The 122,490-nt window shown below is 43.8% G+C and overlaps 2 protein-coding genes, 1 long non-coding RNA gene and 2 other non-coding genes across 7 annotated transcripts; 3 read left to right on the forward strand and 2 right to left on the reverse strand.

Moving 5' to 3' along the window:
* Positions 1–21,229: 21,229 nt before the first annotated feature.
* NR4A2 (nuclear receptor subfamily 4 group A member 2) lies at positions 21,230–27,279 on the reverse strand. 2 transcript variants are annotated; one of them, XM_055813129.1, is made up of 8 exons: positions 27,149–27,279; positions 26,338–26,460; positions 25,297–26,162; positions 24,400–24,529; positions 24,224–24,312; positions 23,520–23,722; positions 22,900–23,078; positions 21,230–22,796 (listed from the first exon to the last, which is right to left on the reverse strand). In XM_055813129.1, exons 3-8 carry the CDS (start codon positions 26,158–26,160, stop codon positions 22,540–22,542), a joined length of 1,722 nt encoding a protein of 573 aa, XP_055669104.1. In that variant the 5' UTR covers positions 26,161–26,162; positions 26,338–26,460; positions 27,149–27,279; the 3' UTR covers positions 21,230–22,539. The 2 variants fall into 2 exon arrangements, with proteins under 2 accessions (XP_055669104.1, XP_055669103.1); XM_055813128.1 differs by having other exon boundaries at positions 24,149–24,312.
* Positions 27,280–44,115: 16,836 nt separating this feature from the next.
* On the forward strand, positions 44,116–54,928 carry LOC129785032 (uncharacterized). Its single transcript, XR_008748452.1, has 2 exons — positions 44,116–45,057; positions 51,930–54,928. It is a non-coding gene; the product is annotated as an uncharacterized LOC129785032 (long non-coding RNA).
* On the forward strand, positions 46,630–46,701 carry TRNAA-CGC (transfer RNA alanine (anticodon CGC)). The gene has a single exon. It is a non-coding gene; the product is annotated as a tRNA-Ala (tRNA).
* Positions 46,926–46,996, reverse strand: TRNAG-GCC (transfer RNA glycine (anticodon GCC)). Its single transcript has one exon. It is a non-coding gene; the product is annotated as a tRNA-Gly (tRNA).
* Positions 54,929–55,380: 452 nt separating the features above from the next.
* Positions 55,381–119,742, forward strand: GPD2 (glycerol-3-phosphate dehydrogenase 2). 2 transcript variants are annotated; one of them, XM_055812474.1, is made up of 17 exons: positions 55,381–55,806; positions 68,990–69,098; positions 78,480–78,651; positions 82,084–82,208; positions 83,194–83,291; positions 84,301–84,464; positions 98,952–99,116; positions 99,877–100,021; positions 104,912–105,105; positions 107,758–107,892; positions 108,133–108,308; positions 108,826–108,957; positions 109,415–109,573; positions 112,355–112,467; positions 112,563–112,641; positions 112,760–112,858; positions 116,613–119,742. In XM_055812474.1, the coding sequence occupies exons 2-17, from the start codon at positions 68,997–68,999 to the stop codon at positions 116,736–116,738; spliced, it is 2,184 nt and encodes a 727-aa protein (XP_055668449.1). In that variant the 5' UTR covers positions 55,381–55,806; positions 68,990–68,996; the 3' UTR covers positions 116,739–119,742. The 2 variants fall into 2 exon arrangements, with proteins under 2 accessions (XP_055668449.1, XP_005236506.2); XM_005236449.3 differs by lacking the exon at positions 55,381–55,806 and adding an exon at positions 61,872–62,021.
* Positions 119,743–122,490: the final 2,748 nt, after the last annotated feature.

Consider the following 122,490-nt stretch of genomic DNA (forward strand, 5'->3'; position numbering starts at 1 on the left):
CACAGAAACATGCTCAGGATGTGACTGAGCTAAAATACAAGTGGTCTGTGTAAGAACAGGGTATCAAGTTGTTCTTTAACTTTCAGCTTTTGGGTTCCACTTTGAACTCAGTAATTATACAACACAAAAAGTAGGCAGTTAGCACAGAGAACAGATTTAGCTGCTGACAAAACGCTACTATTCACAAAGTTCAACCAGTCAGAACTTCAGTTATTCAGAAGTCCTCTGCTTGCAGTATTATGGGTATGTTTTCCAATAGCGCGTATTACTCAGGCTAGCAAAACCAAAACATAGCCATGACGAACTACACAAAACTTTTCCACTGTATCTAACAAAACTGCAAAAAAGGGAAATTTAGATTCTATACGGAATAAACAGAGAAAAAACAACATTGCAATCAAAGTTTATCTGTTATTTGTCTTATATTAAATCAGAACCAGCTCAAAGCTAATTTTTTTCTCCATTTTGAAAAAACTTCCTCACAACTTCATCTCAATATGCCTTTTGATACTGCTTAACATTTTCTTCTAATTATTTAGAAGAAAACTGACTCGCTCAGGTTTTGGGAAGCTTCACATCCTAACCCATACAGTCGGCCATACCACCTAATTATGCTTACAACATCAACCTGAAATCTGCAAAAGAGTTATGCCAATGATAGCACAGAAAAACACATGCTAGGCATAAACATCTTCAACATGAAAGTCCCACTATGAGCTCTCATTTCTGCTTACAAATAGCATATAGTTTTTGGGGTTTCTTTTTATGATATAGGATCCAGTCAAATTTTGTTAAAAGCACAAATGAAATTATTTTGCAGAATTTCCTACCTCTCAACTTAAAATGCCCTTTTTGTGCGTGTTTTCCATTTGGTTTATTATCCAGACCACTAATGTCCTTATAGAAATATTTTACAATTTTGTCATCATTCCCTGTGTCCCTACAATGCCATTTTATCTATTTACCAAGCATCTCATACTAGAATACATCTTTATGCAGACACCATTTCATTCAGCACCTACCTTACCAGTCACGTTTGCACTTGTTTTGTATTACTTTGCATGCACAACTTTGCATTTTTGTGCTTTGTATTAGACCCTCAAAACATTTGATTGTGTTTAAATGAAAGAGAGAAGCCACTTACATATTTGTGATAAGTTTCCCTCCCTTATGCGGAACATGAGCTTCATCCCAGCCCGATCATGGAAGCAAGATTAAATTGTCCAAAGTGTTACTGGGAGAAGTTCCTCTGATATGGAATAAAACTCTGGAAGGCACGGGTAGGAGGAGCAAGAAGAGCTTTAAAGATTAGAAGGCCTCATAGAGTTTGGAGGGGACACATTTTGAATCTATCACACTCCGACATTAGAGGTAGCTTTATGTTTTGCTTTAAGAACAGTACAGACCCCAGTGAATTATACAATGGAATATGTCTCTTCAGTGTAATCAAAGTTGACCTAACAGATTTGTCTTTCTGGCTATACAATCTACTGAAAAACTTTACCGTAAGGAAATCAGAAGTTGATTCTAATGGCAAAGAGAAAAATAACCTTTTAAATATACAGCAGGCCTAAAGAAAGCAGTTCCTATCAATTATACGTACCACAATGAAAAGCACCATCAGGAAACTAGTAGCTCTTCTCTTCATGACTTCTGAGGAACATGTGCTCTACAGGACTTGGATGTGGTTTAGAGCCAGCAGAGCCAAGATTGAGGCTGGCAGGGAGAGAATACGCCATTGCCTGCAAGAGGTGATGCGCTCAGAGCTGCGGCTCCCAGACCTGAGACCGAGGCCCAAGAATTAACTAAATACCCCAGTACAGCACTTGTGTAACACACATGACTTACCCTTTAGTATCTACCTTCAGGTTTTCTGAACAGCCCATAGGAAAAGGGTGGCTCTGAACTCAGAACATCTGAGGAACTGCAGGGAGAAACCAGATTCTTTTCACTGTCTATGTTGCTCATGTGCTTCAAATAAGTACTTGTGATGGGGCAGACAGACAACAAAGGCAGACAACAGCAATGCTTCCGATGCTGCACTTGGAAAACCACAGCACTTAACCTAAACATTACAGGGGATGCTGAATAAGTACATCCAATTAAAAAAAAAAAAAAAAGTATTTATTAGGCTTGGGAAAAGTACTCCTTCCTCATTAGAGGACCAAAAGGAATAGACTTCAAGCTTGCATTATAAATGTATTTCAAGGGCATATCTCCAGGTCTATGCAAAAAGATATGGTTCTAAATTTGTATAATAATAAATAGATTTCATTAAATCCCTCAATATAAAAACATGTACATGATTCTTTTCCCAAAAATGTTTTCATCATAACCTAAGTCAAGTTTACCTGTTGCTAACTAATCTCAGTTTTAGAATTGCTGTTTACTAAAGAACGTAATGCTAATATCTACAAAGTTAAGAGCAAAGAGTAAACTTCCAGAAGTAGATGCAGAAATTGAAATTTATATTGCCAAGCAACTGAGCAGTGGAACCTAAATCAAAAGGCAGAGCCACTGCTAGTCTCATGAACATGCACAATAAAGCCAGTCAGATTCCATTTGTTAAACATGTTATTCAATTAATTTTGCCGTCTTTACTGAATAATTTACTTGATGAATCAATTCTTCTGGTAAATAACCACTTCTACATCCCATTGACTTCTGTGTGGGCAAAACTGATTTTTCTTTTGGCACTAATCGTGTTTTTCAGAGCCAGTAGACAAAAAGGCAGGGTGGGTTAGCAGGTAAACTGAGGGAAAGCAATAAAGAGCATCTGGTGTCAATGAATCCATAGGTAACCAAGGCAGCACCCTCCTCTGCAGGAAAGGATTTAAGCCAAGCTCAGCAAATCAACAGGGCCACAGGATAACCCTGTTAGCTTTCAGCTGCTGGTAACCCATGTTCATTCAAACCAGCAATATGGATGATGACGCACTTGTATATTTTTCCCTAGTCTGGTTAGCTACCAAGATCCCCCTTGGCTATTAAATACAATATGGGAACTCTTAAGGACATTCTTTTATTTAGATAGTTACGTGACTAGTGGAAAACATTATAACATTTTTAAAAATGAGGTTTTCCTGTAAGCACCATCAATTTCCTTAAAATGTTTGCTGTGAAACCTTTATCTCAGAGAAAAGCTAAACATAAGGATACAGAGAAGAGATATTTCTGCATCTATTTGAAGAAATCTCATCCATAAAGAAACAAATTGCCATGGTAATTATCACTATCTTACTTGTAATTGTAAGAATAACCCTGCATGGTTTATACATATGGACCGTTCTCATTCCGTTTGCTTTAATTCTCCCTAGAAAGAAGTGATCTTTTATGGAGCAGAAGTATTAAATGTGTTCTGGCAACCAGGAGGCAGTGGTTTATTGAGGTGCTCTGCCACAAAGCAAGCCCTGTCTGCACATTTTGAAGTGTTCCTGGTTGTGCTTCAAAGGAGTATTACTGGAGACTAAAACACCAAATCTTCTAGGAACACTTACCTCAATATTCACCAGCAAACTTGAGAATTACCTGCCTGTTCACTAGGACAGTGTTGTCGAAAGAGTAACAGACTTGATCTGCATTATAGCAGTGTTAGTTTACATTAGACTTCCTCTCAAAAATAATTAGTAAAAACCAAGAAAGGGTCTGTATTATCAACATGATGAATTACTTAAATATCAAGGGGGTGAGTAGATCTACTGTGGTTTGGGTTGTAGGGTTTGGGGGGGGGGGGGTGTTTGTTTTGGTTTTTTTAAACAGTGTCAGAGCACCATGTAAAACTAAAAATCACATTTGCATTATATAGCTATGCATGGATTAATATTTAGTTCCCCTAGTCATGGCAGATAATCTATTCTGAAAGGCCAAAGAGTGAGAGAACTCACATTCCTAGTCCAATTAGTCAGTGGAAATAAATAATCAAATTCTTCTAAACAATCACCAGCTACCTATCGGGAATAAAACTATCTGCCCGTTCACCCAGTCTTCAAACACAGCAGGTGATACCCACAAGCCAAGTCACAACTTTAGTGTAGTTAAGTAATGTTTGTGTATTTATTCCCCGAATGTTTGCTAAACATTTGTAGGCTGGAGCTGGTTGGATTTCCAAGAAGGAATTTCATACAATTAGTCAAACTGCAAGAGTCAGCCGCAGGCTGGCAGAGCTCTGCATGGATCTGTGAGGCTGCGGGTCCGCCCCAGCCCGAGCCTCCTCCGATGGGGAGCACAGCATGGTGACTGTCCCCCAAACAGCACTCTAGGGAGGTTCATAAATCATAGGCAAACAACATGCACTTAATTTGTGCTTGAAGCCAGGGAATTAAGGCAGCTTATGAAACTACAACCCTACAGCTACCTCTTAAGAGCTTGAATCAAGACATTAGATAGAGTCTTGACAAACCAATGAAAGACTATGGGTAAGTCAGTCGTTTCACTTTCTGAATATATGGCTACATATTTTAAAAGCTACTCATCCAGATTACATACATCTTTCTTGGGGGATGGTATTTCTAAATATGTGAAATTTCAGAGAGCACATTTCTATTTCCAAACAGGATTAAGCAGGAGAGCGATTACCATAGGAATGAGTAGCTAAAAATAAATCCATCCGCTCTTGATGGAGGAGAAAAGGAGAATCCAGGCCACAGTGAGGACCACCTCCTCGCCTTGTGACCAGGGCTTATCCAAAGGGTACAGCATATCACCTGCTAAGGGGGTCAGAATATGGGGCTAGGAAAAACAATTTCAGTATGTCCTTAGAGAAGAGCTGAGCAATGAGAAAGTGCTTGTAACAATTTGGAACTACTACGAGACTCCTCTGTGACATTCTCAAATTTCAAGCCCTGCAATACAGAACTGGCATAAGAACAGCTTAATCTTAGTGTCTGTATGCCTAAACTGTATTTATGTGTACGCTTAAACTGTATTTATTAATCTTGAGGATTAGTAAATTAATTAAAATTATCTAATAAACTATTAATCCCTTCAAATAGAGAAAAATCAGACTCCAAAACTTCCATTTTAATTTATTCACTACTGGCACAAGATCCTACTGAAGCTAAAGGCTGCTCACTTGAGGATTAAGCATATAGTTCCAAACATAACCATATATCTTCAAATGTAACCAAAACAGTGAAATAATCTCATAGAAAAAATAAACCATAACTTTCACATTACTAGTTGCATCCCAGCTTTGCTCTCATTGATTCTGGGAAATGTTTTATTACTCATTTCAGGATGAGGGTTGGCCCATAGCTTTGAACATAATGCATTTCAGAGAAAAAACAAGTTTACCTTGCCTAAGAAAAAAATTTGCAAGTAAGCTAGAGACAAACTCGCCCTAGTCATTCATTAAGCAACTGAAAGCTTTTCACATTTCCCTTGCTGGAATGAACATTTCCATTAAATATTTTTCAAAGATGATAGGGCCATGTGTGCGATTTCTGAGCCCACAGCTGCGATACAGACAGCACGTGTATATGGGCTCACGTTATCCATGACAACACACAGAACAGAAAACAAGCTTATGTGCTCGCTGTGAGGCAGCACAAATGCAGATCGTAAGGCAGGCAGGTAAGTGATTGCACCTGAGAAGCTCGCAGTCGATTCCTGGCTATTCTGTACGTGCCAAGGGATTCCACTGCTCCTGCTGGCAGCAAGGCTCTGGGCAGAGGGCTGTCCTCGCCTGCCCTGCATGCGTCTCCGACTCTCACAGACTCTCATTTAGCTGTGTCTGCTCTTGGCCTTTAGCTTTATTAACACAAACTGAAACTGTTCCCCCTTAAGATTGATAGTTTCTGTTCTCCTCGATGAGGATTGAACTGCCCACACCCCGAGGAGCCCGTGTACACACGTACCTGCGGGTCTAAGGAGCCGCACATGCCCTTTAGCATCCGAAAGACACATTCAGCAGAGTCGCCGATTAAGTCAGCAGAATCACTCGCTGCTTTCCCAGAAGAACTAGCCCCAGTTGTCAGGATAAAGTATCATTTTTATCACAAGGCAAGTGCTACCACTGTATTAAAATCAGGTCTAACAAAACAAGGTCAAACCCAATACAGTGAGAAATATTACGGCCAGCATATAATTTCTATACCTTAACTTCCACTGCAGTGTTTTAAACAGATCGGGCATGGACCTTAGATTAAAACCCACAAAAATAACAAATAGCCTCATTTTGTAATTTATATGTTTTTCTACTGAGATAAAGGAGGTGGCCTGGCCATAAATTTACAGTCCTAGTAGTGCAAGAGTACTTCAACTTACTGCTTCAATAGTTCTAACACTGAAAATACTGTACAAGATTCTTGCCTATGAAATCCTATACCATAGCCATGTCTGTGCAGAGAGTGTTACCTGGCTTCTCATCCCAAAAATCAAAGCACTCAGAAGTATATTTTGTAATTTCTGTTTGATTATTTTTGACTCATAGATGTTAATAGCAACTGCCCTCTAGAAACCTGGAATTAGAAAACTCTCATTAGTTAGATTTTTCTCCTTCTGCAGGGAACTGCAATTGTTACTGTAATATTATTTACAAGTAATGAAAAAAGACATGGATTTCACACTGCATCAAAACAGAAAGATTGTTGCAAGGAGTACTACAAATAGATACTGGGCTGGAGAAAAGTGTAGGGTGGTGCTGGCAGCAAGGGTGGAATTTTGGTTTACAGGAGAGCTTCCATGGGGACGCAGAGGCATGAAATGGGGTTTTCACCTGCCTGATACACGTCCCAGGGAACCTTCAATGCAGGTGCCTCGGGGTGAAGGCTCTCAAAACCAGTGCAAAACCAAATCAGGAAACAGGCAATAGGAACGCTAGCCATGCTTGCCTCCAGTAACTGCCAGCGCTCACCAGCTGCAAGAAACCTTGGCTTGTCTGCAGCTGCTGCTGCCACAGATGTCAGAGCCATCCCCCAGTGCTCCCAGTGCCACCACTACCCGTCCCAGGTTGTCCTGACCGCTGCAGGCCTCCATCTGTTAGTGATGGGGGAGTCTTGCCCTAAAGTCATACTCTTCTTGCCTTGCCCATGGGTATTGGGACCAGAAGATCTATTAGAACAACAACACAACTGTCTGTTCTTACACTAAGAGCTGCTCAGCCCTGACTGCTCGCCAAGTGCAAGGAACACACAAAATTGAAATATCCTATGCTGTGCACTCATCCTGCCTTTTACTCCTGATACACATACACGTACGAGGACAACAGAAGCAAACTTTTTAAAAAGTTTTTTCTCAGATTTTTGGCCTCAAGTTGACAAAGAAAAAAAAAAAAGCCCTTATTCCTATTAATAAATGCAATTAAACTTCAAGAATGTTAATTGTAGCCCTGACTTAGTCCTTCATAATCTGTTATTTTTCTCCAAAGGCAGCTACAGGACTAAGCTGTTCATGAGAATCTGTGCACAACACTTCTACGGCAGGCATGTAAGATCTAACAAATTGTATCATCCATGTCCTTTGTATCCTCACATACCATAATCATTTTGAAAGCTTCAACACATGTCTTCGAATGGTGTCACTCTCTATAATGAGACAGGCAAATCAGATTGGTGTGAGAGAGTCTTAATTACATTACATCATCTGAGTTGCAAATGTCTGTCTAATTACTGTCCAGGTAGGGCAAAAGAAGAGAAAAATCCATTTTCTCTGACCCCAAAACAAAACAGACTTCCATTACTCATGGGCATACTGTACTATACGCTTCTCAGGCACACTGCAACAGTGGGTAAACACCAATGGAGATGCATCACTTTTCCCCCTATTAATGCTCTAGGAACCCTGGCTTCCAATGTTTTGCAGTCCTCAAGGTATATTTCGTATATTGTTTTTAAAGCTTATTATAGACCCTGAGGAGGAAAACTTAGATCAAATACAGTTTGACAGGTAAAGGGCATTGTGAAGACTCCGTAAGCGTACCTGCTACAGGGGGAATGTGCTCACGATGTAGAAAACCCTTTCTATGCCATGCAGAAAGATGTCCCCTGCACACATGTTTCCAAACACTCCTTACTACTGATAAGGAAAAATTATGATTTTACTTATGTGAAGTACAAGCACTACTTTACTCTTTTTGTGCTTTCTTCCTCACTGTCACCTTGCCACTGCACAGATCAGCTGCAGAAACTGCAAACGAAGGAAGAGGCAAAAGCCAGTGTCACAGATATCCTCTTCATATTTGAAATAATGCACGTAAAAACAAATCCTTTTGTATAAAAATCAATACACTTCATAGCAGCTATGAGAAAGCCTCGAAACGTGGACATTTTTAAAAGTCCTTCTGTTTGTTCATCAACCCAGCCAAGATGAAAAGCTTACATTTGCAGGACTGGTGAGCATTTTTATGCATGTAACCTCAGAATGTCTTAATGGTAGAGGACTCCTTATACTGAAAACCAGTTATATCTCTAACAAGTCTAGATGCAGGTACCCAGAGTCTCTCTACTCACTTCTGAAAAAAATTGTCTCTGTCAACTTCTTTTAAAAGTTGCATTTTGATGTAGGTAATGTTTTTTGTACTTAACTCCCAAAAAACAGTACAAGGCTTTCTGACATAATAGTCGCAGGAAGAAAAATGCTGAAACATAGTATATTATGGACTTCTCTTTTTAGATATGTGAGATTATAAAGTACATAAACCTAGTGCTGTAATAATTTCTACAATCCCATCTAAAAATATCAAAATTTTCTGCTCAATCTTTGCAATGCTCATGTTTATGTTCCAATTTTTCCGATAGATTTAGTGACAACTGTTTTTTAACAAAACAGCCGGGCTTTCTTACTGAGATATTACACAATACATTTATTATTCAAAAAGTGGATGAAAACAGTACTGAAGATAACTCAGTGGTTAAATTTGTGTCATATATTAATTTTACATAACGAAACTCAGTTGAGTTGAAGTATGCCCCCAAAGAAATATCTAACAGGAGGAAGACAGCCACAGCTATTCCTTTGGTGTCCGTGGGCTGGGCACACGTGCTTCAGCTCTCAGCTGAGCCCCCCCCACCGACACCACACCTCTGACCCTCTGCAAGGACACAGCCACGTTCTCACACGGTGTCATAGCTACCAAGGTCTCCTTGCACACCCTGCAGCATTATCATCAGGGAAATCTGTTGCAAGGAAGATCTGAGAACAACTGACAGCAGATTTACTGTAAATCCCACAGATTCAGTACCAGACACCTTCAGAAGACTGCCCAGAAAAAGCAGCTAAAACTGGGCATAACCTAATACACCGACAAAGAGGAGCAATGTGGGTGGTTAACTTTAACTAGGTAATGGGGTTTGATCAAGAGCCCACCAATGAAGAACTTCAAGTAGAATAGACAGTTTTTCAAACCTGAAAAATCGCATCTTGTCTTTGCCTCGGAGGAAACCTACCCATCTTCTAATTGCAGCTTTCCAAGACAACAAAGCCTATCCATCTTTTAATTACAGATGGTTTAAGTAAACATACTCTTCCCACTCCAGCTCTTATCTTCCCAAATGATTCCCAAACTGTGGGATGACTTCCTCGTTACAGCTCCTTTATCCCCAGACAGGGAGACATTGCTTAAACCAGCATTAGTCCTGTTCCCGAGTTCTTCTGTTGGAAGCAGATCAGCCTCCTACGCTGTCTATTACATCAGTTCATATAAGCAACAGAAGGAAAGACATTTAATTTACCCCACTCAGACAAGGACCACTTCTTCAGACCTTCTAAAACAACGAGGAGTAGCCCAGACCTTGCTGACAGGCTGAGACGCGTTGCAGTCGAACGTTCCTCATGCAGTGAGCAGACACGTGGCGTTACTCAAACATCTCACTGCAGGCCGAAAGAAACAGAGAAAAGATGTGGTTAGGCAAAGGGGCTGAAGGCAGACCAGTTGCATCCTGCATGTTAGTTGTGTTGGTTCTTCTGAACAGTCACATGCAAATCAAAAAATTAAAAATGGGAAACAGAAATAGGGAGTACATAATTACATAGCACTACCCGAGAAGATAACAAACGCAGGGTTACCGCTCAGCACGTAAGGTCTCTGCTCAGGCCTTAGTGGTTCTTACACTGATGACCTCTGGCTTAGCAGAAACAGGGCAAACCGCAGGTGATCTTCCCGAGATGTCCGACTTCAGCAATGCCTTACAAAGGCACTCCGTGCTAAAACACCCCAGTTTCCTAGGTTCCAAACACTTTGAACACACGGTAACTAAATGGACAGTTCTCCTCTTAGTTCGTTAGCATGAGGCATGTGATCTTAAAGAGGTTAAACTGCAATACACTTAATTCACTGGAACCCGGGGCTCAAACACTGCCATGTGTCTGCTTTCCAAAGTCATCAGAACATCAGGGCTCTCGGCCAGTGTTGATGTGTATCTGCTTTGCTGTCACCCACAGCTTCATGGAGGGAAGCCTTGCCATGAACAGCCACCTGGGCTGCAGAGGGATCTAGCTGGTGCAGTGGAGAAGGGAGCACCAGTTCAGTGGGCACCCCTCCCCGGGCGGAATGGCTGCCCCCCCTCTCTGCCTGCCTGCCTGCAAGATCTCCAACACGCCGCAGCCTGGTGTGTCCCCAGCCTGCTCCTTGGACTTGGGCAAGGTGGTTGCTCTTGCAACGAACTTAACATCTCTAGAAGAAATCATTAAGGTAGGTTTGTGTAGGTTTGTCCTCTGTGGAATTTATTTTTTTTGAGTCTCCCTTAATATTTTGAGTTCACTTGTGCCCCAGTCCAGAGGCATTCAGAGTTCAGCTCAAAACCAAAGAAAAACTAGCTGGATTTCATAAAGACTTACTGCTGATGCTTATGTTGATGAGGATTTTTTTTCCCTTTTCTAGCTTTCTTTTCTCTACAAAGTTGATACTTCGCAATGCTTTAACCCAGGAAAATGTAAAGGCTTTTTTAGAGATATTTGATGGATTGTTTTTTTCCCCACACACTGCTGTCTGGTAGGAAAATGTAATCTTTCCTTCAGAAAGTATGCACATCTACAAGTAATGCAGAGAAATGCCGAATGGTAAACTTAAATCCAGATATACTCTCCCAAAACCTGATATTAAGCTATTGTTATTACACTGTTCAAGGAATCGAATGACTACTAACCATAATTTAGCTAAGATCAAGTGTAAAATCTGTTTAATAATATCAGATACATCCTCTATCTAGGAGATTATATCCTGCATTTGCAGGGCATTGACTCAATAATCTAATAGGTCTTTTCCATCTCTGACTTCTATTAGCCTATGAATTATAACAAAAGGACCATTAGGCAGACCATAATTGTGGAAACAGCCTTTGACACATGAGACTAACTACTGCCATGGTACAGGAAAAAAACCTAAAATTAAAACATGGACAGACAATTGAAAGTAAAGCTTTCCCTTTATCCAAGTGTTAACTCACTTGATTAAAATCATGAAAAAACCTCAGTAAGTCACACAGAAGGCACTTTTTCTCCCCATCTTGTTAGGTAAAACCACCTTGTTTTGACAGCACGGCAAATGCTGTTTTGTCACTGAAGGAGGGACCAGGACTGCAGGTTATGTGGGATATTTTCCTAAACTGCTGGGTCTGCCCAACCAAACTTGCCCTACAGTCCGGACCAACGCTGGCAGACTGCCTGGGTTCTGCTGAGGAAAGTCACGTGTCTTGGCTTTCAATGAGCTTTACCTGGGGAAGAAGAAGAAAAAAGAAAAAAGAAAAGAAAAAAAAGCGCACACCAAAAAAACCAAAAAAGGCACAAAGCATACAGCCAAGGCTCGCCGTCGGTGAGAGAGTTGTAAAATGCAGCCATCCTCTCACAGCTCGGTCTGTCACACATTCCTGCAAAGAAGGTCATCAGCTTTGCCAACACCTTAGAGAAAAAGATGAGCTAACAAATGGAGTCACACATTTTAATACATTTACAGGGAATGTAAACTTCACAAGAGCCCAGCAGTGGGGCCACCTGCAAAGATCATCAGCAAAAAATTCAGATTTCAGCTCCCTTCTGCAAGGGCTCATTTAGATTGCTGAATTTATCCTGCTGGCTGTATTAGCAGTGGCCAGGTACTGCTCTCCCTTGATGTTGCAGGAGCTGCCAAAACCAATGCGAGACAGAAGGGCTGCCGGCACGGATGCGTTATTTCTCCCAAGCATCTGCCCTCCCTTGACAGCACGGACGGTCCCAGGCGCTGCGCATCAGCCCCCGCCAGCACAGCTCCCCCCCCCACAGGGATCACACCACCATCATGTCCCATTCAAAGTGACCGAAGAAGACCCAGGATGCACACTGGAGGTGTGAACAGCTGAGTGAACTACAGATCCGTCCCTGAGCACAGCGGTAACCATGTGTCTCAGCTCCTGTGCCAAGGCCTCGATGCTCTGGGTGCACAGGCACTGCGCTTCTGGCGGGTGCGCAGATCCCCAGGTGTGTTGAGATTTAGTATCGCAGGTAAGGGAATGAACACACCATGAAGTCATGCCTGTCTGGTCCCATGCTTCCGCAGTCCACCACTGCAGGGGTGTCGCCCCTCCGCTCAGAGAAAGGTTTTAGAGGAGCACATCAGCATTTGCTATTGGCAAAGCACCACTGACACTGGAAGTGAACCATAATTAATGCACTTCTGACAAAAATCACAGCTTTCAGTTTTCCGTAAAATTTCTCAAGCTTAATTAATAAGCACTTTTTACATGAACAACTGTTCCCTTTTTTCCCCATTACCTTCTAATACAACTGTTTATGCGAAACACATTCATTAAAGACAGTTGTGCAGCAGCATCTGTTTACACTGCTATTTGCAAATACTGCGAAGAAAAAGCAATGGCTAATATCTTACCTTTATAGATTCTACTGCTTCCAAGATGCCTAGCTGTAGGAACTGCAAACTGGAGCCAAGCCCATGCATCCATTTGTTGTACAAGCCTCCTCGCACAGCTGTGCCACTGCACCATGGAGCAGACTTACAACACATCTGCTCACCCAGTCCCAGCCCTCCGCTGCGGAGGAGCTGCCAATTGTGCCTCGCTGTGCCAAACCGTGTGGCAGAGAGGTTTTATTATTATTTATGAAACAGAGGGATATCCAGTAGGGATTAGGAGGACTCTCAAGATCACTTCTGTTTGTGACTCGAGCAGGATTGGAAAGTGGGTATTTTCAAATGGCAGGGAGTAAAATTATACATTTCTGCAACAACATGCTTAGAGCTATATTAACACTTTCATTTAAAAATCAGTTTTCCAAGGGGTTTATGAGTTGGCAGTAAATATTGTCCATGAGCTAATAGCGGCCACACCTGAATTATTTTTCTCATTAAAATCAGATCCTGAGAAATATCCATGCAAAAAGCCTGTTGACTGAACAGAATCTGTGAAAAAGCAGACGGGCAAAACCCACTCAGGTTACACAGGGAAGTTTTACTAGTTTACAGTTATGGCATGCTCGCTTTCGTCACCTGCTGTACTTTATAGCCACTGGCTTTGGCAAACAGCCACGAGCAGTACAGAAACAATCCTGCACTAGCAGGAGCAACAGTATGAGTCGAATAGAAATGTTAATACCGACTCTATCACGAATACAGCCACCATGTTTAAACAGGGTACTCAGCATTTCATTCTGCTGGACTCCTGCATTCGGAAAGAGGGGGCTGCTACATCTCCCCTTTTCACCTCAAAGCACACTTCCAATTTTAATTTTGGCCGCATGTCCCACAACAAGCTCATTAAATCCTGCTACATTTCCTTCCAGCTCCAACTTAACATCTTTTCTTTAAAGTGACTTCCTTCTCACTAATATGTTGGTCTGCATTATTTCTGCACTAGATAGCAAAGTAACAGTTAATCTGGAAAATAAAGTCATCCTGAGCCTGACCCTAATTCCTAGACCCAGCTTGTCTCAGGGAGTCAGAGCAGTTTGCATTCGCTTATCAGTTTCTGAAGGGCCCTACATACATTGGTAATCTCTAACTAACCGAATTGTTTGGAAAAAAGAAAACAAACCACCACATTAATTTCACTAAAAATATGACACACCTGCTGTTTGTCTTCCAAATCATCAGTACTGGTGCTGAAGACCCTGAGCTTAACACCAAGGGCTGTAACAGCTTCCCTGGAAGCCTTGCCCAGACCCAGCACTGCCTTGGTGCTGGGCTCCCAGTCCACCAGCTGGCTTCCAGCCACGCCACAGCGCTCGCAGCCTGGCCCTTGTTAATTAATCTTTCGAGCAAGATTCTGTGCGGTACTGCATTAAAAGTTCAAATACATTGCTATCTTCTGCATTCCCACGCACTGATTTGTAATTCCATCTAAAACAGTGGATATGATGGCACGGCTTCTCCTGCATTAAGAGGACTAACCACTCCTGTTGTAGTTTCATGTTTATCTGAATAAAGAACACCGCAGTATTAATCCCAATTAAATATTTGCTTAACTTGTAAAGGAATCGCGGACGTACAAATGAAAACAACGCAGGATTTCTTTCTCACATTGCACTCTGGTGCAGAAACATCTGCAAATGTTCTCAGGGCTTGTACATCCTCTGATCACTACGGAAAATAAACCTGCTCAGAGTTTCCATGGCACAGGTATTTCTAGGATTACAAAAATCATGCTTTCTACCTACCCCTCATTTACTGAACCTGCAACTTTCTTTCCTAAGATTTTAAGACAGGCATAGATAGCAGATGTTTGTGGTTAATTTTAGCTAACAGTCCCGCTCTGTTTTTGCTAATATCAATGTCTTTTTCCAAATAACTTTACGCTATTATTTCATATTTGTTTTGCAAATCTGCTAAAAATACAACTCTAAAACAAAAGTATTGTAGGAAATGTGTATTTCTCAGTCCTAGTGATATTGCTCACATACAAATGATTAAGGAAGTAATGTGAAAACATGAAATTTATTTGTTTTTGTTAGGAAATGCAATGAAGTAAAAATTTTACAGTTCTTTGAGTTCTATAAGCTCCATCTTCAGGAATTAGCACAAAGATTCATTTTTATAGAGGCTTTTCAGGAGAAAAGACATCAGTATATGACTTGAAATTAACTTGTAATAGGCGCAACTGTGTTTTATTGTCCTTGCTTATGCCCTCAGTTACACAGCAGATTATTCTTGCTATAAATATCATAAAGACATCATTTGGGGTTTCTATTCTTTGGGACCCTCTACCATTTACATTAATTTTTTGTATATACAGATATAATTTAAAAATGGTACGATGCTATGCTAACAAGTCCTTGGTTCAGCCGCTTATTAATGCCAGTATACTCACATGCCTAAGGTTTGTAAAACGAGACTCCCGTTGTAAAGCAAAACTCATAGCCACATACTGGAGGTTGTGTCACTACTCAAGAGTCTTATCCACATTATTTGAACACATTGTCCAGGGCAATACCCAATTTTACAGGAAACAGAAAAAAGCACCCTATAGCACCTAGTCACTTAGCTTCTCAAACAACTTAATTGCAGCTGTAGGGAAATGTTGTGTTTTGAAAATATGATAGGCCTGAACCTTCACTAGGTAACTTCAGCTACAGCACGGTTTGCAGGAGCAGCGAGTTCTGTTTCCATGGGCTCAGCAGATTCCTGCTTTTACACTTCTATGTTTTCCATTTCTTATAAAAGGAGAGTAAAGTTGTCAAAAATAAGGATTACTTAAATGGCTCTGAAACAAAAATACCCAACAACTAAAGGACTTTTAGAACTGGAGAGAAAGAGAGAGATTAAAAAAAAAAAAAAACAGAGTTTGTGGGGATACTTGCTAAGCTGTGCTTTACAAAGCGATCCTGATGCCAGGGGCTTGCCTTCCACAGGCTGGGAGCACGGAGGCAGCGCATGCCATTGCAAAATGCTGATGGACCCCCCAGCCCAGCTCCATCCCACACCTTCCCCCAAGGTGAGCATCTCAGAGTCAGGCTGCATCCCACTCCAGGGAGAGGGCATGGAGCAGGGAGCACCCACCCCAGCAGCCTCGGAAAGCAAAGCAACCCTGGCATTGCTGCCAGGGAGAGCTGCTCACCTGCCCTCCTGCCTGGAGGCAAGGAGCTGTGCTAGCAGCTGGCAAGGAGCAAGTGGAGATAAAAACAGGAGAAATATCTGGGACAAAAAAAATGTCAGCCCATACAAACCCAGGGACAGTCTTAAAGAGCATAGTATTTAGAAGCAATCCAACAGAATTAGCTATGTCAGTGCTAAAAAAACCAAACTCTGTGTGCTAGAGGTACCAAATCACCCGTGGAACCTTCCGACAGAGCTCTGCAGAAGGGCAGCTGCTGCGCCCTCCAGAGAAGCCTGGCCCCTGCCTCTGCACACCAAGAGGATTCGCAGTTTGCACCTTTTCTTTCAAAATGCCCGTGCTTACAGTTCCCCAGGAGTGCATTTAAGTAGCCCAACAGGCTCAGGAACAACCACTGCGGAGCACCCACTGTGATACCTCGCTGTGGCTGTGGTCCATTCTGCCAACCCTGGGTGGGCTCCGGCTGCTGCTCCCTCCTCACCCATGCGAGGGCATCCACCGGGACACAGCATCCCTACCTGCCGCCTCAGCCACATTTTGCCCATCAAATGGCATGGCTGTTCCAAGCCCGGACTGAGTACAATCGAGTGGAAATTAAGACACTGCTTTCAATCTGAAAGACAGCGGTTCCACTCCCCACGCCGTGAGCTGAGCCCATCCCTTGCTCATGGTGACATTCTCTCCCCGGAATCAGAACATTTCCAGAGGGGCTGAAGCACCCACTCCCTCCTCCCGCAGCAGAGCCCCTCGTTGTTGGCCTTTCCAGTTTTGCTCCAGAGCTTGTCGCTTCACTTTATTTCTTTATGAATAAGCTGGAGGGTTTCTTGTCTGAAGGTACATACCTTAACTGTTTAAGAGAGATCTGCCACCAGCGCAGGCCTGGCGTTTTCCTTGCTATACACCGCAGTGTGCATCAGTGACATCTCACCCTGGGATCAAACACACGCAATTACCAAAGCGCCAGTTGAGCAGCTGTTCCAGTAACTAAACGCAGGCACTTTCACAGCATTTAAGGATTACAAATCCCAAACATCTTTACAAGTTTTGTCGGAGAACGGGAACAGGCAGAAAAGACTTTTTGCCGTTTATTTTACAACTGGATTACAGCTATGTTTTATTGTCTGCAGTTCTGAGTGGGTTCTTGTAGTATACCATGTAATTTACATGGAACATTAAAATGGTAGAATGATTAAAATTTTGGATTGATGTGTCTGTAGAGAACCAAGTTAGTCAAGAAAAATTATTTAAGTAATGTTATTCAGTGTTTCTTAACATGTGCAAGCCCCTCTGCCTTTAACAGGGTATACAACAAGAATTAAAAGCTACTTTCACCAGTGCTGTACAGCAGATTTGTCCTATTAAAGCCATTACTTCAATCACCAAACCCAAAGTGCTGCAGTTTAGAGCACTACCCCAGCAACCCCCACTGCCTGCCAAAAAACAGCTGTAATCACCACCACTGCAGCGAGCTGGAGGAACCAGGCTCTGGTCCAACATAGGGAGGTTACATGAAAAAGCTGTCTACATAGAAAAGTTGTTTGAGTATCATTTCTCCTAAACAGAAGCATTAGTCTGTATTAAACTCTTCCTACATTCCCAAAGCCACTCAACCATCACAGAGGGAGCTGAGGAGAAAGACGTTTAAGTGACCAAAACACCCTAGCAGCATCACAGAAGTTCTCTTGTCTTAGTGAAGGTCCCAAATTTACTAATGAGATTTGGTTGCGTACAGAACACTGTATATAGATGTGGATAAAAAACTAGAAATTATCGAACAGACGTAAGGCCTGTTCAACTCGATGTATTGTTTACATTTATCCAAAATTAGTTTTCTCATCAGTCATTCCATAGCCTGGCACGTTCTCCACCTTGCGGAAAGCATTGCATTGGAAACTCAAGCGATCACAAATCACCTTGCTGAATTAAGTAGGGCTGCCTCGCTAGTACTGTAATAAACCTAATACATTTATACTGCATCTACATTAAGTTCTAGTTACGCAGAATTCCCTTGCCTTCAGATTTTTACAAATCTGTATGCCAGACGTGCTTCTTTTGAAAGAGAACACAAATCACCTATTTTGTCAAAATGAGCTCTTCTGATCATAGTCGCACCACGTTAAAATGCAGTAATCCCTTTATTTACCTAAATGCATACTTTGAAATAAAATAACTTAAAAAAAAAAAAAGCAAAAAACAAAACAAACCAAACTAAAACAAACCACAAACCAGAAAGCTTAAGTTTTTTTGCAGATCCACCCTTCTGCCTCCAAACCAATCCAGACCACAACACCCTGATGAAGGCTACTATTTACTACTAAAATAGGGGAGCAAAGACAGGAGGAAATCAGAAAACCAGAGAAAGAGTGCACCATATAGAAAATGTCAAATATGTCAAAACATTCATGAATACCAACATCTCCCTCTGCACCACAACCAGCTGTAAAGGTTACTTAGGGCTAACGTTTCAGCAAGTGCAGATTATGCAGCAGTGGGTTTACTTATACATAAAAAAATCAGCTACAGGTGCATCCGAAGTGCTTTTACGTATGCAGCCGGTACAGGGATTTCTACTGCTAAAGAAGTCAGAAGGGTAAAATCACATAAAACACAAATTTTCTAGCTTTGACTACCCTAGACATAGATTCCTCCTGGCTGCTCTCTGTGTATGTGACATATGCAATGAGGATAATTAGGTAAAGGACTAAGAAAGCAAGTGTTGCTGATTGCATTCCAAAACTAATAAAGCTCCTACACGGGTCTCGTGCCTGCAGTAATTCATCTTCCCGGTGCTACATTCAGGAAAGGCGGTTTCAGAATACATCGCGACACTTTCTTGTCCCTAAGTCACCGATTGTGAATTATATCAGAATTACTGCAGGCAAGCACAGCTTTATGGAACTCGAAGCGTAACATATGCAAGGCATACATTACATGATCCCAGCCCTCAGATAAATGAAGCTTAAATTAAATGTCACAAGTTGAATACGATGTACTGTATAAGCAAACACCCAACCTGAATTCACCCCCAGTTTGTTTGTCGAGTTTGTAAACCCTAGCGTATTTTGGAAAAATGTGCCTTAGTGCAATCTTCTCACCCTTCCACACCAGGAGGGAAAAGGTGTCCGGCTCCGCAGAGGAGCAATGAGACCATCCACAATGTAACTGCGACTGGAAACAGAAATGTGACTTTTAGATAAATAAAGCAAATGGATTCCGTCCTTATGCATCGGTGCATAGAAGGAGTAACTGTGTAGAAGACAGTGCAATGGTATGAGCAAAAAAGTTTGGTTATATCAGCCCAGCGGCCTGACAATGAACTACAAAAAAAAAAAAAGGGAAACCTGAGGGAACAAAACAGAATGGTTTTTGCCTGCCTTCTCCCACAAGCCAAGCAGAAAGAGCAGTAACAAATTTCACAATTTAGCATGGAGCTAAAATAATTAAGCCAGTTACCGATCTGAAATACTGTGAGCCTACAGAAGTAAAATCTTTTAATAAATCCTCCCATTGATAAATACCGTTTCAAAATTATCCCTTCAGCTCCGCACTCCGTGTCGAGCTTCCCCTCCCAACGTTTTTCCGAACGCCTCCGTGCAGCCCCTCGGTCCGGCTTTCCGTCCGCCCGTCCTTCCTGGGGGTCTGCGAGGCGGGGAGCGCGGCAGCGCCCGGGGGGCACCGAGGCCTCTGGCACAAGCAGCCCTTCCCCTGCCGCCTGTCCGGCCGCCCGCCGAGGGCCGCGGAGCCCCGGGGCGCCCGGCGAGCGTTACCTGCGGGGAGCCCCGACCGAGCCGCCCGGGCGGCCGGGCAGGCAGCGCTCCGCCGAGGCCCCGCCGCCCGGGCCGCAGCCGTGGCCGGAGCCCACCCGGGGGGATGCGGAGCGGGGGTAAGGGCCTGGGAACCTGCGGGAAGACGGGACCGCGTGGCGGCCGGCGGGAAAGCCCAGGCAGGTGTAAGACGGCTGCGTCGGAGGGGCAGCTGCTGCTCCCCGGGGTGAGGGGTGGGCACCTCGGGAGGGTGACCCCGAACGGCGCGGAGGGGAGCGGCCGGGAGCGGGGGGAGGCTCTGCCCAGGGTTACAGCCGCGGTGCCCTCAGCCCCCGCCCGCGGCGGCACCCGGCTCCGGGCCGCGAGCCCCTCCGCTGTGCCTAACGCGCTGCCCCCGCACCCCCGCAGTAAGTACGCCGCTTTTTATTTCTTCTTAAAACTTTTCTTTTTAAATTTTTTTATAGGAATCCCGAGCCACAAAATCCCTACCCGCGACCAGCCGAGGGGTCCGTTCCCCCCCGGCCGCAGCACCGCACAGCCGGGGCGGGCCCGCAGCCCCTGCCCCACGCCGGGCCGGCAGCGCGTCACCCCGCCGAGGGGGCGGCTGGGCGCGGGGCCACCCGGCTCCCCGGCCGCGGGTGAGGGGCGGCCACGGGTGGCTGCGCGGTCCCTCGCCCCAGCATCGCCCCCGCCGCCCCCCTCCCCCCCGCCGTGAGCCGTCCTGTGTCGGCGCGGCGGGACGCGGGGCAGAGCGGGCTGAAGGCTGATTTCAGGGGTGCCCCCCCCCCCGGCATTTCTCTTTTGTGCCCGGCCGAAGTTCCCCGTCCCAGCCGTCCCACCGCGCTGCCTTCCTCCCCCCTCCCACGCCGGACGCGCGGGCTGCGGGGCCGAGACACCCCCTCCTCGTCCGCGCCGAGCCCCTCGCCGGGGCTGGAGGGGGGCGGTGGGGGGAGGCTGTGGGGCTGCCCCCCGCACCGCCGGGACCCCGTACCGCCGGGACCTCCCGCGGTCGGTGCTGCGGGCGGCGGGTCCCGGCACAGCCGCGTTCCGAGCGACGCGCCCGCCCCGCCGGGGAGCGCCCCAGCCTTCGGCCCCCCAGCACCCCCGCCGTGCCCACCAGGGCTGCCACCCCCCTGGCCCATCCCAGCTGCGGGGCAGCGACGAGACACCCCCGCTCCGTTCCCCCAATTCGAGGTATTTGCCGAAGCAAAGGCCGGCGCGGGAGCGGGCTGGGGATGCTGCAGAGACGGGGAAAAATCTGGGAAAGGACCGACCTGGGAGCCTCAGGGTTTCCTCCTCGTCCCCCCGCCGAGCCGGCGCGTCGGGCCGCCCGCCTTGTGAACGCAAAGCGCCCCATCCATTCTCCTCGGTGGGTTAGTCCTACCTTGTAGAGGCTATTGTCCTTATGTGCAATGGATGCTGGCGGTGGGCGCTTCTCGCTTGGACAGAAAGAAGACGAGATTCTATTCGTTTACATGTTTTATTGTTGTAAACATTAAAATTGTCTTTCTCAAAGAAAGAGTTATCAGGAGGGGGAAAAAAAAATACCAACCAAAAAACCAACAGCGTTTCTAACTGTCATACACCATAGAAAAAAAAACCAAAACAAAACCCCAACCAAAAAGGCAGTGACTCGTGTCATGTGCCATACTGGAAATACACAAAGAAAAATACTACAGGATATGGCAATATTAAAAATATTACTCGAACATAAAATAATATATTAACCGACAATTTCAGACATAAAAAAACAGAACAAAACAAAACAAAAATTCAAAGTGCTCAGTAATTTCCAGGGAGTTATGTATATTATAAGCACTCTGGAAACAGTCAAAAGCTGCTGCATGCAAGATTTGTTTAGCTTTAGACAACAAAATAATCAAGATATAAACTTCTTTTTTAATCAACATCAACAGTACATACAACACTTACAAACAAGGAATGTCGGACGGTGTTTACAAACACTATGTGTCCCTTTGGGGAGGATTTCGGGTTTTGTAATACTTGTGCCCACCTATTTTACAATTGAGAAAATGTTTGAAGCTTAGATAACTACCAGTCTTTATAAAAGCTAACAGACTACATAGTGTCTGAAATACTATTTATAGAATATAGACATTACTGAAATAGCAAGTGCCTATAACATTGTCACCCTAGAATCGTCATGCTTTCCTGGTATGGAGAGATTTATTTTTCTTTCTCTTTATTCTCCCTTCTTTATTTTTTTCTTTCTTTTTTTTTTTCTTTTTTTGCAAACACGTTTAGCTTTAATTTGTAGTTATTTTTTTAATTGTTTTCCATATTTCTTCATAAATAGGCACAGAATAATTTTTAAAAAGCCAAACTGCATCTGATAAATTTACAAGCCTTTGCCACCTTTAATGACATGCCACCCACGCAACATTTAGGTTTCGTATATATTACAGCTTTCTTTTACAGCAGAAAACTTTAGTCTTTAGGAGGGTGAGACTTGTGGGTCACCTTAACGCTTTGTCACCGTATGAGTCTTAGCTGCGCACCCGGCGTTGCCAGATATGTTCATCTCTTTAATCAGAAGTCCTTAATAATAAATTCATTTATAAGCTGATAATAAAAAGTTTATACCATGGTATTTGTGTTGTCCATGATCTGCATCCATGATGCCCCAGAGCCAAAATGCCCATTCGCGTTCTGCCTGCAGGAGGTTAGCAACACTGGTTTGGATGGGGAGCTGGCACCCAGAGGTGCTGCATTGGGCCCAGATGAATTCCCCTTCAGAAAGGTGAAGATTCTCTTCAGTTCAGTGGAAGTGCTCGGGAAGAGTCTTAAAAAGGTAAAGTGTCCAGAAAAAGTTTGTCGATTATTGCTGGCGGTGGCACCAAATCTTCCAGTTTCAGGTAGAAAATGCGTTGCAGCCCCTGCGTGCAAAGCGTGCGAAGTTCAGGGAGCTTCCCCAAGAGTTTGGACAAATAGTTGGGGCGATTCAGGCCCCCGTTATTAAAAGTCACATGGTCTTTGAGACAATTTACAATCTTGTTTTGAAGTTCTTCCACCCTCTTGGGTTCCTTAAGCCCATGTCTCTCTGCAAAACAGAAGGACGCAGGAGGTTACATGTCTGACAGGGAGAGGAAGGGAAAAGGAGCTGCCTGGCTGGGGCTCGAGCGGGAAGGAGGGGGGACACCGACCTGTGACCATAGCTAGGGCAGCGATGCAAGAGAAGGCAGAGATATCGATGTTCATGTTTTGCAAGTTGGAGGAAAATTCAACAATGGAATCGATCCACTCCCCAAAGCCACGGACGCACTGCAACCGGTGCAGGACCACCCCGTTGCAGAAGATAAGCTTGCCCTCCACTGGATTTGACCTGGAAGGAATGTGACAACCCCAACACATACAGATGAATGAATGAATAAGGATGAAGGTAGATTAGATAGACAGAGGAAAAGAAAGAAAAGCAAAGGTGAAGAAGAGCAAAAGATGAAAAGTAAAAAAAAGATTAAAAAGATAAGGAGAAAGAGAGGAAGAAACAAACACGGGAAGAAATAAAGATACAGAGAGGAAGAAAGACAAGCAAAAAGAGAGAGAAAAAAAAAGAAAAAGAGAAAGGGAAAAAGTTTTTTTTAAAAAAAAAGAGAGAGAAGATGGGGGGTGGGGGGAGCTAAACAACTAATTACTTGAAGAGCAATAAATGAAGGATTTAAGAGGCACCTAATTACCGAGGAGTTAATAAAACGCAGATCAGTGGACCTTGAAAGGATCTGATTTCATAACTGCCCAGAAGTTCTCCCCTCGGCCGGCCACGTACCTGTATGCCAGGCGCAGCACGAACAGCTCCAGGAAGGCGGATTCGAAGAGCAGGTCCTGGTCTGTTTTAGGGAGATCAGTGAAGCCGGGAATTTTCTCTGCCCATCCTCGGATGATCTCCATGGAGCCGGTCAAGAGATCATAGAACTGCTGGATGTGCTGGGTGTCATCTCCACTCATCTGGTAGTCGGGGTTAGCCTGGAACTGGAAATTCATTTTATAAAGCACTTAATGAGGTTCTCTAAAGTATATAACCCGTGAAATTGCTAACCCCGCTTCTAGTCGGGGAGCCGAGTTTTTATAACAATTAAACCTCTCCCTGACCAGTGAGGAAATGAGATGTTCCGGGGCAATTAATTCAATTAGGAACGGCGCTACGAGGTCGCCGCTCTCCGTGCGCAGAGGGCGGTTTCCGCGGGCCCGATCCCGGGGCGGGCGGCGCGGCGGCGGAGCAGGACCCCCGGGGGGGCGGCCGGGCAGCGCCGGGCAGCACCGGGCCGGGCCGGGCGGCGGGGCCCCCGGCTCGCCTCTCCCCGCCGGCCGCCGGAGCCGCCGGAGCGGGGCCGGCTGCCCCCCCTCCCCGGGCGGGTGGGCGCAGCTAGGTCCCCCCGCGAGCTCGGTCCCGCTTACCCGGGAATAGTCCAGGCTGGTCATAGCCGGGTTGGAGTCGACATGGGCTCTCACCAGCGCACTGATCAGACTCACCGGGGGAGAGGGGGGAGAGGGCTCCTGGGGGCTCTTCGGTTTGGATGGCAAACGACCCCTCCGGCCTTTTAGGCTGTCTGTGCGCACCACTGCAAGAGAGACGGTGCTCAGCCGCCCCGGCCGGCCCGGCACGGCCCGGCACGGCCCGACGGGGGGCGGCGGCCCCGCGGACTCACCCTCCTTGACCATGCCGACGGCCAGGCACTTCTGGAAGCGGCAGTACTGGCAGCGGTTGCGGCGGCGCTTGTCCACCGGGCAGTTCTTGTTGGCCAGGCAGACGTACTTGGCGTTCTTCTGCACCGTGCGCTGCCGGACGGGACGGGACGGGGCGAGCGGCGTCAGCGGCCGCTGCTGCGGGCCCCGCTCCCCACCGCCCTCTCCCCGGCCGCCTCTTTATTTCCTTTCCCCCCTTCCCCCCGCCTTCCTTTTTCTTTCCATGTTCCATTTCCCCCTTTCTCCCTTTCTTTTCCCCCTCTTCCCCTTTCTCATCCCCCTTTCTCCCTTTCTTGTCTCCCCTTTTTCTCTTTCCCCTTCCTTTTATCATTATCCCCTTCTTTTTTCTTTCCCCCTTCACAATTGCTTTTTCCCCTTTTTTCCATTTTCCCATTTTTTTGTTCCCCTTTTTTCTTTTTCCCCTTATTTTCCCCTTACTGTTTTTATTTTCCCGTCTTTTTTTTTCTTTTCCCTTTTTTCTTTTCCTTTTTTCTTTTTTTTTTTCCCAGGGCATTTAACAGGAGAAAATTGATAGCGTTAACATTTGAGCTAACCTCACAGCTCCTAGCTGTGTTTTATATGCCAAGAGGAGGGAAAGGGATGCTCAGTAAATACAAATCCGTGGGCATTCATATTATTTACATTCCTTGGAGACCTTCTCTATTTAAAATGATAAGATTATTCAATCAGGATGGTGAAATAAAGAGATCACTTAATTTTACCACAGGGAATTCTGTTCCACATGGTTAGCTCAGACACAGTTCTCTGTCCTAACCAATTTCCATCTGAAGGGGAAAGCGGCTCTTTGCCCCGGCGGGTCCCCCCCCCGCTGCCCGTCGCCCTGCCCGCCGCCCGCTCACCTTGAAGAAGCCCTTGCAGCCCTCGCAGGTGCGGACGCCGTAGTGCTGGCAGGCAGCGTTGTCCCCACAGACGGCGCAGAGCCCCTCGTTGGAGGGGGACCCCCGCGAGGGCGGCGAGGGCACCTGGCTGTCCAGCAGCTGGGGAGCGTGGCCCAGCTGCAGGCCGGGGAAGGCCATGGAGGGCTGCTTGCGGATGGGGTTGGGGACGGCAAAGGCCTGCCCGTCCACAGCGTGGTGGGCCCCGGCCGGCTCGGGGTTCATGGGGACGTGGAGGGGCCCATCGAAGCGCATCTGGCAGCTGGAGACGGGGGTGCCAGGGGGCGACTGCTTGAAGGAGAAGAGGGAGAGGCGGGAGACGGGCGTTTTGCGCTGCTCGATCATGTGCGTGGTGGCCACATAGTTGGGGTGGAAGTTGTGCAGGGAGCTGGGGTCATCCCACATGGGGCCGTGCTGCACCTGGAAGCCGGGCGTGGAGGGGGTCGGGGGTGATGAGGGCTTGTAGTACACGGAGCCTGAGTGGGACATCATCTCCTCGGACTGGGGGGGGAGGTGGCTGTGCTGCTGGTAGCCGTGCATCTGAATGTCTTCCACCTTAATGGAGGACTGCTGTCCGGACAGGGGCATTTGGTACAAGCAAGGTGGCTTCACGTCGTAGCTTGTGTTGTAGTTGTCCATAAAGGTACTGAAGCTGGGGAGAGAAGTGGTGGCAGTGATTTCAGTGTTGGTGAGGTCCATGCTAAACTTGACAAACTCTGGAGTTAAGAAATCGGAGCTGTATTCTCCCGAAGAGTGGTAACTGTAGCTCTGGGAGGCCGGGCTGGCTCCTTGAGGCGAGGACCCATACTGAGCCTGAACACAGGGCATGGCTGGAAACGAAACACGGTCATATAGACTCGGCCCGCACAACCGCGCTGCCCCCCCCGCCCCGCCCCGCTCCGCCGGGCACCGCGCTGCCCCGGCCGGCGCCGGCAGGAGGGAGGCAGGCGGGGGGGCCCTCCCCGCCCCGGGGCCGCGGGGGGCTGCGGAGCGGAGCGCACAAACCTTCAGCCGGGTTAGAGGCGTTTTCGGAGGAGCTGAAGGCGGACAGCGTCGGAGGTCAGCGGAGAGCGAAGTTTCCGCGGTTTCAGAGCACGGAGGAGGGCTCCAGCCTGCCCAGCGCGCTGGCTGCAACACACACACACGCAGCGGCTCTTCAAGCTGTCTCGGGGCCGGCGGCAGCGGGGGGCGAGGGGCACCCCCGGCAGACCCTGCCCGACGCGCGGCCCGGGCCCCCCCTGCGGCCCCGCTCCCGGGGGAGCTGGGCACCCCCGCAGCCCCCGCCGGGCCGGCCGGGCTTGTTCGCTTTATTTATTATTGTTGCGGGTTTTTTTTAAGCGGGAGGAAAACTTTCAGCGGGCGGGCTGCGATCGTTCGCATCTCGGACAGCCGGCGGGCTCGCCCCCCGCTCTGCTGTTTAGCCCGTGCGTTCCTCCGTCTCCTCCTCTAAGGCGAGAGACGCGTCCGCGGGGGAGCCGGGCGAGGCGCGGGGCTTCCCGCCTCCCGGGGGTCTCGGCGCCCCGCGGGACCGTGAGCCGCCGCCCGGTGACAGCCCTCCCGGGCAAGCAGCCGCAGCCGTGCAGCCCGCCGATTCCGCCTGACAGCACCACGGGTGACACCACATCCACGGGCCACCCACCCCGGGCAGCGTGACAAGCCCCCCCTACCCACGGAGCCTTCCCCGAACCGGAGCCGCGGAGCCGCGCGGCGCCGCACCCCGCTCCCCACGCGTGCTCGGCGGGTGACACACACACACACGCCTCCATCCACGCACCCCCCCGCGCGTGGGAGCCCCGCGTGGGGAGGGGGCACTCACCGGGGAGCGGAGACCTGTGCATGCATCCAAGTGCCGGGCGGCGGCGGGCGGCGGGCAGGGCGCGGCGCGGCGGGAACACGTCGGGGCTGCGGCGGGGAGCGCGGCGGCAGCGCAGCGGCCGGACTGTCCCTTCCCCGCAATGTGCCTTTGTTTATGTGGGCTCCCTGTGCCACAGCCAACGTGCACCTCGAGCCCCCGCGCGTCACCGCGCGTCACCACCCCCTCCGACCAATCAGGACGCCGGAGGGGCCGGCCTTCCCCCGCCCCTTTGGCCGCGCGCTCCCTTTGGTAAATTTCCGACGGTGACATCACACCGAGGGACACGCCCTCAGGTGGGCACCGCCCCCCCTTTTCCCCTCCCCGACGGCACCTTAAAGCGCGGCGGGGCGGGGCTTCGTTTGCATAGAGGGCGGTGGCGTCACCCGCCCGGCGAAAGGGAAAAAGTGAGAGTGGGGCGTGGCGCCGCGCGCCTCCCGCCCACCCCGCCACCCGCCGGCGTCACCATTGACGCAACCGCCCGGCGCGCCAAAAATAGCGCGCGCCCCGACGGGAGCTCCCGGGGCGCTGGGTCGCTCCCCCCGCGGTTGTTTCTGGGGGGACCCAGCCGCTTTGCACCGGTGATCGCGCAACTTCGGGCCGGCGCGGGCCGGAGGAGGTAGTTGCAGGGGGAGGATGCAAAGCAGAAGCGGTTCAATGTAATGAAGGGCGCTGCACTTAATAAAAATTATCAGAAATTTTAATTTTGCCGAGCTGCGATGGCGCGCGGGGCTTCCGAGGGGTCGCTGCTCCGAGGTTGGAGGGAACGCGCGGCCTCCTCCCGGACAGGCTCCGGAAGGTGGGTCTGACACTGGTCGTGGGCCCCTCAGCTGCAACCCAGCCCGCGGAAAAAAAGGAAAAGAAAAAGGCAAAAGATCACGTCTCATGGCTGCGGGGCAGCCACGCTGTCGCACACGAGGCACGGTGCGTTGGCTCGCGGGTGCTTTTTCTGAAAAGTGCAAGAGAGCAGAGCGTGTGAGGCGTAGTGAAGGCCGGGGAAAGGTGCTGCACATGGGGCCCGGTCATACCATTCTGTGCAGAACAGCAGGACGACAGACAGCGGCACCCAGCGCGGTGCAACCTCCACCTCAAATGCCAACTTTTGCAAGCCCGAACCCTTGCCTTGCAGCAAAACCCTCCAAAGCGCTTACATAGGAATGGTTTGTGGGAAACCATGATCCTTCCTTCCCAACACGTTTCCCCCGCTGTAACTCAGTCATCGTTCTCACTCAGCAAACGCTTTTACCTTTCAGCTTACGCTGTAAAAACTCAAACACCCGAGACAAACGGCTTGCTGCCGTCTGGCTCCTTCACATCCAGAACGGTCGTTGCCACTCGGTGGTTATATTCTCCTGCTCCTACAGAATTACTGCTGAGGTTTATCCAACAGGAGAGGAGATGAGACAAATTAGTACAGAAATCATGCAACGCTGTAAGGTGCCTCTGATCCGCCAGGACTATATGAAATGACGGTTTCGAGTCTGGATGCGCTGCCTTGGCTTTGTCCCTGCTGTGCTCACCCCAAGGGTGCCGGAGGAGCTTGGCCGGCCGCCCTGCGCATGCCTTCAGCTGCCAGGCCTCCCGCTGCAGGGCTGCCACGGAACTGTCCACGTCGGTCTGACCCCGGGAGCTCGGCCAGGCTCTAGTTTGAACATCACCGAAGAAACTTACCGCAAAGGCCCTTATAGAGATAAGTAATACATCTAATTACCATATCCTTAGAATAGATGTAATATAAATTTCATTACTCACTTAAAAGTTCTAAAGTTAACAGCATAAACTTGAAGTTGAGTAATTAAGTAATCCTTATATAGACACTTATTAAAGTATTTATACATATTATCTTAAATCTACATCTATCATTTTGCCAATTAAAATTAGGACTTTAATTGCAATTAAGTAATTTAATTGCCAATTGAACAGCAAAATTGCTAAGTGACTAATTTTAATGCCTATTTTAATTACCAATCATGACTGGGGAGGGAGCTAATCAAGCAGTATCAGAGTAATGATGTGAAAAAAAAATGAGAACAAACATTCGAGACTACATGCTTTTAAAAAAGAACTGTAAATTAAATAAATGCAAACACAATTTTATACATGTGGTGAAATGCTGTATTTTGGTATCTAAATACATGAGCACAAAGAACACATTTAATTAAAAAAGAACCGTTGCTCTTCCCCCGAAGTACTAACGATGAAGTGCCCCTTGTCCCTTGTTGCTGCATTAGCCTCCCTGAAGGGTAACCCCAGAATGGCACGGATGGGCGCTCTGCACGTGGCAGGCTGAGCTCCCTTAGCAAAGCAATGCTTCAAAACGAAGCAGCTGCTAAATTGAAGAGGGCCTCACCCCACCCCCACCCCCAACACCAGAGACAAGGGAAGAGGGTGGCACTGCTGCGACATGAACCTGCACAGCAAGGTCCCCTGCGAAAACCTTTTGGTGGTCACTGCAACACCCCTCGCGCCCAGGTGAGACGTGCTCGCCTTGCGTACAAGCAGCGCCGGCGAGGAACAGCCAGCCGTCGTGGGGCTCACACCCACCGTGCTCGGTGGTGCTGCTCCCTCCCGTCGCGGGGCCCGCTTCACCTCCTTCCCCGAGGTGTGTCGTCACTGAGCCCACGCCCTCCTGTCAGCGGTCAACAGATGCAATGGGGAGTCACAAGTGGTTTTGACCTTGGACGGCCCGTATAGGAGGACCATCCCCAAACATGCTCCAAAAAGCAAAAATCCATCTTCCTGGAAGGCTCTGCCCACGGCTAATGAGGTTTTGCAGTTTGCAGCTCGTTAGAACAGCTGCCACAGGAGGACACACCACAACTGAGCCCGTAGGCCGTATTTTGGAAACCACCTGCACACAGGCTTGCTTTGGGGACTGTCACTTCAAAGAAAAGTGCAAAAATCCATGTCACTCCCATCTGCCCACACAGCAGGGTCCCAAGGAAAGTCAGTGCTTGTTTAAGATTAAGAAGCGCAGGAACTGATGTGCAGTTGTATGCCCGTTAGGAGAAAGACCGTCACTGGATCACAACGACCACGATGAAACACTTGGTGTCTCAGACACGAGGGCAGCAGCCGCACTGGCCAGGCACTGCTGCTGCGCCCAGGTATGCGATAGCCAGTGCAGGAGATGCGGCCAGCGCGGTTGGATGCAGCTAGCGCTGCAGTTAGCACCCACAGCGACTGCAACGCATCATGAGCTCCGTGAAACACCTACTTGCGCCATTCTGTTAGTGCATAAAGTCTGAACTGTGTTCTGTGTCTGGCACTCTTGGGCAGCACAGCACGGCAGGAACTCACTGTGCAAAAAGCAACCGTTTGTTTGCACATGGGCAAACCCAGCTTTGGCTTCTCGGTCAGACAGGTGTCCTGCAGCAGCATCCCGGGTTTGCTCCTTCTATTCTCCAGGCCAGCCAGCCTCGGTGGGTGCCCCTGTACAACAGGGCCACGTCCCTGCCGGATGGACGCAGAGGCTGCCACACCGGCAATGCATCCGCTGCTGCCGACCCTTCCCCGTGTGAACACGCCTCCAGTACCCGCGCCACGAGCCATGCACGTGCGCCCTAACTTGGGCAAGCATTTCAGGGCGATGTTTTGGGAGAGGGAAGCTTTGTTTCCTCTTCAGCAGAGCAAAAGACTTATAAAAAGGTGCTGGACACCAGAAGATACAATTATGTACAAGCTGCCACATCTCAGGACGCTCTACTACAGGCCAAGGCCATGTTCCCCAGCCTGGGGACAGGGGGGTGCTGGCTCCCCAGAGCTCCTGTGATCCGTTCCATGCTTTGTGAACCCACATGCTGCTGACGGATGTTTACAGCAGCACATACTGGCATCTTCCCTGAGAGATCCAAAATGAGTAGCATCACTTCAGTGAGCACCTTCCAGAGGGACAGATGAGTAAAGCACCTTTTTTGTCCAATTTCACTTGAGCACACCAGGTGCTATGTCCCCAGCTGCACACCCAAACGGAGCAAGAGGCAGGCTGCACATGACCGCTGTGGCTGTGCCTGGCCCCGACACCACCAGAGATCGGCTGAAGATCAGTGTCTTCATGCAGTGGCTGCAGCGCCAGCACTGCCATCCCCTCCCAGTGCAGCTGACAGCTCCAGCCCCGGAGCAGCGCATGGGGGTACACGGAGCAGCATGTGGGGGTACACGTGCTCCCCAAGAACTGCCAGGTTTCCCCTCAGCAAGCGAGCAGCTGCGACAGAAGCTGGGATGTTGGATGCTGATGTGGAGTGGAGCCCTGGTGTGAAGCAAAAGCCGTCAGAGCGTGGGCGGGGGGATCGCTGCCAGACTGGGATGTGACCAGAGCGGCTCACGAGCACTCCCTTACCCCCCTTATGTTTTCCTAAAACTTCCGAAGGAGCATCACTCTCCCTTCTTTCCTGCTCTTAGTCCACTCCTGCAACTCCGTTACACTGGCAGTATCAGATGATATCGAGTTATTTACCACAGTAATGTTTATTTCCGCTTATATTCTTGTTCACATGTGATTATTCTATGGACGACCATACAGCCGTACTTTCCCTTTATTGTCACCAGCAAGCGCGTCACGGGTGGCACGCCAGCGCTTCCTGCTTTGACAGCTGTCAGGGCCCTCAGTGCAGAGGGGTGTTTGTGGTGTTTGAAGCCTGGCTGGGTTTGGCCACTTCCTTGGCACAGCAGCAGGGCGATCCGCGCACCGTCTCGTCCTTACACAGGTCAAGGCACCGGAGCTGCACCGAGCCGTTCATCCCGCCGCGCCGAGCCATGGCGGTTTTCCCAGGATCTATGTGATTGATATCCTTCGAGGTGAAAGGCTAAACGGACCATATGGCACGTGTTGCATTCCATCTGCGCTCTGCCCATCCGTGCTCAAGCTGCCATTAGCAACATCTGCCCTCCCCAGCGATCCAGCTGCGCGGGAACCGCTGCCGGAACCGCGCACCGCTGCAATTCCCGCTACCCCCTGGGCTGCGGGGCCGCACCCCCCCGCCGCTGCCCCGGCCCGCTCCCGCTCCCGCTGCCGCTGCGCCCGCCGCTGCCTGCCTCCGCCGCCGGGGCGGAGCGGCGCGGTGCGGAGCGCTGCTGAGCGGAGTGGCGTGGTGCGGAGCGGCGCGGTGCGGAGCGGTGCGGTGCGGAGCGGTGCGGAGCGGAGCGGGGCGGAGCGGCAGGCAGCCCGCCCGCAGCCGGGGCCCCGGGGCCGCCCCACCGCCGCCGCCGCCGCCGCCGCCGCCGCGCGTCAGCGCCCGTCAGCGCCGCGGCCCCGTGACGGCAGCGCGGAGCGGAGCGGGCGGACCCGGGGGCCGGGCCGGGGGGCCCGATCCGGGGGGGGGGGGGGCGATCCGGGGGGCCTGGCGCGGGGGGGGCCGCTCCCTGCGGGCAGCGCTCCGCTGGCTGCGGGGGCTTTTTTCCCTTGTTTTTTCTTTTTCTTTTTTTTCCACCCCCCACCCCCACCCCCCCGCCCTGACATCCCGCTGCAGTTCAGTCTGTCCCAGGGGGAGTTCGTTGGGGTGGGGATGTGGGTTGTTTTTTGGTTTTTTGAGGTTTTTATTCTTTGATTTTTTGTTTTCTGTGGTTTTTTTTTCTTTGTCTTTAGTTTATTTTGGTTTTTCTCCGCACCCCACCCCCTCGACGTCCCGCTGCAATTCACTTCGTCTTCTTCAGCTTTTCTGGGGATTTTTACGAGGGGGGAGGATTTTTTTTCCTTTGTTTTTTTAGTCATTTTGCCTTCTTGGGCTTCTCTTTTTTTTGGAGGGACGGGACGTGTGTTCTTTGGGTTTTTTGCAGTTTATTTTGGTTTTTTCCACCCTCACCCCAACATCCCACTGTAATCAAGTTTGTCTTGTTCAGCTTCTTGGGGGATTTTTTTTTTTTTTGGGGGGGTGTCTTCTTTGTTTTTTAGTTTATTTTTGTTTTTTTCACCCCCCACCCCAACATTCCACTGCAATCCAATTTGTCTTCTTGGGCTTTTGTTTTCCTGGGAGGAGGGTGTTCTTTGTTTTTTAGTTTGTGTCTTTCCCACCCCCCACTCCCTTTGACATCCCACTGCAATTCAGTTGGTCTTCTTCAGCTTTGGGGGGATTTTCAAGGGGGAGGGGGAATATCCTTTGTTTTTTAATTTAGTTTGTTTTTTTCTACACACACCCCTTGACTTCCAACTCCAATTCAGTTTGTCTTGGGCTTATTTTGTTTTGTTTTGCTTGTTGTTTGGGGGTGGTAGTGGTTCCTTTTTTTTATTTTTTTTTTCCCCTACATCCTCCCTGACATCCCACTTCAATTCCATTTGGGTTCGTTGGGGCTGGATGGCCCTGGAAACGTTGCTGGACTCTCTCCAGCCCCACACACCTCAATGCACCCACATCAGCGTGTCTGCTCACACCTGAGGCCCAAACGGGTCCTGCCCTGCCCGGGGCCCAGCTCCTCGCCTCGGTGACAAGGAGACATTGTCATGGTTGAGTATCCTCTGGATGGAAGCGATTCCAGAAAACAGACTATTTTAAGTACCTTGTAAAGTTTTCTTACATAAAACACACACCCCTATACTTAAACACCCCCCCACACACGCATACATACTATAACGCATACGCAGATTGGATTTTTAACTTGGCAGTGTTTTCCTAAATGGTTTGAAAATGCCAAAAGTAGTAACTACGCTGCAAAGACTATTATAGCTTCTGATTTGCTTCTCATTTCTGAATTTCTGTTATCTGACAGGGCTGCCAGCCTGGTTGGAATAACAGCAAAACAACCCCGAGATCGCCCCAGGAATGGCACCAGCCTCTTGTCTGGCACTGGGGAGGCAACGGGGAAGGGGCAGCAGCCGCCCACTGCCGCCTCATCAGCAGGTCAGGGATGGGACAGCAGACAAGCAGAGATGAACCATCCCAGCTCTTCCAGTCATTTTACTTCCAGTAGGATATATGAATGTATCTACATCTTTTTAACCCCAAATTTATGTATGCAGACCATGGAGCTGCACGTGGATCAGATGCTCCCAAGGAAGCAGCTCGCCACAGGCTGCAGGTACCTACCTGGACAGGCATGTTTGGCCACCAACACCCAGACCATGCACAAACCAGTCATCACGGCAAGACGGGCCGGCTCTTCACAGGGAGCACTATCAGATCGCCTGGAGTCCAAGCAAGCCATCCGTATTTAAAAGCACAAGAGCCCCGAGCCATGATTTTCGAGTCCTCTCGCTGCTTGCTGCCTTGTTTCGCGCGTTGCTGCCAAGGCTGTCGCCAGAAGCTCTGGCTGGTGGATGCTGCAGGAGCAGCAGACATCTGCCTCCAGTTGCCACGGCTGGCTGGCAGCGAAGCGCTGCGCACCCGAAGGGGACCTTTTCCCTCTGCCCACGTGTGTCTCCTTCGTCAAGAAGCCCCCATTAGCGCCACATGAGAAATCAGGATGGTGAAGGTGATGCGGAGTGTCCCGGAGGCTGGTGCCTGGCTGTGGTGGCAGTGGGGGTGGCCAGGGTCCCCGCTAGCCATAGCCTGGCTTGTTTGGGAATTGTCTCAGTGATTGGAGCCATGTTGTTCTGCCAGCTCTGGAAACCCCCAAAAATTGACACTTGAGTGAAGTATTTATGCCACAAGCACTCTAAAATACCATACTTACACAAATTACACATTGTTTTCCCCATATTTGAGAAATTAACTGATAAAACACACAGGAATCTGGTTTAATTAGCTACTTTCGTCAAGAGAAATCCTTTTTGTTGTTTTAAGTTAAATCCTTGCTTGTGTGTGGAGGGATTTTCTTGACATATCTGTGATCCTTCCCCCTCATGCAGTCCTCAGAAATACATTCCCTGGAAGACGCTGCTGTATTTAACTGCGGGAAAACAAAAATCCACAGGAGTTGGCAAAAGGGACAGGCTTGCAGCGCAGCCCTCACCCACAGCCAGCCATGCTGGGAGGTGTTGCTGGCCCCATCTCCAGATGGACAACACCGTCCAGAGGTCCTTGTGCGTGGGGGGGTCGATGATGAGCTCTGTGTGCACCTCTGGGTCTGCCCAGGGCCGGTGCTGCTTGGAGTTAGAGCCAGGAAAGGCGCTTGACACACACACAAAAGTATTTTTCCTCCAATATGTTTTTCATTAATGGAGCCTCATAACAACAGCATGAGGCTGCGCAGGTCTTGGGCTTGGGAGCCCTGCCCACGGGTGCCAAAACTGCCTGTGCGAGAGAGGGAGTTTCTTGGGACATCACGGCATTGTTATCTTCCATCCTGCATTGCGGTCGCTTGCATAAAGCCCCACAGATGTGAAACATAATGCCAGAGGAATGTCTCATTCAAGCGAGTTACCATGAGTCTATTCCTATAATCCACAACTAGAAACAATTAGCTGAAGTCCTCTCAAACAATTTGCTGCGGGATGGACCCGCTGCCAAAGGCAGGAAGTGTTTGGCGCGGTGCATTCATCGCCCCAGAGGACGCTGTGACCCCTCGCTTGCTGAGTCTGTGTAAAGCCCTCATGGCTTTAAAGCAGTGGGTGCACAGTCTGCGTGTGCAGGGGAGGTGGGCAGCGGTGCCGACGGCCTCACTGGCACTGCCACGGTGCGGGGGACCTTGCCCGTGCTGCCACAGTGCTGGAGGATGGACGTGTGCTGCTTTGGGGCCCAATCCTTCCCCTCCACTCCAGTCTTCAGAAAATAATTTTCCATTGAGGCTGTAAGCCTCGAGGCCTCCCAAAATAGAGATATTTTGAGTATTTTACACAATATCTTTGAAAACTGTTATGCTCATGACTACTGAGTAGGCGATTCGTGCACGCAGATCTCGCAGAGCTGCAGTGGAGCATGCCAACCCTGTCGGGTGCCAGCCTCCTCCTCCATCCCGGCGTAATCTGGGCTGTGATTGCGGCACAATTGCCCCCCCAGTCACCCAGCTGTCTCCGGGCTGGCCAGCAGCTCTGCCCAGGGCACCCCGTGTCGCAAGGTGCCCATCGGAGCTGGGTCCCTCACAGCTGAGACGTGTCCCCTGGGCGAGGGGCTCTCCCCAGGGATGGCCAGTTTTCATCTCCCTGTTTCCTCAGGCGGTCCCGGGGAAGGCATCTTTTGCCACATGCACATTCAATTTCTAGAGGTGAGCAAGCTGTATTTTGCATTCATTGCACTGAACTAAGCCTGAGTTATAAAATACAGGCCCTTTTCGGCAAGAGGGCTGCTAAAGCTTTTTTTTGACTGCTGAAGGTACTGATGCTAATGGGACAGGGGGCCCAGGCTGCAGGACAGTCACCAGGAGCAGAGTTATCAGCATCGTGTGTTTGTCCAGCTGCTCCTGTGACAGTGACCTTCCCCTATAGCTGGCTCCATGACAGGTGTCGAGCAGTTAGCAAAGTCCAGAATACAGGCTGAGAAATGGAATCTCACGAGAATTCTGGTTATCTCCTGGGTAAATGGCTCATACCATACTGCAGCCTTCAGAAAACGGTAAAATTAAGGAAAAAAACCCTCACGATAGTTATGATTTTGCAAAACTCTTCATGTATGTGACGGTTGCTGTCATTAGAGGTAAATAGCAGGGAGAATGAACCCATTAATGAAAGATGTTAATTGAAAACAGGACTCGTGTAGAAAGAATGGAGTTTGTAATTATGAGAATAGTTATTAAACTATCATTTTGCTTTTTGAAATGCCTGGCTTTAATACCAAGTATGAAGGAGTCATCTTTTTAAAAAAGTTAATTATTTCCAGTGCTTCAAAAAGGAAAGTCTAAGCTGAAAATGATTTACCAAAAATTCTTAAGACAGTATTTTAATTATCAGGTTTAAGACACCGTCATAGAATATCAGCCAAACCTTATTTTTACTTTCACTAAGAAATGTGCTTTACTCCTGGGTAGCTCCCGCTCCTTTTCAGGGCTTTCTCTGGAGCTCTGGGAATGCTGGTGGTGGTGGATCGCAGCTGCAGCCTTGGCCGTTACAGGGGCTCCCCGGTAGCATTTTGACTTGCTGCTGTGGCCTCTTGGCTGTCCCACCCACAGCAGCATTGCCGCTGGTGGCTTTTCTTCATGGTCTCCCAGTCCCGGTGTGGTTTCTCAGGCACAATGCTGCGCTTGGGTTCTGGCCAGGGCCCCGAGGTGCTGGTGCAGCTCTGCAGCCAGGGGTCTTCTTCCTGCACCGCTTTTTGGAGCCCCAGGTTGATGGGGACCAGCGCTGGGCCAGGATGGCTGAGAAGGGGGCACCCACCCGCTCCTCTGGGCTTTGGGTGCTTTGCAGCCTCCTGCCACCTCTGACAGCGTGCACTGGTGAAGGACCCAGCACCACAGCCGCTCGCTGCTCACAGAGCAGCTGCAGGCATCTTGCAAGAATCAGGAGAAAACAGAGGAGCATTTTTGTGGGGAGTAAACGCTGGTTAGAGCTGGGCACATGTTGCAGAGTAACCAGCTCCTTTGGCAAAGCAGGCTGCGCAGCAGCATCTGCAGCGCTGGCGTCTGCAGCGCATTGCACATGGACATCACGTTGTTGACATGAGTGCTTACGGCAGGGTTCGCGTGCATGGGGGTGAACACGGAACGGGCTCTGTGTGGTGCACGCTGCTTGTGCCTGGAGGCATTTGCCAGCTGTAACCCCAGCAAGAGCCCGCGAGTGGTCTGCTCGCACAGTGCCCACCCATGCACGCCCAGAGGTGTGGGCATCTGCCCTGCCGGGATGGAAAGCAAAACCTCAAAAATCACCCTGGGAGGACCCATGTTTTCCATCTCTCAACAACTTATTGAGAAGGGCGTCAGAGCTTCGACCCCTCCTGCCCTCCCCAGCAAATTTTTGTTGGAATTGCGTGCAAACGTAGTGCTTACATACGTCCAGTGGAACACAAAGTGTATTTGTTATATATATATTATAAAATATGTATTTATATATATATATCTCTATCTATAATGCTTACCATATCCAGTCCATGAAATAATTACGGAGAAACCGGCAAGTAGCAACACACAATAAATAGTGCAGTCTCCTTTGCAACATTGAAACATGGCAAGTAATAAACACTAATTTGAGAAAGAGTAGTATTAAATAAAAATACCCAAAGTGTAGTTCAACCTGCATGCAGAATGGAGGGAAAACTGGGTTGTTTCTTTTTCATTTTTAACTAAGTAGGATCTGATTCTTCAAGATGAAAAAAATAGATTAAATCTGAGGCAAAAATTGAATACCATTAATATTACCAGTAAATAAAAATATATTATTTTTTGGGTGAGAGCGTTTTAATAATAAGAGGTATCATAAAGAGAGAAATCAAACCTGGATTGTATATTCACCAGATTGTTCAATACAAAAGCCAACAAAATTAGGCTATATTGATGTGATAAGCAAGAAGACATATATTAGTTTCCAGATCACAACATTCCAGTACAAGATATCATTGGAAAACCAAGTCAATTTTTGTATCGGTCAAATCCCTATTAAATTAGCCCATACTTTTCAGCAAGCAAATCTACAGACCTGGCCCCTATTGACATATCCATAATAAGATGTAAGTATATTGCTTTCTGGTTCACAGCGATTTAGCAACCCACCGCCGCTCGCTAGCAGCGACCTCGCGCAAGCTCTGCTGCAGTCAGGCCAGGTAGGCAAATGTTGCCAGGCTCTTGGTAGCCACCACAGCCAGTACCGGCTCTGTGGCCAGGAACAGTGAGCAGAGGCAATGGTTGAACCTTTCTCTCTGCAGCTGTTGAGCTGAACACCAGTCTGACCTTTCCACCCATGCTCCAGCCAGGGCGGTAAGGACATGGTTGCGCGGGCTCCGTGCTCTAAGGGTGACCTGAGCCTGTCCCTGCTGCACTGAAGCCTGGTTTAAACAAGGGAGGGTCTAGTGCTTGGGGAACAGTTGTGCTCACGTTGGGAGGGTCGGGATAAAGCCACATTCTTCACCCACGCAGACGTGGACTGTGTCGTGCTGACGGCACCCATGTAGCCGCGGTCCCTACCGGACAGAGTGCATTGGGAGAGCACAGAATCTGTACCGTGTCGCTGAATAAAAAAATCTCCACTATTGCAAATGGAATGAGTCTGGATTAATAACAGCAAGGAAAGGGACAACTTTCTGATCTCAAGTCTTTGGGCTGTGAAGCTTGGACACGTTTCTTTGCAGTCCATGGTAACTTCTGTGTGATGGGACAAGAATCAGTTTGGCTGAATTCCCAGTTCTGTGGGACTTCGACATTGTTTTATTAAGGTTTTTAAAGAAATAAAAAGTTGATTTTTTACAGAAATTTAAAATTTTAATCTTCCTCATTTACCTAAAAAAATGGTCATTTAATGGCTTTGTAAGAATTTATTCTTTCTGCTGTATGCAGATTGTATTTAACACACACTGTAATGGCCTCGTGTGTCTAATTATTTTTCAGCCTTACATCAAGCTACTTTGACATTGCAAGCTTACAACAACTAGACAAACATTTAAGAAAATCTAGGCCAGTGAAAACATCTTTGATAAACATGACCAGGAAAGTAGTTACTTAAGTTGTAGAGCTGCATTTTTGTTCCACTGTCAAATATACCATACCTTGCAGCAGGTTAACGTGTGGGCAATCATAGAATCACAGGACGGTTTGGGTTGGGAGGGACCTTAAAGCCCACCCAGTTCCCAGCCCTGCCCCGGGCAGGGACCCCCCCAGCCCAGGCTGCTCCCAGCCCCATCCAGCCTGGCCTTGAGCACAATGAGTTTGGGAAATTTATTCAGTGGGAATTAGATCAGGAATTATCTGAATGTGCTGGTATATTGAAAAATGCAAACACAACAAAACTCTTGGTCCTGCCTTACAAGGTGCTTACTGGCATGGTTAATGCCACTGCGATAAATGCAGCCAGCAGAGAAGAGCCGATTCTCAGGGATGGTAGAACAGCAGACAGGGAAAGGCAGGAGGAATGATTATGTGGATGTGAGAGAACTTTTTTTTTTTTTTTTTTTTTTTTTAAACCTTGTCAATATATTTGAGAGGTGGAATGGGCAGAAAAAGCCCTTGGTGCACCAGCCTTCCAGTACCTAGTGGAGCATACAGGACAGCTGGAGAGGGACATTTTACAGGGGCACGTGTGACAGGGCACGGGGGTGGCTTTGAGCGCAGAGAGGGCAGATGCAGGTCAGAGATCAGGAAGAACCTCTCCCCGTGAGGGCGGCGAGGCGGTGGGCCAGGCTGCCCAGAGCAGCTGTGGGTGCCCCATCCCTGGCAGTGCTCCAGGCCAGGCTGGATGGGGCTGGGAGCAGCCTGGGCTGGGGGGGGTCCCTGCCCCGGGCAGGGCTGGGAACTGGGTGGGCTTTAAGGTCCCTCCCAACCCAAACCGTCCTGTGATTCTGTGATTTTATGATTCTATGATTTAACTAGAGTTTGAATTTCAGGGGTGCAGGGTGAGACACTATGGGTCAGAATCTTGCTTTTTCAAACACTATGGTTTGTTGCTACTTTATCTAATTCAAGCTCAAAAATGAAAAATACTCTTTATTTCTTGAAGTCAAAGTCTTTTTCTTCGTTTTTAATTTTTTATTTTTTCTTTTTTTTTTTTTCCTGTGGGTTTTTTGTTTGTTTGTTTTCTTTGTTGCTACTTTCTGGTTCTGAGTAATCTTTTCTTTCTCAGTCTTAGCATTATAACAACATTGAAGGATTCAAGGTCCACTGAAGGAGTTACCATGACATATACTCATTTATCTTCCATGAGACAAACTTGAGAGTCCACGCAGAATATCCCTTTACAGGAATCTGTTCACTTGAGTAATAGCAGTAAATTCCTGTCCTGAGGGTTTCTCAGTTATTTGTGTTCTTGATGTCCAGTGAGACTTTCACTTTGCTCAGTTTTTTGTTAACGGTAAATTCTTGTTGTCCTTTGGTGTATGATGCTTTTTCACGGTTATTTTTAGGTTCATCGCTATAATATGGCTGTCCGGCATTAGAACCGCAACAAGATGTGATAAATGTGTTCTAGATGCTAAGAAAGTATTTGTGTTAATCTACTTGCACGAGTGCAGAGAAATAAAGCAGTTGTACTGGTATTTTTATATGATGAAAATATATACAGTAATTACTGAATTATTATTACAAATAAGTAATTATAATACTAATGAAAACAAAAAGTTTCCTATCAGCTCAAAAGTAGCCTAGTAACAAAAATTAAATCCAGCTGCATTTTTTGCAAGAGTTATTAGTAGTAGCCCTCATTTTGGTTTTCTTTCTCTATGAGCCTGGGTAAAGGAGCCCATTTTCCCATATGGATGAAGAAAGTGGGAAAAGATGGTTTTGCATGAGAATATTCATGATTTCTGAGGGGAGAGCATGCTAAGCATAGCAGGGCCCTGGTCTGCAGAGGAGGCAAAGGGAATAATGGTTCCCAAAACCTCGATAAATGCAGCCTGTTTTGGTAAAACCAGTGAAAATGCCATGCTTCTTGGACAAGATGGTTGACCCATGGTCCCCTTACTCAGTTTAAATGGTTTTGTCTATGCAGAAATCAAACTCTCAGTGATACTAGAAGACAGCATTATACATAGAAGAAATTGTTGGCTGTTGGATCTGCAAGGATGAAAAATAATTAATAAGTTCAAAAAAGCGTTTGTTAATTTAAGGCCACATCTCCAGGATCTCCAGGTCCATTTGGTTGTATACATTTTTATCCTAATCTTAAAGAGCTACACACCTCATCCTGTAATATCTCAGAAGTTATTTATTTCCAGAAGATTTACATCTTCCTTTTGTCTGAAAAAAAATATTTATGTCTTGAATTCTAGATGGAACCTGAAGAACATGAAGAACAGAGAATCAAGAGATTCCCCTGGAGATAATGGAGTGCTGGAAGCTGAAATGCTCTGTAGTAATTTGAAGTAAGAGTTAGACTTGATTTAAGACGATGACTATGAGCCTTGCCTTCTTCTTGCATAATTTCAGGCAATCAGAAAAGTTCTTACTTAATATTTGTAATGATACTGTGGTTCAAACTAGGTTAATGAGCATGCTGCTGTATGATACTTCTCACTAGAAGGTGATGTATTTCAATCGGGACATATGTATTTCCAAAGCTGTTCCAGGAGTAACAAAGAACATTTGTTCCAAAAGAGAGCTCATAATATCTCTTCCTAAAAAGACATGATACTTAGCAAACAAGCTGGAAAAAAAAATTATTTCTTATCTATTATGTTTCTGCATGCTGGGGACAGAGTGACAACTGCAGACATGGAATAAGGTTCAGAGAATAAGTCAACACTTTAGGAAATAACGATAACGATAGTAGTACTAGCAATAATAATAATAATAATAATAATGTAAGTTTACAGGGTTGGAGTAAAATATTTCACAGAGTATTTTAATCATGCATTCTTTAAACAAAACATGTAGTGCCCTGTTGAATGATCTGTCCTAATGAGACTGCCATGTTGGTTCCAAATCAGCTTCTACCTTGGCTTCATGGGTAGGTCTGTAAATTAAAGGCCTGTAGAGAAAGCAGGAGCATTCCACTGTCTGGGTGGCTTTATAATCTGTGTAAACCTGTATAATTGTGCTAGTCACTGTCTTTCTGAGCTTTACAAAAAATCTCCTATTTGCCTCGAATCCTGAAATGTTAATTTTCATCTCTGATTAAGCTGAAGACCAGTTGAGGCTCCTTTTATTAAGTCATGCAGACTCCTACCTGCTTCCTGAGGGCTAAATTTGGCTGAGAAAACCATTGTAATATTGTGTAATTAATTTGCCAGTCAAATAATTTCTGCAGAGCTATAATTTACTTATCTGTCTGCAACCCTGTTCAGTACTTTAATCCTTTTTTCTGCCTTTTTATCTCCTTTTGAAACTCTAACTTCCATAGTTCTTTACTATGGGCTGATTTGTAACCTGTATTTTTGGGATGTTCTTATGATGCTCTCACTGGGAACAACAAAAAAGAGCTACACACTTAGACTGTGTAGTATGACTTGCATGACTACGAATTAATGAAAGACTTCTTTGCTTTATTCCTCCATTTCACCACAACAAACAAGGGAGTTGATTCAATAAAAATCAAAGATGTAAAAATACATGAGAAAAAGCGATTTGTATTTGGAGGACTTAGGGTGGCAACTTCATTCAAATTCAGTCTAACATATGTGCAGAACTTTGTAATGGTTATTCTGAGCACTGTATTCCCTGATTTGTGGCAGTAGGTAAAAACTCTTTGGTAAATGTAACGTTGGCAATTTTTGTAGTTAAGTTTAACTTTGCAAATCACAACTCTGTCCTCATCTTTTTCCTAATACATTTATTATTTGAAATGGATTGATAAGTGGCATAAACAAGTGGTTAGTGTGTGGTTGGTTCATAATCTCTGAAATTTGTCATTTTATGGCTTTCTCAATCCCCAGCAGGAACATTTTTTGAAGGAGGACAAGAGTGCTAAATGAATGTAAGAGATCTGTGAATAATCTGCAGTGACTCATTTGGATACTTCAAACAAATGCACAATATGATCATATGATAGAAGAAAAATAACTTCAGCTATTCGTGAATGGCTGGTGCTATTGCCACGGGCTCTAGCGCTTGGTCAAGGCTTGTCACAGCAGCAACAGAGGGCTGCAGTGTCAAAACCAGAATGAAGATAGCACATTTGGTGGGGTTTTTCTGCTTGTTGTTTTAAGTGGTGGAGCCAGAGGATAGTGTTCTGGGATCTGTTTCAGTACCTAAAGAGGCCTACAAGACAGCTGGAGAGGGACATTTTACAAGGGCATGTAGTGACAGGACAAGAGGGAATGGCTTTAAACTGAAAGAGGGTAAATTTAGATTTCATAATAAGGAAGAACCTCTCCCTGTGAGGGTGGCGAGGCGGTGGGCCAGGCTGCCCAGAGCAGCTGTGGGTGCCCCATCCCTGGCAGTGCTCCAGGCCAGGCTGGATGGGGCTGGGAGCAGCCTGGGCTGGGGGGGTCCCTGCCCGGGGCAGGGCTGGGAACTGGGTGGGCTTTAAGGTCCCTTCCAGCCCAAACCTGTGATATGCAGGGAGCAGAAGACCTCACACAGGCCAGGCAGGTTTGTGATTTTGCAAGGTGATGAATGTGTATGGCTGAGCTGGATCAATGAAATGAATACTCTTCATGTTTGCTTTATACTGCTAAGCTTTGCTTCTATATTTTATTGAATGAGACTGTTTGTTTTAAAAAGAAATTTTGAGTGCAAACATTTAATGCTAGGAACAAGTGCAATGATAGGAAACTATATCAGAAAGAAACACAGAAATGCCTGTCTCTTCAGTTTGATTGTGATCATTCTTACGCAGTCCCAACATGGGGCAACTTTGAAACTGAACTCTTTTCAGGCTGGACTACAGAAATCCATCAGCTTGGAGAAAAATTGCTGTGAAAAAATAGAGTGAAATTAAGCGTGTATCTAATGAGAACTGATGGAATATGCAACAACTTGAGCAGATCCAGTGAAAAGCCAGTCCCCAGGGAGAAGGAAGGCCTCCCTGACAAGTGTAAGGTTTGCGAGGGGTACCAGGAATGAGTTAATCCCACCAAGGAATGCGGAGGAGCTGCCAGATAACAGAGTGACATTGTTTTTCCCTGATGTCAGCACAGAAACCCAAACACAAAGAGGTGAATGTAGTCCTCTGAGAGAGCTGTTGAGAAAGCTGAATGTCGAGCTTGTGCCCTGGCATCCAGCAGCATTAAAAGCTTTTCGCACAAGATGACAAAGTGTTTCCTGGAACCAGGGGCTGCCTCCAGACATCTGGACAAGACCAGCACTGTGGGCGATAGTCGGGAAGGACCATGAGATGTGCATGTGGCTGGGCTGGGAGCTGTATTGATGCTACGGCAGCAACAGGGTTCCACCTCTGCATCCTGAAGTTGTAAGAACGTGCAGTTCTGGTAGGCCTGGAGTTACACCGAGTAGCCATCTATGGGTCATTTTGTTTTACTCTACGGCTCAGTGTAAGGCATCTTATTTTCTCCCGTAGCATATGTATGTTGAGTCTTGCCTGAACCGTTCAATTTATTCTGTATTTGGTAGGTGATGGTCTAGAGGATATTTAGATCTAGCTGCAATAGAAGCATTGTTCCACTTTAATATAGGCAGCACATAACCTCTGGTATTGGTTCCACAGGGGTAGTAATGAAATACTTGCTGATACACTTTGGATCTGTAGCTGCTCTTCTCAGCAGCTTGAATGTGCTCTGCCTTGATCCACCTCCCAGACGGGAAGTTTTACAATTGGACTGACTGTCCGTCACAGCTGAGAAATCCATAAAGGCATAGTAATATCTGTATTATTCATTTTCTACTATTCTGAAGTATACAGAAAGGTAAACAGAAGGAGAAAAAAACGGAGAGGAGGTTTAAATTGCTTTGTGTTTTTATTGCAGTGGCTGGTATTAACCTGCTCTGCACCCTTGGCTCAGCTTTGTTAGGAGCCACTGCTATACTGTGCTTCGCGTTAATGCACAAATCAAATAGTTCATACATTGCATTAATTATGAAAATCAAATTCAGTAACTCCTAGGAAGCTGCATCTTAAAATCTGTTTTGAAGAAAGGCAAGCTGTTAAATGCTGCTTTTGGACAGGATAGAAAAACATGAGTTGCTGAGGGTAGGAATGTCCAACTGGGGTGCACTGGAGGGACTGTGCTCCCCGGGGAGGGGTCCTGGCACACGCTCTGTCCAACAGGCACGGCTGCTGGCAGCAGCTTCTTGTAGGGGTACAAATTAAATGCACAATGGTACTATGTGCTGTAGTACAGGTGCATATTGAAGGGAGAACAGCACATATCACGGAGGCAGTGCTTAGGTTCTGAAAATAAACCGGAACGGAGAGTGGGGCCAGATAGTTCCCACTAAAGCTAATGGAAGTGGCTGGTTTTGCTGGGAAAATTCCACCGAAAGAACCTGGCCGGGATCTTTTTCTTTCAGTATCAGGGCTCTAAACCTGGCGAGTCCATATTTTGATAGGAAGATTATCCTAGAGAAGGTGCATTTCATTGTCACGGTAAGTAACCTCTTACCTGACAACGTGGAAGCTCAGATGTGGTAGGAAAACCTGAGATTAAAGACGAGGCGGCGCCGCAGCCGGCGCTCCGGGGGGCGTCACTGGGCTCCCCCCGCTCCCCATGTGCGCTTCGCCGGCGCCGGCCGGGGATCCCGAACGGGGCTCGGGGACCCTGCAGCTCGGAGCCGCTCCGGGCCCCGCCGTGCAGAGGGGGAAGGGGCGGCAGTCTGAAAAGCCGGCGGAGCGGAGGGGGGGTGGGGGGGTGGGGGTGCGGCTTTTCCCCGTTGGTACTCCCCGCCCCGCGGAGCCCGGCGCTTGTGCCGCTCCCGGGCGGAGCGAAGCCCGGGGTGCAAGCGGGCGGGGCTCGTTACTCCGCGCTCAGGGGCCAAGCGCCGTGCCTGGGCGCTGTGTGCAGCGGGAGCCCCGCTGTCCCGCCAAGGAGTGACTAGGGACGAGGGGACGCGGCGGGGAGTGGGCTGGCCCATCCTCGGATAGCGTCCGGCGCAGAAGCCTGGCAGCCGGGGATGTAGCTCAGTGGTAGAGCGCGCGCTTCGCATGTGTGAGGTCCCGGGTTCAATCCCCGGCATCTCCAGCGGCCTTTTTGTCTTTTTTTTTTTTTTTTTTTTTCCTTCTCGCTGCTCGGCCGCCGTTGATCGGGGTACAGGCCGCCGCCGGCTGCCCGGCAAGACCTGGCTTAGCACCCACAACACCGCTTGCTCCCGGTTGGGAACCCCGCAGGGAAAAGCAAAAGGTGGTGCAATTGCTCCGCGCTTGAAACGCAGCAGTTGTTCCGCCGAGGAAAAAATGAAGTATTACTGCATTGGCCGGGAATCGAACCCGGGCCTCCCGCGTGGCAGGCGAGAATTCTACCACTGAACCACCAATGCGCGCTCCTGAGATGCTGCTGCCAGCCTCTTCCTCCGCGAGCTCCCCGCGTGCAGGTGGGTTTTTTCATGTTTTTCTTCCTGTTTTAACTCCGTGTTCACCGCCACTAGTTCTGAGCTGCTATTTCGGGGGGGGGGGGGGGGGGGGAGGGAGGGAAGTTTTTTAGAAAGTTAGCAATGTCTTTATACATTTATTCCTCTAAAGGATAACAAAACCCTAGAAAATTGTATAATATACCCATAAATATACACTTAAAAGCTTTCAGACCAAGTTACAAAAGGTATATTTTTGTTCCTTTTCCATCCTGGAAGGAGTTTGCCAGAGAATGCCACCAGTTAAGGCTTAGGGACTCACAAGATAAAGGGATCACCATGGTACAATATCCAGACTTAGGTCTCTTTGTTTTGTCAATTGATGCAGTGCTACAGATCCTGACACTTCAGTACCATGTTACTGTGTAGTGACGACATACCGACATAACGCCATTGCTTGCACTGAGAGGTAATGATGCTATGTCCCAATGTAAATTAAGTACAGTCTCAACACTTAGTTTGTGTTGGACACACTCCCAAGAATGGCCACACATGAGCCAAAGAGTTCAAGGGAAAGAAACATCAAGCGTTTTGCATCAAGGGAACATTAAGCTGTTATGTATGAGTAGAACAGCTGTGCTTAAGAACACACTCCAGACAGTACAAACACCCACCACCAACCACCTCATTAAAGGTAGCAAGCAGGTGTTTTCTTCTTCAAAGACAAGTAATTTGGCACTACAGATGTTCCAGTTTCCTGTGTGAACATTTATTAACACCAAAACGTAAACTTCCCTATAGAGCATCCTCTGCTTACCAGTCCTGCAGCTATTGCCTAACTGCTCCCCATTGCACGTTCAGCTCAGTGGAAGGCAGGGGGGTTCTGCATGTGTAAAAGCAAAAGCTGAACAAAACTTTTGTTCTCAGTGAATCTGGAAAGACAGTTAAGACCACAGTTTGCTCAGCAGCCAGTTGTATACCAGGTGACAATTATTTCCCAGTCACCCCTGGCCCACAGGAACAATGCTAGCCAGTAACAAGGCCATCACAATTCCCTTTCCCCTAAGTTTACTTGCAACTTCTTTATTTCCATTGGCAGAAAGGAACAGTAAATACTTCAAGTAATAACTGTTATTTAGGCTATTGCCTACAGTTGCATCAATCAGCCTTGAAAAACTGTTTACCCAGACAAGCACAGGACCAGAAATCCCAAAGCAGTCAGGCAAAAAATATTCATCTCGAGAAGACTCTAATTCACTATTTTAATATATCTGAAAGTTAGCCATGTTGCAGTAAATAGCAATTGTTGACCAACCAGTTTCCCCCTCCCTACTTTTAATCTCGCACATCCTTTCATTTTTGGTGAGCTGAGGCACTGCAAAGCAGAGGGCGGCTGGCGGGGAATGGATCTGGCAATGTCTGTGCACACTAACAACCTTTGCACCGTTAGCAAGCCCCTCTTCTTCCCAGAGTAGAAATGAAACCCGTTCTTGCACTCATACTTAATAATTTAGAAATCAGTTTCCCATGTACATTAGACCACGTTTTGCATGTGCTCAGAGTATCTGTGGGTGTTGGCTGATGCACTACAGAGAACTCTGTAAATCAGGAGGAGTTGGGCAACTCATATGCCTCACTGGAGCTCAAATGTTGCTCTAGAAAATGCTCCAGAAACCCTTTTCCGAGCTGCATGACACAGGCTCATACTTGGCTTCCCTTTAAAAATGCCTGTATGTAGGACAGTGCTGAATGAAGGAGAGAATCAAGACCTGTAATATCAGAAACTGGTGGTCCAGAGTCTCAGACCTGGTTAAAATTTCATAGGACTGGTTCAGCTGATTAAGAATCTGCATCCTATTCCAGTGAGATGAAGAGCCCTTAGGAGTTCATTGTCTCAATCATCAAAACGGGAGAACGGTCTCTGCAGAACCTCAGTGCAGGATACATTCTGTGTAAGGCTAGCAGAAAAGTACAGGATCATTCAAGTAAATTACTGTGCTAAACAAAATATAAGTACAAATGCTATAGCTGCCACCCATGAAACATATGCAATTTTAGAAGTTCAATAGATGGCTTGAATGGCATAAATACTCCAGCTTTCAATAATAAGGTTATAGCACCTAGGGAACCTCTTTTAGTGAGATTGCTTAAAATGTGCTTTCGTATGTTTCTATCTAATATCTGATGAATGGCTGAGAGGGATTATCTTGTCAGGACTCAGGACATCATTCCCTTTGGTTCAGTTCAAAAGTCTTTCAGGCAACTAAGGAGATGCCATAGATCTTCACCAGAAACAAGGAAGACAAAACTTGTGACAGGAGGAAAGAAAAGGATTTTCTTAGGCCCTTTTATCTCACAGAAGGAAAATTTTTTTCCATTCCAGGTCACCTTTAAAGGGACTCTGGTATTGATGCTTCTGGCTAAGGCTTGACACAGCATCTTCTTATGAGGCTGCCCCTGTGTATCTATGAGGAGGGTGCTGTCACACAGGGGCACCTGTAGCCTCAAACATCCTACGCTCAGCTGGAGCAGCTGCAATAGGAAGGGACTGATAGTTAAGTAGCAGGAAAACAGCTCAAATTAAGCTTAAAACTGCAGGTGTGGATTACCTGAGGTGGGGCAAGTGGTTATCATTCATTCCCTCCTCCCTAGCTGGTACAGACATGTGTTCCCATGTCACGTGATATGACTGCAGCTGTGCAGCCACCCGCTTTAAAACTGGTGTTGCATCGATCCTTGTATTGGTATATAAAAAAGAGAAAGTGTGATGCTTCAGTGCACCAGTACTGCTTGCTCTGATTCACTTCTTTGTGTGGAGCTGCATTAAATGGAGATCTTGTTAGAAATAATGCCAAAGGAGTAATTCAGACCAACCTGAACTATAACATACCTTTTCGTAAGAACCAACTGCCTGATCACCAGTTCCTCATGTTTAACTAACACTTGATATAACCAGGGAAGTCCAGTTAAGACTTCTTACTGGCCCTCAAAATAATGAAGGATAACTGAAGGCCTTTCAAAATGGCTTCTAAAAGCCTCTTCACTAAAGGCTTCCAAAGCATGCTCTCCTCTCTGTTTCCAGAGTGCAGAAAAATTGTACCATTCCTGGCGAGTTCTCTGCTGAGTGGAGTACACTCACATCAACTTGATTTTAACAGGTCACGGAATAAGCTGGGCATTTAAAAATATCCACCTACCCAAAAGGACAAATGAATACACATTGTGGAGCCTTCAGCAAAGATTGTCAAAACAAAACAAACAAAACAATCGTGGTAATCTTTTAGGTTAAGACTTATAATGTAGAACAACTTGTCAGTGCAGGTTAAAGTTTTAAGGCCTAGCAATTTTGACAGCGTCCCTTTGAGCACAGTGAGAGCGCAGGGACGAGCAGGACAGCAAAAGGTCACTTGGTCACACGTATCTGCTGCCTCTTTTAAGTTTATCTCAAGACCCACTAGGCACGTCCCAATTAATTATTTAAATCTGCAGGGAAAAAATATTTCTGTAGATGAAAATGTATCATCTTAAATTCTGGGCAAGCTACAGAATGGTTGGTGTGGTCAAAAATAGCACTAAGAGAAAGCTGAGGTATGATATCTGATCCACAGGCTTTGGACACTGAGAGAAGTCATTTACATCCTGTAATGTTGATTTGTTTCAGATATCAGCAAAGTGGAAACTTACAGATTTTCCTATATCCCTTTGTTTTCAACTGAACAGTTCTGGATTACAAAAGGTCACTGAACCCAAATTGACAATGATATATGTGGTTATTTAAAATAACTTTTCCCAACACAACTATTGATTATGTTACTAGCAATCTGCACAAGTTCCTTGTAAACCTGTGGACACCCTGAAAACATCTGTCCCGGATACTATTCAAATGGTCACAAACAAAAGCCATGAGGCAAGCAATGCTAGTGAAATGGGCATTGGAAGTGAACAAGAGACTCAAGTCCTGTATTTATTCATGATGTACTGGAATAGTAGGCTAGGGCTTTCAAAGTGATTGCATATGGCTTTGAACAAGTTTTCTAAGATCTTCCCTAATCAATTCAATGGAGAAAATACCTGGATAAAAAGCAGATGTGTATATTCACTGGGGTTGGTTTTGGTCTGTCATTGTCTGAGAGAAAAAAATAATACAGCACAAATTCCAAAAAGCCTTTTGCACTCCACTTTCTGAATATAATCTCTCACTCTGGCACACATAAAGAGAAAATAATTTTTAAATTTTTTTTTCCATATTTCCTGCCACAACAAAGATATTTAAACAACAGAAAATAAATACTCTTGGGTAGTCCAAGCAGTCTTGCTTTCTAAAAGACACTGTCTTTCTTTTCTCTCTCTCTGCCAATGAAATTCATGTTCTCTATTAGACCTAAGTTGACTGTTTGCCCCAGAAAAACATGGATACTGCACATCGCTTCTTTCCATTGCCTGGCTCTCCCATAGTTCAGCTGCTGGTGCTATCATTGCAGGGAGAGGCCGATTAATTATTGTGTTTGTTCTGCAACAAATAATGTGACCCATGACCTTATTTTAAAACTGCAATTTTTGCATTTGTTTCTGTGACTCAGCCCTGATGTGTTCTCTTTATATAACAGCAAACAATAAGACATAATTATGATGATAACACATTAGTTTTAATAGAAAAATGAGCCACTTTCTCTTTTCAGATACACACACAGAGATACACACACAGAGTGGATGTTTTTATCGGTTGCAGTGTAGGGGGAAAATGTTTAAACACTAGCAATACAGCCTGGTTCAGCTGGTAAACTGAGTATCTGATATGAAGCAATACAGTTGTATTTCTGAATGATACTTGATACCAGCAGCCAGAGATGGGAATGCTTTAAATGTTTAATCATAGTTATGACTAAGTACTTCTATTTTCCAGTGTGAGGACCTACCATGGATCCTGCTTGATAAAATCTCGGTAAAGAAATTTTGCTTCTGTTTCTGTCACTTCGTTTCAACTCTTCTGTGATTATGAATACCCCTTGCTCCCCACAAAGACTTTTTCCTGAAGACAGATTAGAAGAAAACATATTTGTGAACATATGAACAGATTTTCTTCTTATGATACATAACTCTGGCATGCAGTCAGGAAATGATGATAATCTTTTTCTCCATCTTCCCTTGCTAATGAAGAGAAACTGCCTCTGGGGTTAAGGACAAAAGGTGAACTCTCCCTGAACACAATTTACACCTGCTGAGCACATGATTTTGGGCATCTAAAATTCTTGTCTTGGCAGGTGTCCCAGGGACCAAGCCACACGCACGGAGACTTAGGAGGTAATATTTTCATCTAGACATTAAATAAAAAACAGACTCAAGAGGAATGAATTTTGTGATACTTTAGGGCACCTCATGTTTTTGCTTAACCTTGTAAAAATCTTTCACTATTAAAACTTATGAAAAGCAATCTTTACCAACCAGTAACGAAGATAAAAACAAAGTTGAAAAGTAACTAATAAAGAGGCAGCTGTAGTTGAAAAGAAGCCTAATCAAGGAAGGAAAGAACAGCCCATCCCTCTTTTGTTGGTAGCTTCTCCGTCAACAGGTAAGAAACCACTCCTGAAAGGGAGATGGTTAGGTAAATGTCATCCTTATAAAAGTTTTCACTCATTCTTGGACTTCCCTTTTATGAAAAGGCACTTTCATTTTCTAACCCTTTAAGATTCTACTGGTTTGGAAGAGTTCATGAAACACAGAAGTGCTGGGAGGCTGAGCCTGTTCACTTGGAAACTGGACATAGACACATTTACACTCATACGTTGCCTTGTTTTGAATCAATCAAACATAATAAACTGATACAGACAATGTAGCTGCATCTGGGTAGACAACCACCTTGAGTGGTGGGAGGATAGGATATTTTCCCAGTTCTTGCAAATTTATGATGATGTTTTGAATATTTGTTAGAGACAGGCAAAGCAATAACATGTAGTGCTATGTTAGTATACATATACAGGGTAGGTATTCACATGTAGGACTTGCGTGTGTTGGATCATGCTGAAATTATTCACCACAAATTGCTTTTAAATCCTTTTTTTTTCTCCCTAGCCTGATTATTCTTCTTCCTTTCTAACACTCTCTCTCAAAAAAACCCCAACCCAAAAAACATACCCCCAAAGAACCATGAGCCACTTCTGGGCCTTTTTCCTTCCATTTTCTGTTCTCTCTGTTCAGTTGAAGTATTCCCGTGGATTCTGAGGCTGAATTTCTATGGAGTATACTAATTCCAGCTGCCACCATCTTCCTTTTAAGAGCACTACCATGTCTCCTAATGTGTCTGGGATAAAAACTGCTTCCAGCATAAGTCGCCTGAATATCACTTACTTTGCAAAACTTCTGAAATCCAACCCTTGCAGTTGTTTACCAACTTCAAATGCCACCTAGAGAGCTGATAGCCATACATTATTATTGCAGCTTCCAATTTAGCTCATCTGGTTATATCTGACCCAAGAGAGAGGGATTAGGTTCCTACGGTCTCCTCAGATGGGACCTGTTGCTGACATTTAGCTGGCTGACGGGGGGACTGCAGCATGCCTGAAGGACATGGTGGGAGGTAGATGTGCCCCATCCTTCACGGCAGCAGCAGGTTGTTTTTCTGTGCCTGATAGAAAACACGTCTCATGCTGCCTGTAAAGCATGTTGACTAAGCAGTGAGCACGGAAGAACAGCAATAAAAGCAGTTTCTGGGAGACAGCCAAGGAGCACAGTTAGAGACACAGCTGATTCCTGTATGCCTGGAAAGCAGGGAACCACGGACAGTACAGTGCATGGGGTGTGCAGGAGTCCTGTGTGTGTGACACCAATCGTGTCAGGCAACTGGTACAGGCAGTGTGTGGCCAAAGACAGATTTGTGATGGGCTTACAGCTGTCAACAGGCACAAGATCAGCTCATGTTTTGGTCCAGCATGGATAAGTAGATCCCAAACACTTGTGGAACCACAGCTGCAGTGCCCTGAAGACATAAACTTGCAGGGAAAAGTACAGCCAAAAGTTCAGCAATGAGTTCTGGAGGGGGATGAAGATCCTGGCTTATCACTCATGTGTGTCTGGCTTTCTCACTGCAAAAGAAGCAACCAGCAGGAATCTCCAGATGATTCCCCCAAAACACATAGCTATGTTTGTCAGCTGTGTCCCTTAGGAGCCAGGAGTGTGGGAACCAGGATGAGAAACAAAGAGGACCATTAAAAACTGTAACTCTTGGCAGCGGCCCTTCTGAGTCTTGTCACTTGGTATCATAGAACAGAAAGTAAGAAGAATGAGGATACACAAAGTGTCTTGAGGTGTCACCCAGTCAAAAACTCACTTACAAGCCTTCCACAGCAAGTGCCTAGGGAAGTTCAAGATTGGAAATCTGCTGTCTTTGGGAGGTAAAGAATTGGAAAGCTTTCAATTCAGGAAGCCCTCAAAAAGAAAAGCAAGCCTGCATACCTTGTGCTGCAAACCTGAAGTGAGATTCACCCTGTCCCAGCACAGACTTTCCTCTCTGTGACTGTGTGAGTGTCACCCCGTGGTGGGCTCCATTAGCTGTGCCCCAGAGGGGCAGCTGTGCAGCCTGACTGCAGGTGGAAAGTCTGGCTTCTACGAAGACCTGCATTAACCGGCTAAACTGTGCTTCTACCGAGTCTGCTAGAAATCCATGGCTCCAGTGGGGTTTCATGAGATGTTTCAGTTGTAGTAAGGGAGCTGGCAGATGCATCAAGCCACTGAGGTGTTTCTCAGCTTGCTCCATGCCATGCTGTAAGCACTGCAGGACAACTGAAAAAGAGGAGGCATGAATTTCTGTACAACCATTGTGCACCATGGTTTTGGTTTTGTTGGGGTTTTTTTTGTTTGTTTGCTTGGGGCTTTTTTGTCTTGTTGTTGTTTTTTTGTTTTTTTGTTTTTTTTTTTTTTTTTAAATAAAGGTGATCCTCAGAGATTTAGCGTTTTTCTGGTCTGGTATTTCCTCTGTGAATCATCCAGGCTATGAATATTACGGTGTTATTACAATTGGAGAGACATGTCAGAAAGGTCTTCTCTCCACTGCACTGCACTTTAACCCACTAGGCAAGCAGGGAAGGAATCTGCAGTAGATGAATGGTCAGCAATATAATGCACATTAATATATGTACACATAATAATACAGAATATATTTACAACAACTCATGTTAACATCGTGGATCTGTCCCCCATTTATTTGTAAGGCAGAATCCTCTCCGTGACCACAAAGCGAACCACCACCAGAACCCCTCAGGAGCGAAGACGATAGATTCAACCAAATGCCAGCGCCGGCTTCTAAGGCAAGAGCAAACGACCCCAAGAAACCCCAGCGGCAGCGCTTGAAGCAGCCGGCAGTGCCTGAAGCACCCGGCGCCCCCGCCGGCCGGCCGGCGGAGCCCGGGCCGGAGGAGGGGCCGGGGTGGGCCGCGACGCCCCTCGCCACAGAGCGGGGTGAGGCGAACGCGCCGCTCCCCTCAGCGCCGGAGCGGGAAGGCGGGAACAGGCCCCGGCGCGGGGCCTAGCGCGCTTCCCTGCCTGAGGCGAGCCGGTTCGCCGCTAGGCCCAGCCGCGGCCTGCCCGGCTGGGTGAGGCGGCGGGCAGGGCGGGGAGGCGCCGCGGGGGTTAGGGCGGAGCGAGGGGGGCCCGGCTGGCCGCCGCAGGCGAAGCGAGGCGTGCCGCGGCCGGGGGAGGCGCGCAGGGAGCCGGCCGCCCCCCCACTCCTCCTCCCGCCGCCCGGTGAGCAGCCCGGAGGGGGACGCGGGCTCGCCCGGGCTCCAGCAGTAAGTGGCTTTCGGTTCTGGCGGCGGCGGGGAGCGGGCGGCTTCGAGGGCTTCGCACCTGGGCCCGGCGGCGGGGCGGGCGCCGTCTCCGGCTCGGGGGTGGGGGGCTTGGGGAGGCGGCAGCGCGCCCGGCCGCGCTGAGGGGAGGCGCGCCGGGGGTGGGCTGCCCGGACACGCGTGTTCGCGCCGCGGCTGAGTCTGGCTTGCCCCGGGTACTGCGGCCGCCTCTGCGCTCCTCCGGACCTTCACTTTCTGCGAAGTACAGCAGGAGCCTGCGCTGCCAGCGGCTACCAGCCCCCTACCCCCTTTCTCTTTAAGCTTTTGGATGGAAAAAATGACCAACAAAATCGAGTGTGTGGCAGTTCTATGGAAGTAGTATAAAGTCCTTGGCAGCTGGCCCCCTTGTCCGCGCGTTGCCACCCTGCTGGGGGCTGAGCCCCCCGAGAGTGCCCCTGCAACCCGGGGTATGGCCCTGGCTCGTGTTTGCAGGCCTGCAGGTATCTGTATTTTTGTTAAATATATCAAGTGCAGTTATCTATATCTTTAACAAATAGGGTTTGCAGAACTCTCTTAACTAGATTTTCATTCTCAGATGGAGCTGGTAGAATACAGCATCTCCTGTTACTAAAAAAGGGTGAATTATAGGCAAAGAGTAGCATAGCCACACTAGACTTGGGAAAATTAAAAGTTGCTTCTCACTTGCATTGAACATACTCATGGGACCATTTCTGGTTGAGATCATATTGGTGTAACAAGTCCTAAACTTTCTAGAGTTCTTATCTCTTCTAACCAATCCCTCCAGTAAACATTTTAAAGCCCATTACTACAGAAAAAGATATGTGTGTGTGTGTGTAGACCTGAAGTTTAAAAGAGCCAGATTTATTACCTGCTGAACTTACCCTACTGTTTGCAGTTGCAGTAGTAAAGGCGCACTGAAGGTGAGTTGCTTTCTACCGGCTGCTAGGAAGCAGGGCCTCTCTTCTCCGCGCTGAAGCCTTTGCAGTTTTCTTCCCAGCTCTTTATTAGCCTTCCCAATGTCTCTTTATTGCCATCAGAGGGCAACGCCGTCCAGGAGCCTCTCCAGCCTTGCCCAGGAGCCTCTCCAGCTTTGCTGGGCACAGTTGGTTCCCAGCTCTGTGCAGGACAGCTGCGGGAGCAAGGACTGCTTTCTCTTGAAGGCTGGGAGCCCTGTAGCTACGTTGCTCTGCTACCCCTACAAACCTTTGCGTTTGTCTTCTAGTGGTTCTCGGGTCATGGCTAGCCTTCTCTGTGTGTCTTACCTTCACTCTCAGTGTTTGCAGTCTGCTGCTTTGCCGAGTCGCTTTGAACCATGATCGCTGTTCTGCAGTGGGGTTTTCACCCAGAAAGTTTCCCTGTGTGAGAGGTTTGCTTGAGTGTAATTACACTGATGTTGTCCCGAAGGTTCTGGAGTCATTTTGTAAAATCATCTTCTGACCACAGATAAGCAAGCTTGGAGGCGCAGCTGTCAGGAGTGTGGCGTATTTTTAATTGACCTTTTATCAGGTTTTCAGACCTTTTTTTTCCCCACTTATTTGTAGGTACAGTTCCTCAGGAATGTTTAGTTATCGGCAGTGACTGACAATTAGCTAGTAAAGACTCCTATCTGATATTTCAAGATATTTAAGGGTTGATAGCTAAGGCAAAATCCAATGTTGGCTCTTCTATAGTAGCAATAAGCAGAATATTATAAATTTTAATGTTAGACATTTGCCAATTTTATTTAGTCTAACTTTGGATGAAAGTTTTGAGTAGGCATGCATGTGCATGAAAAATTATACACACCTTTTACCTTTAGTGCTACTTTGGCTGTATACATATGGATATACAATTTGTTTTGCTTAATTACGTGTGTGCATATGTGCACATGCACAGGAGCATAGAAATAATAACTTTGTGAGCTAGGCCTTTATTACATAATGTAATATTTTCTCTAGAGATCCATTTCTACCTGGTAATCTGTCACTAATACAAATTTAGAAAGCTGGATGGATGTGGCAAGTTGAAAGGCCGTTAATGCAAACCAGTTTTCCAAAGGAAAGCTCATACAAGTTCCTTTCTGCTACTTGATTTGTCTTCACAGAAGTCTCTGCAAGCTTTAGCAAATATTTAAAAGCAATGTGCTTTTTCCACAGTCAGTTTGCAATTGTTACTTTCTACTTTCACATGTAAATATGTCGATGGTTTCAAAAGAGGGTTTGCATTTGCAAGTAGCTCTGTTAAGCAATGGTTTACTTTTATCCTAGTGCTTGTTTACATGCTGGCAAACAGGACTTAAATAATTATTTTACCTTTTCTAAAATACACGGGCCTATGCTGCACTCTGTTCAAACCAGAAGTGTGATAGTCCAGTTGTATAAATTAGTTAACCTACTGTATATTGCTTGGCCTTCGGGTTGTAGTTTGAGCCTGCATTTTTCCGGGGATTAGCTTTATCATCGTGGGTGTGCCCGGGCTGATGTGAGCTCTTGGATGTGAGCAGGACTACAGGGTCCTCCTCCAGAAGGGTGCGGATAGCTGTGCCTGCCACTGGCCTGGGCACAGGCCTGTCCCCTGCCTTGTTGGGTGCCCTCGGGAGAGCAGGAGACCACTGGAAAGCTGAGTGCTGGGTAAAAAGGGAGACTATGATGAAATAAAAATGTAGATGTAGCCTATGTCTTCCAGAAAGCATTACTTTCAAAAACAGTTCTTTTTATGTAATGAAGAAACAGTTTGTAATCAGAACTCTCCTACCGTATCACCGTATTGCTTTTAGAAACATTCCGTATCCCTAAATAACTTTGAGCAGTTCTGTCTCAAAGGGGTTTCCAAATGCCAGATGAACTTGCCCAGAGCTACAGCCCAGTAATGCCAGTGGAGCCCAGGTTGTTGTTTCTCTGCTGGCTGGGCATGAAGTCTTGGACTGTGCCTTTTTTTTTTTCCTCTTCTTAGCTAGGGGTTTCTCAAACATAGTGTTGATTCTGATTTCAAAATGCTATTGAATGCATGCCCGTCCTCTGGGATTAGATTTGCACATACTATCAGGTCTCAATCTTTATTCCAGTACATAAAACTAGGCTACTTCCTTGACACACCTAAGTAATCACCTAATTTGTAGTTATTCTTTGAGCAGATACCTGTTTGTATATGCAGATCTGTGTCCAGTCTTGTAGTAAGTGAAACACCGTATTTTCTAATCCTTTCTCTTTAGTGTTTGACTAGAGGAGCAGAAAAAACCCCATGGATATAGTTCAGTATTAGGATTAATCTGAACTGGTAGACTGTTTCATCAAATAGCTGCATTAACTATGAGGGGAAATGAAGAATATCAGAAAGGCTGAACAGCTATAAATTAACTATCTAACAGGAACACATCTTTCTAATTACAGTAATTGGTTTATAGTGTTGTGTGTATTGTATTGTGTGTATGGTGGGTTTTATGGCTGATATTAATCCCCACTCTAGAAAGCAAGAATGACTATTTGAACTATTTAAGCTAAAGACAACGTTGGCACAAGAACAAAAAAGTATGGGAATCATCATGTGTACATTTATTCAGGCTGGAGACTAGTTTTCCCACTCCTTGGATGGCAGATTTCGAAGTAGTCTTTGCGTAGGACAGGAGGGAATTTAAATACTTTTATCATAAAACTTGATAAATTTATTATGAAGTTGGTATGGTGAGAAAGCTCAAAATACTTGTGACCTCAGTGTTTCTTTGCATTCCTGTTCTTAGGTACAGTGCTTGGGATTACAGCCATCACTGTCTATAAGTATTGCCTCTTCTCAGAAACATAGTGCTTTCCCTGGCAAGATTATTACTATCTAAAATCCCAAGAAAGATTTACAAATCAGACTTTTCCCCTCACGATCTGTAAGACTTTTTATTATTCTTTTTTTAGTGTAGGAGGGTAGTGAAATTGAAGAGAAAGAACTGGTCAGATTAAAAATAAAAATAGTGGAAAGAGAAGCCAAAAAACTTCGTTACTTGTAGGATACAGGTTAACGCAGCTGGGATATCATCTAATGCTGGGTAGGAAGATCTTGGTACCTAAGTACAGGAGGCAAATTAAGTAGTCTGAAGCAGTTGGGATCAAGAGAAGGAGTGAGAATAGTATGCCTATTTTTTGCTTTGTTTTTTCTTTATTTTTGTGCATGACAAGTGCTGCCGCTACTTTGGGCATGATAGCTGAGCTAGTTGCCTGTACTGGAGCGTGGGAAGGATTTTCCCCATATGGTAAACTGCTGCTTTTCTTCCACCTATTAGTGCAGGGTGGCCTGTTGGGTTGTTGCGTTTGAAGTTCTGTGTACAGGAACTTAGACATTTGTGGCATGGTCTGTGGCTGAAAGGCACTTGTAACCCTGTGAGCTCTCTAGATATTGAGGGTTATGTTTCTGTGCTTGGTTGGTGAGGTAGTTCTTGGATAATTGCTTTAATTAAAGTGCTGTAACTTGTATTTAAAAATCCAAAGTAACCATTGAAGGCTTTCATAGAATGGTTTGGATTGGAAGAGACTTTAAAGATCATCTTGTTCCAACCCCCTGCCATGAACAGGGACACCTTTCCACTAGACCAGGTTGCTCTAAGCAGCGTCCAGCCTGGCCTTGAGCACTGCCAGCCTCATTAGGCTTTAGGAGGGGATCTGGAGGATGGACTCTGACATGATGTGTCAGCCATGTTTCGTACCCACTGGAACTCTTTCTTGGTGTGTGGCTTCTTTACACATACGGCTTACAGCAACTACTCGTGGAAGTCACGAGGACATGAATCAGTGGCACAGACTTCTGCTGACAAGGTGATAAGGAGCTTTGGTTGCCCTTCAAAGCATGCCGCTTTGTTCTTGTTTGCTGCCGTTGTTCTTTGAGTAACAAGTGTGCAGGGCACCCTAGGAGATGAGACTCGTATCAGCTGAGGAGAGAGATGCTTGAGTCGGGAGTGCTGCAGGGGAAACATCTTCAGTTTTGCTTGGTTTAAACTTTAACCACTTGCTTTTAAGATGCTTACTTCAGTTAGCATGGTCTGACATCCTATGTAAGCTGGTGTTAACCACTTCAGTCTTTTGAAAAGCAAACGAGAGAGAGCTGGTAGATGATCTTAGGGGGAGATGCTAATAGGATTATTTTCTGATTACATTCAGTTTTTGTTGTTACCTGGCCACTTCCTGCATTGACACACCCAACAAACTGCCAGTAAAGCTCTCAGAATAGTACAGTTTTAAATGTTTGTTACCCACAGTGGTAACTGTGGCCTGTCTTACTGCTGTTTTGTGCACCGTCACAGTGGCCACCTTTTAAGTAGTCCTGTGATCAAAAGCTGAACTAGAGGGAGCTGAGGATAACAATTTAGCTGTTTGGAGAAGCAGAGGTGCTGCAAGACTCTTGACTTGGCCTGGAGGGACATTTGGTCTGGGTCTCTCATGACCCAAAACTTACCTGAGAACCTTTTGGAAGGAATGAGAAAGATTGAATTAAACCATGCTACTGTGCCAATGGCAAATTATGCAAACAGTAGTGGTGATGATTATAAGTTTTCTATTTTTAAGTCTTCCATTGAGTGACTCACTTTATTAGATGTGTTCGTTTAAAATGGAATGTGAAGCACCCAGATTCCATGGTAATGGCCTCATAAAGCACACAGATATACAACATAACAGATTGGATTTTTTCTCTTAATTTAACAGGTTTTGCGTCTCATACACCATGTCTGATGGCAGCATACAGGGCGTCATGCACTCTTATTGCTAAGCTCTACAGTTTGTATCCATCTGTCTCTTCACTTTTGCTAAAGTAGTCATCTTTCTTTGATCTCTAACTCGCGATTCTGCATCTGAATTTTCCACCATTCCCCTTCCCTCCCTCTTCCCTCATCCCTCTCATTCTTTCCCCCAACTTTGGCGGTGCACTGCTTAGGTCCAGCCCAATATCTTAATAATTAGAAAGTACTTGAGTACAGAAATGCTGGCAATTGCAGCACTTCCTTTTCAGTCACCAGGCCTCCTCGGGTGGGAGTGGGTTACGCAACTCAAAATAAGATCCAGCCAACAGTCTTGCAGCTACCTGGGCTGGGCATTATGGGAAATAAGGAAGGCAAGTCACTCCTAGGATTTGTATCAGCCTAATTGAGAGCTGCAGGGTGGCAGATGTTTGTCGTGTGGGGCATGCTACTTGGAAGTATCTGCTGAAGATGGTGTTGAAATAACGTCTTTAAAAAACGTGATGTAAGTTGTGCTTTGTATGCTTTTTGTTTTTTTTTAAATGTGAGGCTGAAAGTGAAGCAGAAGAATCCTGTGTTTAAGAAGTATATTAATTGATGAAGCAGAGCCCTTGCCCATGATGCGGGAGGTCCAGGGTCTGTTAGCTTGTGAGAGTCACCCGGGGACCTCGCTGAGGCAGGGTCACCAGTCACCAGCCCGGTAGCTTCCTATGGAAGTGACTGTTGCATGCTTATGTACAGCAAAGTTGATGTGACTGAATTGCTGGTTAAGAATGTACTGCAAGAGGGAGCAGTGCCTGCTGTGATGACAGTTTGTATTAACTTTTTAAACTTTTGGAAACGGAAAGCATGAGCTTGTCCTGCTATGTCTTTTCTGTAGTTTCCATTTGTGTAGACTAGTTCCTTGCACCACCCCCACCCCCCACCCTCTTCCTGTTTCTTTTCAAGTTTAAAGCCTATTTCTTCTTATCAGGAGTCCTTTAATAGCTGGAAGTATGAGCTAATGTCCCTGTGAATTTTTACCTATTCGCTGAAAAATGTTCCCTGTGGGTTATTTAACTCTTTGCACAATACCCACCCCGTGCAGCATGCTACTGACTCCTTCCATGCCAGTCAAGAGCTCCTTGCTCCTGCCAGAGCTTGTTCTAGAGCCTGTTTAGGACTTCAGGCCACCCTTAGATCGAGGGCGTGGGTCCAAAGGGTATCATTTATGGCCTGTATTGAAACTAAGGATAAGGCTTAACATGCCTATTTACAGTGTCAGATGGCACTGGCAGCATTAAAGCACTGTACACTGTTTGAGCCATTTTTAAAGGTGACTCAAAGTGTTTGTGTTAAGATGACTGACTTCTGACTGTATCACTTATGCTGTTTGCTATTATGATTTTCATTAAAATTTAGGTTTCCATCACAAGCTATTGATCTTGGCTTGGAAGACAGTCAGGTTTTATTACCTACTTGAAAAAAGATGAGGGTTCTTTAAGTGTAGGCTCTTCTGTGTGTAGATCACACTCTGTAATTCTGTGGACTGCAGTCTTTCCCCTTTCATCTTCGATGCTCTGGTTTATCCTGCTTGGTGCTGACAGCAGCCTTTACCAGCAGTTTTGGGACAGAACTTGAGGAAAAAAAAACCCAAGTGTATGTTCAGAGAGCCTCTGGTTTCTCTGGTTTTGTGGACACTGAGGCAGTGTTTAAGCCATTGTCCTGCCTGGAGGAGACCTTGCTGAGTGCCATTTCCCACATGCAATACAGTTCCTTTCAGAATGAAGCTGGGGCATTTGGGCAGGGAGAAGGTGTGGTATGCCCCAGCAGAGCTCCACTGAAGAGTCCAGGGCAGAGGCTCGGCATGGCAGCCAGGCACGTATAGACTGTGTCTCCACTGGCTTTGTCTGGGGCTGTGCCTGTCTGCAGTACCTGCTGATGCCCCGAGCTCAGTTCAGCCTAATCCAAATACATCTGCTCATACCTTGCAAATATGGCTTGCGGGTTCCTAGGAAGAAATTGAGATGTTCTAGGTGTAAAAGCACTGTCTGTATGTTTGAATGCCTGTCTAGCTTTGTGTTGGAGTGGCTTATGTTAAGCCGTATTTTCCTTTCTGTCCCTGAATAAGCTTCTCTTACTGATGGTGAGCAAGATTTATGTGGCAATTTGAGCAGCTGGTCTCCTGGGAGCATTCCTTTCTCCGGAGAACTGCATATAATCTGGCTATCGGCTCCGAGTAGAGCTAATGACACACATACCCGGCTGTCGGGCGTGCGGAGGGTAGCCCCTTGCCGACCGCTGAGGGCTGAGGCTAGAAATCCCTCCTGTATAGAGGGCATGGAGCCTGCCGGTTTGTTTGTGTTATATATATAATCTTGCGTAACGAAAGTGGCAAAACTGTTCTCTGCTGCGTATCTAATTTCACTTCAGTGTGGCTAGGAGAACTGTATCCACAGTGAGACTGGTGTAAGGTCCCGCTGCAGGAGCGATCCTGGAGCCCCTTCCCTACGCGCCCGTGCCTTCGTGCCCACTGTGGTAGTGCCTCGAGCTCGTCCTTGGTGTCAGCTGAGTTGCTATAAGTAGGTCGTGTCAGTAAAAAGGCTTGTCACAGCTCTCTGTGTGTTGTTACGTGTGCAGTGAAAAAACTGTGCTCGTTTGTGGGAGGAAGCTGCGGGGCAGTCGGATCAAGTTGTAACAGTGTGTGAGCAACCATGTTTTGTATTCTAAGGTATTAAACTGGGACAACAGAGGTGAGTGAGGCGAGTGCCACTCGGCTGTCCTGTCCCATCCTCCTTCGAGGCTATTCCCTTTGCTGCTTTTGAAGCAGCTTCTGTACCGCTGGGGTTTCCAGCCTGGTATATAGGTACGTTCAGGTCTCTCTTTTTTTTCTCCCCCACCCCCTGCCCCCCCTGCCACTTGCCCCCTTATTATCAGTACGCGTTTGTGTCTGGGTTCATGTGAGGAAGCCAGCTCTGGGAGGCGGTGCAGGCGGGCCGGCGGGCAGCGGCTGTTTCAGCTCCCTGGCTCCAACTGCTGGTGCTTGAGTGTCAGCGCTTCCAGGTGCTGGTGGAGCTCTGCAGACTTCCCTGTGCTGCGTTGCTTACACTGGGTTCTATAAGGTAAAAAGTTTCACTGTTAGAAATTTGAAAGTGCAAAAGGTTAGTGTGCCAAAAGACTGTGATATAATAGACACCATTCTAAAGATTTTGTATCTCAACCTAATTTTCAAGATTTTCAAAAATTTTCAAGAAACCGATTTTGACTTGGACTTTCATTTTATTTCAATATTCATTTACCCTCTGAAGACTGACTGTCCTTTATTTATATGTAGGAAGGAGTGCAACTGCATGCAATTGGTAGTGGAGTTTGTTAGGTTCCTAGCAGAGATTTTGTATACGAAGCTTAAAAATTGTTTGCTTGCCTCTATAGTGTTGTGTTAGAGCTGGTGATAGGTGCTTCAGAGCTTTCTGGATCAAAGGAAGCATTGTGGGGGCTTTTGGTTTTGCTGTTTGTTTGTTTATAAATTAATTCTTCTATCTGGAAGAACTAGTGTTTATCCTAGTTAATAAATGAGAACCTATGGCATCCATAACAAAACATTGCCTGTCAGCATATGTGAGTACAACAGCAGGGAAGGGGTTAGGGAAGGTATGTTAGCATGGGGGGTTGCTGACACCGATGGGAAGTATAGAGGAGATGGCACCGGGAGCTCCTTTAACTGAAGTGGCTGAAAGCAGAGACCTTGGGTCTGTGCCTGCTGTTTGCTGGGGCCTGTTGGGAGCTGGAAACAGAGTAGATGTAGCTCACTGAACATGAAGAGCAGATGTAATAATAGTCATTATCTTATTTCCCAGCACTGTCCCAGTACAGCTTTTATTCAGTACTGAGCCTATTCTCTTTGAAATTTTTTAACAAAGTTACCAGAAGAATAGATACTTCAAACTACTGAAAAATGGTATAAGGCTATCAATGTAACTCAGAATTGTGGTGAGTGTTGAGTTTGTTTGTTCTGCTTACTTTCATAAGCTTGTGCAGCATTGTTGTACAAACAACTTGGAAATCTACTACACAACTTTGGGGGAATTAATGTTCTTTTTTCTTCATATTAATATTTCCAGTGTGATTCACAATGAGAGAAACTTTAGATTTAGGTTGATGCAGTAAGGGTTTTTGAACCTGTAACTAAAGATGAAAAGGTCAAAGAGGTACATTATTTCTTCAGTTTAAAAAAGTTGGGTGGGTTTCGGTTTTGTGGGTTTTTTGTTTGTTCAGAAGTATTGATAAAATTCTTGTTAAAAAGGTCCGTAGAACATGCTGTCCTAAGATCATGATTTCTTTGTTTTAAAAAGAAAAATAAATGACTTCCAAAGCTGTGTGGAAAATGGCATTTTTAGAGTGAACTGGTATGGGTGGTGATCACTGAGCCTTTTAGTCGGTGGCTTGTATACCTTGTGCTGCTCTAGTTCAGTCCTCAGTGAAAGTGTAGTGGTTTAACTCTGGTAGGTGTGCACCTGGTCTGCCAAATGAAGTCTCTGAAAAGGTTTAAGGAGGCCAGGCGACAGGGAGCAGGGATGAGTGCTGGCTGTGCTGTCGGGTACCCTGGTCCTGCAGCCTGCCCTTCTGCAGGCTGGGTTTGGCCTGGGGTGGAGGGTGCCTTGTTGTGCAGTGGAAGGTGGGGGGGGTCAGCACATGGCTAGGACCCTCTTGGACTGTGCTTGCTGTCTGACACCAGCTGCTGAGCTGTGGCTCTCAATTAGTTTGCTCATGGTTAATGAACTTTTGGAGTTTAGCTTAACAGGGATAAGTAGGGATTTGTGCTTCAGCCATCACCCTTTCTTACTGAACATGGTAAAACACTGAAAGGATGCACTTCCATTGTTTGCTTGAAAGCCAGTATCTCTACAGACGTGTAAACCGTCTTGTTGGAAGATGCTAATTTGTTCTTTTTAAACTCCCTTGGATTCTAGAGCATATTGTGTTCCCAGAACAGGCACTTGCAAGGGTTTCATGCTCTTACTTGAAGTGACTCCTTTGCTGATGCGTAAGGTGTGTGAAACTACTTCAAGACTCCCACCAGTTTGCAGTCTGAAAGATGAGTTATTATCCTAGCAACTTGAAGAAACCTTATGTTAGAAGTGTATAGTACACAGAGTGCTTGGATAATATGTATGTATCCACCATCACCATATGCTTCGTGTGGCTATAGACAGTATGTGAACCGATGTTGATTGTCTTAGTTCTTTTATTTTGCAGGAGTTGATGAGTGTGGTGATGGCAGTGCAAGTTTTCCAGCTGCTGTTTTAATTCTTGTGCAATACTGAATTTCATATTGTGTTACAACTTCATGAGTATCCGTAGGCATTTTCAGGTCTGTAGAAATTATATTACAAAAGGTTGTCTTAACAGATTTAAGGTGGTAGTGAGCTCTGTGGCAAGAATAAGGGGAGGTGTAGGGGTGGCTGCAGCAGTGCAGCGGCCTGGCTACCTGTGATGGATAGCACCCTGGCGTGGTGCATGTCTTGTGTAGCTGTGTACTGGTGGTAGTGTGGCTGCTTGCTGTTATGGGCAGTGAGGTCCGAGATCCCTGACTCAACATTTACTCCCTGTTTTTGTGGAGGTGCTGTAGCTCCTCCATGGTAACTTCCCTTTCAGAAACTTCCCTTGCAATGGGGGTTTTGACAGTTGCCTTTCCCTTTTACTCCTCCTGTTGTGGTATAAAGGAAAGATGAAGCTGGTCGTCTGTGAGTCCAAAGTATGAAGTAAGTGGAAAATGTGATACTCTCCATACATACCAAGAAAGGTTGTTATGGTGGGAATCTTCAAAAGTGTACATGTTGCTCTTCAAAAACTTGTGGGAAGCTTCAGGTCTTGCCTTTCTGTACAATAATAATTTGCATAGTCATACAACACTTGCATATACATACATCTGTACATCAAATATTGGTGTACAGTAACTGTGTGTGGAGTCCCCCCCCAGTGTGTACTGCAAGCAAATTGCACAGGGAATGAAGTTACCATCTCTACAGTCTTAAAAATTTCTTGTTTGGCTTGTGTCTTAAACATGCTTGGTGTATTTTTTTAAGAAAAAATTATGCTAGCTGGAAGAACTAACAGGAGAAAAAAGATGAAATGTGTACAGACATATAGTAATGTACAGTGTTTCCTGTTTAATTGTATTTATACGGCCAAAGAAATAACTTTTCAGTTGTAGGTAGTTTGCTGCAATTCTTGGCACGAAAGCTGTGCGCTGTCAGAAGTAATGGTTTATAGCCCAGTGTGGTGTGTTTGGTGTAGGATGGGCAGCAGCTGCGGGGGGAGGGCAGTGAAGCCTCTAGATGAGCCGGTGCACAGCACAGCGAGGCACCATGCTAGCACCGGGCTGGACCAGGACAGCAGCGCTGGCCCACGTGGCCTTGCCCGGGGCCACAGCAAGGGCAGATCCCCCTGGTGAGGCTACCGGGGCCTCCCTCCTGCCCCCTGCTCCTGGCCCGGGGCCGCTCCCGCTGCCTTCTAAGTCTGCTGGTGTTCCGGTGTTGGCACAGGACTGTACGTGTTGCCTTGTTCTGCTTTAAGCCTTAATGGTGCTAAATCTCATGCGTGGAGACTTCTGGGTGAATCTGGGGCTTGGACAAAGATAACTGGAGGGCTTGGAGCACTGACGGGAGTCCTTCAGACTTGATGTATGTTGTTTCTAATGCGATGTGAGCTGCTACGGTCCTGGGAAGATGGATTAGGTTGTGCCTGCTTAAGATTCAGGTCAGTTCCATGCAAATTTTTCATTCAGTATCAGAACACTGGGTCTTTTAAGAATTAGTCTGACCCACATAAGGCTAGATGGTAAAGTTCTGCGCTTGTTTCAAGCCACTTAATCTTGTCCGCTGTCTTTGCTGCTGCTTCGAACTGAAGGACCTGCTTCCTAACTAGCAGTGCATCGCTTCTCCACCATTCCTGGGTAGGACAAGCATTGCTAATATATAATAAATACAGGGATTGTAATTCCTGGCTGGAAGGCGCGATGGAGTGCTGTTAGGCAAATGCAATTGTAGAAGTAGCTTGATGGGATGGGAGGGTAGCTATAGGTGATCTTGTCAAGCAGATCAGCTGTTCTGTTGTGGTAAAGATTTGATGGCCATCTGGCTGATGATGGGGTGTTCTTGTTCTGCTTTTGCCACAGTATTGTTAAGCACTTGTCACATATATGAGTATTTAGAGTTTAAATGGGGTGTGTGTGTATGTATCTACTTGTATATCTACATACTTTTTTGTATGTTCAGCTTTCACAGCAAATACCAGAGCAGTCTGGCTTGCCTCTGTCTAGACTTTGTTTAGAAATTATTAATATTGCAATGAAAATTGCTAATTAATATATTGCTACCCCAAGTTTCAGCTTGTCACAACATTGTCATTAGTTTCTACAAATGGTCTATTCTGTGTAGCCTAGTTTCTAACATGGTAAAGCTGCCTATTAATTTTTATCTTCTTTTCTTACAGTAAAAAAATGGCATTTCAGAAGGCAGTGAAAGGAACTGCTCTCATTGGAGGAGGTGCCATAGCAACAGTTTTTGGCCTCTCTCAATTTTCTCAGTATAGAAACAAACACGTAAGTATTAATTATGATTTCTGATAAAATATGAAACTTAAAATCTGTTTGAGCGTATGTTAGGCTTATACGAATAGTTTTGTTTGGAAAGGAATGCCAAGAGCCTCTCAGCTTGATTTGGTAGGTGCTAATCTGGAGGGTGGCATTAAACGATGTTTCACTATTGTAGGTCTTTAACCAGTGGGGAAGTGTGATTCTTGTAAATGATTTTTCATGTTTAAAAAATGACCTTTGTGTACTGCTAGGGATTTTACTTAGTTGCAGGAGGAGTGGAAAGTACTGATTGAAGTATAAGCACTAAGCAGAGTTTGGATGGTATTTTCAAACTTAGAAGCTTGAAGTGAAGCTAGTGAAACCACTAGCGCTACCTCTGAAAATCTCAGCTTCAAAACAGTCATGGTGCCAGCTCTTGTTCAGTTTAAAAAGCTGAAAAACGTTTGACGATAGGATCTGTGTCAGAGAAGTCAGTGGCGAGGCTCCTGTTTCTGGTGGGCCCAACCTAAACACTGGTAATCTTGAGGCACAGTTCAGTGCTGTCTTCCAGGTGACTAAGGCACACAGACAGGTTAAATTCTCCAGCAGCAAAGGATGATGATGTTGGGGACTTACTGTTAAAGTAGTGGTATCAGAAAGAGATGCAGTACATTCTGGTGTCAGTTTGTGTATTGATTCTTGCCGTTGCAGAAAATAGATTTCATTGGCATATCTGCTCCTCACAGTAGGGTTGGAGTTGCCATGCTGTTTAACTCACTTCTCAATGCAGAAGTCAAGGAGAAATCTTTAAAAGGAACGTGACTTGTGGACTGGTTTTAAGCAGACCTGCTGTGGATCAACAACCATTCTTTGAAAGCAACTAAGTGCCCATTTTAATGCAATTGTTCTCTGCTTTACAGTTTTATAATAATACATACTAAAAATATGTATCTTGTAAAACTCTGTTTATGTAGAGTTTTATTTGCAGATGACACCAAGTTGGGTGGGGCTGATGGGCCAAGGCGAGTTGTGTGAGGTTCAACGAGGCTCAGTGCTGGGTCCTGCCCCTTGGGTCACAGCAGCCCCCTGCAGCGCTACAGGCTGGGGGAAGAGCGGCTGGAAAGCTGCCTGGGGATCTTGGTCGACAGCCAGCTGGCCATGAGCCAGCAGCATGGCCAAGAAGGCCAACAGCATCCTGGCTTGTGTCAGAAACAGTGTGGCCAGCAGGATGGTCACCACGTACTTGACGCTGGTGAGGCCCCACCTTGAATACTTTGTTCAGTTTTGGGCCCCTCTCTACAAGACAGACATTGAGGTGCTGGAGTATGTCTGGAGCCGGGCAGGGGCTGGGGCACGAGCCTGATGGGGAGCGGCTGGGGGAGCTGGGGGGTTCAGCCTGGAGAGGAGGGGGCTCAGGGGGGCCCTGATCGCTCCCTACAGCTCCCTGGAAGGGGGCTGCAGCCATGGGGGTCGGGCTCTGCTCCCAGGTAACAAGCGACAGGACCAGAGGGAACGGCCTCAAGCTGCACCAGGAGAGGTTTACATCGAGTATTGGGGAACATTTCTCCACCGAAAGGTTTGTCCAGCACCAGAACAGGCTGCCTAGGGAGGTTGTGGAGTCCCCATCCCTGGGGGTATTTAAAGGACATATAGATGTGGCACTTAAGGATGTGATTTAGTGGTGGGCTTGGTGGTGCTGGGTTAACGATTGGACTCAATGACCTTAAAGGGCTTTTCCAACCTAACCAATTCTATGGTTTTATAAAATAACCATGTCTGGGCTTAGTAGATGTGTGTAAGGGAACATCTCTCTGATCTTGTGTTAAATGTGGGTTGTGAGGCTGGCACCTTGCATTTGGCCAAAAATATTTGCAGTCAGTGTTCTGCAAAACGGTTGATGTAGGTGTAGTCAGAGCTGTGGCCTGATTTGCTTCAATATGGATTTGGAAAAAACTTAAAGCCGAGGTTGGGACTGCCTCCTCCTTCCTTTGAGATGGTATCAGTCTGAGCAGCTAGGTGAGCAGGTGCTCATTTTGCGTGGTGTTTTCCGCTTCTCACCTTAGAAATGTAATCAGTCAGCTCTTTATTTAGACAAGCTGTTACTCTGTGAACCTCTGTAGTTACCACACTTCTACTATAAATTGCCATTCAAACTGGGCAAACTGAAAATAGGAACTGAAGTGGATCTTAATGGTCTGGTTGAAGGTAAAACAGTGGGTAATGGGAGCAAGTCTTCACAGAGCTCCTTGAAAGGTGTGTGTAACGTCTGAATAAATGATAATCTGAATCTTCTGGCTGTTTCTGTGGGGAGGAGGAATAGCAGCTGAGGTATTGGTAAAATGAATGAGATGAGTCATTTCTGGGCAACCTGGCTGGGAAGTGAATAAGCCAGGATCCTTATGGCTTCAGATACTGTTGCAGAAAATAAAACCTAGCATTTAAAGTGAGCTTCCCATTGGGCTGCCTGTCTTGCACCTAGCTGCTAATACTGTTTCTAACTCTCTCTGGAGCCTTTATCACATGATTTTACACTCTGGCTTCATTACTGTCAGAAATGGCAGCTTCAAATTTTAGGACTGTTTAAGAGGAGGAGTTGCAAGGGAAAAGTGATCTGGATAGCTCGCTTGTTGTATATGCAGTATTGTATTCTAGAGTTCAGGGAATGCCCATTTTTGTGGAAATGGATGGCCATTACAAATTTCCAGAGATGGATTAAACCCCCAGGTTTTACAGAAGGTGATCAAGATGTCAAACTGAAATAACCGCTTGTCCCCCGATTTCAAAACCTTTTGTGTAGGATCAGTCTGCAGAGGATCTGAGAATTTCCAGCATATGTGTCAGCAAATGGATCTGTCAAGTGAACAGCGGGTTGTTTTTATGTTGTACTAACTTGCACATTTCCCACGTGATGTCCCTTAAAGCTGCTGCCTTAAACACCTAATATAGGGCAGCAGGTGGAACATAACTGGAGGGATTGACACAAAGGAGGACAGTCCATTTGTCGTGTTGACATATCTAAGCTGTGGGCATGTCCCCCAGCCCAAGTGTCTTCTTTTTAATAATGCCTGCCAATCAAATATATGCTAGGGCAAAGATCTTGTCTTCCTTTGCCAGAGAAGGGTATTGCCCCAAGATGTGCACTAATTGGCTACACATTGTAGGAAATCTGTTGTTATTTCAGGCACAGAATCCATCACATAGTAAGACAAAAATAAAAGGCTCAGTTTTTTTACCCATGTTTGTATTGCTTCAGTGACTAGATGTCTGTGCTATGGCCAGCAGCCTGGAGTTAGGGGCATCCAGTTACAGAATAATAGCCTCATTTGGCTAATAATCCTGGACACACAGCCTAGTTGATCTGTCTTCCTTTGTTTTGCACGTTCACTCAGCTGGTGTTCTGTGTTTCTGTGAAACTTTGCTGTCTCAGGTAATGCCAAGGGAGAGGCTGAAGGCTGGTGAAGTTCTGGCCCTTGAGAACGGGTGGGATTTGTTAGTTGAGCATACTAGTGAGTGGTTTGTCTGCTAAGAGAGATGTGTTTTGACAGTTTCTGATGTTGAAATTTAAATTGTCCTTGCTACATTCGAGAGTCAAAGCCTTACTGTGAGGGGGATGGCACAGTTACCACAGTTAACTTTGTCTGTGTGTAAACAGCTGTAAAGTGTTTACACCTTGGAGAGAGAACGCTCCATTGATTCAGATCTGCCCTGGTTTTGAAGGTTTTTATCCTAACTTATTGTTTCTAAACACGCGCCTGTGTGCTGACATTTTGGAACAGCTCTGCAATAGCAATTGAGGCAACATAACCTGAGAGTATGTATATCTATGCATGACATCTGCAGGCATATGAGCAGTTTAGAAAATTGCCCTTATTGTGTGTTGGGTTTTTTTGACAACACACAGTTCCTGCTGAGCAAAAGGGGTGATGGGAACATGTGTTGACATGACAGAGTTGTTATTGAATTTAACTCATAAGCTGATAGATGAATATTGCACTTCTGTGTCTTTTATAGTAACCTGATCACTGGGAAATTTACTGAATTAATAAGCTGGGTTAGCCTAATGCTATGTGTAAGGGAATAAGTAGGAATGACACTAATTCAAGCAAAACCTCTTTCAGTAAACACACAGGAGTGGTTCTTTCATATTTAATAACCATTACCCTTAAGGAAGCTGGTCAGGCTTTCTGTGCAACTTTACTGTCTTGGCTGTTGAGGGAATAAGTCTGCCGAGGAGGCTTTTGGTTAGATTAAAAAGAAAAAAAACCTTTCCAGAGAAAAGGGGATGGTTGGGGAACTCTTCACAGCAGGTTGTGCAGAGGTCTGAAGAAACTAGTCCTTCCTAAACTGTTTTTGGGCAAAGCAAAAGTGTGCATGGACTTACGTATTTTTTTTCCAGTGCCACCACTGTAAATGAATTTAATCTTAAATCATACAGGAACTCTCAAATCCATGTACACTGAATTAACTACCAATCACGAGCTCCTGAAAAGAATTGCATCTGGGATGAAATTGGACCCCTCTGAGACATAAAATACACAGGCTATGTGCATGATTGATTTGGCTTCAAATACTTAGATACCTGAATAGCAAAGGTGATAGAGCCAGCCTTTGCTAGCCATTTCACCAGTGCTTGTAACACTAATGGTGGTGGAGAAATGGAAATACCAGTTTCTCCTGCTTCATGTAGATGCTGACTGAATTGCTGCATTCTTGCTTTTTGTGCCTTTATTTTAATGCATCGAGCCATGTGTGCTAGTACTAGGTATGATGTGGGTATTTGATGTGCCAAGTTTGAACTGGAGACCACTGATGGTTTGGGGTTTTGTTTTGGGGGGATTTTTTTAATGAGTAAGGATGATGAATTTGACTCTGCAAACCTACCTGGAGATTTACATTAGCAAATTAACAAGAATGCTTGCTTATGGATTACTAGATCACTTTATAACTTCATGATTAAATTCAAACTGCCAAACTAAATTCCTTCTCGCTAAGAGTGTAATCAAAACCATTCAAGGAACTCTTGCCTGAGAAATTGTAGATATAAACAGCAATTGCTTATTTCAGTAAACATACTTGTTCACTGCCAAACTAATCACGTTATTGCAGATGGAATCCCTGTATGCAGCTTTTCTTCACTCTCGCATTTAATTGACAGTAAGATGAATCATATCTATATCAATTCCTAGTGTGCTAATCACTTTGCTTATATTTCAGTGCTAATCTCTGTACTCTTGCTACACCAGTGGCTGTCTGCTTGGGACTCTGGTTTGTGTTTTTCTATAAGCCATTTCTTGTAAATAATGTGTTTAAAAGCAAACCAAAAAATACAGTCAAAACCAAGTGATGGTAGTACTTCTTGAACTCTGAATTTTGGTTTTCTTTTGTTCTTTTATTTTCCTGAAGTTAAGTTGTACACTTTGAAAGTAGTCACTTGTTTTGCTGAAGCAGTCATGGCTGGAAATGTAGTGCAAAACTAATTTTGAGATGGGGATTTTAAAGTTTAAGGAAGTTGAGATATGTAGCTGAACGTGATCAGCCAGAGTACATGCAAGACTAAGCCATGGGTGGTTTTGGTCTTCACAATTTCCTTCTTGTCACTGTTGTCTCCAAGTCACAGGGTGATACTTAGGGAAGCTGGGAAACTGGCATCGACTGTCTGTCTGAACTCTGTAATGATACAGCACTAAAAAATATGCTTAATGCAACAGCTTACCAAGGAAAAACCAGAGACCTGTGTAGGAAGCCAGGCAGTACCACCTGCTACGCAACCCGGAAAGGTGCAGCATTGTCGCAGTTTTCAGGTATTCAAGGGGAAGAACCTTCTGTGCACTGCTTCCTCATCCCCTTTTGAGAGGGGAGTCTGGGCAGAGCCACTGCTGGAGACGGGCAGAGCAAACCTCTGCAGAAGCACAGGCGCAGGAGGGTTGTCTTTATGGCCATGGACGAAGGTGTGTAAACGGGAATGGTGGGATCCTCTCAGTACCTCCCTCCTTCTATTTGTCGCTCCCTGGAAAAGCGCGTTCTGGAACTCTGTCGGTATATCATACTTTGGAGATATAGCTTCTGTCGTACTTGCAGGGATATTAAAATTTTTAGCACTGCTGGAGATGAGTAGGCTAAGAGGCAAAAGTAGGTGGGAATGTACAGAATTCATTGGTCAGAAGAATAATGTGGAAGCTGAATTTCTTTGCAGTGCCAAAACTTTGTACCTCATTTGATGATCTTTGCCATCTGCCACATGTTAGTATGTAAACATGTGAGAGCAAGGGCAGGCTGTAATTGGGAGGGTTATCAAGATTCACCGGTCTGCTTCACTTTGACTCAACCTCTCCACTGTCTGTGTGTATCTCGTAACTCCTTGGAACTCCTGGGGATTTTTGTCTTTGAGGGTTGCAGTGGGTTTAAACAAGCTTCTAATCAGGAGACCTCTTGCTACTGTGCATTTGTAGTCGGTGACTAAGCCTGGGCTTGCAGTTGGTTGAGCATTTAATGTGGCTGCTCATGTGCCGGGAGGTGAGCCTGTGCCCAGGCGCTCGCTGGGCTGGCTCAGCCGGAGGTGACCCCAGTGGAAACCACCAGTGCTGTGCTTGGGAAAAATCCATGGTAATACTATAGCCTGAGCGGTAATTTGCCAGGCTTCAGCTGTTTTAAATCTTAATTCTCACTTCATTTCTGGTAAGATAGAAATCCTTGCTATAAAGTGAAGCACTCTTTCTCTAGTCCAGCTTTCCTTATTGAATGAATTGTAACACAAATGCAATGACAGTGGGTGCTGCTATCCTAAGTGACTTGCATGAGCTATTTGCGTTATAGTCAATATAAGCCATGATTACAAGATGAACTTGATTACTACTTACTTTTGAATATGCACTTCCTTTAGGCATGGCTACTGGTTATTAGATTTTATTCTCACTTGTATAGTAGTGATAGGAACATGCAGAAATAATGTGTTTCGATCACAACACTGCTGAAGAATGAACAAATGTTTTTGAACAAAATTATTTAGGTTCTGTGCACCATATAATGGGTTCAGGCTTCTTGCATGTGGTTGGATTGGCTGTTAGTTTACAGTGGATGTGTTGCAAGAATCGCTTTTACCTTTAACTCACACGGTCTCCTTACAGAGCTCTGTGACCACCAGTGGATTGCTTGCTAAAGAGGAACTATGCCGTTCGAGTAGCTGCTCGTGGAAATCCATTCAGTGCACATGAGAGCAGATGGTGGCAAGCAACTGAGTTACCTTTTGTCAGTCAAGTGATTTTCCTATGGCAGGTGTATTTTCCCTCCCCATTGCAAACGCTGGGGAAAGTGGCTGGAGTTCCGAACAGCTGGAGGTGGCCTATATTATCAGACAGCTTTTCATAACCACAGTGATCTATCTGGGAAACTCAACATGTGGGCTGCACAACGATAAAACACCCAGGCAGAGTAAACGGTCCTTGTGATGGAGTGTTTGCAGCGTGGGACTGGGTTTAGGAGCTATTTCTGTGGCAATTGTAATTCACTGTTAACGGTGCAATAAGTAATAAAGTTATTTCTGTAACTGAACAACTTGCCTAATTCAGTTTATTCAAGGAATGTTTGGAAATAAAAGCTTAAATGAGAGAATTTCCTTGCACATTGTAAGCGTTTAGACAGATTGTTTTAGATCATAGTAAGAAAGCACTATTTTGTGTTTTGTCACTTGAATTTGTATTAGTTTACTCTTTCCTGTCTAGGAGCTCTGGACACAAGCTGGTTTACATCAGTTAAGTCTGTCATTTGGACTAAAGACTAGATCATGCTCAGACCTTAGACTATAGGGTTTAGGCAGTTTTTTTCTTGTGTTGAAAGTGTTTATAATTTTCAGGAAACTCTGAAAATGTTAATTCTTCATTTTCTGTTGGTTTATTTTGATCCATTCTGAATTGGCCAATTAGTTCTGTCCTGGCCTGGGAAGTGTAGGCATTTATTTGTTTTCACATACGTATTTCGAATCAGCAGTGATTAAAACACTTCCATTGAAAGTGCTGTGTACTAATAAAAGCACTCCTCTCAATCAAACAAAACTTCAGAGGACCAAAATGTGGTTATTTCTGGAAGTGCTGGTTCAAGCGATGTTCTCAAGGTCATCAAGGGTTCTGCTGCTGAGCTGTGATGTGCTGCAGGTGTTCTGGCTCTATGGCCAGTACCTTGACTACCCTTCTTGTAAATTCAGGTGCTTTGTCTGCCAGGTTCACTTATGTGCAAGTGGTTACTCTGTTGTGCAAAAGATGGATCTTTTGGGTCTTGAAAAATCAGTGGTGAGAGGAATTCACAGTCTAGTTTTGTGCAGAGGGACAACGGTGAATGAGGAAATTTTTTTGAGAAAAAGCTAGAACAAAAAGCAAAGCTAGAGCTGAAAGCAAAGAGAAAGTAAACATGACTCTTGTGGCCTTCCACTCCATTTAACTGTCTGAAACACCGTGGTATCTGCCTGCAGCCCACTGAATACAAAATTAGTGTGATGCGTATGAACCCACAGCGACGGTGCTTATAACATAGATTATGAAGTATATGACAAGTGATAGGGTTTGGGGATACCTCTGACTGTAAAGGTTTTTAGAGTTAAGTTTAAATTAATGTTAACAGAAGAGAGTCTTCAGAAACTGGTTAAAACCTTAAAAATCAAACCATGGTCCATATTAGTTGACTGAGAAGGCATGTCAGCCTTTCTTAGCCTGGTCATTGAATGGCGAGCAGCGGAGGCTTGTGGAATGTCAGGCAGAGTACTAGAGAGATTCTCAAAGCCATTCTAGTAAAATCTGAACTTGTCTGGAAACCACCACATTGTTAACTTCTATCACTTTGAAAAAAAGTTGAGTTCTAGCATGCTGTAGAATATAAATTGCTTTCTTGGAAGATTTTCAAAAAGGATATGGCAGTAGTGTTTCTTTGGTGTTTGGTATAGTATATTTGACAGTAAACCACATCATCTCATGAACCTGATCAAATTTAAGCTTAGATTAAGGCCACCGTACAAGTACATAAAATGTACGTTCATCTTTTAAGTCCTTTGCTTTGATGGATTTTTTTTTTTGGAGAGTTGAGAGCCAAACCATGCATCTGTTTATTAAAATACTTCCTGAGCATCCTGTAACATAGCAAAAGACTATTCCTGGAAATAATTTATATGGCTAGTAGCACTTGAGTACAGCATTATATTGAAGTAGGCAAGATTAAGTAAATTTGTGCTAACCCTTTATGATTTTTGCACTGTTTATTGCTCCATAATGTTTTAATACAATATTATTATTATATATAGGTAAAGTGACTGGGAATATTTGAGTTTATTTGTGTGGTTTGGTTGTGTGTGTATGTATGTATGTGTACACATTTGTGTATACACAATAAATACAGATCCTCATGTGTTGTTTGTAATCTGTGCAGGGTACCTTTGTGCATGTTCAAGCTGCAGAAGCCGTGACTGTTCCAATAATGAACCATTTCCCTACAAGAGAACAACAAATTTTGGCACTGCAAACCACAGGTGAATTTGATGTCCTTGTTATAGGTGGAGGAGCAACAGGATGTGGCTGTGCTTTAGATGCAGTCACTAGAGGTAAGGCTTGAAAATTTAATTGCATTCTTATTCTTGGATTACATGGTTTATAATAAGTTTATCAGGTTGGCTTTTCAAAAGTACTTGAAGATAGAGGTGTACTCTAAATGCCTGGTTATAAAACTCCTTCTATTTTCAGAAGCTAAAATGAACTTGAAGAAAAAATTGCCATTGTGTTTTGTTGTTTCAGCAGAGTCTTTATTGTCTAGGTGCTTGTATGCAGTTTTCTACCATAAACCTTTTTGCTGGATGATCTTGGATGGACTTCTTATTCTCTGTTGCTCCTTATTTAGTGGGTTTGTCTGTAGTCATGTTTCAGTTGTTTGTGCAGGAGAATATTGGCAGCAAAGAGAAGACAAGACTTTTACAGCACTTTTAGCAACTGTTTTGAAAGGGCCACGTGTGAATTCTGGATGAGGCACAGTGGCTCTCCAGCTTGTAACTCGAGATCCCTGCAACTTCTAATGCATTGTAGCTGCAGTTGTAGTATATTGCAGGTTTGGAGAAGCCTGTTTGAATTTTCAGTGAAAGGTACTAGCACCACTCAGCTTGAGGGTGCATAAAGTAGATCTGTACTTCTGTTTCCCCTCTTTTGGGGGATTAGCTGTGTAACCGGTTTAAGAAGCTACTAGACGCAGCAGAATTGATGTTAACTTTATGCGAAGCTTTAACTTAGGGAATGCTCAAGGTAAAATGAGTTTAAGCTAATGCTTTTTACCTGACTTCTGCAGGAGGATGAGAATCTGTGTGGTGACAGTCAGTTTTGCTCAGTAGATGTGCAGTTGTTGCCCAATAGCTCGTGCAGTTGGTCAGACACGGGAAGAGCTCTGTTCAGGCGTTGAAAAAGCAGGACACTAATGCCCACTCTGTGTCATCCACCTTACACAGAAACTTTGAAATTGGCCACCAGGTTCAATCAAATTTGAGAGCTTTCAGAGAGAGTAAGTCATTGCACAAATTTAATGAAAATAGACCTTCAGATGCAGAGATGAGAATGCTTTGGTACTGTTCCTGTGGGAGATGATGTAGCATGAACTTTTATTCTATTGAAATGCGGTATTCCCCCAGAATATCATATTTTAATCCAAAAAGCTATATGAAAGATTGGTGAGAAAAGCTTGTTTTGCAATGTGTACTGTCAGTTGTTGTTTTCCATACAGTCAGCCAGTGAGAGAGAGAACGTGTCTTCCTTTGTTTCTGTGTTTGTAGACCTTTTTTCTGGTTTTGGAACTAAAATGGAAAAAAAAAAGTGAAACATGGTAGGCAGCCATAAAGTTCTTCTGTAGGTTCTTTAACCTCTAGATATACCTCGGAAATAAAAGACAAAACATGACTCCAGGAGTGTTTTTTTAGTTTGGTTTGGAAAATACTTGCCCAGAGGGTGTGATAATTTTGAAACAGATAAAGCGGTAAGATCTGCGCCATTGGTAGATACATACAGACTCATACCTGGTTATTATTTTTTTTTCGTATGTGTTATTAAATATAACTTGGGATCTTTTCGCTTCTGCCTTTGCTATATTGTGGTAGAAAATGCAGTTGTAAAGCATACAGAAATTATTATAGTTAATCTATGTTTATCCTTTTACTGGATATTCTGATTATATCAGTAGATTTCTGAAGTGTGAAATATTCCTAGGCATTTGGTTAATGAATTGTGTATTGTTGCTGTTCATTCATGGAACTTGCTCTTTTATTATGTTTGCTTCACTTAACAACAAATTTTGCTTTTCATGTGTTTGATACATCTTCACCAAATTATTTCTGATTGTATCCATTAATCTTCAGTCACATTTGACAAAAATAAATTACTCTGATCTTTGGAAGTTACCAGTAATAATTAGATTTTTTTTTTTAAGGACATAAAAAGTTTTGGGAGAGCAACAGATGTTAAAATGTGTGTTCACCAACCAGTAGCATAAAGCACCCTGCAAAGAGGGTGAAGGCAAGACCCAAGGGATAACTTCTAATGCAGATGATGCTCTTCTTGGGTATGCGTCGTCATGTTGTCGCTGTTGGTTTTGGTACAGTGTCACTCACTCTTTTCCTTGCCTACCTAATTCTGCCAGTGATGGAGGGGGTCTGTTCTGCTAACTTGGGTAACACAGGTTGTCCTTCCACATACATTTTAAGTGAAAGACTGCCTTATGCTTGTCCTATGGTGCTTATCTTGGTTGGGTTTACTTATGCTGGATGTTGGAAGTTGTTGTTGGTTGTGTTGTAGGTATTAGGTATGTGCCAAAGGATGTTGCCTGTATCTTACCATTCTAAGGCATCTGCTAATCATCTGTTTCCTGCAACTCTTCCCTTATCCTAACTTCCATCACATAACTCGATGTCAATCTCCTTCATGAAGAAGATGCCAGCACTTGCCTGTACAAGGGACGTAGTGTCAACAGTATTTGGGTATATGGTTTTGTAGCAATTCACACAAAGCAGAGTGCCTTTACCTATGGAATGCTTTTTCCTGGCCTTCAGGGTAACTGGGAACACAACTTGTGTAAAAAAACCCCACGTGCTAACCTCATTCCAAGTGTTTGGTAGAGTAAGCATTATGATGTTCAGTTATAAAGCAGTTTGTGTTCTGGACTTGTGTGAACATCTGTGAACCATGTGGTTATTCCTTCCTTGTGCTGGTCAAACTGTTGGTGCCTGCCAGCATCAGGGAACATGTGTGCGCATTTCTGAGTCAACTCCTTTCTGAAGTAATTAGTGGTATCTTCTAACGAATGTTTTGCGTATGTGTGCCCTTGGCTTATGTAATGTAAAAGGAGGATGTCTGTGCTGTATGAGCACTGTAGTGCTCTGCATAGTGAACTGGAGATGAACTTCCTTTTTCACTTTGCTACGCTTCCAGGTAACCTACAATATTTTGTATTAAGCCTCATCAAACCTATTTCATGTATATGGCAGAATTCTGTATACGTGTGCATCACGTTCTCCGGTGAGCTGTCCCTGAGTGGTGAGCATGCACATGGCTGGCTCTCCTTTAGTTTTGGGTACCTCGTAAGCAGAGAAAGATGCCAGTTGTCTGCCTCTCTGGTATGCTGTTTAAATCATTAGTGTGATAGATTTAGAGCTCTCTGCTGCAAAGAGTTAAAAGTATTCATGAAAATATTCTGTTCTTGCCATGAATACGAACTATGATTTGCTTGAGGGAGCATGGCCCCTATAATGTACTGTAATGCCTTTCTATTGTGAAATATCCAGGTTTTAATGTGCTTCTGTTTAAGTTCTGTTTTGACTTTTCCCTTAGGAAGGAAGCTAAAATTTTTCATTACAATATAGACAGTGCACTACACTTTGAATACAAATTTATCCATGTACAGAGTAATTTTTCTTGTGATTGTCTCTACCCTAGAGAAGTGTCTTTAATGAATTACATACAAATTGTGTAATTTAAGAAGTTAATTTGGTTTTCTGGTAACACAGGACTAAAAACAGCCCTTCTGGAAAGAGGTGATTTCTCATCAGGGACCAGCAGCAGGAGTACTAAATTGATCCATGGTGGAGTGAGATATCTTCAGAAGGCCATCATGAAGTTGGATTTTGAGCAGGTAATTGTTTATGCTGGTTGTTAAGCAAAAATTGCTAGTAGACACTTCCCCTATCCCAATTATATCCAAGTCTCCTTTTTATTTTTTCAATACTTGACTGTTGTATTTCAAAGCTGCTGTACATAGAAAAAGCGTCTTCTCCCTTTGAGCTTTCTAGGATATGGAAATCAGTGCTCCTGCCTTTTGCTAAATTGTTGTATGGGCAATACAATTGCCATACTTTATAGACTGTGTATGTTCTGGGGAAGGAAGGCAGAGACAGGGCTGATTTCAGAATAAAAAGAGCTTCCTACCAGTCATGAACCGAATTTGGAGGAGTGAGTGGTTGTCCTGTTTATTGTAGAATGAGGAAAGAAAATATGGTAAATGAGTGATTATATAGAAATGCTTTCATGTATTTTTGTGTCGGAGGAAGCTGATACTCTTGTTTTGTGAAATTGATTTGTCTTCTCATTGCAACCTCTCTAACTTCAAGTATATTTTAATGGTTGTAATACTGCTGTAGAAATGGTGACTTCTCAGGGAAAAATATGTAAAACTTGTAGTTATCCAGCTACAGAAATCAAGCTTTTTTTGCCAAAGAACAACTTCATATTGATTCATATTGATGGATTTGGAGAAGAACACGTCTACATTTGCAGCTCAGAGTTAGTATGGGATTTAATTGTGGGAACTGGCACAGAAGGTATACCGTGGGATGAGTTCTAAACTTCAAGTGCCTCCTGCCCATAGTTAGGATTATTGCGCTTTACACTCAAATTAAAAATTATTCTGCTGACCTGCCAAAATGAAACTAGCAAAACCTCATTTTCTTGGGAAATGTTTTCCTTAACTTTTGTATTTTTCAGCAAATCTTTGTGTGTTTCTGAAAGAATAGTAAAAGTTATGCAAGATATTTGCTTTGATAAACCATTTCTTATTAAATGTTGCACATGGAGACAAAATTGAGTAACGTGGGATCCACATGTACACTTCTGTTTTTCAGTACAAGATGGTGAAAGAAGCACTTGAGGAGCGTGCAAATCTGCTTGAAATTGCTCCTCACCTCTCGGCTCCTTTGCCAATAATGCTGCCTGTTTACAAGTAAGCTTTGCTATAGTATCTCTCCTTTAGCGTTGTTCTTGACAAGCAAGCTGTTTCCCTGGAGAGTTTGCAGGTGCCTTTTTCCAAGCATGTCATTAAACCTGTCATAAGCTTTGTCCTCCAGCAGGTGAGATGATGTCATATTGTAGGAGCGTGAAATTCTTCTGTGGCACCAACCAGTTATCACTGCTGGCTAGGAGCTCATCATGGACTTCACCAGTTCAGTGCATTTTGACCACCCCAATAGCGGGGAGGAGGGGAGTTTGCAGCTGGAATGAACTCTCATTCCCAGCACATTATTTGATATTCTTTTCACTACGTCCATGTCTTCAACATGCTATCATGGTGTTCTTAGCAATGTGACATTTAGTCCATGCAACCATCCCTGTTCAGTGCAGTAATTCAGTGCACTTGCCTTTCACAGCACATGACAGTTTAGTGCTGATGCTTCTCATCTAAGAAAGAGACTTTAAGTGATTTGGAACAGTTTCTCACTGTAACAGGCTACTTAGAGCAGATCTTAATGTATGGCTTTATTCCTGTCTTAGTAGAAGGGGCTTGTAATAGGTGGAGCTCGTGTAGGTCAGTGGCCAGCTGCATTTATTTGGTCCTGTTTGTGCAGGAGGCATTAGTCAAGGTGTGCATTTGAGGAACCCTTTCAGCTTGCACATGCAGCCTGGCTCTTCCCTTAATACATAGCTTTAATATCTCACTTTACACTGAAGTAAAAAAAGCAGGTTTGTGATACTAATTCTAGAATAAATAAAGCCTTGAATCTGCTTGACTAACTGCAGTGAGTAGATCAGTTGAAAACAGTAGTGAACAATAGATAAGTTCTTGTGTATTTGCATTCTGTTGTGATACCATGAACTTATGTGATGGTACAAAGTAAAACTAGTGTAATACTACATGCTGTGTTACTTACCATGTTCTATATTACTATAACGTTGTGTGCATACACTTTTGCATTTATTTATTTCACTTCCTGGGGATTTTTTTTTTCTTGCAGATGGTGGCAGTTGCCATACTACTGGCTTGGAATAAAACTTTATGACCTCGTGGCAGGAAGTCAGTGTCTGAGAAGCAGTTATGTCCTTAGCAAGTCAAGAGCCTTGGAGCTCTTTCCAATGCTACGCAAAGATGAGCTTGTTGGAGCTATTGTCTACTACGATGGTATGTTGCCTTTCTGTGTTTTCATTATTATGTGGTGCTGTGTTTTGAGTTGGGGAGAAACACAAGTATGCAATTATAGGTCATGTACATAGACTTTCTAAAGGGAAGAACAACAACTTGGAAGTATTTAGCTTGCCTCTTAAGCATTAATTTGGTAGCTAAGTTGCGTTTTTCACAACAGTAACTTACTGGACATAGGAGAGAATATATTAGTTTTCTTGGCTAGTAGGTATAGTGATATGTGAAAGCGTTCTAATGTTCTGGTGATTCCCTACAACTTTCCAGCTGTGCGTGTTTTTGCTATATACTTCCTTCGACTGAACACTTCTGAGGTATTGTAAGTCAAGAAAATGTGATCATTCTGGTAATGTTAAATGGTTTGCTGTAGCACTTTGACTATGCAAATAACTTAAGACCTATCTAGCTGATCTGGCTGCTGGTTGTGGTTCTTGCACTGGGTTGGATGAGGCCTGGATCAATTACTTCTTGTATCACCAGTAAAATCGGTTGCTCTGCAAAGACAGCGTTCATTGTAATTATAATCAGGTACTAGAGACTGATATAAGATATGAATGGTTTTGTTAAAACCCCTTTAAATAAAGGCTTATAAATTCATGAGAGGAAATACGCCTCCAGCACAAGTTATTTAATCTATTATATCAGCTAGTTTTAGGTATGTTTGTGTATAACGCTTACACAAATTCAGTGTCTGAGTGGGAGAAAATAAAGATGCTTTCTGCAAGTCTTCTGATGTTCATTCAAAATAAAATGATGATTTAATAGAACTCATTGCAGTCATCTAGAAATAGCAATTTTCATGTTCAAAAGTGTTCATGTGTATTCATGTTAGGAAAGAGCGTCACTCTTGTTTGTAATGCAAGAATGGATAAGCCTTTTTGCCTTGTTCTGTGAAATAAGTCTGGTAATAAGTCTCTAACATAGCTGTACAGCAACAGGTGCGTGCTGCAGTGGGTCTGCCAAGCAAAGGATTTAACTCTGTCCCTTCAGACTCTACAGATACACAAGGCAGTCTGAAGCAGAATTGGTGAAGGTTTAGTTGGCTTACTTGACAGAAACTTTGCTTGTCCAGAACATTAGTGCTCGTGTTGATGTGCAGGTGCCTTGAGCTTTATCCAAACTGCTGTATCTCAGTACTTTCTAATGTCATGCAAGTCCCATCCCCAAACAGTATTTAAAAAATACTGAACTTGTACAAAATCTAAGTGCTGGAAAGTTCACTGCTTAAGCTGGAGTTCCAGGGTGTACTGTCATAATGGCTTTCTTGATCCACCTGGTTATGTTGGCAGACCTGGAAGATGTGATACCTTTTCTTTGCGGCAGAGTTGTACGCTGTTTCACAATGTGGTTTCAATTAGATTGGTATTCCTCCTTCTCCAGCCCCCTTCCACTTCCCTTCCAAGACTGAAAGTTTGGTAAAACTTTCTTGGTAATGGGGCCAGCTAGGTAATACCAAAATGTCAAATATGTTCAGGATAGGGCAAAAAGCCGTAGATTCTTTGCAGGCTTGGAGGAGCCCTCCAAAGAATAAATAGCTTAAATACTGATTTACTTCAGTAGTGGTGCAGTTCTAGTTAGTTTTTACCTGAAGATGTAGTTTCTGACCTTTTGGCAGCCAGAAAGGTCTTCACACAAAATTGATTGTAAAGGTAGTTTTTTTCCCTTTTTAGAACTGCATTTACCCTATTCATCAGCTTATCAATAGGGGCTTTTGTACTGGGAAGAAGTAGGAGGGACTCTCAGAACACACTGGAGTTAGTATTTATGAGGCTTCTGGCAAAAGCATATGTTGATAATTGCAGGTTGCTCATACAGAGCCCACAGAACGACAAAAAAACCCTGTATATATATGTGCAGGAATATATATGTGTAGGTTCTTATTTGGGGATAGGGTAAGATTTAAAGGATGGACTTGATTTTTACTTATTTCTGATGGAGACTGCATCTTTTCTATCTTATTTTTAAGGTCTGGAGGAAATAAGAGGTTATTTAGAAGCAAATTTGTTGTGGGATTATGTGGTATTTTTGTATACTGTAACAAGAGCTGCTGTAAATAGCATGCATAGAAGTAATTCAGATTTATTTTTTCATTATCATAAGCTATCCCTTAGACTGTTTTAAGGGATCCCAGGAGCATACAAGAACGACGAAGTGGTTCTCTTAACTGTAATTACACTTCTCATAAGAGCACTATAACTTGAAATCTATTTATAATCTATTGAAGTTTTTCTGATTAAATAAATAGTTTGGATGTATCATAGCTATTTACTACTCCAGCATTCCAAAGATACACATTTACAAGATAGCCTTAACATTAGTTTTCAGGTTTCTTGGATGAGTAATTATTTTAAACAGTGTTACAATAAATCTAAAAATTCAGCATGAAGATAACCATGTGGAGTTTTAGTGGAAAACATCTGTGTAGCAATACAGTGCAGAACTCTGGATGACTGAGAGATGTCTCTGATGGTTTTGTTGACTTCCCAAGCAATAAGAGACAAACCTGCACTCTGCATATTGGACACAAAGAAGTGTAAAAAAAAAGAGAAAGAAAAAGGAAATGTACAGGATTATTGAAGAACAGTTTAAAGAGAAAGAGGATTGTGTAATTGTTCTGTTTATTCATACAAATCTCAATAAAATCAGGTAGCTGACAGAGCATCTTAACAGTTCTCCTTCAGAGGAATAGCTGCAATGCTAGCAGGACTCTTGGACTAATTTGATGAGAGATATCGAAAATAGACTTTTAAGTTTTGCTGCCAGTGAAGCTACTTATTCATGCCAGTATATCTGGCCTTATTTTGCTTTCCTTGTAAGAGTACAGCTTGGTTATCCACATTTTTAGTGCGGAATTTAAAGAAACGGTGTTTTGCAGTGAAAAAATTAAAGAAATTCTCAAAGCTCCACTAAACCTCATTTTCCTAGAAGACTAAAGTAGTTCTGAAGGAAAGTATCAAATTTGTGAGTTCATAATGTACATTTGGGTTCTTTGAGGCTGTACCTAATCCAGAATAAAAACTTTCCAGCTACAATGTTAAATCAATTCTTAACATGCTACATTTCAGAACTAAATTTTATCTGCAGTGACTTCTCTGTAGGTCAGCCTGTGGCCCATGGTGTATGTGTACTCATGCTGTGTTGTAACATGTTATTTTATTGTGATCAATTAACTGTGTTCTGTCCACAGTGAATTTGTTTTAAGTCATAATGTTTCAGCAAGCACCGTTTAATATTATACCTTCATGCCCTGAATTTGGAGACATGGAGGACAAAAGGGAAAGGGAATTGAGCTTAAATCCTCCTTAAAGAGGAGAAAGGGATGATAAGATCAAATTGAACTCCTTTTAGTTCTTTCAGAAGGATTAGTCATAAAATAAAGCCACTAAATAATGACAAAATTTTATATATATATGTGTGTGTGTGTATCTGTACCTGTCTTAAAGTAGGTCATATCTGTGTCTTCTCTGTCCATCCTTTCTCTGTCTTCCCTAAATAATGAATAAATAAATTGGCCTTTTAAGAATGGTGTGTCTTAACGGACTGTGTATGTGCAGTTGAATGTAGATTTATCTTTTTTTCTTGCCTATTTCTATCATACTTTCCCTGTATCTGTAGTTGTTAACAGCACCTACTAGCAGCGTCTTGCTGTCTGGCATGTTGATCACCACCACCAAAGGGAAGAATTAAAAAAGTAACCTACATAATGAATGGTTTTGTTTGATAAAACCACCTGTCCAGTTGTGACTTTTTGGTGACAATGTTCTTCTGCAGAGGAAAGATCGGGAAAGCTTTTTGTTTTGTTTTGTAATTGCTGATCAAACTAGTGGCATGTCAAATAATCCATTATTCATGAATATGTTGTGTTCTGAAATGTTGCTGTGGTTGTCTTAATTACATTTTTAAAATTGTTTTGGTTTTTTTTTGGGGGGTGGGGGTGGGTGGGAGGGAAAAGTACATTATAAATGTTTGAAGTACCAGCAACAGCAAATCACAGACTTTACCAGAGGCTATTCTTGCTCTGTCTCGGCATCAGGAAACTAAAGCATATGTTGGATGTTAGCCTGGGTGTACACAATGTGTCCTATTTATTCAAGGTTTTCTTTGAAGCCACAACTTACAAGTTTGTTTCTTAGGGGTACATGTCAGACTTGATTTAGCATTTGTTGGTATTAGGATACTCCTGAATAGCAAAAAGGCAACATTTTGGGGGAAGAACGTGGCTGCTATCTGAGCAGTGATCTGTCAGTTCCACTTACGTAGCTCAAGGAAGACTGGAGAAGAGGCACTATGGCGATGCTGGGCTGAGATCTCAAGATCATAGGCAGAATTATTTTAAAGCACTTTAAATGGAAGAATTAATCTCCATTTAAATTATATATAGTTCATTATGTTAAGAACTAGGAAAAACATTAAAGCAGAGGTCCAGCTGGCCAGAATATTTCAATTTAAAGTGTTTAGAAATTCTAAGTGGCACAATTATTTTTAGGATGCATTATTTTTCTATCTCCAGGTGCTTGCAGACCTCTTTGTTAACATATTTTTGCCTTGCAAGATGAGCCTTTAGGTGTGTAAGGAAAACTTGTGTTCTGGAATCAGTCCTGAATTTAAGATTTTTGGGCTTTGTTGACCCTGCTCTTTGAATTTACTGCTATTTTCTGAAAGCACGAATTAACATATACCACTTGTGTGACTGTTTTGTCACATCAGGGTATTTGATTGCTTAATGTCTTGTTCTATGAATTTCCAGTATATTTGCTGGAATGTAAGTAATTTTTGTTTATTTTTTGTATATATTCTCTCCTGAAATATTTTAATATGGAGGTTATTTAAAGGTAGAAAAGGAAGCTTTGGCAGAGGATTTAGCTTTCCTTGTTTACAGCAAACCCCATGAGAAATCCTTCCCAGGCACACATGCACACACACAGACGGACATACACACAAAAATCAATGCAAAAGAGTAGGGCATTCATTAAGCTGTCAAAAATGGAATAAATGCTTTTTTTTTATTTGGGCTCTTGTAGCTATTTTTCCTAGTGTTTGAGTGTGTCCTGAATTATGAAATGTTATAGCTTTATAATTCATATTTGACAAATTAATATTTTGCGAATGTTGAGCTGTAATAGGGGTATTACCCTATTACAGATGCAGACAAGTGTATGACTTTTTTTCCCTCCCTGGATATAAAAACTCTTTGACAGTTTGTCACTAAAAATACTTTCTATAGGTGAAATACACGGCTAACCATATTTCTTGGTATTTCAAAACTGAAGCTGGATGAATGAGAGAAGCCTTGCAGGCACACTAACCGTAGGTATAACCTGGGAAATACTATGCGTATTCTCCATATCCCGTTGCTTTCAAATACATTTTGTCCCATGTTCTATATAATAGAGTTGTATGTGAAATCCTGAAGAAAACCGGCAGCCTGCTATGAGAGGGCTCGTAAAGGTAACGCTGGCTTCCTCTAGTGGAATGCATGTAAAATGGAATGCAGGTCTCCAGCTGAAGCGATGGAAGTGGTAGGATTTTTTTCTTGCCAGCACTAGTATGAACACTAGTGGGGATCCGTTATAAACGGTGCTTCCCAACTCTCTGGTAGAATCCGTTGGGTCTCTGCTGGCTTGTAATGTTTCTCAGTGCACGGTGACTCAAGTCATACTGTGCTTTATCCGTCAGAGCTTTTTTATTGTTTTCAAAAGGGATAAAATCAATAGCCTAAAATGGCTTGCATCTTTAACCCAGTTTTGCCTCTGTCAACGGGTGCAGCCACATGAACGTCCCTGCAGGAGCAGCCGTTTGCCCCGAACAAAAGGGACCGTGCATCCGCAGCACTCTTCTTCCTTTTGCTGGAGGCATCCTTCCCAAAAGCATGCAGATGATAACTGCATCTCCTGCTGTACCTGTAACAATTTAATTGTGTAAGTCAGCCCAGTCAAGCATCCCCAGCTCATGACTGGGAGACATGAAATTCATTGTCATTATTGTCCCTGTCATTTTGGATCATTATATCCTGCTGCAGAATTTTCCTCACTCCAGTGCTTTCTTACCTCCAGGAAGCAGGGATTATGGCTGAGGTTGGGGTGGGGGCAGGACTGTGAACTACATTTACCTCAGGGGAGCCACAGATTAAATTGGCTTTGCTCTCTGACTTGCTGGATTCGTCTGTTTGTACGCTCTGGGTTTAAGGTTGGAAATGATGAATATTCTAGTGAATTCTGTGCCCCTCTCTTTTCTTTTTTTAATGCTCATATAAGCAAAGGATGGGTTTTGTGTCCCTTAAGAAGAGAACAGGGAATAATTCTTCAGATCATGTTACCTAAAAGATTTAAGATTATTCCTGAGCAAAATGACATTATTTGCACATTGTGCCACAAACATCTGAGCGTTCCCCAGTGTGTCGTGGCTTTTAGGGGAAAGACTCCATTGAAGCATGTAACTCTGCTGTAATTTATATGTGTGCATTTTATGTGAACTTAATGGTCGGTCATTAGTTAATATGTACACGGTTCCGTATTGTAGGTATCGTTATATGTATGTTGAAGGAAAACAGATTATGGGATGCCTGTACGTCTTGCTGCTTCTTCCCCTGCTCTGGTGGCTGTCCCTGTGTCAGCATAATGGGTCCAGAGCAACCCTGGTCCTCGGGAGGGGCTGGGGACGTGCATGTTGCTCATCTTCCTCGCCACGCTCCTCCGCTCCCATCAGCAGAGTTCACCTCGCCCAGCCTGTTCCTGTATCCATTCGCGCGCTGGGTTTCTCTAGGTTCAGGGGAGAATTGTCTGATCAGGCAGCGGCATTTGAACAGATGGGGTGGATCCCTCCCCCCGTGGCAGCCCTGCCTGCTCTCCGCTTGGTGCAGGAGATCCCTTCCAGCTGGCACCTGCCTGCCTGTCCCGGGCACTTGCAGCGTGCCACGTCCCTGCCCTTGGCGGCTTCACTGCCTCTGCCCAGCTCTGGCACAGCACTCTGGCCCTCCCATGACTTCTTGCTCCCTGGCTGGTCCCCCCCACCCCTGGCCGGTCTCATGTGTGTCCCACCTGCTGAACACAGCATGTGATAGCTGACAAACCGATCGCTGCTTTGTTTAGGCTTAAAAAATAGCTACTGTGGTGTGCAAAGCAAACTTTGCCTCAAAGTTAAGTTTGCCCCAAATTTAGGCTGTTAACGTGAGCGCTGGGAGTACTAGTCAGCTCTTGTGCCATGCGGGTACGCAGTGAGCTCTGTTGACATCATCACGTTTCTTTCTGGCACGGTGGCATGGCCGCAGCAGAACTGCTGTGACAGTTGTGCACGGTGACATTTTAGCGTGGTTTCCATAAACTGACAGTGACAATGTTTAGTTTCATTTTAACACTGTGCTTTTACTTACACTGACATTGCAATATGATTGTAGTGACAAGTTGAAGGCTGATACAAAAGAAGTGGGAAACAACATCATTATAAAGCAGTAGCACAGAACAGTAATTCCAAATTTTGTCTCTCACTTGATGTGCCTGGATATTGCAGCTTATTTTTGTATTCTGATATCTTAGTTTCCGTACAAGTTTTAGCTTCTGTACTGTAACTTGGCAGTAGACTTGATTAGACAGACATTCTCAGGGTGTTGTGGTTTTTAGTTTTTGTTTTGTTTTTTTGTTTTTGTTGTTGTTGTTTTTTTTTAAAAAAGCTTTTATGGGCTTCCAGTCTCTTGCTTGTGTTACTCATTTGTTTATAATTCTGTATGTAAGTTGGAATGTATCATACTTTCATTTCCTAATCTTCATTGTGATCTTGCTTGTTTTTATCCATACACGCAATTTGTTTGGTCATAGGTTCCTTCATTCCTTTAATCTTGGTTGATGAATATAATCTTGACTTTCTTAAGTTCCCTAAGCTTGTCTTGTAAAATAGTGGTTACATTGCACCTTGGGTGGTCTCTGCAGTGTGCTCTCAAGCTGTGTGTGTTAAGGTTTGATAAATGTAGCTGTTACTGGTAAATGGGCATTAGTTCTTTCAGACCCTTGAGGAGCAGAACCTAGAAGTCAGATGCTGATGGTTACCTCTTCACCTCTATGGCTCGGAGGAAAAGGGAAGTTTATTTCTTGTGGCCTAAGATGGTGCTAAATGGAGGAAGCAGAAATTATTTAAAATGACTGCTACTGGATTATTTAAACTTGATGTGTCAAATCTGAGCTTGAGTGTTACCATAAATTTACCTGTGAGAAGGCTTTCCTTTCCATTAAAGCTCCTACAGAGTGAGGGCTGAAAATACCTGCATCTCAGGGCAGATCTGTAAGACCTAAAATATGTGGGGTGTGTGGTTCTTTCCGGTGCAAAGTGCATATTTAGCTCTGTATCATTCTTCCCACCTGGTTGGGCCATATTTCAGCAGCACGGATATCACTGTGGAAAGCAGAATTCAATTTATACATGATTTGTATGACACTTATTAACAGTCTGGTGTGATATTGCTGTGTTGTTATATGTGGGTGTGATGGAACTGATTTAACTGAGTCAGAAGGCTCTTCCCTCTGAAGCAGTCCAAGAACAAATGTGTGCTTGCTACGTATCCTAGAAAGTCTGTTAGTTTTCAGTGAATTTTTGACTTAAGTTTCATGTGATTCAGAGAGCAAGAAATAGTTCAGGTCTGAGGGCATTTTTAATGACTTGTGACTCACAAGTCAAATTCGATGTTTACCTCTGACCTTACTCTACTTATGTTTGGGGAAAAGAACTTGCTGACTTCTTTCTCAGAGAAGTCTGGAACAATTTTGAGTCACTCCAGCTGATTCATAATGCCTAAACTTGGATGTAACTGATTTCCATATGTACAACAGATGTTGAGTTCCTGTTTTAATGCTTGTAATAAAACTGTTCATGCAATTAAGCACTTATTTAAAAATTAGAGGATAACGGGTAGTCCTGGTAACTTAGTTATCTATAGTAATGTATAATTATCACTCATTAGCCTTAAACTTGGTAGGGTTTTGGTAAAGTTTGCATATACACAGCAAGAAAACTTCCATGCACGTGAAATTACTTGACTTTGTGCATTGCTTTTCTTCACTATATGCACGCAATTATCTAGTGCAAGGCTGCTGTGAGAATATAACGTACAGGTACAGAAATATAGTTTTAACATAGCTTTTAGGATATCCGTGCTTTTGGGGACAATGGGTGTCATTGCGGTGATCCAGTAATATCTTTGTCTTGATGCTGAGTGATAGGTTTTTGGGTATGTTCCAGATCCAAGTGACTGCCTCATGAGTTGCAGCTGAGTATTCTAGCTAAGTAAGTGGAGCTCACTGGTGTCAGTAAAGGAGCAACGTACATGCAAGAGATTAATTTGCAAGTATTTATTTTGCCTTTATCCCCTCAGCTTTTTAAAAGAAGACAAAAACCCCACACCTGCTTATTTGTACGGCTGCATTATGTAGGGATATAGAATTGTGACCGTACTGTGGGCCTAGTTGTATCATTCAAGTATTTCTGTTAATGTATTTTTCCTTTCAAAAGAAGCCTGGTAGGTGGTTCTATGGAAGGATCTGCCCTCTTGAATGTTCATTAAGACTGTCATATAGTTTTTTGCATGGCTAATTTCCAACTCTCCATTAAACTTGACCTCCACAGCAATAACTAGATATGCCTAATCAGAAAAGACTGTAAATTGTGGAAAGGTGAGAAGGCTTTCATGTCTGTTGCAGGGACCAGCCTGCTCTTTAAAGCAAGAAGTTTGCAAACCCACATACTACAGCTGTGCCATTGCAGTAGGAGCCAAAGCCATGTTTGTGGCAGTTGCTTACGTGCATTATTTCAAGACTAATTGTCACACAGCAAGTATACTCAGTAGTGAAGTATAAATATAAGTATGTATTTATTTTTATATATATATATATTTATATCATAAAAAGTTTATAATGAACAAAAGCTACCCTCTTAGGATTAAAAGAGCTTCCAGCTTTTTTAAAAAAGATACAGTCACTGGCTACTCTGTGCTGTTGATCTTCGACTGAATAGAGTTGCAACAGAGAAAGCAGGAATTGGTGTAAGCATAATAGGTGTCAGAGTGTGACACAGGACAGAATATACTAGAGCTACCAGAGTGCCTTATTAATACTGTGGTTTTCACACAACTCTACTGCATCAGTCACAAACAAATTTCTACAGTCTGTGGGCTTTGTTACCACTACTGGCAGTGGCTCAGCATTGATAAAAATAAAATTGAATGTACACTATGTGCACTCTGTGGGAGGATTCTTTTAGTGCCAACGGAAGCATTGTCTGTTCATCTTTGAAGAAGTACAACATTTGCTACTAAGGAATGAAAATAGAATTTTCCTAAATTACACAAAAAAGAAATTATAAACCAAATGGCATCACTGTTGGTTTCACCATGATGTAGGACACACTTACACAAAATGTCTTTGCACACTAAATGTCTTCAGCAGTATGCCTTCTAAGAATAAGGGATTTTTTAAAGAGGATTCAGTGTTAATTTGGTGAAAGCACTTAGGCCAGCATTTCATTAAAAGCTAGGTTGACTGCCCTTAATACAAATCAAAGTATTACTCCATTGTTACTGTATTACAAGCAGATGACAATAATGAATAATGAGATGGATGATTCTTTCAATTTTTCTTGCTAGAAATAACTAAGGGTTTAAACATCCTCTTATTTTTGAGACCTGTCGTGGGAGAAGTTGTAAAGAAAACTCAGCATGTTCCATCAGTTGGCTCTTGGACACTTCTTCCAAAGATGCTGAGGTATGACTGCCTTTCGCACCACCATTGAGATGCATCCAGCTGACAACTGACACGCATACTACAAACAAGTGCTTTCAAAACTAGCCCTTGGGCAACAGGACTGAAGCAGCAGTGACCTCTCCAGGGCAGGGTGTTTATGAACATCTGCTGTTGGTGAATGTCATAATTATAATTTCACTATATTGCCTACAGGTTAGTTATGAGATATGCAGGAGCCTACTCATTTATGGAAAAAAGATGCCAAATTAATTTAGCTTAGCCATTCTGTTATAAAATAACTTTCTGACTTACAAAATTTGGGAAAGAAACCCATGTTATCATAGAGGGATTACTGCTGGTAGCAAGGGGGAGTAATTATTTTTGTTGTTTTGCTTTGGAGCACCAGTGGCTGCTGTGAAGGACAATGGATGCAGAGCTGTCCTGAGTAGGTAATTCAGGACCTTCCACAGGAGCTTTTGGTTGCCTTGCTATTTATCACACAACTAGCCTTGAGTGCCCTGGGCATCTTCTGAAAATGGTAATAGTGCTCGTGTCCAGAAAGCTTTATGTGGCTGTTCTGGAGGAAGCTAAGCTTGGAGATGCTTTTATTTTGGGTTTGGAGGATCTGTGGGGAGAATAGTGTTTAACTGAAAAGTCAGAAAGGTTGAGATGCAGAATCTTTGCTTTGCTTCATCTTTCTATTTCTCTCTAGAGCAGAAAGGATCATTTAAGTACCAGGACACTTACCAATCTCCTTGAAATAAACATTCCTGATTCCAAACTGGCACACATGTAAATACTGACTGTTGCTTTTAATCAGCAGAAAATATGCTTTGTCAACTGTGAATAGTGCTGTAATAAGAACTGATCTGACTGTGGTACCTTTAGGATGGGGGGCGTGCATGGAAGAACAGCAACTGCTTCTTCAGACTTTGAGAAAAAATGACAGTTGCATACAAAGTGGAGGATCTTAATGTAATTGTCTGGGGGAAAATGTGCACACGTGAGTTGGAGGGTTTAAAAAACACAACCCAACCAAATAGCTGTTCCTGTATAAAAAAACTTTTGTACTGTTACCCCATCTCTACCAAATGCAGTATTATTCTCCACAGATGATAAATTTCTGGGCCAGTAAGTCATTCTTCATTTCTTTCAAATCTAGACCTCTACAGATCTCTGCTGTTTATACTATGAAATACTCTAGGACTCCACACTGTAGACCACATCACTCTGAAGCCAGTGGTTTTTCTAGATGTGTAGTTAATCAGGAACTGGTTATTTCCCAGTCCTCTCCCTGCAAACACATTACATAGGCATTCAGAGTTCTTTTTGGACAGCTGAGAATTGAGTAATAGCAAGGGATTTCTCACATCAGAATAATGAGGGGAAAATGAATGAGAGTTTCAGAGAAGCCTGAAAACGTTTTCTTGAACACAGTGGTCCAAAACCTGAAATGCACCAGACATGCGCTTAGCTCACTGACATTATGAGTGTTAGGAGTTTCAAGAAAATGCTGAGCAGCTCTTGGATTTGGAGCTTAATAAACAATTGTTCCTTAGATGTTTGGGGTTTTTTTTAGAAATTATACCTGTTTCTACATGATTTATTCTGCTGATTGGCTTCTCTGGATTGCTTTGGGTCTGGCCAAATAAGTCACAAAACTGGGAAGAGGCAAGCTTGCAAAATTTAAACAGTAAGACTTCCTATAGACCAAAACTAATATTGGCTAATGCTGCAAATTGTGCTGCTTTTGTGTGATGAACCCACACCCTGTATTAGCCAGAGATGACCAAGTTGTATCGAGTACCACTTTATGCACAGATGGCAAAAACATATTGATGGAGAATCAAGAAATAGTAAGGAAACCCTCTTGGCCTTGTAGTCCTCCTACAATAAAAAAATAAATCTTACCACACAGACACGGGTACTTCAGGGTTTCATTTATGCATAGACCTCACTTGTTTGAGGGTGGCATTGCTGGTTTGTGATGGGTTTCTTGTCCTGTGAAGCCAAGACTTGCAGTATCCTGTGGGTCAGGTGGTCCCCCAAATCAAGCACCACAATAAAGAGGAGTGTCTTTGGAACACTGCACTTCCAAAAGCCTTCGACTTCAGGCTGGAGGAGCATGGCCTGGATTACTTTAGAATCTGTGCTGTATTCTGCTTTACATAGAAGCAGCTACTGTAATGCAGCTTGTCACTGTTCTTTGTCTTTTTTTCTCCCTCTGTATATGAGATGTACATTCTCTCAACCTTGCACTAAAACGTTAAGGTTTGAGGTAACTGTCGTGAGGTCATTTTATCCATTCCCTGATGCTACTGCAACGTAAATGTTGATGCATTTATTTAATGATTTGCCTGCCACTTCTGACAGATGGTTGTTTAGTCTTATGCATCTTGTGTGATGGAGCATCCCCAACTTTTCTTGACATCTTGCTCAGTTGTTCTGCTGTTCTTTTTTGCAGTTTATTCTGGGCATTGTTTGCTTAGTTGAATTGAAGTTACTATTTGTTTCTTCATCGGTGCTTTATCATGTTACTGTTTCTGTACGCCTCGCATAACTTTTTTTTCTTGTAGTTGAAGACTGATTGCACTGTATGGTCTCGGCTGTGTTAGAATGAGAAGTTTGGGGAGGGGAGGTGGCACCTTTGAGGCCATTGATCCCATCTTTATAACTTTGCCCTTTTAGCTAGGAACAGATTATTTGCGCAGTGGTTTGAGATTGCACAGGCAGAATCAGAAGGACCAAACTTTACATAAACCATTTATACTAAATGTTGGGAATGCTGGCAACATAAATCAACTACAATATCTATTACAAATTTATCACTTTATCAGTATTATCTTTGATAGAAGTGGTCCAAACACGTGGGGAAGTGAACCGTACCTCAGGAAGTTTAGCCCTCTTGTAAATTAATTATTCAGGACACACAGAGCCTGGCCCCTTCAATGTATAGTAATTCTTTCTAGCCAACATCCAGGACTTCTAACTTCAGTGGCAATAATAAATAGCAAAAGTCTCAGGTGAAGCCAGTATTTCAGAGTAATTAATCATCTTCCCCTCGTGGTCCCTCCGCCTCTCTCTTGGTTTTCTTTAACGAGGGAATTTCAGTAATAAATCTTTAATGATATATGTTAAGGATCCTTCATTAATTCTTGTCTACTTATTTCTCTTTTTTTGATGCTTTTATGTTTTATGTTGGGAAGTTAAAATGCATATACAAGAAAAAAAGTTACAGGAAGCTGGTAATTTGGCACAGTCTCTGGAAGGTTGTTTCTTGGATGTTGAATGTTGTGTGGTACACTTGCTAGTAGGAATTGTTGATTAATACTGGTTGGACTGTCAAACGAATGCTTAGATACAGTTACAGAATTACAGCATGATTGCGTAGGAAGAGATAAAGAAAAAAGCGATTTGTCTGCTCCTAATTTGCAGGCGATTGAGTGCTAGTTTTCAGTTTCGTAACATGCAAAGGCTGTGGCGTGTTGTATGGTCTCATAGTCTCAGGTGCTACAGAGGCCCGTGTGGGTAACGCAGCTGGGTGTGTTGCTTCCCGTACAGCGGTCGGATGCTCCAGCACAGCAGAGGGAATGTATCTTTAAATAATTCTCGTTAGATGCGAGCAGCCATCACGCCTATTCAGTGTGACAGGGACAGATGTGACAGATCGGTTCTGACACGCTTCCATACCACAAGTCCATGGCTGGAGGTGACTGGTGTCCTTCCTCTGGTCCCGTCCCCGCTGCAGGACAGCACAACGACGCACGGATGAACCTCGCCATCGCCCTCACTGCTGCCAGGTACGGCGCTGCCACGGCCAATTACGCTGAAGTGCTGCGCTTGCTCAAGACGACAGACCCGGCCAGCGGGAAGGAGCGCGTGTGTGGGGTACGCTGCAGGGACGTCCTAACAGGTGGGTGCCTTCCCAGCAGCGCGGGGACCCAAAGGCAGCCGCCTGCCCACCTTCGCTGGTCGGTCGGCGAGCGGTGCAGCACTGCATGCCTTTCCATCTGCATCACCCTGCTTGGCGGGTGGAAGCAACCTGCGGTGGGTTGTACTGTGCCACAGCTGAATAGAAAGTGCAGCCCTTGAGGAGACCGTACTCTTTTCGTTAGAGAAACACAGAGATAACGAAACAAGAGAGGAGTGGGGAACACTGCTGTTTGTAAATATCAATGAACCGACAAAGGAGCCATCTTCCCAGAGTGCAGTGGCATACCATTAGTGTCAATCATGTTTAACTTCTGTCAGATTTTTCACTCAAATCCTAGTGTTTTGGCAGAGTAGACTAAGCTTTACATCCAAACCCTTCTGTCAAGCAAAGATGATATTGTAAAATACTACGTGCTGTACAGTAATAATCCCATTTACCGAGTCTACAGGTTGAGACTGAAATCTCTTGTTTGAGAGGCAGATTTCAGCTGAACTTCTCCCACCCAGTCTATCTTCTTCTGCCTTTACAGATAAGATGGTGTTTCACTGCAAAACATTTTCTTTCAAATCTGGTGTTACATGAAAGCTTTGTTAATTTTTAAAAACCATTCCAGCTGTTCTGTTCAGACAAGCACGATATACTTTACAGTAGGTTAAGTTCGTAGATAGATTAATAATAGTGAGTGTCAGTGAGCAGGAAAACAAATGGTGTATGTGATTGATACTGTTTTCTTTCACAGGGCAGGAATTTGATGTCAAAGCCAAATGTGTTATCAATGCTACAGGACCTTTCACAGACTCTGTGCGCAAAATGGATGATCAGGAAGTACCAAACATCTGTCAGCCAAGTGCAGGCGTGCATATTGTGATGCCTGGTTATTACAGGTAACGATATTCAAAGCCGAAACCATTTGTAACAATCTCTGACGGTGCCTGTAATAAATAAGCTTGCAGAGATGCATTTGTGGGTTTTACGGTAGTTTTGGATGAACAATTCTCTATTTATTTATTTATTTATCTATCTATCTATCTATCTATTTATTTATTTTTAAAAAGAGGATTCTGGCACTGTGCCTATTAGAAGAACAGTTTCACATATTCAGAAAATGCTGAGACCTTGTAGTTCTTAGTTAAAACTCACCAAGGCAGAACTTGCGCTGAAGCAGAAGGGTGTTTAGGCAAAGCATCTACAACAGACTTGTGAAAGGCACCTTTTTTGATAATGAGTTTGAGATGAGTGTGCTGACTGCTTGTTCACCCCCACCTTTAGAAAACAAAAAAGCATATGAAACCTTCCGGAGGGGTTGCCACCTTCATAAAAAAACTCTTGTCCTATTAAATACAAAGCTGTCTGTGCAATGACACTCTGCCACTATACCCTGCCACGTTATGACTCCACTTGTAGCAAGTATGAATGCAGCACGTAAGCACTGTAATGAGTAGTTCAAAATAACATGATTAGATTCTGACACTGCGGTGGACACACACCCATGGTTGTTTTGGTGGAAAGGACTTGCCTCCCTCTGCTGCCCTTGTTGCAGAAAAGGTTCTTGTGGCACTCTGAGAGCGCTCTCTTTCCTTATTTGCTGTGCAGAACCAAATCCCTTTCTACCACATAAGCTATGTCAGTTGAAACTCAAATATTACCTTTGGTTTCTGAAGTCATTAGCATCCTAATGGAAATTCACATTTATAGACTTATCCCAATTCTGTTGATACAGTGCACTTTACAATAATGCCTTCCATATCATCATTGCACTCCTCTGTGAATATGAATTTAGACTTTCAGTGCACAACATGGTGGCTTTTGCTGGAGCTGTCCCAACAGGGCATGACCATAGACTGTAAAATCGAGGTGGTTTTGGCCTAGTGTAAGATCACTCTTGCATGCTGTTCCTTTTTTGGGTTTTGGTGTCTTTCCACATGAAAAATGGGAAAATGGCCTGATAGCAGCTGTAAAGCACTAGCAGCGTGGGGAAATGGGTTGTAATCCTGGTTTGCTCATATACTATGAGAAGGGCATGTGTGGTTGATTTTATGGCCCTACAGCAAAAACATGTAAAGGTTTAAGACTTTGACTCACTTTGTAAATTCAAAGTTGAAGATGGCTTGATATGTATGAGGGCTCTAATTTATTTATTCTGTAATAACTTAATAATTTTAATTGGAATTACAGAGAATTCTTGTTCTCCTTGTTCCCCTGTGTATGTCAGCATGTGGGCATTACTTTTCTTGTAAAATAGTATCTACCCACATACTGCCTCCACAGAACAGCTGATTAGATAAAACTGTACTGAATTTCCTTGAAGTGGGATAGCTTAAACCAAGGAGCTGTCTGCTAAATAGAAAATACTTGTGTTATTTAATCTTAGTTGTATCAGGTCTTCTGGTGCCAAGGAATATTCCTCAACAAACAAAGATTGTAATTTCAGTGTGTCCATTTGCCTTGTGGTAAATGTTTTATAGAATTTTGGCCCATGCTTACCCAAATGAACATTTTTTTAACAGATAGAGGTTTTTATATATAAACATAGTTAAAGTTTTGTAAAACTGATGCTAACCTAATGCATTCGTTTCCCATGGGTTTCTTACTCATTTAGGTTCTTCCTTAATAGTCCCACTATTCCTCCTCCCATTAATTCTATTTTTAGTACGTGCATGTCTATTCTAGTAGCTATGCAAGTCTCTTTCACTCCCTATTGTTTAAGTATGTTATCTGCTAAAATGACAGGATTTTGGCTGCATTTGTTCAGATAGGCTTCCTGCCTGAAATGCGTCTATGAACGCAGTACTTTTTTCCCCTTCTTTCTGCCAAATTTCAGATGGTTTATGTCTGTCTTGAATTTTCCTCTCTGCTCTGCATTCCAGATTCCAGGTAAACTTGTGTGTTAAACCTTAGTTCTACTCTACGAAAAGATACTTTTTTGTTCTTTAACTGCATTTGTGGTGCTTTGGTCAAATGCTTCTTCAACTAGAGGTTTCCGTGTATCTGGTCTGCTCTGTAAAATGCCATATTTCATGTCTAGGAATGAACCATGTACTGACTTCAAGCTCAAGAGTTCAGATCTGTCCTTCAGCTGAATCATCTTGTCTAGTTCAGTAGTCTATAGCTTCTTACGTTCTATGTATACTTCAGTCATCTCTTTCCAAGATTTCTTCCTGATTTCTCATATGTTCGACATATATTGCCCAATTTAACTGCATTTTTTTTTAGGAAAGGAGGCTTTTTAAAAAGTAGTTGTTTTCAGTCAATTCTTAAATATCATACTCTTGCTTTATCGTTAGGCTGGGTACCTTGATGTTTGTTTTGCTGACAGTCACTTCAGAGCCATCTGTATTACACTCCAAGACCATTTGCTACTCTTATTTCCGTGTAAAGACATTAATTTATACCTCATATTAGAGTTTACAATCCTGAACTTACCCATGTTAGTAGTCTTTATAGTCTTTCAAAATTACTAGAGAAATCTTGCAATGGCTGATATTGCTGTAGCTCGCATCCATTCTGTAATCATAAGAATTCATGTCTTATAAAAATGTGTTGTTTCAGAATTATTCTTGGTGTGTAGTGGCATGACTCTAGAGACATTCCAGAACAGCCAGTATTTAGGTATTAGGATGCTTCTTTTTGATGGGAAGCACCTTATTTTACATTTGTTTTAGTGGCTCTTCAGTTATTTATATAAGATGAAACAAGCATAGTAATAGGAAATTGAGAGCGCTTACCAGGACAGCTGGTAGTCATTAATTCAGTAAGTTAATCATCACATGGAAAACTGTTTCATCCTTTCTTATCATTTGCTGTGTAATCTGATGGAAAACACTTCAGTCCATAGGTGTTGCGGTGAAACTTAGTTTTAAGTCTTTACTTGTTTCTCTTCCTTATTTTTAACAGCTTTTACAAAATCACATTAGACATTTTCTCAAAGTACAACTTTTTTTAAGTTTTCTGAATATTCTGATACTGTATATTAAATCTCTAGTTTTCTCTGTCTCTAAATCAATAGCTTTTTCATTTTAAAAAGTAATCATTTGTCTGACGCGATTTACCTTTCACAAATCTGTGTTGACTTCCCCTATTAAATTGTACTTCTCCAACTGTATGCTTAAGCTGTCTATAAATATCATTTAAAAAAGTTCTAATATACATGCTATGTATAAAATTTTCAGCTTCTCTTCTAGCCTTTCCAGATATTGAAAACTTACCTTCAGTAATCAGTTCAGACTTCCTAAAAACAAAATATTCAGTGATTCAGCTTGTGGCTCTCTTGAATAGGTAATTGATATCCAAGCAGGTCTTTGTCTGCCTTCAGCTTATTCTGTTACTAGTTATTTGAGTCCATTGAATTATTCCCCTCTGATGGTCCTTACCACCACTGACATACCCCCCCATCCTCCTTCCATGTACCTCCTATAGCCTCCTTCCATTATCAGAAATAGATGCAAAACCTGAAGACTGCTAAACAGACTGCAAATGTTTTTACAAGGACTTCAGCACCTGAAAGGGAAGTCCACATCTTTCCTTTGAATGAAAATGAACAAAAAAAGGGGCAACTTAAATGTTTTCATATATAAAAGCTGTTTACTTTGAAATGTCTATAGAAGCCTTTTGTTTTCTGAAATGTAAGCAGAGCTATTTAATAATTCATGAGGATAAATGGTTTTGTACCTGAGGATTATTTTTGGTTTTGATGTTATACCAGAAAACATTGATACATAAATTTTCCTGTACGAAGAATTACAGTTTTTTCTTCATTTTACTGAATCATTCTGTTTGTAGTACTGGCATAAACAAATGAAAAATCTCTGAATAGCAGTATCCAGTTAGTGTCTCTTTTGTCTTTTTTTTTTCCTCAAAACACGATTCCCCATTCAGGAATGCAAGAGCGGGGAGCATTCAGAGTATAATTCTTGGTCAGAATCCCTCAGGAGTCTGTGGGTGCTCATCCCTGTTGAAGTGGCAGGTGGTTAACAAACTCGGGCTGTGGTATCACTGGAAGTTTAGGGTTCAAATGTACTCATAATGCTTATGATTTCACTGTTGCTGTTCTCTTATTTTCTTTACTTTTTCTGTCCGTTGCTAACGCTCGCCCCCTCCTGCCCTACATTCTTTGTGAATACAGGGTGTAGAAGTCATTGGGATTATGTATGTCTTTTGTCTTCTGTTTAGGGTGCAGATAATTGATAACTTGGGTTAATAATATTTCATCTTTAAATTTTCATGTGACATACCTAGATGCATCAAAACAGTACTGGGGTTCTGTGCTTACTTCTTCCATTTTATTGTGCATTCCGTTTCAGCCTACCCTTTCCTTTGTGGCATAATATAGACGATTGTCCATTTTTTGATTAAAAGCAGTTGTTCATTTCTAATGAGTTTCAAGTAATTGTTTTAAAATTTTCAAATGTTTGTATTTGAAATTGCAATGAGCAAGATTTTCCAGAGTGAATGGAGATGTGACGTGCCAAAGGCCTGATGGCTCGATTTAAGGTTGTGGTCTACTAGCTTGCTTAGGAAATCAAATTGTAGTAATATCTGAGCATCACATTCAAGGGCCTTATTTCTCTCAGATCTTCTGGGACTACCATATAAAGTCAGGTCATGGCCACATGTGAAATCTCTGATTTTTTTAAAATTTTATTTATTTATTTTAAATAATTTGATCTAAGAACAAAGGTAATATTCTAATACCTTATCTGGGGTACCAGGTGTGCAAAACCAGAATCCCTGGATATGCCTGACCTGTTTTGAACCATGTCCCTTCTTTATTTCAGCCCTGATAATATGGGTCTGCTTGACCCAGCCACCAGTGATGGTAGAGTGATTTTCTTCCTGCCATGGGAGAAGATGACTATTGCAGGGACCACAGACAGCCCAACTGATGTCACTTCCCATCCCATACCAACAGAAGAAGATATAAACTTCATTTTGAATGAAGTGCGCAACTACCTTAGTGTTGATGTTGAAGGTAAACTTTTGTCAGCTGTTTTTCCCTGGGAAGGTACTGATGAGTCTGTGGCATTTCAGTTTGAGTAAGTGCTGTCTGTCTTCCGTTTTTTTTTGTGACTCTGATAGCTATGGTTCTTGTGCATCTGGGAGTTTTTAAAACAGGTGGGTCACAAGTGTCATCATGAGCTATAAAATGATGCTTTGCCCGATATACCTGCACTACTTGGACTATTTAAATGCGAATCTGTTGACAGTTGCATGTTCAGATTTCACATACCTTTCACCTCCCTGGGGCTAGCTGTCCAGCTGCACGGCCAGGTCATTCTGGTCAAGGTTTGCAGGACTGGGACAGTTTGGTCATACATCAACACAAGTACATCAAGTGATTCACCTGTTTTTCTTAAAGGGAAAATTGTCCTGACTTTTCCCATGTCTTTGTTTTTATTTCCATTTTCTAGGCACTTTATTCTTAGAATTTACTTTTCTTGATATGGTGAATATCTAATAGTGTCAGATTTCAGGGGGAGGGGAAAGTACAATGGGAAGAAAGGAGAGTTTATAAAAATTACTTGTTGATAGTTGTTGCCTTCGGTAGCTGAGCTGAAAACACATTTGTTGTAAGATGCTGGCCTGCTTTGACTCAATGCTGGTTTAAAGGAGAGATGTTTCTTTCCTTCATAGTGAGGGTGGGTTTTATTTGATTATTCTGTGAAAGCATTTGTACTTTTGTATTTCTGTTGTAGTAGCAGCATTAAAATAAATCTGAAAAGCACTGGATCAGTAACATTGCAACATTCTGCAACATTTAGGAAAACTTGCTGTCTGGAGGTTGGAAATGCTAGATTACTTGTTTCCTGAAGTGGATAATTGATGGCTTTGTATTGTGTGAAGTTCAAAAAAAGTCTTCAGGAAATGTACCTTGAGTTTCTTCAGCAGAAGTCGATAATAAGTAAGTGCAGTAGGCCAGACTGGTAGAGTTAAGAATGGGAATAAGATGGAGATTTTGCAAGTTATTTTACAGAAGTACATTATGAAGTGTTTAATTCTTTTGAATGAAACCTACCTAGGTGCACGCTGTTTTTCACATATGCAATTAGCAGTGTTTATAGATTGGTTGTTATTGAATTAACAACTGTGCTGGCCATATCAACTCACTGCAGACCTGCCTTTTTGCTGCCAGAGACAGTGCCAGGGTTATCAACTTACACAGGCTTGGATGTGTTCCAACTGTTTAATTATAGTGTCACGCATGCTGCTTTTTCTAGTTTCATTAGTTTATAAACGTAATATGGTATCTTATTTCTGTGATTAACACTTCATTTTGGCAGGTTAAACATGCTGGCAGAGCACCATTGATTTCTGAAATCTATTTGGTGTTCTTTGGGGGATATTTTTACACCCTTTTACTGATTTTCAATTACCATTTATTTGAAAGTTGTGTAACAAAAATATGCTCCAAAGACTTCAGTATAAAGTAAATCTGTCAATCTTAATATTGCAAATTTAATAAGCAACAAAATTAATTTCATTAAATTCTCTATTTGTCCAATGTTTTTTATATTTAAAAAGGTGACTTTTGGAGGCTATGGTATTTCTCTACAAATGGGAAGGGCTTTTGTGACTACTTGATGCCTTCAGGTTTTCTTCCTCCAAGTTTACTGAGAAGTCAGGGTTGGTCTTGGGGATATACCTGTAACTGGACAGGAAGCAGAAGAGTAGCACAGGGCAACAAAGTAGTAAATGGCCGTTAGGTCAGGCTTCTTGTGGAGTGGCATGGTGTTCCTGATGCAGCGATAAGGAGGAAGAGAAGGCAGGGCTGCAAGAGGCAGTTGTGTTAGGAGATGTGGACTTCTGTTGGGTGGTTTTGACAAGGCAGCTGGGCCCTCTTGGGTTGCTGTGCCGTGACAAGCGCTGGCGTAAGGGTACAAGCTTTGGGGATGTGCTACAGCCAGCCACAACCTTGCCAATAAATTTCCTCCATGTCTATCTGTGTAACTGCACTTATGATTAAAGCTGTGGATAAAGATGACTTGTCAAGAAGAAAACTTGGAAAAATAACCTACAAGCTAGAGGAAAACCTTTGAAGTCCTAAAAGCAAATGTTACACTCATGTGGAAAGAACTTTATTTTGATTTCTGAAATGTAATGTAAGGAGTTGGACTCAGTGGTACTTCCAACTTGAGATCTTCTGTGGTTCTGTATGACTGTCCTGTCAGCACAAGCAAACAAGGAGAAGACTTAGTGCTGGGGGCTCTGTGTTGTTTCTGTTAGGGTTTGTTTTTTGGGTTTGGGTTTTTTTTGAGCTGATCAGTGGATTTAGCAGTTGAATCTTTCTTGGTCAATCCATTCCCAGGATGTCTCTGTTTTGTTGGATTTTTAACCGTGTGAAAAACAGACCTTTCTGTCTCTGATATTGCTTTGGGCTAGAGAATATTACTGATACCAGCCAGGGCAGTGCTGTTTTTAATTCTGGAGCCCAGCTTATTCCATTACTTTGGAGAATCTTCTCCAGCTTGGTGAGTTGCTCAGCTAACAAGCATTGTGTGGTACAGTCCTTGTTTCACAGCAGGTATCTACTCGGAGGCAATGCCACAAGGACCGTGGGAGGGATAGGAGATAATAATACCCATCAGTTCCTGGCTGACTTTGGCTGATCTTTGGTTCTGGACAGTGAGAAGAGGAGACGTGTTGGCAGCATGGAGTGGCATTCGTCCTCTGGTCACAGACCCCAACTCCAAAGACACACAGTCAATATCCCGGAATCATGTTGTTACCATTAGCGATAGTGGCCTTGTCACGATAGCAGGTACTGGAAATTCTCTTTGAGGTATAGCTTTGTTGGGCTTTCCCAGTGTATTTTATTCAAAACTTTTCTTGTTACAGGTTAATCCTTCATGTACCTATGACTAGATAATGATCTGTCAGTGGTAGCATGACTGGCTCTTTAGAGCAAGTCTAGTAATGAAGATGTGAAATATATATCGTACATACTGCCTTTGTATTCTTCTTGCATTCCGCAAATAAAGAAGTAAATGTGTGGTTACAGGTGGGAAGTGGACAACCTACCGTGCCATGGCACAGGATGCCATCGATGCAGCTGTTCAGGCACATGATCTGAAGGCAGGTTCCAGTAAAACTATTAGACTGCAGCTACAAGGGGCTGAGGACTGGAGTCCCACTCTCTACATTAGGCTGGTCCAAGACTATGGACTTGAAAGTGAGGTGAGTCATGGTGTCTGTTGATGCTCTGATGTTTCTGTGTTGGAGGGTTTTGTTTTTCCACTAAATTTAATATCAGCATAACTTGTACAAAGGTCTGTTGAACCTAAGAAGAGCTTATTATCTGGCTGGGGCAAAGATAGTTTTAACAAAAATACATTTTAGTAATTGTTCTTCTTTTCTTCCCTTTTCCCTTCCTCCTAATCTTGACTATTTCCTGCTTTAAAATGTTCTGACATGCTGGGGTCTGTCGTCTTGGAGCCCAACAAAAGCTATACCTCAGATGTGATCACAGCGTAGCAGAAGAGCGGAGCATCATTGGTCACAGTTGCATTGATACATATGCAGTGGTGTCAGTGCTGATCTAACCCATTCACAGCAAAAATAGTTTCTTCCCACACAATCAAAATCTAATAACTTCTTCAGCCTGTTTCTTATTGCTGATAAGAGAATTGACAAGAAAAACATGTATATTTGTTATTCTTTCAGAAGCATATTGAATTTGTTTTGAACTCCATAGGTGGCTCAGCATCTAGCTTCAACCTATGGTGACAAGGCTTTTGAAGTGGCCAAAATAGCCCAAGTTACAGGAAAGAGATGGCCTATTGTTGGGAAGCGTCTTGTGTCAGAATTTCCTTATATTGAAGCTGAGGTACGTGGAAAAACTATATAATGTTCTTTGATTCTCTTCTTGGGATAAACAGGTTCTAGAGCAGGTCAGTCTTGCTCTGGAAAACCTCTCTATAAGCCCTTTCCTTTGGTGAGGTCCAGAATTTTTTTCTGTTCTTGTTTCTTCTCTTCCCTGAAGCATGCTTTATTTTTATGTTTATATACACACATATTTACTATATATAATTAAATATTTATAACTAAATAATGTTTATTTTTTTATTTCATATATACATGTTTGATGCCAGATGCATTTTATAAAATGTTTCAAGGAAAAGGGAGCTTTTCAAGCCCTGCTCTTGGCTGGGTGTGAAGTAGTTACAGAAAGTTCATTTTGTATAGCCAGCCCACCAGAGTGGTTTGTGACACTAAGCATAATTTCTGACAATGTCTGTCTACTTTCTCATCTGCATTTTTTCCCCTTTGTCTTACTGTTCTAGGTTGTCTATGGTGTTAAAGAGTATGCCCGCACGGCAGTGGATATGATTTCCCGACGTACTCGTTTGGCCTTTCTGAATGTTCAGGCTGCAGAGGAAGCCCTGCCAAGAATCGTAGATATAATGGGGAAAGAACTTCACTGGAGTGAGCAGAAAAAAGAGGTACAAAGGGCCTTTTTCATCTGAAACTGTTTTGTTTTTCTTAAGTAGTTTCCATGTTAACGATCTAAATCAGTTGAATAGAAAACTTCAAGTGATGCTTTCTCCCTGACAGGATGATTCACTTGGTGTATTTCATTAGAAAGACTTTATCAAAATAGCTGTGAAATGAGTTGGTATTGGCTGGGGGGTGGAGGGGAAAGTGAAATCTGTATCCTGTTGTTCCCCAGCTTTAAAAACGAAAGCAGACTTCGCATTGCTATCCAATTCCTGTTCAAATATTTTGTTTACTGGTACTTTTCAACAGATCTGCCTCAGAAAAGGAGGATCTTGTAATCCATGTCACTCCTTTTTGTCTGCTGTGACTTTTGAAAAGTTATGATACTGAGTTTGCACCATCTCTGGCCTAAATCAATGTTTAAGGTCATTGTTAGCTTCCTTTGCCCCCAGTGGGTCTTCGCTTAGACATACCGCATGGGACTCGTCTCTCTTTTACTTCCAGTGTACTTGTCTCTCTTTTACTTTCAGTGTACTTGTCTCTCTTTTACTTTCAGTGTACTCGTCTCTCTTTTACTTTCAGTGTACTCGTCTCTCTTTTACTTTCAGTGTACTCGTCTCTCTTTTACTTTCAGTGTACTCGTCTCTCTTTTACTTTCAGTGTACTCGTCTCTCTTTTACTTTCAGTGTACTCGTCTCTCTTTTACTTTCAGTGTACTCGTCTCTCTTTTACTTTCAGTGTCGTAACAGGCTGTCTCTCTCTGAGCTGGTTGCTGTGTATGCCTGCTTTGTAGTAAACAAACTTCATTCAGATGACTTACCCTAATGAAGGCATCTGCTGTGCGTGCACTGAATTGCACCCTACAGCCCTGTTTAGATCTCCAGAAACTGCCAGGAGTACCTTGGATAACTAGCTTAGATGTAGACATCCCACTTACTGACATGAATCTTGCTCCTTCTGAGCTATTACATCATGTAAGTTACCGATTATCACTTCTTTCTGTTGTCATAAAAAGATAAATGCCCAGAATACTGGAGGCTGCGCTTGCAATGCTGTTAAGAGCATGACGGAGGAAAGGCAGCGCAAGGAGTGCTGTACCCTAACGGAACATGTGGTTCAGGGCTTCTTTGATTCAGAAGCAAACACAACCTGTGAATGCTTACCTAGCTCTTCCACTCCAAAGGGGATGGGAAGTTTCCATTGGACTGTTCCTGAAACCTTTTAGCCAGTTAGAATTTTGATTAACATTCTGGAAGGAGCTCATTAGAATCCTGCTAGCCAGGGGACCTGCTGTGATCCTAAAGCCTTCCCACAGGAATGCATAAAGAAAGGGATACCATTGTGTCACAGATGTGACCTGTGTTGCTGGCATGCATGTATGCTGAGCAACCTCATAGTCAGAGGTGTTTGAAGTTAGATGTGTCTCACCCATACCCAATGAGATTTGCTGATAGAACAATTGACTGTGTTATAGCTATATCAGTTCTTCCATAACAATAGATTAGAAAATGGGAAGCTTGCAAAGCAAAGAATTTGAAACCAGCACGATGTTAAAGTTGCATGGACAGCCTTAATTCCAACAGCCTGTAGCTGGGTAGTTCGGCACCCATTCTCACGGTAACCTGCTGGAAGAACAATTAGCAAATACTGTGTGCACCTGTAAGTTACAAAGCCGCCTGTGGCTTGTGTGGGCTTACTAATGCTAGCAAGGCAGCCTCTGCATTCTCTGAATGTCAGCTGAGGTTTCTTTTGGAAAAGTCTCCTTTTCTTTCAAAAGAAGCTAGACCACCTTAATTATTGAGCATCCCTTCTGTAACCAGTCTCGGGCCATTTTGAAGTGCTACTTTTCTACAGCATGGGCTATATTTCAGCTTGACGGACGAGGCAATTCAATGCCTATCCAGAAGAGCATTCTTTTAGTAAGACCATTAAATAAATCTCTGTTGGTTTGGGACTTTAAGGCTAATTTGTGTGCTTATATTGAAGTATGTAAGAGTAGTCTGGTATAGTTTAGTTGGTCTCCTAATATGCCTTCACGAACAAGTCCTTGCTAGATGAAGTGGCTTACGTGTACGTGCCTAGGAATCTTTTACTGCTACTGCTGCTGTTACTTAGCATGCTTACTCTTGTTTGTTAACTGCAGCGCACACCATTTAATATTGTTGTCCATGTGACAGATGCTTGATCACTCTTAGAACCCTATTTGGTATACTCATTGCTGTAGAAAGAACTGCGTTTGACAGTACTTCATATATGTCAGTTCTTTATCACTTATTAAAAAACCTGGCTATGGAAGGCCTCACGCTGAACTTTCAGGTAATAAATTAATTTCATTACCATCAGGAAAACTAGTTCAAAACATAAAGAACTTGCCTGGTGTTGAGCCAGTATTTTTTTCCCCCTGATTTTAGACAGGTAAGTGAAACATTCTGCTAAGATATAAGCTCTGATTCAAATGGCATTTTGTGGGCCTGACTTGCAAGTGCCATTCTTCATGAAATAGGTAGAAGTACCATTTGTGACTGAAGGCGTGGTATGGTCCTAAAAGCTTTTACACAGTAATTAGAAGTCTTAACTAGACTTGGTAACTCTTTTCAAGATTAAAAATTGCCTAAGCCTAATTTATTTTTTTAATACTTTTAATACTTTTCAGCTACCATCTGCTTAATTTTTGGACTTTAGTTAAGTTCTAGTTAAGTGGAAGAATCTAAGAAACACTACATTAAAAATAATTGTGTAAGAACTTGCTATTCCTGAGATATACAGTTTTTCTTTTTTTGTTGCAGGAAGAACTTGAAGCTGCTAAAAAATTTCTCTATTATGAAATGGGCTACAAAGTAAAATCGGATCAATTAACAGACAGTTCTGAAATCAGTCTACTGCCTTCAGATATTGAAAGGTAAGTAAAGTAAAAGAGATCCCTGTGCTGCTAGGAATTCATACCTGTCATTCTTCTGAGTGCAGTTTTTCCCACTGATAATCCTTATCTTGCAGGTACAAGAAGCGATTCCACATGTTTGACAAGGACAAGAAAGGGTTTATTACTATACTGGATGTACAGCGTGTCTTGGAGGTAACGTTTCCTCGTGCTCTTTTAGTTTCCTTTTTAAGCCTCTTATCTGAATTTCAGTGGGGCATAAATAGTGCTGAACAATCCAGTTGACATACTTCTGTGCTTTTATTTTGTCTAGAGCATCAGTGTGCAAATTGCTGAAAATACACTTCATGATATTCTAAATGAAGTAGATCTGAACAAAAATGGACAGGTTGAACTCAATGAGTTTTTGCAGGTAGGTGTTTCTTTGTTACAAGATAAGCTGTAACTTTAATGAACAAAGGCATAAGTATTTCGTTTCCACACACACATGCTCTTTGCTGAAGGGCTGGGTTGTAGACTATGTGAGTGTTACTTGGGTAAATGCTGGAATATTCATGCTATTTGCCAGATCACAAGATAAGTGACACACAGAGCCATCGTCAAGCAACTTTGAAATTCAGCTTTTTTTTTTTTTCTTGTACAGAAACAATGGGACCCAAAGAACAGGTCCAATTTACAAAGTACAGACCTGAATTTGGCTTTTTTAATACAGAAATGCTGTTTAAATATATTCAATATGTTAGAATTGTCCATTGGAAGGTATATGGCACAGCTATGCAACTGGCACTTACCTGGGTCTTTTAAGTGATTAGAGTTTCTAAACTATTTTGATTATTTTAAAGAATGAGCTTGTAGTTAAAGCACATCCAGTCAATATAATCCCATTTTAATTCCTGGATTGGCTAACATTATCTCAGTTTGTATGGAAGACGTTACGTTGACAACCACACATCTACTTTTTGCAGGATTTTAAAATAAAATTAAGGGTGCTACTGAAATGTTTGTTTGCCCAGCTCCTCTTGCATGTGCAGCTTGCCCGCCAGCCTTGTTTTTGTAGACCCTTTCTTGGTGTGGTATTTCAAGTGCCTGCCATGTCTTTCCTGCATGGTGGCAATGATGAATGCCGAACATGAGATAAATTAATGCTGGGGATTTTGGTCAATGTCAGCCCTTTCTTCACTGTGTCAAGTTAAACAAACAAGATCAAGGCAAAGGAAATGGTAATTGTCTCTCTCGAGATGAGCTGTAGATAAGAGCAGCATTGTTGAATCTAAATGCAGAAAATTTTCACAGGTTGTGTCCAGCATTAGAAAAAAGGACTATTTATTTGCCTAAAATGCAGCAATTTAGCTGGGTAAATGAAATGCAGTTGGGGTAAGAGGAAAAAAATACCCCGACTAAACCATGGGGAGGAAAGAAGAAACAATGGCTTTGGGAGTTTGTGCTTACGTATTCAAATATAAAAGAAAATCACAGCTGTTTTTCTGGCTATTGAAAAGGGCCTCTGTCTTAGATCCCTTTGCATGTGAAAACTTTTCATTGATGGGGGGGGAGCCCACCGTTTATTGTAAGGGCTGTGTTAAACTACAGTTTGGTTAGTTTGGATACCTTGTTGTTAAGAAGCTGAAACAACTAGTAATTATGTCTTCTGTGGATTTTTGGTGGCTTTCTGGAGTTTTTGCTTTACTGTGCTGAACCGTCTCATTAGGGGTTGCCTGCCCTGAGTCATAATATCTGTAAAACATAAAAGGCAAGTCACTGTTTTGGTGTAGTTTCACAATTACTTTTGTAAAACTGTGTAACTCTGTGGTTTCTTCTGTACATTTCACAATGCAGTCTAAATATTTAACATTAGTGATTGGCCCTGCAGTAATGATCACTTGTGCCTATGCACCTCTTTCCCGTAGAGGCAGAGAGCAGCACATGGGGAGCTGCTGCGTAGCCAAGTGCTAAGGAGAAGCGTGGTAATAACATTAACAGGAGGTTGCCATGGAAGGAACAAAATACATTAAATGTTTGTTTAATTTTTTTTTAATGGATCTGTTAAGTCAGTTCCCAATACTTTTGTGTTTGCTTTCTGAAAACTTTCAAGTAATTGCATTTTACCGCAGAATGCTTGTGGAAAGCCATGTGCAAATATTTGTGGACGTTTATATTAGAATATAGGAACACGTTGTACCAGGGTGGCTGCATAGCTCTCCAGGTGGGAGCAGGGCAACGCCAAGGGCTTTCATTTGGCCAACTGCAGATTGCCAATGTAACTCAAATAATGGTCTTGTGAGGACTGGTCCCAGCAGACACCGTGTTTCACCGGCTTACAGGTGTTTCACACAGAGAAAGTGGACTGCATTGATCAGCATTTAATACAAACAGGTCGTTCCACCGCAGCAGGGAGGCAGAGCGCTGACAGCGCTGAGGAGCGTGCGGAGCTGTCTTACTGCAGTGACTCTTTTTCCAGAGACTTGCGCACAGAAGCCTAGTGCTGTTGTCATTTATGCTTAAGAAACGAGGGGGACCTTGGGAATTAGTTTTGGTACATAAATGCACCACCCCCCCATGTTAAATCAGGAGGAAGCTTGTTTCCCAACCTGACGGACCCTTGTACCAGAAACTCTTGCTTTCATGGCAGTGCCAGAGGATCAGCCATCTTTTTTGTGGTTGCTTCCACACAGCGCATGCAGTGTAGTCCGACCGGACACACTGGTAGTCAGGTGTGTTGTCAAGCGGGGTGAATGGGTGTGCGAGCAGTGCCTCTCCTCGTAGGGCCTCCCGTCCGTGTGTAGGGATTGCTCTGGAAGCGGGAAGGGAGCCAAGGGAGAACGCCAAGCCCAAGCAATGGTCAGCTTCCCTTGCTGGCAGTAGCTACTGCTGTTGCTGTTGGGTTTCTCCTTCCCAGCTCTGTCATCTGTCCTGCCCTCGGGGCTGCACAGGGTAGTCAAAGCTCCTTTAAAACACAGGGAGGTTTTGCCATCCTCAGCTGGGTCTGTAAAGCACGGGGGTCCCTTCTCTCCCTTTCCCCTCCCTGGCACTTGTTCCTGCTTTGACAGGGTTGATGCCACATTTGCATAGGTCCAGCTGCAGATCTAATGAATAGGTTTTCCTATAGAGGGAAAGAAATCTGAAGGATTCTTAGCACTCAGTGGGAGTAAGAAATTGCATTTTCTAAGTGCCGATTGCTTTCCATAGTAGTCTTTGACAAGCTGACTGCATGTAATTTCAAGTCTAATGCTTGCTTTATCCATGGGATAAAAAAGAATTAACTAAAATCTTAGCACTAGTGTGTATTCGTTAAGATAGAGCTGAGTCCAGTTTCCAGGACTTAAAGGCAAATTAGTTTTAAAAGTCTATAAAGGAATTTGGATTTGAAAGAATTGTGGAAGTCAAGTACACTATCCCTACAAAGAAGGGCAAATGAGGAAGGTGTATGGTCTGGGGTCAATGGTAGGTGAGGAATGGTGTTCTGTTAGTTACATCTTTCAGGTTTGTTTTTTTTTTTAAAAAAAAGCAACACCCCCCCCCCTCCCCAAAACAACAACAAAACAACAAAAACCACCCCACCCCCTCTCCCCAAGCCTGTGCAGTTACATGGGTTATCCTGCATTCTTAAATGTCACTGAAAAAAAGCTGGTGTTGCTGGTTGCCTGCACCGTCGCTTCCAAGTGGATCATATTTAGTACTTCTGCTCTTCCTGCCACCCATGCCTGGCCAAAACTTTCACTGATATTTCTGGAAAATGTAAATGAGCTTTGAGGTGAGTCTTTGAAACCGTACAGCAGTTTTGTTTTATGTATGGAAAAATCAGTTCTGTATATTCATTAACACTTGCTAATGGCTCACGGAGAAAGTAATTAACTCTGTCATTGTTTAGACTGGAAGTGTGCCAGTGTCCACCGCTGGTGGCCCATGGGCAGGACAGCCAGCAGTTCCACTCCGCCTCGTGCGGAGGAGGGAGTAGCACCGAGCTGGTGTCTGTGCCCCCTAAGCCTTGTCAGCGGAGGGCTGGTGCGGTGCCTGCTCAGGGACTGCTGTTGGTTGTGGGTTTGGTCCAGTTACCCCGTGTCCCTCTGGCTGCGTCCTGAGGCCTGGCCATCAGGGGCTGTACCTTCTACCTTCATTCTTTGTCTTGCAAATGAGTTAATGGGATGCTCTCCCTCTCCTACCTTAAGCTCATGAGTGCCATTCAGAAGGGCCACGTGTCTGGAAGCCGGCTGGCTGTGCTGATGAAGACTGCCGAGGAGAATCTGCGCCAGCGGATGGTGATTCCGGTGGACCGGAGTGGTGGCGGACTGTGAGTTCAAACACGATGTCTGCTCCCAGCTGCAGCTGATGGAGCCACATAGCTGCGTCCCTGCTGAAAAACATTCCAGTGCTTCTGACTGTCCTTGTGTGTCTGAGATGACCAGTATCAGTCCATCGGTGTAGCTCTTTACAAAAATACGTTGGTGCATTTGTTTTTATTATTAATGGTTTTCTGTGCAGCTCTTAATACTCCAGTATGTGGCCTTTTTGATTGGATATTCTTTAGATGGGTTTATTAACAAGAGTTCAGGAATACGGTCTAGAAAGATTTGGGTGCACGCACAAGCACGTGTGCAGATATTGCCTTGTTCATTAACTTTTATATCACCATTACCTTTAACAACAATGATGCTCAGAAAGTGAATCCTGCCTTTAAATGTGAAAAAACGTGTTTAGTATTTAAAAGCTGCTGATCTGTCCTCTTCAGCAAAGAGAAAGCGAGGGAAGGCTGATGTTTTGGATTGAAGATGGTATCACAGAAGGAACAAAACTGACGCTTCCTGAGGTAGTGATTACGGTGAGGAACTGTCATGAGCCTTCTGTAGGTGGTTGGTTTTGCTGTTTCGAGTGCTCTGTTATTTCAGTGGTACCAGTACTTGGCCAGACAAAAATATCAGCAGTATGAAACTGGAAAACTGCAAGACATCTTGATTAATCACCCAAGCTCATAATTTAGTTAAAAGCTAGGGGAGACAGCTTTCTTTTCTCCCATCTTAATAAAAATAAGCTTCCCTTAATAAATAGCGTTGTCTAGCAGGTGGTGTTCTGTGCTGTAAAGGGCTTCATACTGTTTCAAGTTTTGGACAAACACTGGTTATATGTAGAAGGTGGCAGGTTTTGACAGTGTGACAGTCTTAATTGTTTGTTTAAAAATGCTCAGCCACAACGTGAAACAAAATGAAATGTTTTTTGCATTCCACTAACTTTTCTGTAAAAGCAAAAGGGCTATTTTTCAGCAGATCAATTTAAAAAAAAAAAAAATAAATTAGGACCACTCACTTGAGCTGTTTCCAACAATGTTGTATGTGGCTATTTGCCTTTCTGTTGTTAGACTGACTAGGTTTGAGGTCAGATGGAATATTTCTGCTTAATATAGAACAAGGAAGGGAAAAATGTAAGAATAGTTTATTGATGAATTTGTTGTTCTATTCTAGTATTTCAGTGTAAATACCAATATACCACTCAAACCAAGCTTCAGTTCCAAAATGTCAGAATTTATACTTGTGTAAAATCTGATCTATTTTAACTGATATCACCACTTTCACTAATGGAAAAGAACAATACAGGAATGAACACCAAGGATTACTTTGATATTTTAAAAGGGGAAATTATTACATACACAAAATGGAGATGCTGAGGAGCGTTAGTATGTCGCATAGTAAGTGCAGATGTTGTGTTTGTCTGAGGAGGTGAGTCCTTTTAAAAAAAATTATTTAAAATTCATGTGTTTAAAAATAGCAGATAAAAAAAATGGGCAAGCCTCATTTAAAATCCAGTACTGGTTATATTTCTGTCAGTCCAAAAAATTGGTAAAATCTGGAGGGAAGGAGATTGTCTTGGGTAAAATGCCTTTCAGATAGTTTCTGCATATTAATTTTTTTTTTTTTTTATGCTGCCTTGTACCAAAATGCAGAGATTGTTAAAAGGTTGTGGCTTTTCTGCTTCAAGTCCTGTGCTAGTGAGGCACAGGTGAATAAGGAGTTAGAACATTCGACCGTGTGAGAATTTTTTTATGAACAAAGGGGTTTTTTTCTGTGGTCCTCTAAACTTTTCTTTTTGAAATATGTTCCAGTATATTCAGGTTAAGTTTGTAGTGTTTGACACAGCTTCGTATTTCTAAAACCCTTTTCAGATAAGAGCACAGTAACAGATTTTACATACGCTGCAGAATTGGAGGGAAGTGAATGTACAATACACAGGTTATTTTGGTTCAGTGAGCAAGGTAGGGAGGGAAAGGGGCTAGGATTTTATGATTCACAATAATTAAAGGAGAAAAAAAAAAATAAAAGTAATGAGACCTTTTCCAGGCTACATAAGGAAGAATATTTACAATATTTAACATCTTTTGTACGGTTTAAAGAGAAATTCTCCACTCTATAAATGGCACTGTTAAGAATTAATAATACAAGTTTACCTGTAAAGCCAGGATTTTCTGCTTTGTACCCAAAGTATACTCTTTGTTCTCTTGTTTTAGTAATGCTGCATACAGAATGTGACTTTGTGATATTCATGGCTATATGTGTGTCCTCCGATACGAATTTGCTTTGCATCTCAGGCACTTTACTGTCATGCTTCTCGGCTCTTTTGTATGGCACAGCAAGATCTCGTATGACTACCTTGTGTAACAAGAGAAGATTGCACGTGTTACTTAAAACAGCTAAATCTATGCATGGAAAAAATCTAGAAGTATTTATTTATCACCTCACATCTGTTTTCAGGAGTGATGGCTTTGTTGTTTGGGGTGGGGGGTTTTTTGGGGTTTTTTTGTTTGTTTGTTTTTGTGAATGTACTGTAGAAAGAGTTGTAAAATGTCACTGTTTTCCATTGTTCTGATCCTAGGTGGAAAAAACAGTAATGTAATTTTTTTTTTTTTTTTTTTTTAAGATGGGAGTTGGATTTCCGGATGGGGGGGGTTGATTTTTTGTCCTAAATAATCTGCACGCCTTGGGGGCAGGGGATGCATATACATGCAGCGTGTTTATGTGTGTACAAATATATCTATATATGTACACGCATGTATACACACCGCAAGTTTTACGTGTGGCACTTACATATTTTGTCAGGTTACTGTTCTAGACTGAACTGTTAAATACTGTGTTTGAGGCTGGGTTGTCATTTTTATAACTGTCTTGGTGTTTTACTGCCGTTATTTATTACTTTTGATATACAGAATGAGCCGCATGCATTTATAGAGCAATAAGAAGATGTATTTAATGTGCCTTGTTTTTAACAGAGTAAGAACTGAAAGCATGAATCAATAAAACTGATTAAAAATGGTCCCTTCACTGGCAGTTTGTTATGGCAGTTACAAAAATAACTTTGATTAGCCTTGAAAAAGTTTATTTTTAAAGGAAAAATGTTCAGATAGATGTTTTGTAGTAAACATAATTTTATCCATGCTTTCCCATTTTAGCTCAGAATTTAATACTTCGTAGTTTAAAAGTGAAAATTAGGAGTTAATACAGCACTTAGCATTCTTGGGATGTAGGAACTGTGTGCGTTCGCTGGTGACATGCAGGGCAAGGCATTCTGCAGCCATCTCATACTAAAATTACAGCCAGCCAATTGGCCTGGATTTTGTGTGTGTGTGGGAGAAATGCCAGTCGCAAGTGTTCCTTTGCACACTGATGAATTTTATCATAACTAAAATCAATAGAAATGAATGGAAGAGATTTCGTAATCCATTTTGATCATTTTACATGTCAAGTTAGTCCAGGGTTGCCATGTGTTGATAAATGTTCTGACAGGAAAAATGCTATATATTTTCATTGTCAGTAAATCAGTAAAGCTGTTATCAGTTTTAACACATTTTTTATAATCTACATATTATTTTATAGGTTTTAATTTACACTTGTAATAAGGATATTCTACAACTGCGATGTAGCTATACTGAGTATGGGGGTTGTGTACGTGCGGCCAGAGTAGCTCCCCTCAGCGTGTCCCCCCCAGAAATAAACAGGATGGAAACCTCCCAAGTATAATCACAAAGATTATGAATTTTATCTAATCTGTGGTGTGTAAGCAATATGTCAGAAAACGTTTGCTACAGTCATCTTTGTCCCAAATACTTCGCAGCACTAAAATTGCCTTGGGTCATGATCCTGAATTTGCTACTCGAGGCAGAACTGAAATGAATAGGAGTTTTTCTAGAACAGTGTTTTGGGGCTGGGTTCCCTGGCTTTGCACCATTTCTCCACTGAACGTTCAAAAATTCAGATTTATTGCAACTTATGTTCACTTGCGCTTTGCAGCCTGTTTTAGAAATATGATACGGAATATCATAGCAACATTAATATTTAAGCATTGGTGCCTGAGCTGGGTGTTTCCCGTGTCAGATATGAACTGATTGCATCTGTTGAGGAGAGAAAACCATCTTCAGTGGGGATGAATCTTTGCTGCTAAGTAAGTGCTGTTTGTCCTCACTGAAAAAGAAGGGTTTTCAGATTTGTAGGTGTATTTGCGTCAAGGGTTTACTCCTCGTTCCCCCATTTCACCAGCCCCCCATTCTTGCATGCCTGTACCCTGACACAGGAGCACTGGCTGCACAAAGCATGTGCAGGGCTGCTGTGGCTGGAGATTACAGGCTGCGTTTCAGAATCGATACTTTCTTCACTCGGAAGATGCCGCTGATGCAGGCATGTGCTGGGATCATTTCGCCTCTTCTTATTTTGCAAATAGAGGCAGAGATTAAATTTTGCTCCCCTGAGCAAGCCTTTAGCCTGCTGTTTTGGGGGTGGGGCAGGGTGTTTGGTGGGGTTTTTTTGTTGTTTGTTTTTCCTTCACAACAGTCTTGTGCAAGGGCTGTCATGTATGGCAGATTATCCAGCTGGCTATGAGGAGGAGGAGGACTGGTTTCTGTAACATTTTGGGAAGTTTTAACTGTATATTTAACTGAACTTGATCCTCGGCAAATGCCAGCATCGGCCACCGTGCGTTGTCTGCATCCCGAACCATCACAGCCCAAGACTGTTTGGTGGAACTCGGCAGGCTGGGGCTGTGTTAAACTTTCCATGTTTCAGCAGGTGAGGCTGGTTTTATTCGGCGGCAGCTGTGATTTTTGCTGGCCCTGGTGCAGCGGGGCTGTGTCTTCTCTGTGCAAACGTCTGCAACAGGGCCATGCTGTAGCTGGCTGTGTGTCACTAGTTCCCTTCCGTAGACTTTATTTGACTAAATAAGGCAAACTTGGTTCTGTCTCACCAAGATACCGTAATCTGTTTGTCCAACTGATGTAAATGTAATTAGGTTGATCAGTAAAATTGACACAAAGTGAAGGGAGTTGGGTCGGTGTAACCGATTCAAAGGTCCCTTAGAAAGGCAGCCTGCCTGCCTCCCCAGCCTCCTGCCCTCCCCAGAATAAACACAGGACTTTGCTGCCTTTCATTCTCTCTCTTCTAAATTGTTGCTCAGTTTATTTTACTGAAGCACACAGATTCTTTTTTTATTTTTGCATATCTACAATTAACTGATTTGCAATTCATTTTTATGCAAGCTGAGTTTTTCCTGTCCAAGTCAAGAAGCTGTAAATCTTAGATCTATTGAACTGACAGTGAAATATATTTCATTTTTCCCCATGAATCATTTGCCATCCTTATTGCAGAAAAATGGCAAAATTATGGTGTACCATGTTTTCATAAATTACTGCTTTTCTCTCCTTCCCCCGCCCCCCCCCAATTTGTTCTATAATTTGCTCGGAAGGAATGTGAGTGTGGGAACCTGGAGCAGCTTGGTAAGCAGGGTGTGTGTCTCACCAAAATTGAAAATCTGCCCAACCTCTCTTAAATTGCACATAGAACTAGAACAGCTAATACGTCTTTCTTATGAATCAAAAATCTGATAATTGCTACTGAAGTTATTTTGACTTAGTGTTGTTAAGAGATTAGTCAGGTAAATTATTACTGTACTACAGAAAGGAAGAAGCAGTAAGTACTACTACTTGACTTTTTTTTTTTTTTGCCTTCCAGAGAGCAAGCAGCAGTTCCTTTAGATTTCTGTTCTCTTGCATCAGAAGCTTGTAAACTGCAGACG

This window comes from Falco peregrinus, chromosome 8, assembly GCF_023634155.1.
Source record: "Falco peregrinus isolate bFalPer1 chromosome 8, bFalPer1.pri, whole genome shotgun sequence".
In the NCBI taxonomy this organism is placed as follows: Eukaryota; Metazoa; Chordata; class Aves; order Falconiformes; family Falconidae; genus Falco; species Falco peregrinus.

Excerpts from the sequence above, each read along its gene's own strand:
- NR4A2 (XM_055813128.1), bottom strand. The coding sequence starts at position 26,160 with ATGCCCTGTGTTCAGGCTCAGTATGGGTCCTCGCCTCAAGGAGCCAGC. Across the intron at positions 24,530-25,296 it reads GCTGCAAGGGCTTCTTCAAG|CGCACGGTGCAGAAGAACGC; the intron begins GTGAGCGGGCGG and ends CCCGTCCGGCAG. Across the intron at positions 23,079-23,519 it reads GTGCTGCGCCTGGCATACAG|GTCAAATCCAGTGGAGGGCA; the intron begins GTACGTGGCCGG and ends CATTCCTTCCAG.
- GPD2 (XM_055812474.1), top strand. The coding sequence starts at position 68,997 with ATGGCATTTCAGAAGGCAGTGAAAGGAACTGCTCTCATTGGAGGAGGT. Across the intron at positions 100,022-104,911 it reads GTGATGCCTGGTTATTACAG|CCCTGATAATATGGGTCTGC; the intron begins GTAACGATATTC and ends TCTTTATTTCAG. Across the intron at positions 112,468-112,562 it reads CTGCCTTCAGATATTGAAAG|GTACAAGAAGCGATTCCACA; the intron begins GTAAGTAAAGTA and ends CTTATCTTGCAG.